Below are 111,594 nucleotides of genomic sequence, written 5' to 3' on the forward strand. Positions count from 1 at the left end.
CAATCTACGCTTAGCCAATAAATCACTTTAGATATTTTCTGCACTCTCTTGGAGCGTTCTGAATCGATCGATATAGTAGTCGGAGCTTCACGTTCGATCTCTTACGCTTCGGGAAAGTAATGATTTGGTGCAAAAATGATTTTCTTTTATAGAGTTCAAGTAGCATTTCAGTCATACAAAATCGTCTTTCAAGGTCTCTCAGCTTTAATTAGTATGGTACCCAATTTCCGTGCTTTTGGATTAATCCTGCTGCTCACAATCATTTTGAAATTGCTGATTGAATAGCTCCCAATGATTTGACAACCATGTTCATGGAGTAATGCTTTCAATTCTTGGCTGGCCTGGGTGATATTTGTCTTCCGTTTCAAAATCACCACTTCTGAAACGCACAAACCATCTCTCGCACGTTAAAACCGATGGAACACATTCACCATAAGCTTTGATGAGCTTAAGCGACAAACATGCAAAACCTCCCGCATATAACGCTTTGTTGGCACAAAATTCGACATTTTCGAAGCAAAAAAATATTTTTGTTTCATAACTAAGCGAGAATAAATGACAGATAGGGATCCTTAAAATGATATATAAGTTATTAAAAACAAAAACCGCATTCAAAAGTTAATCCCCCAATAGGTATAAAAATTCAAATAAAAATAGTAGGACTTCCAGTCACATAAAAAATTTAATTTGTTTAATCAATTAACACTTTTTAAGATTATCAGGCCTGTCACAGAATTCCATTCCGATCGAAAGTGGAATTAATTCCGTATTTTGCTTCTTCAGAAAAAGTAAAACGAAAATTTCTTTCGTAATTATTTCTTTTTCTAAAATTTTTAATCAATTTCTGTACCAAAAGCTTCCCTTTCAAATTTAAATCAGAAATATAGAATTATTAAATATTTTTGGAATTAATAAATTATATGGATTCTGAAGAACCTAAAACGAAATCGATCGGAATAAAAACTATGGAATTCAAATCATTCCGAACAAAATGTGTGACAGGCCTCTATTTTAAAACATTTAAAATTGTATGTGGAGAACATTTCTGAAAATTGCATTGCATACACAAATACCTAAATTTTACAATTTGTTTCTAAAATATAAGTACTGAAAACGGGAATAGCTCAGATTATTTGTTGTTTTTTGTAACAAACAATTTAGTAAAATGTTATGAACATACATAGATAGATAGAGCGGAAACTAGAAAAAAACTCAAACAAAAAAATTACTCAAAATAATCACACATACGAGTGTTGTTTTTGTTTTCACATTGTTTTTTCTACTAATACTAGGGTATTCAATTAATCGGGTTTCTGGTTTAATTGGTTAATCGAGCAAATAATTAATCGCGGTTTAGATTTAATCGGTTAATTTTAAATTATTCGATTAACCGAATAATTTCTATTTAAATTTTAGACTGAAAATAAAATCACGAATTTTCTGTACTTATTTAAGTATTTTAATAAAAAAAAGAACAAAAACATATAAAATAAACAAAACATAACAATTCAACCAAAAAGTTTAATAAAACTTTAGTTTTAATAAAACTCGACTTTGAAAAAACTCTCTTGCTGATTGTAGGTGTTGGAGAAATTGAAAGTAAGGCATGGTAAAGAATATCCAATATCTCAGTTATTTTTTTTCTAATAAAATACTCCATAATACCATTGGAGTCCTTTTTGGATTTTTTTAGATTTTAAATACTTTCAATAATTTCGATAAGTTCTGGCAAAAATTCGTTTCAATGGTGTCTCCAGTTTCGTGTTCTCATCCGACATCTACAAGTAAATTAAATATGTCAGTTGTTATACTCACTAAACATGTTTCTTGGATGTTCGAAAAAATGTGTAATTTTATTTTGATATTTGTATTTGAATTAAACTGGATAAAGTGCAAAAAAAAAAGAAATTTCGGTTAATCGACACAAATTAATCGGTTTATTTGTTATTTGAAAATCGGTAATTTTGAATTATTGGAACAGTTAAGCGACCAAAATTAATCGGTTAACCGATTCACGGTTAATCGATTTAATACCCTAACTAATACATTCTCATCACTTAGGTTTCTGACAACTGAGTTAGGTCTTTGACAGGAGAGTTATGAATTTGATTTTTTTTACAAATATGAAACAATTTTTCTTTTAATTAAATGCCAAATAATTCCAGTCTAAATTTCCAAATATGTATTACAATTTTCGCGATACATACTTGCTAAATTAAACAAATTTTTTTATTGATGAAACGAGTTTTGTTATTAAAATTAATTTGTTGGTGAGCAAAAAAAAACAATAAATTATTATTTAAATTTGTTTGCCAGTTATAAACTCCAACTGTATCCTCTTTAGAATGCCACCAAGTATTAAAGTGAACAACTAAAAGAAGCAAAGTATAATTAGTTGCACAATGAGTTTGAACTATACCCCCAACATTGAGAAATATCTATCAAAATGTATATAATAAATATATATGTAATGTATTCTTCAATTTAAGCTCCTCCCCAACATCAAACTAGGTAGGTATATTTAGTATATAACATTAGTTATTGTCTTTGGTTTTTGGAAGAAGAAAAAAGATACCTATTTGGCTTTTAAAGGTGACCTCTCTAGTACTCGTTTGCTTAGAAATGTCTGAATGCAAGGCACCTAAGTGCAAATAATGTATGTAAGCAGTAAGTAAATAAATAAATATTACAAGGGAATAAATACAATAAAAATATGAAACTTCATTCAACTAATGAAATAAATAGTAAATATTTAGTACATGTGACAGCAGTAGCCAATGGGAATGAATGAATATGTTTGTAATGATAAAAAATGCATGAGAATGTGAATGACTGACTGACTGTAACTGTGTGATCTCTAGAGTTACAACTGCAACAACAAACTAAAAATTCCATTACATTCCCTGCAACACACAACACATTCTTTCTTTAAAATTATGAAAGAGCTAAACTGCTTTATCGACTTTGCTTAGTAGTGTTCCATTTCATTTCGTTTCATCTCTAATAATGGTGGTTGCAAAGGCGCATGTCTCTTGTGACTGGAAATAACAGCCAATCGCTAGAGATTTGCGTGGCTGCCAATCACACACAAGAGTTTGAGGTTGAATCATTTCACCATCACACATTCCAACCACCTAAGGGAATGGTAAATAAAACAGTTGAGTTTTTTAGCTTTAACACAATTTAACAAAATATATAGATAATTCAGATGTAAAAATAAGTCTCTTTTAAAAAAATGGGTCAACTTAGTGCACAAATTAAGAAATTCATATGGAGTAGTTTGTTAGTCAAACGGGATTTGTTTCATTTTCCACAGCATTCCTTATTTTCCCATATTTAGTTGTAGTATAAAGCAATAAATCTTTCATCTCTCTCACACTCTAGCGTTTAGAGCTACAAGCTGTGCAAATAAAGCAAATAGCTACCACAAGTATTGCCTTCTTTCTTTGTTGTGCTTTAGAGACAGACACTTGCCACTCGACCGAATTGTGAGGGCAAGTCCCACAAGTTATTGTTGTTGCACTAGAGACTATGCTTGTTGTTATTGTTGTTGTTATAGTAGTAGTGGTGGTTGCTGTTGTTGTTATTGTTGATGCGTCGGTGACAGCTCTAATGTGGCGCTCTTAACAATTCTTACGTATAGCAAGCAAACCTGCCTCTTGTCCAAAAACGTAGCGCGCATATCTCAGTGGATTCTCAACGTTAGCTATTTTCCGTTCGCCTGGGTTGGGTTGGGTTGGATTGTTGTGGCGTGGACGTTCTTTTGTGAGTGATCACAACAAAGAAGCCACCATAGGAGAATTTCCTAGACACTTGGTTGCATGATGATAGGTTAGTTAGGATTCCATATGGCTGGCTGGCTGGCTACACATGCCAATGCAGTCGATAATGCTGCTGCTTTTCAAATCTCTAGACAGACAAAAGCAAACGCTGCAGACGGACACCATAAAGGTGGTAATAAATGTATGTATGGATGTATGAATGCATGTGTGTACTAATGTTGCAAGCAAACTTCTTGTTCTTGTGCAGATGTATGTATGGAAGTGTGTTGTTGAAAAGGTGGTGTGTGCGTTTGTATGTTTGTTGCATACGTTTGGTTGTGTGTAGATTTGTTTCACTACTAGTTCAGTTCCGTTTCGTTTCCGTTCGTGCAACACAATACAACAAATAATACAGCAAAGCACAACAAAGTAAGAGCTATGAATGAGCAGCAGCAGTAGTTGTAGCATGTAGTAGTAGTAAAAAGTACATAGTTGTAGTAGTCGTTGTCATTTTGCTGTGAGACTGCCTGTTGTGTCTGTCTTCTACACATTTGAGCAGTGACTGACTGTGTTGTATTGTGCTGTGCAGTGCTGCTGTTCTGTGCCGTGTTGCGTTGTTGTATGTTGGATTGTGTTGTCTGTTGTGCTGTGACTACAGTGCGCTTGTGATTGAACCTAGAGTCATAAGATTGTCGTCGTTTCATATTATTACATTGCGGGATTCAGTTGGGGTTTAACTGTCACTCGGGACGGTAGATCGCGCTTAAAATTGTTTTACTCTTACTACAACAGCAACCAAAACAACTTGTTTTTTATTTTAAAATCCCAAATTCTCCACGGTGCATTGATACTTTAACACAAATAAATAATAACAATAAAACGAAAAGAATAAAAAAAAAACCATACAAACATCAAAATAATAATACAATAATCATTATCGCCCACAAGACTGTCTATAAAAAACAACAAAAAAACTAAAGTGTGCAAACAAAATATTAACCACAAATAAAGTGTAATTGGCTGGCTGATCTAATAAAATCATTTGTGCAACTGAACTGCAACAAAAAAATAAAGATAATAAAAAATATTTGTGACAAAATTCGTTGATTTTTAATAGTGTTTTTAGTGAATTCCCTTAAAGTCAATTAAGCTTTATAGAAAAGCTAGCGAGATCTTTTGCCTTTTTATATCAGCTGTAAAGTAAACGGCTTCAAACTGCGTTCCGACGAAGCTGTGCCGGGTTTTAGCTCGGCTTCACCCTGGCCTACTCTCGATTTAGAATGGGGTCGCAAATTGTATCCCACAGCGGCTCCGCGTACCGCTGGCGGCCTTATGTTTGGCCTGCCACCCACAGCGGCGGACATGAATCAACCGCGTGGACCCATGACCTCATTGAAAGAAGAGCCGTTGGGTGCTAGAGCCTGGATGCAACCTGTCGTCGATCAAACCAAGTATGTACAAAATCATTTCGTTTAGTTAAGTTTTAAAGAAATTTGTGAGATCTTAAGATCCTTATTGTGTTTGATAAAAATAGGCCTAAAATCAGCAATTTATAGGTACAAGAAGTGTTAACTTAAACGATTTATGATTTATGCAAAAGCTTGATACAGTGAGTAACAAAATAATCTAAAAAAAATTAATGAACTGCATGAGTTATTCTTTCATTGTTATTTGTTGCAATATCTCGTGAAACTATTTGATTGACCACTGTTTATTGAACAGTAACTGTTGCTTGCACAAATCCTTAGATTACAGTGTCTATCAAATTAAGAAGGTGCTTAATACTATTTTTGCATGAAAATTACTCAGTTTCCAAACACAAAATTATAAATTTGTTTTCCGATCGTGTTTCTGAATCAGGCCCTTAATTGTTGTGCTCAATTTTAAGTAAAAATTCTTATATTTTATTTGTATATGAAGTCAATTATGAAATGCATAAACCATCAAGTTTTTATAAATTATTCAAAATTTTCATTTTAACAAAATCAATTGTTTTTAATGAAAACCAAAAATTTGTTTATTGGTGATATATATTTCCTGGGTATAGTGATATTTCTGTCTCTGATTTCGGTTAAATTCCATGTTGCGTCTATCTGAAAGCCTCTTTGATAGTCCATTTACTAGTCCACAAACTACTCTCAAATATGGCAATTGGTTCCAAAGTTAGCAAAGACATCGATGAGTAATTTTACATGAGTTTCTTATAAAAATATTTTTTTTTGTTTCTCTGAGATATTTTTTCCAAATCATAAGATTTAATTTTTTTTTTTTAATTTTTAAAAATGTTCAGATTTTTACTTTTTCTTAAATTACTTAAGCAGTTTGAGTAAAAGATATTTAGGCATTAATAATTTGCTGGATACACGTAACCTCAAAAGTGAGTAAACACTAGCGATTTTTTTGATTTTTTTAAGATCATGAAAATAATTATAGTCCGACTTAAATCTTTTTTTTCACAACCGAATCTATTATTCAACAAAATCTCCAACAAACCGAAACTTTAAAATTTTAATCGATGGATAAATTTTAGGATTTTCATTATCTTAAAAAAAATCAAATATTTTTTGGTGTATACTCACTTTTGAGGCTCACTGTATATCTTAAACTCATGTAGTGCAAGCGAATGATATGTACACGCCGAGAAAAAATAGCTGTACAAGTTTTTTTTAACCATATTATAGTCACAGTAATTATTTATATAATTGCGGTAACCATAATATGGTAAATTTACGATTCACATGATTGTAACAATCATATATATGGTTGCAGTAAATAAGTACATAAATGTTTTGTGACAATCATTTTCATGATGAAGGATTTACCATATTATGTTGTTCTCGGCTTATGAATATCATAATCTGAGAACAACATATTATGATATAATGATTCATCATGAGCATGATTGCCATGAACATATACATATGTGCCGCGATAGTGTGCTGGACAATCAATCTGAGGGTTGCGGGTTCGATTCCCGCCAGAGGTTCTGGGTGTATCTGCAGACAAGCAAAACGCTTCGCAGATAGTGTTTGTTTAAAACAAATATGATAGTTACAATCTCTTTTCTATCATATTATGGTTACCGTAATCATATAAATAATGACAGTGACTATACTATTATTGAAATGGCTACAGTAAACATGTAAAACTATATTTTTTCTCTGGGTGTATGTTCCCAATGTTGAAATATTTGACGAAATTAATGTGACCACTAAAAAATTTATATTGCACATACTACATTGAACAAATAATTATTTCCTTTAAACAAGCTTTAAATTTAAAAGAATATTACAGTTTGAATTAACATTCAAATATTTTTCGCTAAAAATTTGAACAATATGAAATGTTTTTTACTAAAATTAAATAGCATTTAAGCTTCTGCTGTTTAAATTTGTTTCCTAATCCCCCTAATTTGATTAATTGATCATAATTGCTCTTTTACGCTCTTTCTTTATTCATATTTATCTAAACATATTCATACTACTCATCGGCTCTCTCGTTCTCTCACTCTCTGTTACCATTCTAATGTTATTAGATAAATTAATTATCTATAAAACAAACAACAAACAATTCATTCATAATCAAGAGTCCTTGTTTATTTTTAGCTTTTGTCTCATAAAGTTTTCCAATATTAAGAGTGTTACCATCATAAAATTAGGCCCTTAGGCTCTTACATGTCAACATCACATAATAATACAATAATAAACTGAAAAACTTTTCTCTTTGTTTTGTGTTCTCCAAAAATTTATGCCAAAAAAATGGTCCTCAAAATAAAAACTCAAAATTTGAGTTGTATTGTTGAGCAAGGAAAACAAATAAATATATTACTCAAAATATAAAGCAATTCTTAAAATAAGGGGGGAAGATATTGTAAATGTTAGTTTTTTATCATAAGAAATGTTTTGTTCATTAACTTTGTATCCCCCAAAAAACAACAACAACAAAAGGATGTATAAAGTAAATAAAAGGTAGTGGTCGAATTTGTAGAACACTTTTATAAAAACTTAAAGCTTTCTCATAGTTAAAACTTTAAGACTTATTAACATAATTTTCTTACTTAGAACAAGTCTTACCCCCAGTAACACGAAGTCTGGTTATGTTTTAACTAATAGTTATACTGACAGTTTTCATACAAAACCGACAGGATAGCTATTAGTTAAGGCATAACCAGACTTTGTGTTAATGGGGGTTATAATGATTAATTTATTGTCTGATATATAAGAACTTATTGGAAATTTGTATAACCACCATAACGTTTCATGCAAATATTCAATATAATTCTCATTCAGTTAAAAAAATGCTTAAACTTTATTTTCCAAACTAAAAAACCGCCGTCACCTGATCCGTTACTGTAGTTACTAACCTAACATTCCGTTTTTATTGCTAACAGCTAATATAAATCCATAAAATCAATGAGTTATTATATTCGTTACATGTAACTAGTTATTTTTGTGATGCCAGGATAATGACTTATTATTTAACCCACTATTTGTAAGCGTTTGTGGTAAATCTTCAATGACATTATCTTATTAAAACAATGATTTAAAATGCTACTAATGAAAAGTCTACTACTTTGTAATGAAAAATGAAAAAATACTTGTATGTTGTTGGACAAGACTTTTCAATTACCTTCCTATAATAGCTGGAATAGCTCCTATTTAGAAACGGCAACCAGGTCCCAACACAACTCTATTTAAACTTTTCTTAAATTAAGCTAAACTTTAATTTTATTAGGAAATATTGATAACATTTACGCCGTCAGACAATAGGGATTAATTTGTGTTTTTTTTTACAATAAAATGATACACATGTCAACACAATTTAAAATTTTCTTATTCACCATGTTTAAAATATGTATGTATTTATAAGAAAAGATTATGCTGGTTTTATGTGAAGTCTTTCGAAAATATTTTCTTAAAGAAAAAGTACTAAATTAAACGGAAAGTATTCTAGCAATCATAGTATAATTGCTATAAACATGCAACTAATAGGAATGACAATAATAACAATTGATGCATATTTGTCTGTGATCATAACTTTAAATGATTGCTCTCTTCGTGAACAATTATTTGGGCATCACTTCAATATTAAAAATACTTAAATTTTATTTGGCTGAAGTTAAAAAATGTTGACAAATATCCAACGATATTAATGTTCTGTAATCCTATTTAAATTTCAAGAGAAATCCACTTAAAAACTAAGACAATTAATTATGTACATTAAAGGTATGTATTTCCAAATAAAATTTGGCGTTACAAACATTACGACCATCCTCAAATGCGTAAACCATTTCCTATAGCAAATGTTTTAGAATCGTAAAAAAAGCTTCTTTCTTAACATCCCCCAAAAACAGCCTACAAGTGCGTGCTTGTACAGTAAACAGGATAAACAGCATTTACGACTTTTTTTTGTCGTTTTGGGGGGTTAACGAGAATTTTGTGTATTATTTTTGATGCGTATTTGTGCGTTTTTTCTTTGCTGTTTTCTAGCGTTGAGTGGCTGTTTGTGAAAGCTGGGGAGTAAGGGGCAAGTATTGTATATTAAGAGGGTTGCTTTTCAAGTTCATTGAGATATTTTTTGGGGTTCCTTTGGCTTATTTTGTGTTTGTTTTCTCTGAAGCTTAAAACATCTTATTAGTGTAAACAGAGATGTATATCAAGTGAGATGTTTTTATTAAGAAACGCCAACAATACAAATAAGAAAAGTGACAATTTCGAAGAAGAAATACTACCGTACGTAAAAATGACCGCGGGTTTTTTGCAAACAGCGACGGCCCCACAAAATGGCCGTCAACAGCCAAGTGTTAATGGCAAATTATTAAGGTGAACAAAACGAAAATTATAAATAATATTCAATAAAATTCAACATAAAAGAAATCAGCATAAATTTGACAAATAATAATAAAAAAAAATGGCCAACTGGCATAAAAAACCAGCCATCAGAGAGTAAAAGAGAAATTGTGCAAAAAAAAAAGGACATGTATTGACTTTTTCCGTTTCCGTTTCCGCAGTTGCTGCTGATGGTTGTGTTTATGTTTTATTTAAATCATTCTTATACCTTTTTTGTTTTGTATTGTTGTTGTTGCTGTTGTTACATTTTGGTTTATTTTGTATTTGAATTCAGCTCATAACACACAACATATATACACATTTACATCTACATCTACAGATGTATCTATGTTGTTTTCTTTTTTGTTGATTATAATTGACTTTACTTGAACAGCCAGAGTTTAGTTGGCTTTTACTTTAACTTTCAAAAAGTCTAACTGAAACTGTTAAATTGTTACAACTGCTTTATTTATAATTGTTGAGGATTGCTTTTCTTTTCATTTCCTCTATCCTTTCTCTCCTCTCTGCTTTCTTTTTCTCTTTCCCTTTTCTTATTTATTTTCTTGTTAGAATGTGAACAATCACTTGAAAAGTTTTATATTCAAAAAGTACTTGTTGTTGGTAGTACCTGTATTTTATTTTTTTTATGTATAAAGATGTTAACGAGTGAGTATGGTAGTAGTTTTTTGTACTTTAGCACCCTGAATATTTGTTAAATTATTGCCGAATTATGTATTGTGAAGTGTAATAAAATGTAATTTATATTGTAAAAGATATCGAACTTTATAAAGTTTATTTCTTGTTTTTGTGGCTATTTACAATCTCACACATGTGTTGTATACATGGACTACTCTTATATTGGAATTGGGCACAAAACTTTTATGCAACTGAATGGAAACAAACAATGTTTAAACCAAATGTGACCAACGTATGTTATAACAACTTATTCGAACGCTAATTTGAAATATCACAAAAATTGTATAAATTTGTTTCTCTTAAAACATAATTCCATATTTATTTTTATAATGCAATCTCTTTATATAAAAAATACATTTTCACTATCATCGATCTATGGGCAATTCTTAAATATTCGATCGTTATTGATAGATCAATCGCAGTCCTTAGCGATCGCAGCCAAACCATTTTCTATCTTTTAGTTTGAATGTTATTAAACAGTTTCATATTTATAGGATTTTTATGTAAAATCAATGATGCAGCAACCAATTTTGAAAATGTGTGTGAGTAGTTCGAATCCTTCAAGTTGGTTGCGTTAAATAAAAGTCCTTTTGAACATTATATAAAGTATTTACATACTTTTATATACTTTACAACAATATTTATGCATGCGAGTGTGTGATTCTTTTTTTTTTGTATATTATTTGACTAATTGACAAGGTCGATAGGTAAATAAATCGAATGCAAATATAATGACCGTGATTTATGAGAAAAATTTGATAACAGCAGCAGCATTGCTAGCATCCACATGAAGTCAGCCAGCAATAACAAACAAAAGCCAGAATATTATTTTATATATCAGTTTTATTTATGTTCACACATGCACTGAAATTCAGACAATAAAACCTCTCTCAAACAAAAAAAAAAGTTATTACCTTACAAATACATAAACACATACATACATCCAAAGGACATACAGGCATATATATGCATGTATAAGGACTCACACATTTTAAAACAGTTTACAAAAAAAATAAAAAACTGTTCGAAAATGCTGCAGGAACCAAAAGATTGTATTTCTCCAAAAATAAATGAAATAAAATAATATGAAAAAGGATCGTTAACTTTATTGTGTATAATATTTTATTTATCCAAACACAGGCACTCACTGATACGCATTCATTCTTATACATATTAATGACTGAAAAGTTAAACTTGCTGAATTCTGTGGCCAAATGTAAAATGTTTGCTAGCAAAACTTGTTTATTTATAAGCAAGTGTTTGAATACTATAGATATCCTGCTGAAATCTAAACTTAAAAAAACCATATTCTTTAATTGGCCTTTTCTTGCTCATTTAAATAACTTCCAAAGAATCAAAAAAGCAGCGGAACATATCAGCCTAAGCAATGAATTTTGACACTGTCTTTAGATTAATGAAGGAATGAAATAATTTTTAGAGCAAAAGGTACTTTTTTGCTAATTTCAAATTTTCGGGAAATTGTGCCCCCTTAAAATATTGCATGAACCTGGAAATGGTAACATGGTTCTTATTTATCACCACATTAAATTATAAGTATATTTGATATAAAACCAAGTTTATATCGGAAAAAGTACCTTTTGTAAAAAGTACGTTTTGTTAAAAAAACAAGAAAAAAGTACGTTTTTTATGAGTTTTTTGGCATTGAAATTAAATATATTATTTTTGTCATTTTATATTACATAGTTAGTGTTTAAAAAAAAATAAAAAAGTACGTTTTGTTAAGCACGATTTTTTTAGAACCCATTAAAAAAATGATATGAACTAATTGTTTCTAGAAGATTTTATAAAAATACCAAAACACCAATTTGTTAAAAAATGTGAAAAAGTACCTTTTGTTCTGCGAAACCTCTACATATGGATGTTGTTAAATATAACTTCCAAAGAACTGAAATATATGAACTTGCTTCTTAACTTTGAAAGAAAGAATGAAAGATTATTTTAGAAGTGGTACATTGCACTTGAATAACGATTGGCTTCCTTCTCAAATAAATATATCTGTTGAAGGCCACTAAATATCTTTATTGTGAGATTTCACTGTTTTATACTCCTACGTAAACATTGTTTTTTGTGGATATCTATGTTTGTTTATTCAATTGTCTTAGGTGTTTAAAAATAGAAGAAAAAAAGAAAACCAAAACAAATAAAAAACACAATCATAAACCATTTCGAAAACCATTTCGAAAACCGAAAAGTCAGCGAATTGCAAATTAAATTGTACATACGTTATGGTTTTCAGTTTAATTTTTTTTTTTGAATTTTTCTTTGTTATAGAGATGTTCAACTAAATAGCAAAGTTTTAAAGACATTAGTAAAAAATTAATTCAGATATAACCATAAAGGAAAGGGAACCAACATAAAACTGGTCCCTTGATTGGTTGTTTGGTTCTAGTTCTAACACTTTCTATGAAAGGAACCTCTCAATATTGAAGGAGATGGCAAATTTACAACTTTTAGGCACTCGGTGACAGGTCACGAAACTAATACAAATGTTCCACCAAAGGTGGTAGACAAAAGCTTAAATGTTCCTCAAAACCAAATCTATGTTTCTTTCGTATGGTTTAATATAAAATTTTGCAAAATTTTCTTACATTTTCCGAACCTTTTTAGTATTTTTAAATTATTTGTTTTGGATTGTTTAGAATTTATATATAAATACAGTACCATAACAGGGACAATTTAAGTGCTATTTACTGGTACTTATTTTGTTTTTATTGAAAAAAAAAACAAAAATATTTCAGAAAAAGTACCAAATAGTAATTTACCTTGAACCTTAAAGTTTTTTCATTATAGGGACAATTTAAGTGCTATTGACTGGAACTTATTTTGTTTTTATTGAAAAAAAACCAAAAATATTTCAGAAAAAGTACCAAATAGTAATTTACCCTGAACCTTTAAGTTTTTTCATTACTGGGACAATTTAAGTCCTATTCACTGGTACTTATTTTGTTTTCATTGAAAAAGTACCAAACATCTTCCAGAAAAAGTACCAAAAACGTTAATTTACCCTGAACCTTAAAGATTTTTCATTACATATACAATTTAAGTGCTATTGACTGGTACTTATTTTGTACCAAAAATAGTCCAGAAAAAGTACCAAAACCATAAATTTACCCTAAAACTTAATGTTTTTTCCGGGGAGGTTTATTTAACCAAACAGTCTAATAAAAGTCTAGTAAAGGCTTTTTTGTCCATTCATGCCTTAGTCTGTAAGCTTTTCTGCTAAACAACTAATTTTGGCCCAAAAATGCCTGTAGAGCTAAACTGTTTTTCAGTTTATGAAAGCAAATCACTCACTGGCACTGATTTTGTTCTTTTAAAAATATACCAAAAATTCTCCAAAAAAAGTAACAAAAACATTATTTCATTATTTTTTTGTTTTAATTAAAATTTTTATTTTTTACTTTACTCAGCCAGACAGTATAAAGGGGTGACTACTATTGTTTTTGATTCCTGTCCGAGTTTGTAAGATTTTTGGCCAAGTAACTCAGCTTGGATGCGGATTTAAAAAATGATGTTGCTAAATAATATTTCTTTACAAAATATACGAAAAAAAATCTAAAAAAATTATTTAGGATTTTTTTTTCACTTGATGACATATTTTGGTATCGAAATATTTTTCAGAAGACGTATAATTTTATAAAATAAGGCCCTAAATTATTAATTTAGTTCTGTGCTAATTTTGTTTACAGGAATGTGTATTTTTATAAAGTTACACCTTAGTCTGGTTTGACATGAATTTAATCAGCCTAACCACAAAAGCCTTAAAGTACATTTTAAACTCATAAGTCGACTATTATTTTAAATTTCGTAACATAATGCAAATATGAATTAGAATTTAAATTGTTATTTTATAAATTTAAAATCGACTTTTCGGCTTTTGTGGTTTGGCTGAATGTTTTGAAATAGTAACAAGAAATGGTTAAAAATTTACAAATTCGTATTGAATTGATAACAATTGTGTAAATATAACTAACAAATTTAGTTGAACTTAAATCTACAATTTGGTTTTAAATTTTAAGAGAAAACTAGTAAAATGAGCTTAAACCGAAAGCCTACTGAAGTAAATTTAAGTTTATTTTAAATTTAATGATAGTCTAAGCAAAGTAAAAAGAGGATTTAGTGTATCTCAACTAACCATCAAAAGACAAATGTGGTAACATTCTTCTTTTTATTTTTTTGCTATTCGACTGCTAACAGAATGACGATAAAAATGAACAACAAGGATATTCTGTAATAATAATGGCTCATGTGTAGGTGTACTGCTACTTCTATAGAATACTCGTTCGATATCCTTGTCTAACATCATGTTTGTTTAGCTTTTGTTTAGTTAAACCGTTAATGAATGGATAAATGAAAGGATATGAACATTTTTTTGTTTGCTGTATTTGTGTATAAAGTGATATATTGACATTTAACATAAACATACACACACACAGCAACACAAACTCATACATTCATATATAAATACAGACATTTATACACACACATATGGGCAATTCCACGAGAATCGCTAACACGACTGAAAACACAAAAACCCTTGAAACTTTTTTCAAGATGATATAAATAAAAAATAATAATAAAATGTTACTATGTGAAAGTATTTAGATCATATTACAACATTTTAAAGGCAAAAATAATAGTTTAAACTGATAACCCAATTTGCTTGTAGTATGAAATGAATTTGACTCTGATTGTTTTTTTGCTATTGTCAAATTGTTTATTAAACCGAATGTATATTTTCTATTCACTTTTTTAGTTTTTGTATAAATATATTCACAGTATATGTATTGTTTTATTATAAGAGAAAAATCTGTCACGTACCGTACGTCACGTACGATATTAAATTTTATTTATTATAAAATCATCCAAAGATTGTTTTTATTTAAATATGAAGGATTGTAAAGGAAAAATATTTCGTTTAGTGTATGAAATTAAAAGAAAACATTCACGATTCGAATATTTTCGCATATTTCTACATGTACCTCAAAATGACTTCCGTTGTTTGTCACTTACGATATACCCTTATTTCGCTCTATATTTTGGACAACAATATTTCGAAAGAACTTTTTATTATTTTAAAATATAGTACCCTCTGAATGGAACATAAAGACCAAATTATTTTTCAGATACTCTTATTTTTGCAAAATCTATTCCACTCTACAAATGTCACTTACGATGATATGGAATTGCCCATATGTATGGTTGCAGTTTTATTGTTTCCTTTAACATTTTAATTGTTAGTTTTTCGTCCTGTACAATGACTGAATGAATGAGTGAATGTATTTTGTATGTTTGTTTATTTGTTTGTTTGCCAATAGAAATGATAGAGGAATGTAGGTAAATAGAAATACTACAATAGTATGTTTAGTATCCAAACAAAATGTTGATATAATCATAATATTTTTATTTTATTTTACTTGTGCTTGTGCTTTTCAATATGCAATTATTCTTGTGGACAATTACAATATGTGTTTGCTTAGCCCAAAAAAAAATAAACAGCAGAAGTCCTTTCTTATGAAGCAAGAAATCTACATTTACATTTACACTGCACACTCTTTATTCTAAACAATATGGTGACATTTTTTGTTTAATTATTATAAATAATTTGGTGGGATATTATTCTACATTTACTTTATTTTAGGTCATTTTATTTTTCATTTAGTTTTGTTTGCTGTGTCAACCTATAATTAAGCCAAAGGAAAAAGGACATGTCATCAAGTAACTAACAACAGTGTGACACACTAAATACTTGTATTACAGTAAGAGTTTCGATGTACTTGACACACACGCTCATGTAAAATTGTGTTATTTTAGTGGCAATTATTAAACTATTAGACAAGTTTATTAAACATAATTAACTTAAACAAATGATCTTTATACAATTACATGCACCACTCTCTCTTAAATACACTCTCCTAAAAAGTTATTAACATGTAGTTTTGGGTTTATTTCCTGTTTGTTTATGTCTTATTTAAGCAATTGAAAATGGAACTCTACATAGTATTTAATTTATATTTAAATGTTTTTAACTATAATTATGCTTTATGTGTTTTTGGGTTATTAACAGATTTAATTTTAAATAGGACGTTGACAGGAGAAAACATTGTTAAGCAAATAACTAATAATAAAAATCTAAGGAAAAATATTTTTAATCATGTTTAAATAAAGTTTTATCCGGAATTTTTACACCTCTTATACAAGTTTTATCATGATCATTATCATGATCTTCAAGAATGCTCTAAAATTTTGATAATACATGTTTAAACTTGTCTTTATTAATACTTAAATGTTATTTTGTAGACTTGAAACTTAAAAGCGTTTTTTGAATAAAGCTGAATATTAAATTTATTTAAATTACTGACTGATCTTTTCTTATATACATACAAATTTATTAAACAATTTTACTTCTTTCTCTTTATTTATAGCTTGGGCATTGGCAGAGCACATTTTGAGAAACAACCACCCAGCAATTTGAGAAAATCGAATTTTTTCCATTTTGTTATTGCTCTATACGATCGTGCCGGCCAACCCATTGAAATCGAAAGGACTGCATTTATAGGATTTATTGAAAAGGAATCTGAAGCGGATAATACGAAAACCAATAATGGCATACAATATCGTTTACAGTTACTCTATGCAAATGGTAAGTGTTAAAGTGAATTGAAAAAAAATAAAAGAAAGATAAAATTAAAATACGTAATTAATAGGTTACAAAATATTTATACTTAAGGTCGTGCAGGAGAAATTTCCCCCCAAAACCGAAAAGTTTTAATATAAAAAAGGAAAATTGTTGAGCTGAAGCCCGGGTCATGAGTCCCTATCCTACACTATCATTCGATTTAATTTTGACAATTGAATATACAATTTTCGTTATTGGTTGAATTTTAAATACACAAATTATTGAATAGATAAATTTCATAATTGAAAACACAAAAAATAAGAAAAATGTGTTTTCAATTACGAAAATTATCTTTTCAATAATTTTTGTATTTAAAATTCAACCAATAACGAAAATTGTATATTCACTTGTCAAAATTATCAAATTCAAAATTCAATAGAAAATATCAGAAAATTTTGTTTTTGAGCACATGAATACTTGATTCAATTATGAAATAATTGAAACCAGTTCAATATGTGACAAATATTTGAATTGAAACGGTTTAAGAAATAGTTTTTTCTGTGTATTATTTAACCAATAATTTAATTATTTTTTTTTTTTGAAGATAAGAATTTTTCACCAAATTTGATTTTTTTTTTTACCAAACATTTTTTTTAACAAAAATTGTTTTAAATGTTTTTCTTAAAGTATTCTTTGTTGAAGGGTATATAGGATTCATCTCAAACGAATATAGCACTTTTATCTATTGCAGTTTTTGGTTACGATCGGAATTTCAAACTAAAATTTTGTGATTTTTGTGACATTTAACCCCCAATGAGTAGCGGATAATTTATGGTGAATTTTAGTTTAATATTTATTTGTATTTCCTTATATGTATTTCATTCCATAATTAATAATTGCAAACGGACTTACTGAAGAGCACATAAGAATAACACCACAGAAGTTATTCTTTTATTACTTCACAGGCAGTGATTAGCAACCTTAAAGGAAAATAATGCTGATATTGCCTAGCCTCCTTTACTATTTTACATCACATACAAATAGTAAATTCTAATACTTATTCGCTTCTTTGGATGTTCTTTTTCCTTTGTAAGAATAACAAATGGGTCTTCGTTTAATGTTATTTATATTTATATTACAATTTTTTATGCAAATTTAAGCTTTTATACATATTATTTTGACTTTTAAATTATAATTTTTCCATTGACTTACTATATAATAATGAAACTTATTTAATTTGTTCTCTTTTTCCATTTTAGGTGCCCGACAGGAACAGGATATTTTCGTTAGACTTATAGACTCCGTCACCAAACAAGTAAGTTCTAAATCAGAATATTAAAAAAATTTATTTTAAAGAACTCATTTTATAAAACGAAACGTTTAGAAAGAAACGCTTTCTTATCACATCGTGAAATTTTTGTGTGTGTAAGTGAGTTTAACCTTCTTAAACCTTGCTAAAATTTTCAAGTGTTTAAGAAACAAACGAAATGAATTTGTCTTCAATCGAGCCATAAGTTGCATTCAAAATTGATTGTCACAGTTAATTAAGTGCGTCCTGCACGCATCAACCAACATACCAGCTCAATAAATTGACTTGTCAAACACTCAAATGGGTTGCTGCTGCTACTGTTACTACTGCTGTTAGTGCTGTTTGGAAAGAACATAAAAATCAAAGTCATTACCTTTCAGAGGTAGCGCCCACTAAAAGGATTGTATTGGTTGCCTCTAATGTTTTTGTTGTGTTCATTGTATGTTTGTTCTTTGCTCTCTGACAATTGTGCAAATGTCCTTTGGGTGTGGGGGAGGTATGCAGGAAGGCGGGTAGGACAGCCAAATAGTTTGTTAAAAAGTGCAAATACAGCAATTTGAAATAAAAATGGTAGCCTTGTTTAACTGGCCATATGTCTTCCTTAAAAAGGCCAGTGGTGAGGTGAGGGAAAGAGTGGTAGAGAGAGAGGGAGACTAAGATAGAGATCTATTACAGTTTAGTTATAGATTTTTTTCCATTTATCCTTTTAAAAGCTGTTTGTAAGTGACTAACTACTGTTACAACTACAAAAGGACTCGTTAAAGGATGTTTTTTTTTCTTTTCAATACAAACAAATCTATACTAACACACACATGTGTTTCAGTTTTACTTCGTGTGTAGAAGTTGGAGTTTTATACTTCTTTTTTTATTATTTCGTATTGTTTTTCAAGGGCAATTAATTTCTAGGGTGACAAATTTTTATAGACTCTGTTATGAGTATTATTGCTGTTTATTTTTTTATTTTTTTTTTATAATAAAGTTGTATAAAGAGGCGGAGGTCACTGTTGTAAATTGGATGTTTTTTTATATTATTTTTATTGTAATATTTGGGTGTAAAGTACTTATTTAAACAAACAAAACAAAACAAAAAAAGACAATATTACCCCTTTCATTTTTATTAAGTCTTTATCGTCAACATACCAGTTTAAACATGAGAATGTACCATAGATAATGATATTCTGACATTGATCATGTTATTTTGTTGTTGTACAATATTATTTTTATTATAAATCGATTTACTGCACGATGTCAGTTTATTTTTTCAATATGAAAACAAAGAATCAATGAGCCATGTGTGTTTTTTCCATTTATTTTTTAGTTTAACAAACAATGTGCTGGACAATAGCAGATTGAAAGATAATAGAATAGAATAGAAATTATTAATATGACAAAATTATTGAGAAAAAAATCTAAAAAAAAAAACAGACACAAAATACAGAAATTCAAATTACAAAATTTGTTTATTCAGAAAACAGTGTCATAGAAAAAATTGCCAACATTAAATTAATATTGATTTAACTTTAAATACCACAATGATTTTAAAATATATTTCCTTATGAGTTAATTAAAATCTCCCATATTAGTAGGTGTGTAATGACTTTGATTTCGAAATGAACATTAAACATTTTCCCACCATTATTTAATACCCCACCCTGTGGAAAATCAGACAATAAAATTTATAAAAAGGCTTGTAGGTAATTGTGTGCACTGTGCCTCTGTTTTTTTTTGTTTGGAAGAGCTAAAGGAAATGAACAATCATTTGATCCGATTATCTTAGTTTGATCAAAGTAATATTATTACGATTAGATGTTCCTAAAGTGGCACAAGGCACAAGTATGTTTTGTTTTATTCTTTATTCCTGCAGTTTTATTAAAGGTTGTCACAAATAACATAAAATAGGGGAGGAAGAAGAATGACAAAAATTTCCAAACAATTGTATTTGTACTTGAAATGGGATTACATTTGTTTTTGGAAATTTTAAACAAAATTTTATTACAATTCAAAAGCAGAGCTGGTAAAGAAAAAAATCATGGAAAGGTTATGAAATAAAAACACTTAAACATTTGTAGCCTCAACAGAAAAACTTGGTAGTCCTAAAAAACACAACTTTCTTTGTGTTTTAAACCAACTGCTAAACTGATTTTATTTATTGTTTAGTGCAATAAATTTATAGCTGAAAAATAATATGAAATTTGTAAAATAAATAATAATTTTTTTTGGAAATAATAAAATTTGTTCAAGGTTGTCTGACATTTTGGTTCATATTATTAGTTACACTGAACCAAATTTGCTGATTTTCAATAGCAAACTACTTAGGTCAGTTATAAAGATTATAGGTGAATTTCAATAATATTAGTTTTGTATTTTGGAAACTAGAGTGATTTACACATACTGAACATACCCACGACAGCTTGTTCTACGCACAAGAATGAACCGAGTTCACTCAGCCAAGTACTGTCAACTCAGCAACTACTGCTGTTATAACAACAACAACATAGACAGAATTTCATAAGAATTCAATATATAAAGACTTTGTGGAACCTTAGATGAATATATCGAACTGGTTCCTCTAAAGAGAGTCAACTAAAAATTTAAAAAAAATTCAGTAGAGGCAAAAAACTCTTTTTTTAATACATTACAATGAAAGTTGAAGACGTATACAACTTAATTTTTTGGCGAAAGAGTAGAGATTACCACTGTACGTCGATTTCTTGCAAAAAATGAAAATTGAATAATTTTGAGTTGACTCTCTTTAGAGGAATCAGTGCAATATGTTTATAATTTTAAAGAAAATCCTTAACAATATTAATGAATTCTTTAAAACAACTGTTCTTGCAGCCCAAGTAATTATGCTCCGAGAATAATCTGCTACTTAAGGGTTAAATTTTTGACCAAATTTTGTTGGTCGCTGTTGTTGCAACCCTAAAATTTGCTCTACATCTCTGATTTCCAACGCATTAAAATAATGATAAACAGCAGCAACAACAAAAACAAAAAACAACAAGCAAAAGAAATAAAAACTGAAATATTCATAATTACACTTGATCAGATAACAAAACATGTTACATTACAAATGCTCTTAAAGCGCTTTATATCATATTTATCGCAGGGAAGAGATGGATGGATGGATGGAAGGAAGCAATTGCAATTGTAATTTGAGGACACATGATAATGCTCCATTCGCTCTACCACGTGCTGATATGCTTTACAGATTGGCTGGCTGGCTACAATATAGGATCATATTTCACAAAAAATCTACCGTCATAAATGAAACCAAATCGAATGTAATGCCAAAAAAATAATATTCAGTCGCAACACACAAAACACACGTCTATCTGTCTGCCGGTTTTTAAAACTGCATCAAATATGAGCAAAAACAAAAAAAGAAATTCAAAATAATTTATTACGATTTTACGCATTATAGACAATACACTCCTCAGTCACTCACTCACTGACTCATTCACTTCACTTGCACATACATTTTAGTATCGAGTACCTACAAAAATGTTTAGTTTTTTTTGCAGCTTTTTATTGTTTTTAATAAATAAATACCATGTGCTATGGATGGAATATTAGCACTAAAACAGCAGCAGCATTTATAGCAACAACAACGATTTGATGGCTTATTGTCCGCAGTAATTTTTGTTGCATCATATCGTTTAAAAATATCCTGCCATCACATCCTTGTGGCTATTGAAAACTCACTGAAATATACCCTCGCTCTTTTGCTTTCATATTTTCAGTTTTTTTATTTGTGTTTTTTTTTTTTGAGATATGAACAATATGGAACTGCCATCATAAAAACAATAACCATAATGATGGCGATAATGATTAGTTTTTCTATTTATGGCTTTTCCAGTTTCCACAACGATGTTAGTATGTATCCCTCTCATTCTCCATGACTGGTTTTGTTAGAAGCCTATGTCCAGTTTATACAGTTAACATATTAGAGGGGTTATTATTGTTTGTAGATTGGGCTTTAAAAAACCATTTGATTTCGTTTTATGTATTAAGTTTTGTTTTTTGTTGCTAAAGAATTTTAAATTCATTGTTTCAAATGTCTACACTTTAGCCAGTGATAAATGTATTTTAAACATTCCTTGGGCACACATTGAGGTAATGAGCAGAGCTGTTTAATATACATATATACAACATTAGCTGAGAGTGTAAAGGCCCTAAGTTCTTTTATAAACATTTTACAGAAGAGTCAAAGAAATTTGGCTTTAAATTCCATGATTGTCATGTTTGCAAGTCACAGCCTAAACAATTTTAATAAAAAAACTGGACTTAACGCCTTTACCTCTAAGGAAACAATCTATTGTGAAATAGGATTACTGTCACGTACTCTAAACAGATCTTAGATTTAATTAATTAAATTTAAGCTTAATTCGCCTAAATCAGAATTGAAAATACTAACAATTCATTCCACAACCCATATCCAAACCCTACTGTCAAAGACCTAACTCAGTTGTCAAAAACTTAAATATTGAGAATATATTAGTAACAAATCTATGTGAAAACTAAAACAACACTCGTGTGTGTGATTATTTTTAATAATTTTTTTGTTTGAGCTTTTTTCTAGTTTCCGCTCTATATGTATTTTTCCATAATTAACCCTAATAATTAATTGAATGGTTAAAATATTAAATTTTTTTTGATTTTGAAAATTAAACTAAGAGTCGATTTCGAACCTTTGACTCAAAACCTGCTCTTGCTATTTAAACTTAGTTTAGTACCTAATTTAGATAAATAAATTTTTGTTTAGATAAATTAATATAGTTTAAGTAATATGTAATTTATCCAAACTATATTGAGCTAAACATAGTTTGTTTTAAATTAAAATAGTTAATTTTAATTAATTTAAACATAATTTAATTAAACTTTGTTTAGTTAAATTTTGTTTAGTTAAACTTAGTTTGGTTAAACCTAGTTTAGTTAAACATAGTTTGGTTAAACCTAGTTTAACTAAACTTAATTTAGTTAAACCTAGTTTAGTTAAACTTAATTTGAGTAAACTTAGTTAGGTTAAACCTAATTTAGTTAAGTTTGGTTCGGTTAAACCTAGTTTAGTTAAACTTAGTTTGTTTTGGTTAAACTTAGTTTAACTAAACTTAATTTGGTTATACTTAGTTTGGTTAAACTTAGTTTGGTTAAACTTAGTTTGGTTAAACCTAGTTTAACTAAACATAATTTAGTTAAACTCAGTTTAGTTAAACTTAGTTTGGTTAAACTTAGTTTAGTTAAACATAGTTTGGTTAAACCTAGTTTAACTAAACTCAATTTGGTTAAACCTAGTTTAGTTAAGCTTAGTTTGGTTAAACCTAGTTTAACTAAACTTAATTTGGTTAAACTTAGTTTAGTTAAACTTAGTTTGGTTAAACCTAGTTTAGTTTGGTTAAACTTAGTTTAGTTAAACATAGTTTGGTTAAACCTAGTTTAACTAAACTTAATTTGGTTAAACCTAGTTTAGTTAATCTTAATTTGATTAAACTTAGTTTAGTTAAACTTAGCTTGGTTAAACTTAGTTTGGTTAAACCTAATTTAGTTAAGTTTAGTTTGGTTAAACCTAGTTTAGTTAAACTTAGTTTGTTTTGGTTAAACTTAGTTTAACTAAACTTAATTTGGTTAAACATAGTTTAGTTAAACTTAGTTTAGTTTAACTTAGTTTGGTTAAACCTAGTTTAACTAAACTTAATCTTGTTAAACCTAGTTTAGTTAAACTTAATTTGGTTAAACTTAGTTTAGTTAAACTTAGTTTAGTTAAACATAGTTTAGTTAAACATAGTTAAGGTTAAACTTAGTATGGTTAAACCTAGTTTGGTTAAACCTAGTTTATTTAAACCTAGTTTGCTTAAACCTAGTTCAACGAAACTTAATTTGGTTAAAATTATTTTAGTTAAACTTAGTTTGGTTAAACCTAGTTTAGTTTGTTTAAACATAGTTTAGTTGAATTTAGTTTAGTTTAACTAAGTTTGGTTAAACCTAGTTTAAATAAACTTAGTTTATTTAACCCTAGTTTAGATTAGTTTAGTTTGGTGAAACTTAGTTTGGTTTGGTTAAACTTAGTTCAGTTAAACTTAGTTTGGTTAAACCTAGTTTAGTTAAATTTCGTTTAGTTAAAATTAGTTAAACTTCACTCAAAACTTCTGCTGCTAGTTAAACTTAGTTTAAACCAATTTTATCAATATGTATGTATATTTTACAAAATATGTACTAGATTTTCTGACTAAAAAATGTCAAAAATTGATTTTTAATGAACCTAAGTAACCACTACAACTTCGCCTAATATTATTTATGAAAAATTTTACTCTAACTTTATGATGTTGTTTACATACATATGTATATCCAGCTCAATATATGTACAAACACTTTAAAATAATTTATTTTGTAAATTTATTCTCTTTTTAATCTACATTCGTATTGCCAACATTTATCAATTGTTTGAAAATATGTGTTTGTGTGTGGGGCTGAGTGTTTAAAAGTGTCAGTCAGTGTATGGGTATGTATGTATGTCATAGTGTGTTTGTTTATCTTGTGTGAGTGTTAATTAAGCGATAAAATTAATTCGAACGTCAACACTTTGAATTACTGGTGCTGAAATGCACCAGTAGCGAAAAAAAAACAAAACAAACATAAAATAATAATAAATACATGGCTATATAAACACACATATCAATGCTACATATAAAAATCAACTTTCAGTAGGTTTCGCTTATGCAGCAACAGCAGCCGCAATAGTAGCGGCTGATAAAAGCCATCAAATATGGCCGTATAAATATGTATTTATGTATAGATGTATGTGTGTGTTTGTATACTGCTACATACAACATCATGTTGGGCAATTTGCATACTACACACAGACATTCAGATGCAAATAACTTAAGTGGAGACTACACTCAAACATGTAGCTTTTTGCAACGCCCCACAAAATAAAAAACCAGATACGAGTATTATTGCTGTTCATATTGATGTTGTGTGCAACAGCAAATACCAACAAAGTCTATATGAATCTACTGTTATATGTATGTTTGTGTATATTTACATTCACCATTAATTCACATGAATATTGGTTGGCACATTAAACGATAACCACAATGGCGTTGTTGCTTTTAAAGCAAATTTTATACAAATTTTCCTATACAGAATGCAAAAATATGCAATAAAAACAAAAAATTATGAAATATAAAAACAAATTGTAAAATTTATATTGCATTTTAAACGTATTTACATAAATGAAAACTTTAAATAAATGTTAAAACATTTATAGAATTTGTTTTGGAAATATTTGTAACAAAAAATAAAAAAATTTAACTAAAATAATAGATTTAAATGCTGTAACAATTAAAATATGTATAAACTAGTATCTCTGTAAATAAATTTCACTCACTGCCTTGTTTAAAACCACCAACAACAAATTTCGATTTCCTAGTTTCCCATTTCATAAGCGGCAAGGACATGTGCCAATCATCATTAGATTTTTATAAATTTATATATATGTATGTATGTATGTTTGTATGTATCTGTGTATTTTTGTTAGGGTTTGAGTATCAAAATCAAAAACTAAAAGCTGTCGAATGAAATGTGTTAAATTTCATGAAATTTTTTTACCCAAAATAATTGTGTAAATTGTAAATGGATAAAGTTAAATATTTAACATTTTGAAAGAAAAAATAAAGAAAAAATGTGTCATCAAAATTAAGAGTTATTTAGTGAGTATTATTGTCCTATATTATATTTGAAATTAAATTTTGATTGATACACAGTTTATCCATTAGTGTAACAAATCTAAATAACATGAACACATCTAATATTTATTTAAATTGTTATTGAGATAGATGTGTATTTAGCTAAACATATTATTGTAGATAAATTAATTCTAAAGTTATTTTCAACCTCAATTTCTTGGGAAATTAATCTAGTTAGTTTTAAGCAGGGCAAGTTTAAATATACAAGAAATCAAAAAAAAACTCACAAAAAAAAAATTATTTTTTCCTAAAATTTTTAAAAAATAAAAAAAGTTTAGTTTTCAAGCAAAATGCTTGAAAAACTTGCCCTGTTTTGGTGTAATTAAAGGAATTCAAATTAATTTTCTAGCATATTTTTCATAACTTTATTTGAATCTAAAAAAACCTGCTTAATTACAGAGTGTGAGTGATGGATGGCTGATAATATTTGGCCTGAAAATGCTGCCATATGTAAAAATTGTTTTGTGCTTTAAAAACCGCAAGTGCTTGGCATTATGCAGACAGATGAGTTACGAGTAGTACCTTTAAATACATCTATCTATCTATCATGTTGTAACTATTTGTTGTAACCCTCTTTTCCAGCTACAGCTAACAACATTTATAGGAATACAAATAAATGGTGGTTTCAAGTACTTCTTGAAGCCCTTAAAAATGAATGCACATGCATCTAAATAAACAAACAAATAAAGGAACATAAAAATAAATAAACAAACAACCCACCAACAAAAAATCAACCAGTCTAATTTGAAAATAATTAAATACAAAACTCACTAAACTAAGTAACATGTGTAATCCTAGATACATACAGACAAATCCAACCAGAATCTAGTTTTAGAGGGTGCACTCTTTTCTGTTCCTTTTTTTTGTGGGTTGTTGTAAGTAACACTAGTTATAATTTTTATGAATAGACAGATAATAATTTCTACAACAATGCTTCTGTTAGAAAACAATGAATGAAAAAAAAACGCACACTTCAACCACCAACCTGAGTAATTCTAAAACGTGGTAGCATCCTTGATGTTCCTTTTTTTGTTTTCTGAAACAAGATTTCTTTATGTTAAAAAGCTTAAAACTTTTTCCATGTCAATGTCGCAATAGACAACAGTAGTGGTGTAGAATCACACATCTATAGTCATCACTTACCACTTACTGTTTACTGGTTACCAGTAACTACTACCATATGTGCAATTGTTTGCTAGACCTGCAACATTTTTACAACAAAAATAAATAAATTCACTTTACCTTATGCCACAAAATCGAGAATAGTATTGAATAGAATAGAAAAGCAGAGACAGACATGAAATAAAAAGAAACATAAACATAATCAGAAATTAATTTTCAGAGTAAAAGTATCAAACACTAATCACAGGGATTTTGAGGGCTTTACAAAACAGCATAAACACACAAACAAAACCATTATCCCTTATTTTTTTTGTTTGTTAAATGTTTATGTGATTGTATAACCCATACATTCATTTACACATCCATAGATACAATATGAATTGTTTGTGTATTTGTTTTCAATTATTATATATTTTGGAACAAAAATTTTGAAAATTAATTTGTTTAAGCAAGACTGATTTAATACTTGTATCAATTTTTAAATATATTTAAATTTTAATCATAGGTATCTCTTTTTGCAATTATTTCTGTCGGCATATTGTGAATTTATTCGACAATATCAAATATTTCGTGTAGCGCATTCTGTGCAGGCACTTTTTCAAGACTATCTGGCTCTCTCTAACGGATGACTCAAACGATATTCACCTACAGAATCTAGGTTGTTTCTGGTTATTCAGTTCAGCATCAATCTTTAACGTCATGCTATTAAAGAGTCAAATAGCAGCTCAAAGGGGAGCCAACTAACTTAAATTATCATGTTCGCTGATGAGCTTAAACATTATGCCTGCACTTTGTGAAATCACTGAACAAGTTTATATTTATCCTACACCACCATAGTGGGAAGGTATAATGCGTTTGTGCAGATGTTTGTAACGCCCAAAAATATTAGTCTAACACCCAAATCTTAAAGTATACCGATCGACTTAGAATCACTTTCTGAGTAGATTAAACAATGTCCGTCCTTCCGTCCGTCCGTCTGGTTGGCTGGCTGTCCATGTAAACCTTGTGCGCAAAGTACAGGTCGCAATTTTGAAGATATTTCGATCAAATTTGGTACAATATGTACCAAATTTCGGTCCAAGGACCAAGCCTATTGAAACTGGCTGAAATCGGACCATTATTTCACCTAGCCCCCATACAAATGTCCTTCCGAAATTGGACTTTATCGGTCATAAATGTTTAATTTATAAATGTATCTCCACAAATTGCGCTCCAAATAAGTTTTATATATACCAAATTCATGTCTCCAAATTTTGTTACGATCGGTCCATAATAAGTCATAGCTCCCATGTAGACCCGCTTCCGAAAATCACTTTAACGTGCATAAATCTCTTAAAAATGTTGGTATACTAACAAAATTCAACATAGTAAACTTTTATATAGAATAAATCACACGAACTAATATCATGGTGATCGGTCCATAATTGGTCATAGCTCCCATATAAGGCCCACTTCCGAAAATCACTCAAAAATATAAATTATTGAAATTTTAAAAGAAAAATTTTTTTACTCTTTTACTTAGTGTAGGGTATTATATGGTCGGGCTTGACCATATAATACCCTACTTGTTTTAGTTTCAGTCAAATCTTCAAACTAATTAACTCAATACTAGCATAATTCGCCAAAATCCTAATTCATTTTCAGAAAACCAATTAGGTTCTGATCGGAAACACGTTCAAAAAATTTATTTTAAATATTTCTATGAAAATCTATTTGTTTTCCAATACTTTTTGAGTGGTTTTCATACAGAAATTTGAAAATTGTTTCCAATCATATTTCTGAATAAGGGCTAAAATCTTTAGCTTCATTCAAAGGCTTTTATTTGAACTGAATTTATTCAGCATTAAATTAATTCATAATGGAATTAATTCTCAATAATATTCGCTCAACCTATGAATTTTTAAATTCTTGTTAATTCAAATCTAATCCAAATTGAATGAAAATATATTTTCTTCATTCAATTTGTTTTGTTTTTATAAATTAACAAAATTAATTGATAAACGTTTTCTAAAGTCTATTTATAATAGATTTAAATTTAAGACAAATTTGAGCATTAAATATATTTCATAAAGCTAAATTGTAATGAATTTCAATTAAAGACAATTTGAGTGATTCAATAAGGAATTAATTCTGTGAAGATTGAATTCATAGTGTTTAAAAATTGTAAGGAATTAGGCCTATGAATTAGTTCCTTATAAATGCTTTAATGAACTTGATTCTTTCGAACCTTTGATTTAAGATGCTGGATTGAATCAATTACTTTTGATTCCACAAGAACATGCTCGTGATCGTGAGGTGATCGTTAGTGTTAGCTACTAATAAACCAGTTTCATAAATTTTACATGTTGACCCCAACCAATGTCGGTTAACATCGCAACGTTGAGTTTGAAAATCCCATAACATTCATATTTTAAGCTATTTGCTTTGTAAAAGTATCAAAATTTAAGAATCAAATTTCTTGGCAAAACTTTTCTTATGATTCTGGGGAATAAAATGATTTTTTTTGAAACCTTTTAGCATTATAACCTATATACTTGTATTTAATTTCCTAAATTGCGTCACTTTAATGAAATTTTAATTTATTTATTGCTATTCTTTTTTTTCTTTGCAGGCAATTATCTATGAAGGACAAGATAAAAATCCAGAAATGTGCCGTGTATTATTAACACATGAAGTTATGTGCAGGTGAGTTACAATATAAAATTACGTATTTAAATACATATTTATGAATAGTTAAGCAAGCAAGCAAGCCAGTTAAGGATTATAACAAATGATATCGTGTTGTATATTTTTTACATTACTTTTTTTCTATTCAATTTTTTTTTAATCAACACTCTACTTTGTTTGCATAATAAATAAACAAAAAATCATGAAAACGTAAAAGAATAAAAGAGTAAGAGATAGAAAAGCAAAGAATAAAAAAATAGAAAATAAACCAACATTTAGACATTTCTATCTATTACGGTAGTTAAACCCCTTGAGTATACAATTTCCTTTCTTTCTGTTTTTTTTTTCATTCTTTAGCATTTTTTTGTTAGCTTTATTTGCTTTAAACTAAATTTCCTTTCTTTTTTGTGATTTGTGTTCCTTGGCAAACAAATCCTTCTTTAAAAATCTCTTAGATTTGCTTACATTTTCACATTTTCACACTTTCTTCATTTGATACATTTGTACATCATCAAAAAATATTTGGTAATTTTTTGAAGCTTTTTGTTATTGTTGGCTTTTGTATTTGATTTTGGTTATTTAAATTGTAGTTTTTTTATTTTTTTTTATACAACAAAACTCATAATTTTTAACAGTAGTAGTTATGGAAATGAAAACTAGTAAATAATACAGTTTTTAAATTCCTTTTATTGTGTTAAACTTTAAAATGCCTTAAAAAGCACCCACAGCTTACCATGCCTACCTAATACAAGTGTTTGTGTGTCAGTGTGTGAAAGTAGTACTAAATAAAATGGCCTTGATTGTTGAAGCTTCTAAATATCTCCCTTCATTTTGTTTCTTTTTTTTACAATAATGTCTTTCGTTTTCTTCTTTGCAATTGCTTCTTATTTTTTGTTGTTGTTTTGTTTACATTCAAAATGATGATGTCCGGCTAGTTTGTATGTTTGTTTGTTTGTTTAAGCTAAAATAGCTGTAATGTTTAAATTTCTATTCTCTACTAATACATTTACAGCCTCCAATATGCAAACACTCTCACACAAACCTGCATGTTTATAAAATGGAGTTAAATTGTAAATTTGTTTGTTGTTGTTGTTATTATTGTGTGTATTTTGCAACAGGGTACTCTTCTCTTCTTCACACTTTCTCTAGGTCTATGGGTTTGGCTGTCTGTCTGTTTGTTTTTCTGTGTTTTTATTGAGTGAGCAAGTGAGTTTGTATGCGTGAGAGTGGGTGGTGTTTGGGTGGCTGTATTGTTTGCTCGTATCAACTGGGATAAACAGCATCATCATAAAATGGTTGTTTAAGCTTTACCAACATTAACAATGGGTCCTGTTATCGTTGCGAGTAACGCACTCATTTCATGTTTTTCTATTTTTGTTTGTAGTATATAGAATGTGTGTATTTTCGCCTGTGTCCACAATACATTATCTCTGTCACTCCTTTTTTTTAGTATCACCCAAAAAAAAAAAGAGGAAACAGAACTGAAAAAAGTAAATATTACTTGGTTGTTGTTGGTATGCTGAAAAATTATGGTTAGTCAACAGAATAAGAGTAGATAACAATGAATTTGGCTTTATGCCATATTTTTTCACGCATTAAAGTATTGACTAAACCTAACAACGGTAAACAAAAAAAAAGATTATAGATCCTTGCAACAATACAGGTATTGTAATAACAATAAACTTATTGATTAGAGCTAAATAAAAAAAACCCAGCAGAACCCCTAAATATAGTATATGGTAGTGACTACTTAGGTTGCTGATATTTATGTTTTATAATACCTTCACATTATTAAAATTTTGGCGAATCATTCCTTTTGAACAAAGATTTATTTAAATAAAACAACTATTTTTTAAAATAATGAAATTCTAAACGAACGAACGACTCAAATACAATCGAATTCGTAAGAATTAACTCTTAATTCAGTGGCTTAATTCCATAGTACTTTAAACGTATTGAATTCATTCATTTAAGAATTCATTCTTTGTAGAATTCATTTCTTATTTAATAATTTAATTGTTAAGGAATTAATTCGTAATGAATGCTTTAATGGATTGCTTAATATTTAAAATTTTATTTGATTTTGAAATGTTAATTAAGAATTAGTTCTTTGAAAATATATCATTATTATATTGATGTTCGGCTCATTTTCATTGGCTTCAATGATTCCAACGTGTAATAAAAGTAGACGACTAGAGGATCTTGGATCGAATTTCAATTTCATAGACTCTCTTTTCTCTCATTAAAATACTTTTAATTAATTTCTCAATTTCTGCTACTTTAACTCAAAAAGAATATAATAATTGTTCTTAAAACAAATTAAAATCATTGCCATATAAAATTCATTATTGAATTGAATTTTTAAAGACTTGTTGCTTGTTTAATGTAAATTTCATTATCCATTTCATGCATATGACAATATAAATAAACCAATTTAATTCATTGTTCTTTTTTTTTCTTTACAGCCGTTGTTGTGACAAAAAAAGCTGTGGAAACCGCAATGAAACACCATCAGATCCTGTCATTATTGATCGGTAAGTAACAAAATCCTACAATACAAACAATTGCAGCAGCGGCAGCATCCAATGTAGCTGCTGTTGCAGGCTACAAACAAGTTCATAATATTTATATTTAAGTACTTCGACATATACAACAATATCCTTTTATCATACATATATTTTACGAAATTGTACATTGTACATCATACTTTATTTTAAGTTGTTATTTTCTTTCTTTCATTCTATTTTTTTTCGTTTTTTTTCCTCATTTTATTTTTCAATGTTAATAAACAGACATCGATACATTTACAAAATATTGTATTATATCGCAAAATACTAGAGAGTAAGTAAATATTTCATCCTTATAAGGTTACAAGTGTGTGTGTGTGTGTATGTGTTGTGTCATCCTCCTTACGAAGTTGACATTTTAAGCAGCTTTTCATTATAATAAATATCAGACTTTCTGCTTACTCTTTACATAGATAGTCAGACTTACATACAATTACTTATATTTGTATCCATATGTACATGAGATCCTTGTGGTTGAAGCATAAAGCTTGTAGTTTCTTTATAAAGAAGCAAAAATTGTAGGAAACTTTTATTGGTTTAAATTATTATTACACTTAACGGTAAAATTCAATATCTGCTGACAATTCTGTGTTTTCTGCAAGAGAAATTTAATAATTTTCAAAAGGTTTTTTATTTTAAAATAACATATTTATGACGTTCCGAAGTTGTAAGTTTATCAATACCTCCATTTCACTAAAATGAAATGATCATGAGAAACTATAAGTATTCCCGTACTCTATTGACTTCAATAAAACACTTTTAAATTGTGTAACTAAATGACACTCATACTTTTCATATTCCCTATATGCCTTATAAAACCGAATCGATCGATCACCTTTGTATTAATGTTCTGAGTCAAGATCTCTTTTATCAACATTTATGGACTACATGTGGTATAAGTAATATTTTATTAAGGTCTTTGCTCTCTATGATTCATCATTTTGCTAGAGTATTGTATGAAATAAAGCATAAAACAGAGGTCGTCATTAAGAGCCATCAGTGATCGAAAATGATCCGTGCTATCTATGCCAACCAATGCACTATGGCAGAATTTCGATTTTCCAACACCATATTTTTAAAATTTTTTGAATCACGTTCTATTGCCAACATACTGGAAAGAAAAAATAGATACAAATAATGGCAGTTGACAACCGATAATTAGACATAAAATGCTAATAATATATAATTTAATTCTAATTCATTTTATTAATTGTGAAGCAGTATAATTTTTTATTAAATAAATCGTCGTTTTCCAAAATATACTTTCAATAAAATAAATCTTTGAATATGGATTCTATTACTCGAGATGTGTATTTTTAACAGTTGTAAAGATATTTCGTAAATGTTTGTATTTAGAACTTAATTTGATGTTTTTACTGGCTCGCCTTTTTTGTGAAATTGTGAATAGTGTTATTGTCTTTTGTGGAGTAAAACTCCGGAAGATAACAACCTTTAATGGAGTTTCCTACATGTAGTTGTTCGTGGGAGACTAAGGTTTAATGCCATGTAAAATTTGTTTGCAAATAATTGCAAACTCACCACTTAATGCTACTTTTGCAAAAGGTAAATTCATATGGGAGCCCCACAAAAAACTGACACGACTTTCGTAATTTTGTTTAAAGTTTATAGAAATGTATCTATCAAATTATAAAAAGGGAGTTTTAGAGAGTAAGCATTATTTTTTTTTTCAAAAATCGCCCTTATGGGCGGCTTAATACAAAAAAGGGGGCGTGGACTGCCCATTTTTACTCAAATGGAATATTTTGACAGTAAAATTTGGTGAGTCTATCTTGTCGAGAAATAGTTTTTGCCGCTATTTGGGGTTTTTCGGCCATAGTGCACTGCTGTGAAACAATGCTTAACATTAGTTCCAACTACTTAAATTACTAGGAAAACGTTTTTTGGGTATTGGTGGACGTAAACAGCTATTTATAGTAAATTTTTTAAACAATTTGCAATCCATACATTGTAACTCTCAAAAGCAAAGCCTGACTTTGAATATTTTTGAGAAACGATTTACTGAAAAAAAAAAATTCAAATTTAAAAATTGTTTATGTAAAACACACAAATATTTAGCAGCAATTAAATAAATATAAACATGATGGCTGTGAAGAAATAAAAAAAGGAAACTTTTAGGGATAATTGCCTTAAACTATTTTGGTATTTTTGTATTACAACAATCAATACAATATAATATACTTGGACAAAAACTAAAATGTTGTTCATCTTTAGTTGTAAAAATTCTTGTAACGTCCGTCCATCTGTCTGTCTGTCGCTGTGTGTATCCATACCTGTCATTGTCAATTTTGTTGTCACGTGCCAACAAATTATGTAGCATCACTGGTTTATCCTTCCGCACATAAATATCTGCTTGCTCTGCTCTTCATACCCAGAACATTTTACAAGTATTGGTGTTGAAGTGCGTGTGTTTGTGTTTGTGTGTTCATGCTAGTAAGTGTGTAAGTATAGCGTGCAATATGTCGATAAGTTAACCACCGTGTACTTACACTGTTTTTCCCAATTTTTTTGTTTTTTTTTTCATTTTTGGTTACAAGAGAAATTTAAATATTGCTTGTTTTTCATTATTATTATTATTTTTACTGTGAGTTGTTTGAACGTATTTGTTTTTTGTTCTTGTTATAAATTGCCAACGCATGTTGTCACTTGTGTTTAACATGAAATGGGGAAAGTCCTTTATACTTGGTTTTTATCGGGTAGTTGTTCGGTTAATTGGTTACCAAAAATAAAACAACAGATGAAACCAACAACATAAAATCATTAATATTGTACTAAAACGTAGTTACCTACAGACATACCTACATACTTCTGTAAATGTAGCTGACTGACATCTGACGCAATACACGTGAACGTTCAACATTTCATAGTTAATGGCCCAGCAATTTGTGTTTGGCTTCAAAATTTGTCTAGGTTTAATATATAACAAGAGGAGGGTTTGCAACAAACGTCATTTAATTAATAAAATTATTATTTATTTATTTATCACAAAACAAATTACAAAATCGATTTTTTCTTCAAATTATTTCAAATTTGTGCAACATTTTTTTGAAAAATCTGAAGAAAAAAAAAATTTAATTTCACTAAAATATTTAAAGGTGTTTCTAAAACAAACAAAAAACAAAATAAATTCCTGTACAATTACTCAAACTAAATGTTTTATGTATCAACTAAATGCAGTATGAAAAATGTATAATTTTTTTATTTTTATTTTATTTTTTTGCAAGCAATTGACCATATAGAAATGAGTTATGTAGTCACCTCACCCAATTATCGTTTTGCCTGCTACAACGACTATTGCTACTATTTTACAATGTTCACAAGTTATTTAACATTTTTATCATATTTGCATATTCAGTTGTTGTTTTGTTTGGTGGTGTCCTTATACACCCTACAGATGGCTCAGTGATATTCAAACATATCGAGCCCTAACCGTTGATGTTTACAAAAAGCCAAATAAGTCGATCCTATGTATACTTTGGTAACGGTGTGTATCTAAGAAACATTTTGTTTTGATGCAGCTATGAAATTTCACCAGATCCAGATTATTGATTTGCATTAAAAACGAAAATGGAATAAATTGTGGGTTAAGTTATTTTCGCTGTTAGGGGTCGATATGAAGTATTATCTTTCTAATTTTGAAACTGCTACAATTTAGTACAATAAATGTAAACATTTAGATTTAAAAGAAAGAATTGTTCGATCCATCCTTCTTGACCCTTTCTTATCAAAAAAAAAATATGAATATTTATCCCCATAACAGTGTTCAGTAGTAAGTGCAAATGATCTTTCTTTTGTATTTATTTTGTTAGTAATTTGCACTCAATACCAAGCTGCTGTTAGATTCTACGATGGGAAAATTTTCAAAAGTCACACTTCAAGATGCTTTTATTTATTTATATTATTGAAAAAATTAAACAAAATATTTGCCATAATTTCACGCCTTTTGAAATTTATGCTTATAATGCACTTTGTTTGGTGACCATGACCGACTACAGTTTCTTTCTTCCCACTAAACTCCTCCGGCACATGTACTGCAAATGAACTTTACCTTTTTTAACACACTCTTGACAAAAAAAAATAACATGTTTGCAAATAAAAATAATAATAATAGTCCTTCAGTAGAAATGCATTTAGAAAATTAAAAAAAAAACTCAGTTGCCACCAAAAGCTTGATAAAATAAACAGAAAAACTTACACACAGTTTTGCACTCGAAAAATGTTGCCTGTGAGCAGATAGTAGCAGATATTTGAAACATGATATGTATCAAGAATAACATTTTTAACTGTAACATTTGTAATAAAAGAATATTTAAGTCAAATGATAATGTTAAAAGAATAAACAATAAATACCGACGATTTTTTATCATTTTGCCTCTCTTTCGCTAAGTTTTGCACTCTAAGCTAATGATATAAATCAGTGGTCGGCACTCATAGCAACCGTAGGCCGAACAAGATCGTTTAATTAACAATACGAATGTCAACGAAGTTCACAAACATTATTAAATAAGCCAAGAAAAATCACTAACACTAACTCAATTTTATCTTTATGCCGAGCACTGATGCAAATGTTTAAAAGAAATATGTATTGTGACACGGATCACAATGGTCGAGGATCGTGTATGTATGAAAATTAGTTTTCAAAACTTTTCTATTTAATTTTAAAGAACATTTTTGTTTAAACACTTCTACCAACCATGTTTTTTGAGTCTACTAAAGGTGTATTAACAAAGTGGATAAAAGTTTTGTCATCATTTAAAACGATTACACAAAATAATAAAAAAGTCACGCGATATGCATGCAGTCACAAGAGTCAACTGGCAAAAAAGGGGTGAATATTTTAGTAAAAATGAACAACGACGACCACGACGACACTATTACCACAGCAAAGCCCCAATTATAGAGGAAGTATATGTATGTATGTATGTATAACAGCTACATAACTGTCTGCCTGCCTTTAATTTTGAATAGGCGAATTAGTATATATAACAAACTATTTAGATAATTGCAAAAAATATTAAAAAGAAAAACCAACATTGCAATTACATACAAGAATATTAATCTAAATTATTATTAATATTATTAAAAGAAAAAAAGGCCACAACACCTTTATTTTCCTGTACTATTCTACACATTAATTAATTACCTAAGTAAGTAGGATTCTAAAGATTTATTTCTGTAAAATTCTTTTGAAAAAATTCATTTAAGCTAATTAATTGTTCAAATTTGTTTCCTACAAATAATTGCTCTTATCACCAGCTGGCCATTCTTCATGCAGCATTAAAATTATTTTATTTCCTATTTGTATGTATGTATGTTTGTAGCTGATCTGCTGTTAAATTTAAAAGCAGCAAAAACAGCATTTTATAAAAAAAAAACTCCCATAATTTAAAAATCAAATCAACAAGCGTCCACACAAAGGGACGCAAAGCAAAGCTAAAACAAACAAAAAAAGTTTACATGATGAAACCACACACCGTGAAATGCGAACAATACTTTAATACAAGCGAACAGTGATCACTGATCGTAGCCCAAAGAACAGTGGTGAATCCTTACATTCATTTAATTCTTGAACTCACACGAAGCGCATATTTCCATCGCCCATATAAAACATTGGAATAATTTCAAGTCGCCTTTAAATACATTAAATAAAAACCTAAAAAAGTAAGAAATTGATAAAAAAAAAAACAGAAACAAACGACAAGATGATGACAATACTCTCGAACTGGTAATAATACAAAAGTGTCGTCTTAGTTGTAGTCATGGACGTAGCCACCACTAACTAACAAATCATAAGAAATCACAAATAAAATACAATAAAACAGCAACAGCAACAACAACAACTCCATAGAATACAAAAGTGATATTGAACTGATGGTTTAAATGGGCCGCCGCCGACACTCTGTGATCGTCACTGTTATTATTCTACGCATAATTTGAAATTCGGTTTTTTGATTTAATGCAATTACAATTTTGACTTTTCTCTCTTTCAAAAGACCAAATAAAACGACAACAAAACAAATTCATCAATAAAACATGTGTGTGCAAAAAAAATAAGAAAAAACTTCCTTTTGGTCAAAGGAATTGGGTTGATTTTAACAAAAGTAAAAAAAAAAAAAAACTTTTTTGAAAAACCAGTTGTGAACATTTTAGTTGCTGTATGCGAATAGTTGAGTACTTCTCAACTACTAGAGTTGATAAAGTACCTTTTATAAAATGGTACTAATTTTGAAGATGTTTTGCATCTCAAAATGAGTCTCCATTTTTCTCTAATATCATTAGATATACCCTAGTCCAACAGCCACCTTAAAGTACCGATCGACTCAAAATCATTTTCGTTCGAAGGACCGAAATTGGTACTTAATTGGGTTTGCTTGACATAAATGTCTGATTTATATTGATATCCACACAAATTTCTCCACAAATAAGTTTTATATAAAAAGAAATCAGATTTAAACATTTCTTGCGGATCAATCCATAATTGGCCATAGGTCCCATATAAGGCCCATTTCCGAAAATGACTTTAACGAGCATAAATCTCTAAAAAAAAATGTTGGAATCCAAATAAAGTTTAATATAGAATACACGACCTAATTTGATGACAATCGGTCCATAATTATTCATTTTACCCATAAACTTTAGAACTTTGTACAGCATTTAAGATGGCTGATCAATGCTGGATTTTAAAAGCCTAATTCGCATTAACTTTGAGCTTCCATTCAAATTATTTGAACTGTTTAACGTGCTTAATTCCCAACTGTTCCCAATTATTGTTTCACAAGCTGCTTTGGCAAGATCATCAAGAAACCTTTATCGTTCCATTTAAACTATATTGCTGTAATTGTTCCATAAGTTAACAGAACATGTATAGTACTTTTTCGAGCCCTTTAGTACCCAATAAAGTCCAAATTAATAATAAAATATTTGGGGCAACACACATACATTTAGAATGTTGGTTAGTTTTCTTGTTGTTGTTATTGTTGCTGGTTGTTTGTTTGGTTTGTTCGTTTATTTGTTATTATGTCACACAGTCAGTCGAGAGCAGACCGTCTTTCATGTTTCAAGTTGCAAGTTGCTTAGTATAAATTACAGTTTGAGTTATTTTGATAAAATGCTGTTGTAGATGTAGTAGCAACAATTGTTATTGTTACAATGCATATAAACAACAACAACAACAATAATAACAACAAAAAACAGCAGCAAAAAACAACAAGCTACGTTTCTTTTGTTTTGGTAAAAGCTGGGTGACAAGTCGCCAGCCAGCCTACCAACAAACGTTGTTGGTTGGATGGTCGGCTGGCTGGATGGTTGGTTGGTTGGTTGGTCTAAACGTTGGGTCGTTTGATCGTTTTAATGTATAAGTGGCAGGGACCTCCACTGAAGTTTGCGCTTTACGCGCTATTTGCAACACTACTCTACATGAACATAGATCAAATCACTGAATCACCGAATCGATGGCATTAAATAAACCAAACCGCAAACTAAAAACAACAACAAAAACTAAAAAAGATGAAGATGAGGATCAGTTTGTTGTGCTAAAAGATTTATCGATAGTTTACTCGTATTCGTAAGCTGTGCATGTGCAGGGACAGATAGATGGATGGATGGATGGTTGGATGCATGGATGAATGCAGCTTTTTGGCTAAGGATAAGTGATGCTTTACAAGGCATCGGAATTGTAACACGTGCTAGATTATAACGAGATGAACTGTCTACAGAGTGACAACTATAAAATCCTACAAATATTCAATATTAACTATGAATTCCACAATTCGAACAAAAGTAACTCGGTAGCTAGAATGAAATGTTTGACTGTAAACAGTTCCCACACATCTTGTGGCACACTGTTAATTTATTTAAACAATTCGCCTGATCTCTCTCTCTCCTATACTCTTTACAATATATGAATTAATTTCATTCGATTCAATTCGAATTGAATTGATCGTTTCTTTATGCCGAATTGGTTTATCTAGTAGTTTTTGTTTTCTGCATTTTTCTTTATAAAATAAAACAAACTATGTATTTCTTTTTTCATATTGTTATAGATTTTTTTTAGATGTTTATGTAGTTTTGCCGGCGGCATTTTTAAACAAAATAAAAAAGAAAAAAAAGAAAAAGTTTACCTAGATTTTTTAAGCCACTGTGGTCTCTGCTGATTGACGAGTGCTAAGATGCCGCCGACAATCTTTTTCAAGTAACGATCATCGCCAACCTCATCTCATCATCATCGTGGTCGTCGTCATCAACTTCATCCTTAGAAACAACTGCAACAACGTTGTGTCGTCAACAACAATGAACATCAACATGACAAACATGGTTGCTACGATGGTTGTAAGTAAGATTTTCCTCAAGTTTCTATCTGCGAGATGCTTTTACTTACACTTTGCTGCTGAGTGTCTCGTAAAAACAAAAATTCATATCTACAAAATGCATAAATACATGTACTTTGTACATTCAAACAAACAAACATGTTGTTTTGTTGCATTTGTTTGTTGTGCATCATTCGTATCGAGGCTTTAAAGTCCACATGAAATTAACTACGACGTACTGATCTCATCGATACACACTTGAATTGACGGATTAACCATTTTCGTCAATTCGAGTTTTTTTTTTGTTTAGCTTTTTGCTTTTTTGGCTTGTTAAAGAAAACTTGGCTTGATCATAATTTTATTGTATTAATATGTACATATGGATGGATGGATGGATGTATGTATACGACAGACTCTAAGCTTAGATTTGATGTGATGGATACACATCTAGTTATTTAGTAGTATTTGAGTAATGCCTCAAACATACATAAATATCCCAGTAAACAAGATCGTATTGCAGTTATATAGATCAGATAGTGGGTAGGATAATGCTATCATCATAATATCAGTATAAATACGTTTGTTATTCCGTTTATAACATCTTAGACTCAATAAACTTTATATATATAAATAAATACTTATGTGATCTTGATCCTTTGGAAAGTAGAAAACATACTAAGTTTGTGTAAAACACGCTCACTTCCAAAAGTGTTTAATTGACTCCACAGAAATATGTTTAGAATTGTCCTAAGCTGTTTGGTATTGAAAATCGGTTTTGTAGTAAAATAGTTATGGAACAAAATGTAAGACAACCGAGAAAAAATATTAAGTATTTTCCCAAAACAATTTTCAACATTGTTACGTTACCTTTTTTGTCAAGGTTCGCTACCGATTCGAAACAGTTAAAAGGTAACGTTAAAATTTACAAAAATTAAAAATAAGTCCACTACTTTTTAAATTTCCCGGCTCTTAACTGAAAGGGCAACACTGCTCCTGTCAACAGGCATCTGTTTGTTGACTCCTGTCAAAATTTGATCTCTCTGCGTCATTTGGCTATCAACATTGATAGCAGACTACCTCGTGACTTGAGGAGAAATTGAAAAAAGTGAATTTCGTCTGCATTATTATTTGCGGAAAAATCCATTACTCAAACCAAGGCTAATTCTGCACCATCAATTTCAATGGTAAAAAAGTAGTTTACTGAATTTCGTAGAAGATGCCATACAAGCACGGAAGATGCCGAGTTGTGGTCTCTACACCCGAAACAATTGAAAAAAAATCAGGATATGATATAGGCCGATCGGAGATTGAAAGTACGAGAGATTGTGAACGATTGTGGATTTCAATTTTGAATGATCACTTGGATATAAAAAAGATTTCCGCAAGATGGCTGCAGCGTTTGCAATTGTATAGTCACAATAGCCACAAAATTCAAAATATTGTTTTTGCAATTTAATTTTTTTTTTTTAATTAATGAAAAAAAATTTATTTCAAACAGATTTTTTTTTTCAAAATTTTAAATTTTTTTTTTTAATTAGTGAAAAAAATTTATGACAAAAAAAATTTTTTATTAAAAAAAATATTGATTTTGATCCATTGAAGGTCCTACTTACTATGTATATATCCATGTTGTCTATATTAATGACTTTGTAATCCAGATATAGACCAAAAATCGAGGTTATTCTGGTTTTTTCAATATATCTCAGCCATTTGTGGGCCGATTGTCTCGATTTTAAATAGCAACCGAAACGGGTCTATAGCTGATATATTGATGTATGAATCATGTATGTATGTAAGTTATTTGTGTGGCTACGGAAAGTTGATTTTAATATACAGACGGACATAGCTATATCGATTCCGTTATCTATAATGATTCAGAAAAATGTGGAAATTACAACAGGATTGACAAATTTACTTATATATACCCTTGACACTCATGGTAAAGGTTTTAAAATTTTGACAAATTCCACAGATATTTCCAAAGAATCCATTCTAAGAATTAAAACCAATGTTACATGACATTATAGCAATTGTGGCAAGTCTTAAATGTTAGCTGGGTTACTTACATAGATGTATGTATGTGTGTATGTTTGATTTAATGTAAAGAATTGTTCGAAAATTAATAATTATAATTGTTGAACGTTTTCGCCTCTCATACGCGTATGTGCGTTAAACATTCCAACGTTTGATTTGTGATGATGTGTTACAATAATCCTAAAATATTGTACAAACAATGACGCGCACACTCTCTCACATTCAAACTCAAAACTCATATTCAGTGAGTGACACTCCAAACTTGCCAACAACAAACTGACAGACAACAAGTCTCGCTGATTCTGACTATAAAAATTTATAAATATAATACAAATATGTATGAATGGATGGATGTATGTGAATATTGTTAGTGCTCTGGTTTATGGTTTGGATGGATGGATGCATGAATGTCTTAGCGTCGTCCATCATCACAGTAAAAACATTTAAACGAGATCATTAAAAAAAAATGAAAATCGTTTGCGTTTGTCCAACATGATGATGAAGATGATGCTGATGTTATTCCTCTTATCACATGTACTACAACATACAATTTTCCCAATTTGCAACTGCTTAGCAAAAAAACTTTATATTGAGCGTTAAATTGCCAATCAACAATTATAGTGCCACAGCAAAGTGTAAGTGTTGGTTGGTCAGTGTATTTATTTATTTATGTTCATGTATGTTTGTATGTGGCTCTCTATGCTGTCCGCTGTAAAAGCTTTAGACGCAAACGCAGTTGATGTCGACTATTTTTTAATAGTGAATCAACAAACATTTAATTAATATCCCAGTTATGGGATAATTACGAATGTTGCAAACATCACTAATAACATCACGTTGATTAATGAAATCATTATGTGCTGTATGATAAAATGCAATAACAAATTTATACAAAATTATAATGAAATGTCAATACATAGATACTCGTCTTTATGTATGTGTGTGTATAGGTGTGTGTGTGTACACAATTTAAATGTCGATAATAGTTAAACATCTTTAAAATACTTACAAAAATTGTTTTATTTGTTATTCTGACAAAGAGACATGCCTCCTTTAAAGACAGTCAGTTAGTCAGTCAGACGAAACGATAAAAACAGAAAGATACTTGATTTGGATTTTTTGTTTTGTAGGCTCTGCCGCCACGTAGTAGGTTATGTGACTAACTGGCTGACGGACTGTGTAAAGCATTCACGGCACACTTCAAGCAGTTGCCGCTTACCATATTAGTGGACATCCCTGGAGCAAACTTCAACTGATTTGCTGACTGCTTGTTTAACAGTGGCAGACATGAGGACCACCCAAGCAGCGTAATTAGCTAGATTGTCTTAGTAAACTTAAAACAACTGAAAACTTAACGAGTTGCACATGGTTTTCGTTTCAATACTGCAAATAAATAATGGACAAAAAAGCACCACACACAAACTCATGTTAAAAATGCATACAAATAAATATGTATATGTACCTACATACATATAATACATACCTATATTAGTAAATACATACCTACATACATACATATGTATATGTATATATTTATTTATTTATGTTTGCTGATTTGATTCTTTGTATTGCGTCAAAATCCCAACAGCATGAATTTGAATCCCAAAGCAACCCCCAAATGAAACCATTTATCATTTGCTATAGAAAACAAAAAGCACCCTTTTTTAAGCAAAAACATAAACATTTTACCAACATCTCCAGTCATAGCTTAATTGGGGGGAGAGGGCGATAAGGGAGCTTGCAAAGTAAGTTAATTTTTCTCTTTCTATGGCTGGCTACACTCAAACTCAAATATTGAGCAGTTTCTTCTAAATAGCCATTAACCGGTCAATATTTCTTAAAGAAACACACAAAATCCCTGGCAATTTCACTCAAGAGAAGCAACAGGATTTTGAAAACCCCTAAGGACTTTCACTTTTTAAATGATGCTCTCTAACAAAAAGTAAGAGTGTTTTGTTAATACAAAAAGCTTTCATTTGCAACATTATCATCTTCATCAGCTACGCCATCGTCATAATGATAACATCATCACATAAGAATAAACCAAAGAAAAAAAAAACAAATAAAATAAAAGGATTTCTAAGGTCCTTTGATAATCAAGTTGATGATGTTTTCTTTAGACATTTGCCACACACTGCTTTTACATACATACATAAAACATTTTGGCAAAACCAGGAAAATCTAAGGAATTTCCCAAAACAATACTCACACTCCTACAAACGCACATAAAAACATACAGTTGTAAACAGTCTGACAAAAAGCTTAAAAACTCTAGAAAAACAAACAAACAAAATGGTGGTGTCGTGATAACTATGGCGTAACGTAAATGTGTCTGTCTCTCTATTTATTATTTTGTATTATTGTTGTTTTTTTGTCGATATCCTTCTCTTGTAACTAGTGAAGTTTATTTTCCAATTGTATCTAAATTTTTATAAACGTAAATGTTTTTCAAGTATTTACTTTTCTTGATGTTTATGTTGTGTGTATTTGCTAAAACTTATAATGAAGGATTCCTCCGGCTGCATTAAGTATTTAAATTGTTTTAAATCAAATTTGACCTTTAAATTAAAGGTCAATTTAAAAAGTATTTCCAAATTAAAATCACGTTTTTCGAAAAGTCATTACGCACCTCATTGATTTTAGACATTTTATTTCCTTGATAACAAGACGTAGCAGAAATTTAAAAAGAAAGCTGAAAAAAGCAGGGCAGACAGTTAGTTAAATTGTTTAACATTAAAATTCTCAGAATTTCATGGCATTTATTGTTACAGGCCTTCTAGGACACATTCTGAAGTAGGCATTTCTAGGTCTTGAAATAAATAAAAGAATTGGAATGTTATTTATTAAGAGGTTACGTTTGTTTCGTCAAATATTTGCTATATGTGACTCTACCTTAAGGATCTTAAATGTTTGTTGAATTTGGATGAATTTGGATGAACTTTTATTAATGTTTCTTTATTTCCACTCTGCCAAATAATGTTAAAGCGGCAATTGCTGAATGTTTTTTATTTAGGAAATGTCATTTTGAAGGGTACATATCTGTCATTTATTCTCACTTAGTTATTGAACATTATCAGGCCTGTCACACATTTCGTTCGGAATGGTTTCAATTCCGATCGATTTCGTTTTAGGTTCTTCAGATTCCATGTAATTTGTTAATTCAAAAAATATTAAATAATTCTGTATTTCAGATTTTAATTTGACAGGCTTTTTTTATATTAAAACAAAAGTGAAGTTTTTGGTACAGAAATGGATTAAAATTTTAAGAAAATCAAATAAATACAAACAAATATCAATTCCACTTTGAAAACTGAAAGTGGTTTCATTCGGAAAGAAATTTTCGTTTTACTTTTTGTGAAGAAGCTAATTACGGAATTAATTCCACTTTCGATTGGAATGGAATTCTGTGACAGGCCTGTAAAGTGTAAACAACAAAGTTTTTTTGCTTCGAAAATGTCGAATTTTGTACCAACAAATCATCATATGCGGGAAGTTTAGCTTTACTTCTTTAATTTGACAAAAATGTGCCGCTGTTTTTGATGGCAGCAAAAGTTTCATATCTGTTATGAGCTGCTGAAATCTGACCATACCACCACAGGGAATTTGTATCGAATGCAACTGATTCTTTTGAAGCGAGCATTGGCCAAAAACCTTCCAGAATATGCGGTTTTTGACTATTTATAATGAAATGGTTGGGAACTTTTACCTCTCCCGCTTTATATATCGATGCAGAAAGCTCTCTCCGGGATACGCTTAACTTTGGAACAGAGTAGATGAGTAGCAGGTCCTTTGGCTGGGAATCCTCCATATGTTGCCAGAAAGATGGGAAAAAGTCAAAGGTAACAATGGCCAATACTTTAAATAAATGTTTAAAAATACAAGCTAAAAATTAAAAAAAAAAAAATGCCAGTGTGAATAGTAACTTAAACATATTAGGGTTACGTCAACCAAATATACATTATTACAGTGACTATAATATTGTTAAAACAATTTTGTAAAAATATTGACTATATTTTTATACCATCCACCACCACAAGTGGTGAATGAGGGTATATATAAGTTTGTCATACCCTGTGTAACATTGAGCCATGTCCGTCTGTCCGTCTGTGTGTCTGTGTAAAACAAGCTCATGTCCAAAATACCCAAACAAAATTGGTAGACTTGCAAAAAATATGTTTATTGTTGTCCTAAGCAGTTTGGTATTGAAAATCAGCAAAATCGGTTCAGTAGAACCAGAGCTATGAACCAAAATGTGAGACAACCTAAAAAATAAATTGACAATTTTCACATATTTTTGGTTATTTGTGTAAATATATTGCAGATAATACCATAAAACTTTACACACGTTATTTTTATAATAAAAGGACTAACTCTGGTGAAAATTATAAGAATCCGTTCATGATTACTCCTAGCCCCCATACAAATTTCTTCCCGAAATATGGTTCTATGGTCTATAAATGTCTTCAGAATTGCAGTATCCATACAAAATTCAGCAAAAATAAGTTTCGTGCTAAAAGAAATAACAACACAAAATTTTTTGTGGATCGGTCCATATTTTACCATAGCCCCCATATAAAGTTCACTTCCGAAAATCACTTAAATTAGCATAAATATCTTATAAATATCGCTATTAAATTGAAATTCGTCATAAATAATCTCCATATATACCAAAATCGCTATACCTATTTATATGATGATTGGCCTATAATTGGTTATAGCTCCCATATATATCAACCTAAAAAATATGTATGCAGGTGGAGGGTACTTAAGATTCGGCAAAGCCGAATATACCGTTCTAACTTGTTTTTTCTATGTGGGCCGGGTTCAGCTAGTATTTCATACAAGTATAGGGTTCTCACTTTGTTCAAACAGATTATCAAATTAAAAAAATTATACGTTTAGTAAATACTAATTAAACTCTAACATTTTTTTCTTCAATTCACTTTCCTTAACCATTTAAATATTTATAGACACCATTTACTTGGTTCTTCTGTTTTTTGTTTTTTTTGCCAACATAAGTTTAAATATTTTGAACGTGTTATTAAAGTTATATATTTAAGGAGTGAATAAAACTCACATGGAGTGAATGTCAAATGACACTTTTTGTTGGGTATAAATAAATAAATAAATCGAACAGATGTTTGCCGGAAGGCAATTAGTTATTTACACTACACGTAAATACATAAATATGTACAATATCTGCTAGTATTGGGCAGCCTCTCTACATATGATTTGTTTATTTCTCTTTGGTTAGATTTGCCCAACAATTGAAATGTAGACTACTAGTGCCAGCCAGTATCAAGTGCACCCAAAATGTTATAAACCCCATGGCGACAAATTGAATTCACACGGATAAATAATTTGCCTAAAGGACCAACAACCAACAGCTACCAACACATTGACTGATAAAATATTGCACAGCAGGCTATTTTATTATGACTGTCCTTGTTGTTTTTGTTTTCTGGTGCTTTTTTTTTTGCCCCGGCTCTACGACAATTTAAATTGTAAAAAAAAGAAGTAGCAATGATGATATCAAAACGCCCATTTTTCATTGTACCCTCGTAAAAAAAAAAACAAAACACAAGGAAACTAAAATGAGCAAATGCAATTGTGTGTGTTGAGATCTAGAGAAGAGCTAAAACACACTCACATACAAATAGTTGTTTGTGCATTTATATGTATATCAAAAGGACTATATCATATCCTTATGAATAGATGTGAAAATTAAGAGGGTTTATTAATGAAATAACATTTAAAGTATCCTTTAACTCTGCAGGAATCTACATAAATATTTAACTGTTGTTTCATTTATTCATTTCGAAATCAGTTCAAGGGGGAGATCCTTAAGTAGTATTGTATTTGTTGTTATTTCCTCCTTTTGTTTTTTTTATCTAATTTATAATAAATTTGACATTTGTTTATAATTATGTTCGTTATTTCAAGTACTAATTTATACGTTTACTCATAAAGAGAGAGTGTCACTTTTAACAAATTGTTATATTACCTTCAATTCATGCTAGATTTTTTTAGACGTTACTTTTCTAAAAACACAAAAATGTATAAAATATAACAGAAGTTTTAGATGATCGTACAAACATTTGCTTAAACATCCTGTGTAATAAATACTTCCTAAATACTAAAATTATTACAGCATTTTCTTTAAATATTCTTCTCTACATACATCGAGGTTTTAGTGTCTTCGTATTTCAAGTACTTTGTTGAAATTATTCTTATCGACATTATCATACATCTTTCTACCATTTGTTTATCGCACATTTTAAGTGTTGAGTGCGATTTTGATTTATAATCTCTTGACGAGTTTTGAAATTATCATTGTCATAATATGAGTACGTACTTGTACACAAAAATATTCATTTGACACATTGCCTCACTAATTATCAAATACATAAGTAATTCATTCAAGTACATAATTCTATGAATCTAACATAGAAGTAAATTATTGTTTTAGGTTTCCTTGAAAGAGATACAGCATGAGGGAGGATATGTAGATTTTAGTTTATGTTTTAGATCTTTAAATTTATCCATATTCATATTTAAATATGTATTTATTTATGTATGTAGGTTTGTACATTAGGTTGGACCCGTTTCTATGGAGGAAAACTAAGGTGTTGATTAGAGTATCCAAAATCGAAACCGATCAACCGGTTTTTTCATCTTGGTAAACTCGACCGGTTTCGGTTTTTTGGAAAAACCGTTTTTAGTAAGACGGTTAACCGGTTTTAATGAAATATACATATTTCCAAAAGCTTATTTAAACATATTTTTGCAAAAATTTGATAACATTTTTAAAAATATTAATTAATTTTACAGAAAATTGTAGCATTTGACAATATTTCGTAAAATATATAAAAACTAGTTGAAACTAGCATTTACTAATGTTAGTTCTTCAAGTTTCTCCAACCCACATACACCTGCCTATTCTTATTTATTTGCAAACAAAATATCTAAATTTGTATTGCATACTTTAGGGAGCTTTTTTATTAGTTGACTGGACTCAAAAAAAAATTTCCCAGTTTTACCCGGAATTTTTGAATCCATCTTTACAAACCATCTCCTGAAAATTTCGAATCGAATAAAAAAAATTAGCCAAATCGCTCCAGCCATTCTCACGTGATGCCATTACATATATATGTACATGGACCATTTCATAATTGCTTTAAGAATTCAAAAATTTTAAATTATCGTATTTTTCTTATTGAATAAAAATTTAATATAAACTGGTTAACCGGTTTTTTTGAAGACATAAACCGAAACCGGATTATCGGTTTTTTAAAAGATAACAATCAAAATCGGTTTTTTCAAAACAACACCTTTTCGGTTAAACCGGAAACCGGTTTCTTAAATTTGCCGTTTTTTTGGAGATGTTAGTTTGTTTGAGGAGATGTGTTCCTAATGTCAGTATTTGTATTTTTAAGTCTTGAATATCGATGGCTTAATATAGAAAGGTCGTATCTCGTTTTTTTTTTCCAAAATCGTGTTTTTTACATATTCTGGTATACAAAACTCAAATAGACCTCTCTTAAAAAATTCAGTTTCCTATGTTGACGAATAACAGATTTACAGTAATTATAAAAAATCCCTAACTCATTTAAAAAATCGTTTGAAAGAAAAACCCCTAACTCATTTAAAGTGGAATGCATATTTTTTGGTTTATATTAAAACAAACAACTCTTCTAAAAATATTTTTTTATATATTACAAATCTTTAGTTGTTTTTTTTTTAAATTCACTTTCTGATATTATTGAGTTTTTTCCTTCTCCTGTAAAGTAACTAAAAGTTAAGATACGACCTTTCTATATTAAGTCATCCATATATAGCTAACATCAGATCGGGAAGAAACTAACAACAGAAATTCAAACTAGATTGAATTTCGAAAATGTGAATAATCCGTTTCTATGGAATTATATGATATTTGTTACGTTTTTAACTTTTAAAAAACGGATATTCTATTTCCACAATGATGACCTAGAGCTTTCCAAAGCTACTTCACAGTTAAATTTGTCATACTTGTAAACAATGTTATCAACAGCCTGTTGTTATCAACATGGTTTATAAGTAGAAGTTTCATAATAAACATGATGTATGTTACAGGCAGCCTTTACAAATCATTATATTCAAATCGATAAAGCTATTTTATAACATTGTTTTAAAAAAAATTAAAAATGTTCGAATATTTTTGGACTTAAATGTCTTTCACATGATACCAATATTGCATATGTTTCTTTTGAGAGAAATATTAAAAAAATCATAAAAACCTCAAAAAAATACCTTTTTATCCTTTAACAATTTTTTGTAAAATTTATTTCAGTTGAGGCCACCCTAATATACATACATATGTATGTTTGTACATAAAATAATTTAAGATTTGAACAGTTGGTTAAAAATATTGAATAAATTTAAAATGTTTCATGTTCTTTTTTTTTTTTTGTTTTTGGTGGTAGACTAAATAAAGTGTTTGGTATTGAATTTCAATTGTACTCGCACTCGTACTTGTCTGTATTTGTTGTAAATTAAATGAAATTTGAATACCAAAGTAACTTTTACTAGAAATAAATATGTAAAGTAGAGAAAAATTATTACGCTAATCCATGTTCCCAGCCTTAAACACGACCAAGTGTAGAGATAGAGAGATACATTGAACATAAAAATGTTCTTGTTGAGGTAATAAATATTTCAAACATTTGAATTCTTATGTCTTTAAATTTCTAACAAATTGTATATTTAAATACCTAAAAATTCATTTATGTGAAATGATGATGCACGCTGCACTTTAACCTATAACAGGATTTTGTAAGAATCGGGTGTCAAATTTTTATGGACTTTTTTGTAGTGAAAAATATTATGACAAGCTGTAAAATAATTAATGACTAATTTTATGTTCTCTTTCTTTTTTTTTTAAAGATTTTTCCTGAAATTCTTTTTGAAGTGCAATCAAAATTGTTTAAAAAATGCTGGAAATCCTCGGGATATGCGTAGATTCCAGGTAAGTTTTATATTGAAATTACATTACAAAGATCATTTTGGAATAATATGTAAATAACTACTATATATGAGGCCATTAGCGCAAAAGTGGTGTAACCCACATTTTTTTTGGTTGCTGTTCTGTTGTCCTTACATTACCAATATCTATATAAAAGTGGGGTAAGCTAGCTAGCTACCTTTTGGTATTCAAAAGCAGATGGAGCTGAACAAATCGTGCATAATATAATAAAGTAATGTAGCAAAAATGCTGTTATAACACTTTTGCACTGTTAGCCTGATATGTATGTCCATATATATGTAATAAAATATAATTTAATGGTATTCTTTAATGTTGTTTTTTATCAAACCATTTTATTTGCGTTTTTTGAAGGTTGTCATAGCCACCCAAGTGAGCGTGGAGGGCCCTTTGTTGGCGATCTCGGATAATATGTTTGTGCACAATAACTCCAAGCATGGACGCAGAGCCAAACGTTTGGATACAACGGAAGGTACAGGCAATAACACTCTGTCCATAACGGGACATCCCTTAGCGCCTGACAGTACCTATGATGGTCTGTAAATCAAAATTCAATTCAATTCTATTATTTAAACAACAACAACAGCAATTAACATGTTGTAATTTTAAGTTTTCGATTTTTCTTAGTTTTGTTTGTTTTTTTTTGTTTGTTTAACTAGTAGCGGTAGTTTGATAAAAACTATTTTAAGCTTGCAATGAATTAAATAGAATATAACAATTTTACTTTAAATAACAAATTGTACATGTTCACCATAACCATTTCAAAATGTTTAGAACTTTTTAAGAATATTATGGTCACTGTTATTAAGTTTATGATTGCGATAATTATGTATATGATTGTAGCAATAATAAAATGTTGTCCTCAGAGTATGATTACCATAATCCGAGAACAACATAATGTGGTGAAGTATTACATAATAAAAATGGTTGCCACAAACATATACATAATTAGTACAATCATATATAAATTATATAATTCAAATATTCAATAATTATGAATTTATCAAAATATTAATTGAAATCTTTTTCTGATTGAATATTCAAATGACTTAAACTTAAACAGACAAACAATCAGGCAGACAGACATTCAAGCAACCGATCGTGTAGTTTTTTGTTAGAATTTTATTTGTTATACTTTAAATTTTTATATTTTCTTTTGTTTTTGTTGTTCTAATTGGCATATAACCCCCTAGACCATTTTAAATATATTGTAGACTTATTAAAAACCCAACTATATTCAACAATATATTGATTTTGTTCTACATTTAATTATTTTAGGCTTATATCCACCGCTGCCTGTAGCAACACCTTGTATTAAGGCTATATCACCGAGCGAAGGCTGGACTACTGGTGGTGCCACCGTTATCATTGTGGGTGATAATTTCTTTGATGGCCTACAGGTTGTGTTTGGCACAATGCTGGTATGGAGTGAGCTGATAACATCGCACGCCATACGTGTGCAAACACCGCCCAGACATATACCGGGTGTAGTCGAAGTAACCTTGTCCTACAAAAGTAAACAGTTTTGCAAAGGATCTCCCGGTCGTTTTGTTTATGTTTGTAAGTTTTAATAATTTTTAATAACTATGATCATAATACAGTAGAGAGTGGTTAAACAAAGTTTGAAAAACAATCGTTAAAAATATCGGGAAAAAAAAGGATAAAATGGACACTGCAATCTAAAAGAAGCACAAAATATTAAATCGAAATTATCCAATTCCTCTACCCTTTGCATAGCTTTCAATGTATATTCCCAATATCGGAGTATTCAAATATTCAAGATGTCTTGTGAAATCATCAAAATATACCCCCTAATTATCGTAGGGGGTTGGCAAAAATATTGCGAATAATATACATCCCTGAAGCATATATATTTTGTCTAAAAACATTTAATTTTTCGATTCATTTCTGAAATTCGTAAACATGTTTCATAAAGCAAATCCTTTGGTCACCAAGAAGATTTTCTGATAATTTTAAACGGCTTAACATCTTATCTTAAATAACATACATGATTTATACATCAATATATCCGATATAGTCCCGGTTCAGTTGCAATTTAAAATCTAAAAAAATCGGCCAACAAATTTTGACCAATTTTGTATCTATATCTGGTTTATTAAGTCACTATATAGCTCTTTTACTTGTTTGCAAAATACAGAATTAATTTCAGTTTCTATCGGAATAGAATTCTGTGACTAGGTCGTATATAGCCGAAGACTGTTTGTTCAAACCTATGATTGGGCCACTCTAATAAACAACCGTAATATTTACCTTCCTATTCATAAAATGTTTTTAACTGCCTGTTTCTCTAAAACAAAAAATATAAAATACGAATGAAAATTTTCGTTCGCATTTAGAGAAACAGGCAGTAAATTTATTAAATCTTTATAAAACTGATTTTTTATGGAAATTTAAAAAATTGAAAATTATATTTGATTGGAAGGGTGGGGGTGTTCGTGGTTTATGATAACAAATGCTATAATTTGATATTAATATTAAAATCATTTTGACTATTTTGTTTCTGTTTAAGCAGCCCTTAATGAGCCCACCATTGATTATGGTTTCCAAAGGCTGCAGAAGTTAATACCACGTCATCCTGGCGATCCGGAAAAGCTGCAAAAGGAAATTATTTTGAAAAGGGCAGCCGATTTGGTGGAAGCCTTGTATTCCATGCCTAGGTAAGAATTTTATTTGAAATAGCAGAAAGTTTGGAAATTCTTATTAAATTAATATTTTTGTCATACTTTAAATAGATCGCCCGGCGGTTCGACCGGCTTCAATTCGTATGCTGGACAACTGGCAGTTAGTGTACAAGATGGTAGTGGCCAATGGACCGAAGACGACTATCAGAGAACACAGTCGAGCAGTGTTAGTCCACGAGGCGGTTATTGCAGCAGTGCTTCAACACCACATAGTTCGGGAGGCGGTTCTTATGGTGCTACGACTACGGCAGCTACAAATGGTTATGGTCCTACGCCAAATATGGGCACTTTGTCATCTTCACCCGGCAGTGTTTTCAATACCACATCAAGTCAGTATAGCCAGACAACAAATTCTTTTTTTTATATTTAAGTGGTTTTTGATTTGAAATTTCATTTTCTTTTTTTGTGTTTTTAATTCTATATTATTTGATTGAATTAGCGTTTTTTTAATTTCACTTTCTGTTTTAATTAATTGTTGAGGTTTCCTTTAGAATTTTCGTTGTTTCCTTTCAAAAAAATAAAAAATCTAAACACAATTTTAAAACAAAAACCATGAAAACATTTAAAAAAAGAAAAAACAAAAAACTTACTTAAACATAAAAAAAAAATAAAAATAAACCTAAACCTAAACTGTTATATAAAACCAATGCTCAGCTTGTGCATTTTCGCCATTAATTCCAACAGTGTCCTCAACCTGGCATCAGGCTCTGGTACAACATCATCACTCGCATCCACACCACTACCATCATCCGCATCAGCCTTGGCACAATCCAGCCGTTTCAGCAGCCACAGCGGCCGTTTAAATATTGCAGTCATCCACCACCACGTACACACAAACACACAAACCGAAGGTCAATCGTCAATCAGTCTGCACTGGTCCACTGGTCGTCGTTACATAAACTACACACACAAAAATGGGTAATGCAACCATAAAATCATTATAATCTCACAGCCATACTTACATACATAAGAATTTCCTATTCCTAATAAATCGTGTCTGCTAAAAGTCAATATTTAAAAACTATCTGTAAAATATACTATACATATGTACATTTATGTTTGTTGTATGGAGACAGTAGGGAGGACAGTAGAAATTATGACAGAGATAGAGAGAGATTTAAATTTGTGTTAAATAACCTAAAAAACTAACATTTCAACTAACTAGCAAACCAATAAATCCAATCCAATCAACTAAATCGCCGTTGACCACCATCATCAACGACCGAGACTATAAACACTGAAACACTTTATTAGCAATAGGTTGTACGATTTTATTTTATTTCATTATTCTTATTTTATTACAATATATATTTTTGTACATTTTTATATTTATTATATGTATGTATGCATTAGTTTTGCCTTGTTTTTTTTAATCTAAATCAATTTAGGTTAAACACTATTTACACTTGCATTGAATGAAGAAATTACGATAGATTTTAAATTTAAAAATTGTTTTAATGAAATGAAATATTTTATTTAGAAAAAGTTTAATATTGGCTATTGATTGATCTTTGTTTGCTTAACACAGTTGATCACAGTTGATCGTTGCATCTAAAATTTTAAAAAGATTTTAAATTCTTTCTTTGTATGAAAATAATTCAATTCTGAATAATTTTCAAAATTATGATCTTGTTGTCTACAAATATGTATGTAAATATGATCAAAAACTTTCACATAATTTCACTGCAAGTTGAAACATAATTCGTTTGTTTGTTTGATTTATTTCAGTTGATTTAAAGTTGTATGTAGGTTTTTTATTTCATTAATTTGCTTTATATTTGTTATTCATTTTTGTGTGTGTTTTGTTTTTATATTGCAGGAGTTAGCAGTTTGAGTTTTAATCCATTCACTTTGCCCACTTGCAATACACAAGGCTACAGCAGTTCACAACTAGTGACGTCAACAAAATAATATTACTACTAAAAGCAATGACGATGTTAAGGCAGGCAGGCAGGCAGGCAGACAAACAGCATTTTAAACATAAATTCAAACTTCAAACTGTTGTAAAATGAAGACATAACAAACATATCTCTCGTAAATGAAAAACACAATAACGATTTAAAAAGCACCGTGCAATATTATTATCATTATTTATTATATTGTATAATTTTCTATATTTTTCAATTTTTTTTTTAATTTTTTACATCATTTTCGACTACTGTACATCTATTTCTACAGTTATGAACAAAACAATAGCAGTAACAATAAATACTTTTATATATATTTCTAAATTTGTTTGTAAATACAATACATAATATGTACTTATGTATATAAGTAATACATATAGTCAACTATTTTCTTGTATTCGTTATTTCATACCAAGTAGATTAATTGAGTTTAAATGAAATTGTTAACATTTCAAATAATAATTTATCTAAAGTGTATTTAATGTGTTTTATAAGATTTAGACTTAACCTAAAAAATAAAATCAAAAATTCTTAAGAAAAACAAAAGAAATTTTTAAATAAATGTATACGACTTATAAAATACATACTTAACAATGTTTGTATACACATACCAAATTAATCAATCAATCAATAACTAAATAAATAAAGAAAATGTAGATAGTCTGTTTGTATTTTCAGCATTAATATTTCAAAATCAAATATTTAAATACACATAACAAATATTATTAAAATTGTCATCATCATAAGCGATACTTGAAGAAGGATATTAAAAAGTTTAAACCATAGTAAACATAGATCGAAAACTCCCCTATCAAAGACCTAACTTAGTTGTCAAAAACCTAAGTGGTGGAAACTATAAAAAAAACTCAAAGAAAAAATTACACACAGCTTTTTTAACTATGTAATACATTCTCACCACTTAGATTTTTGACAACTGAGTTAGGTCATTGACAGAAGAGTTTCCGATCTATGTGTATTTATCTATAGTTCAATAAAAATTACTGTAGGAATCATTAATCATTATGTTTATGATTCCTTAATAAGCCAGCTCCAATACTAAATACACCAATACTAAATGATCGGTGAAAGGTGGCAGTTCAATTTAAACTTTTTTATTGATCCAGTGTTTTTACAATAATTCCTTCTAATAACCGTATCGTTTAATAAAATAAACAAATGTATTGTTTAATTTGTATATCAAATGCTTAATAATAAACAAATTTAATATAGTTTTCACAGCAAAATAAATCAATAACATTATACAATTTTAAAATTTTACAACAATAATACTTAATACAATATCGTTATAATGCATATCGTTGAATACGTTATTAAAATATCCAAACAAACAAATAAATATTTAATAAAATTCACTAACAACTGTAAAAAAAGGATTTTGTTAGTTTTGTTTTCTTCTTTATTTGAAACTAACAAAATTTAACAAGTTAATGTAATTAATATTAATTAATTAATAAATAAATATCAATCTATCTATCTATAGTAAAATCATTACAAAAATGTTATACGAGTGAGTACGCCTACTGACATGCCTACTTATGTACATACATTCATACTTAATTAATTAATTAAATAATTAACTAATGCTTATATCATACATACATACTTATGTATAAGTTAAATATTTAAAATATGTATGTAGAATTGTTGTTAAACATTTTATTATTTAATTTAAGAAAAACTTGTTTTATTTTTAAAAATAACAAAAATAATAATAATATTTATCTTTACTATTATTATATGAAGCTACATGCATAAAACATAAGTTTTTCTGCATATTTATCGTATCGATCAACATTTTTCTTTATTATTATTATTAAATTTAAGCTTTTTATAGTTTTAAATCGATTAAATAATATTAAATAATCTGTAAAAATATTATATATACATATCTTAAAATAAATAAATATTATATTATATTAATTAATTATATTTACTACTTAGTTCATTTTTCGCATTAAGAAATGAATAAAAATTCATAATAATTAAAATGAAAACATGCTCTATTATTTCATAATTGTTTTCGTTTGCAATTCTTGGCAATATCTACCTGGGAATTTTAGTAAATAATATTGAATCATATGAAAATTGCAAAATACAAATATCACCAAACGATAGCCCAGTCAAAATTGATCGATAATTTAGAATGGAACGAAACAAAAAATTCAAATGGAATGTGAAGAAAAGAATGTAAGAGAGTATGATACCCTACACCGAAATTATAAACAGTTTTCTTTTAAAATTTATATGGCAGCTATGACTAATTATGGACCATGGCTTTGAATACCAATATTTTTAATAGATACATATATTCTCGTTAAGGTTATTTTTGGAAGTGAGCCTTATATGGGAGCTATGACTAATTATGGGCCGATCGTCACAAAATTTGGTGCCCTGATTTGTATATACATATACATATATATGAAATTTATTTGTGTTTCATTTTATTTGGATACTAACATATTTCAGAAATTTATTCTCATAAAAGAAATTTTGATCTATATCTGGATTAATAACGCATTAATATAATATTAATACATTATGGATCTCAATTTTGAAAAAATTTTAAATATAATTTGGTGAATGGTATACAAGATTCGGCACAGCCGAATATAGCTAGAAACTAGAAGCGAAACCTAAAACTAGATTTAGATTTTTAAAATACCCATATTTTTCTGTTCTTAAAGTACTCGTATTTATAAGTATTGGGACCTTTATTATCTTATACTAGTTGACCCGACAGACGTTGTCCTGTCAAGTTAAAAAAATGCTTGTGTTCGATTTGTAAATTTGTGAGAAGCGGTTTGAAAAGGGAAATATGAGTGATCACAGATCGAGCTCTTTTACTTGATTAAACGCTTATTGGCCATGTTATAAGCGAATTTAGATATTTTGAGTTTTTATATAAAAAATCGATTTTTGGTCAGAAATATCAGTGATCACAGATCGAGCTCTTTTTCTTGATTAAACGCTTATTGGCCAAGTTATTAGCGAATTTAGATATTTTGAGTTTTTATATAAAAAATCGAGTTTTGGTCAGAAATATGAGTGATCACAGATCGAGCTCTTTTACTTGATTAAACGCTTATTGGCAAAGTTATTAGCGAATTTAGATATTTTGACTTTTTATATAAAAAATCGAATTTTGGTGAGAAATATCAGTGATCACAGATCGAGCTCTTTTTCTTGATTAAACGCTTATTGGCCAAGTTATTAGCGAATTTAGATATTTTGAGTTTTTATATAAAAAATCGATTTTTGGTCAGAAATATCAGTGATCACAGATCGAGCTCTTTTTCTTGATTAAATGCTTATTGGCCAAGTTATTAGAAAATTTAGATATTTTGAGTTTTTATATAAAAAATCGATTTTTGGTGAGAAATATCAGTGATCACAGATCGAGCTCTTTTTCTTGATTAAACGCTTATTGGCCAAGTTATTAGCGAATTTAGATATTTTGAGTTTTTATATTGTTTATTTTGTTGACCAATATTGATGAAACATAATAAATATATATGGTTTAAACGGTTTTTTTAATTTCGTTTATTTTTTATTTTTTTAGTGTAGCAACAGTTTGTGCAATGTTGCCAGCGTAAAAACTAAACTTTATAAAAATTACAAATGCACTGTATTATCTTTATTTTAGAACCGCCTTACCAGGGTCTTACTACCTCGCGTTTATATAATTTTATGTATTATTATTTTTCGGTGTAGCAACGCCCAGAAAATGAATGAACATGAATTTTTAAATACATCTTAATTAAATTAAATTATCATAGCAATTTTATATAAAATTATTTAGGAATTTTCGTAAATACAAAGATAATAAACATGATGTCGGTATTACCAATTATTGGTGACGCTGTTTCTATTTTAAAATAACGGAAAATTAATATTTGTTCATAACAACGAAGGGAATAAATACAAACAGGTATCCATCATGATTTAACTTTGAATGCATATGATATCTAAAATTAAACACAAGTAATCAATCACGAGGCTTTAAATTATGAATGTGCTGTAAATTTTACCTACGCAGTTTATTATGTCTTTATAAATGCCTAGCTTCAGAAAATTAATTTTATTTCTTGTCATCAGACAGCGCATTTAAATAATTTGCCAAAATCGATTCCTGCTAGATAAAATGTTGCGTGAAAAAGTTATTTTTCTATTTATCTATAGCTTTACCGTGGCTATAGAGAAGGTTTATTGAAGTTTAAATTTTGAATTTGTAATATACTAAAAGTGCGAGAAAACATCGCTATAGCTACATATGACCCATAATAATAGTCAAAAATAAAGTACATTTTAAGAGAATTAAACTCGACTTTACTTAAGAGTGGACTTTAGGTCTATCATAGACAAGTTAAAGTATACTTCTGACGCTGAAGTCGACTCAAAATAAAAAAAAACTATCTAAAGTTATTTTTAACTCGTTTAACAACAGCATCAGCTGTTCTTCGCCGAGTAAAAAAGTTCGTCACAAAGTACAAAATGTTTAAGTTACAAGATATTGGTAGAGATTTTGCAATTATTGAACAGTTATTAATAAAATTAGTACCAAAATATCGTAATTATGATATTAATCTTATCTTTTCCATTTTTCCACAACAAACAACTTTCTTTCTTTAGATGACCCGGTTACTTTTATTGTTTACGTTTTTTGTGATTTTTTTTTTAATTTTGTATGTGAGCTGTTCAGCGTTGCCACTTGTCTGTTTTTTGTTGTATATTGTATGAAAACATTTTCTACATTTGCGGTGGCACCCAGTTAAAGTCGATTCAATTTAAAATATACTTTAATTTTGACTATGGTTGCAAATTAATAAAAAGCTGGTTTTTATTTTAAAGTTGTTTTTCAAAAGAACCGACTTTAGTGTTTGACTATGATTATGGGCCATTATCTCTTATAGTTTACATTTAAAATTTCAGTTTTTTACCTACATACTATAATCTATCTGGTAAATTGCTAATAATTTGTAATCTTTTTGTTTTAATTAACAATAAATTTATAAGTATGTTTTTATAAAAAAAGTATTTAAAAATCACTTGACTTAAAATTAATGCGCATTTAAATAAAGTAAACGAATTTAATAAAGTAGTTTTTAGATATTTTTTTTAAAAAAGTACATTTTTATATTAATTGTTAGTTATACAGAAAATAAAACAAAAGGAATAAATATATCAGAATAGTAATATATTGGGAAATATTACAAAAGAAAAATATTTTTTAACGTGTGTTACAAACATTTCGGCAACAAAAAATTTTTAATATCATAGCAATCACTAATAAAACATAATTTTAACTACACCTCCTCTTTAACAATGGGAATGAAGGAAGTTTTATCGATATCGGAATCCGTTTAAAATTTACAAATTTATTTCGCTTTTTATAATTATATTTTTTAGTGTATTTATTCCATGAAGAAGCATTGCCCGATCAGAAATACTTTTTTTATTCTGGCATCGCCGCCATCATCAAGGTGTTGCCACATTCTGTAAGTGTCAAATAGGGCAGCTATTGTTGCACGACGGGTTGAGTTAAATAAAACAAGTATAGCAGAGCTTGAAAAAATTACTCTATAAACGATATAAATAAATGAAAATTCAATAATAAAATATATGTGCGAGAAAATTAAAACATTCGAAAATTAACAACAATTACTAATAATTGGCGAATCTTTGTAACTTAATAATGAAAACTAAAGAATGAATGTTTGGAAAAAAGAAATAACTGCTACTTGAAAAGAAAAATTGTCGTAATAAAAAAGAAAGAGAGAAATATTTGCTATGTCATTAGTACAGTGAAGTTTGTGAGAGAGAATCAAATAGAGTTTTTATCGTACAATGCAGATACTACTGCCAGAAAAATACCCATAAGAATTGTGTTAATTTTTTGCATCGTGAAAAAAAGTATTTAGAAATTATCTGTGTGCAAATAAATAGAAAAATTACAGAAAATTGTTTATTAATGTCGTTTAAAAGCAATTAAGATGAAATTGTGATGAAGAATATTTAGTAGAACGGCAAAAATTGAAAAAGTGTAAACAGCTGACGACAACGGTGACGACGACTACGTCAAATGCTGCTCTAAAACCCCTACGCCCACCGCGGTTATGATTGAGTGAATCACTTTCTGTTCGCTTCAGTTTTGTACATAAAGTTTTTTTATTTTTTTTTTTGTTAAATTTTAAAGTGCAGTTATATTCTTCATCTCTGTAATGGACACTGAACTTGATGATGATAAAGTAATTAACATAATTAGTTACTCGAAACCACAAAGCAGCGATTTATTTTAAACAAAATCTTAAGATTAGAGAAAAATAACAAAACAAGAAATAGTAAAATAAAAAAAAAGGAATCATCGAACGAAAAGTTTTCAAGTAGTCACGGTGAAAGTAAGCGGAAAGAGGGCACAAATACAATATTTATTATTTATTTCGATGTGGAAACGCCTGCTGCCCTGTGTGCAAAGCTACCCAAAAAAGTAACAGAAAAAAAGAAGTAAAAGACGACGAACATAAGCAAAAAACAAAAGGTGGAAAGTAGAAGAGGAAGAAGGCGAAAAACACTCCTCTGACTTCATAAGCTCTGCTGCGACTGCCGTCTACATTCAATTGTGCTGCTTCGAGACGCAGCCTGTGCTGCTAGTCGTCTTTTTGAGTAAATTTGAATTGTCTAATTTTATTTTGTAAACGAAAAAACAAATAAAAATCGCATAATGGACGAAACTCAAGAAATTCGTCAGGTATGTTGCAAAAATCGTCTATTTATAATGGAATAAATTAATAAATATTAAACAAACAATCGAGGAAATGTTTTCATTTTTTCGTTTGTACATCAATATTGCACCTTCTTCTCATGACTACACTATACATAATTTCTAGTTTTTTGTTGTTGTTGTTGTTGCTTTACAATTACTTAATTGCTCGCTGAGTTACTGAGTGATGAACGAACGAACTACAGGCCAAGTAAAACATGGAACACTTATTGGACAAGTATTTTTTAGTATGTAATAATATACCTACTATGGTACAGCAAATTCATCCAATCATTATTTATAAATTGTTCATACGAATACTTTTTATTTCGACCAGTTTCAATAATATACATACATAGTATGTACATACAAACATACATACACATACCTGTTTTATCAATGCTAGTCAATAATAGATATATTAATAAATACTAAATACTATTATTCTTTTTAACAAATAAACAAAATAACTAATTTGAATGCTTGTGTCATTCGCCTACATCTATTGCCAAAAGAGTAACAAACAGTCAACTTTTTCTGTAGCGCAGACAACCAGCAATTTACGGAATACAACATGTCAAATCTGTTTTTCCCCCTCCAAACAAAACCGTCTGTACATGCCCCAACGGCCGACCCTTCTTGGTAGTCATGCATTATTCGCATGTGTACCAACCAGTACATAAATACTTACCCATAAATGCGTTTATGTTCTAACAATAATTCTCCGAGTAGATTTTAGCATTTTTCAATCGCTCATCATCGACAAAGCTGATCGAGTGTAATTGAAGTTTATCGTCATTTTGGTCGTTCGTCATACATTCATGCATAAAAACGATTAATTACCCAGCAGTTCTGGGTGACTAATAAGATATTACCTGTCATTTAATGGGTGACCACTATTTAGATAAATATATAAATGATTAGTTATTTTAAAATGTGCCTGTCCTAAGCAGGGGTTAAATAGATCCTACATAGACTATAATTGCTCGTCCGAAGTAGTCAACGCATAGGATTCCGGTTACATAGAGTCAGTTACCTTTGCTACATAACTAGTTATTTTAATAAGTACGGATGCTAAGCGGAAGCTAATTGACTTCAAATAGTCAGTTAAAAAGACATCTCCTAGGCAGTCCAATAACCGATTGCTTGTAAACAAACCTACTCCGATTACTCGACTACTTCTGATGGTTAAAATACCTACTTCCTAAAGTACCGTACAAAATACAGTCTAGATTACATAGACTACCTGGGATGTAAGTGTACTTAAACAAAAAGTCAATACACTCTATGATAATTATATCAATAAAATTGGTATAAAACTAGTTTGTACGTAGCACTCACAAAAAAGTTCAGTACAAAATAAACGCTTCAAGTGACTAACTACACTCTAGATTAACTAATCTTTAAAGCCAAAATACCAAAGTATATAATACAAGATTTAAAACTAATCCATGTATTTGCAATTACAAATATAATAGTCCCCAGCCGTGATCAATAGAAGAATATGAAATTCTGTCCAGTTAGGTATAGTGGAACCAAAACAACACTGAATAAATTTTGATATGACAGTAAATAATTCGAGAGTTTTAATTTAAAAACGTGCATCTCTAAGGGCAGATTATTTCAAATCTGAATACCCTAGTGAGGATATGAAATGCCCAAAAATATATAAATTGGAGTCAGGCAAGTGATCAGACAATTACTGTATCTTAGGGATATATTGACTACTTGTAAAACTGCTGGGTATGATGTATATATGTATGTATATCCATCCATTCATATCAATGTATGTTTATACGTGCGTGTGTGTGTTTTTGTGTGGTCTAAGTTAAAATATTTGTAACGTACCTACTATGGACACCTACATACACTGCACTGCCATAATGCTAACATGTCTATAAAAATGTACGAACGAGTTTTGATTTGAATTTTTTTACATTTGGATAAAAGAATACATGGTCAGAATCGGAGTCTCCCTAATTTTGTCTTTTTGACAAAATGCTGACATAATTTCTATAAACAGACATACACATTTTGCTTGAAACAGCAAAAATGTTTGCACTGGTTTCCCATAAGGCTGGGCAAATGTAAATAAATTGGAAAACTATTCTGTTTAGAAGATGTTTTTGATAAATTTATTAAAAATTTTGTTTGTTTATTTTTTTTGTTAGGCTCGTTATCGTGCTTCGGTCAAATGGTTATTGTCTAAGGCGTATAATAATCGAGTGCCCGACAATTTGAAGGAGCCGTTCTATAGGGACCATGAGAATCAAGAGCGACTTAAACCAAAAATCGTAGTTGATATGGGGAATGCGACTTTGTATTGTCAGACATTGTCGAATTTATATTCCGATCCAAATTACCAAAGCCTTAATCACTGGTCGATATTGCAAACATTGGCACGCAAGGGAGTGCCGGTCAATGAGTCGTCCGACATGCCTCTAACAGAAACAGTATTGATACAAACAAATCCCCTAAGAATTGTAAGTACAATTATGTGAATATTTCAATAAATTAAATCTCATACACATCTCTCTCTCTTTCTCTCACTGAATAGGTGGGTCATATGGCGGTTGTAGAGGCGCTTATGATGTTATATACCAAGGAAATAACTTCCAACGAACGTATTAACAATGCCATTAAGAGAATATCTGGTAATAGTGATCAACCTGTTGTTGCAGGCAGTGGGAATATAGAACATACAATTCTTTCGTGGGTGTCTCATACTTGTGCTGCTTTAAAGAAGCGTGTAGAACGTGATATACAAATGAATCCCGAGGATGAAAATGTAAGTAATGTGTGCAATACCAAAGAAACCACATTTAATCACGTACCACGTACTTAACACTTTATAGGGCAAACGATTGCAAGCCCCAGACATACCGCCTGTGCGTGACTTTCAAGATCTTTGCGATGGCATTTGCTTAGCACTGTTAATATCCTACTATTGTCCCAAAGTTGTGCGTTGGACTGATGTGCGCATAAATTATTTACCGGCTGTTGAGGATTCGATACACAATGTTTTGATAGTGAGCAATTTTTCTCAAAAGTATCTGCCATACAATGTGTTCCATATGCTTCCCGAGGACGTTACATACATGAGAGGGTACACAACAAAATATTTTTATTCTAAACACTTATTTAACATTTTTGTTTTTTTTTTACTTTCGGTCTTTTTCCAGATCAATGCGACTAAATTTGCTTGTTCTTTTGGCAGATTTGTTCAATCTTTTTGAAATACATCCAGCCAATTGCGTCACTTACCCCGGTATGGATTCTATCGGTAAGCGTTGTTTAATTTTCAATTTTTATTTTCTATTTCTACCTTTACTTTTTGCTTGTTTATTTATTTTTTGTATTATTTGGAAGAGGTACATTTACAACTTACATATTTATAACTGGTAAAAGGTCTATGTATATACACAAGTGTCTCCTATAAACTAGGGTTTTTTTGTCACTTTCACCACTTTATCACAAAAAATAAAAAACACTCTAAGCTAATGGTTTTTATAAGAAGGCTTTTTTGTATTTAAATTTAACCTGTAACTTGTAACTAAATTTGGCAAGTGGTGGTGATTTGGTAATGGAATCCTTTTAATAATGGAGATTGGTTGCTTCTTTTGTAATTCTGTATTAAAAATCATTTACTTGACAACATCGAATACAATTAAACTCCTAGAAATTAAAACAGTATTATTATAATTGTTATTCTGTGTATTATGGCTAATAAAGAAACACACACATATCTTTAGAGCCTGTAATGTTTGAAAAAAGATATTCACACATGTTTACTGAATGTTGAATGTAAAATATTTGAAGGATTTTTTTTGTAAACAATTTGCATTGTAACATTGTCCAGTTTTGTTGATTGCATTGAATTGTTTTGTTTTGTGTTGCATATAAATTCCGATTTGTGGTCAAATCCCCAGGACGTCGTGTATAAATCTCTAATGGAATCCTGATTCATTTTGCAACTCAATATTCTATGTTTTGTCCATTTGTTTTACCATAAATAAAATAGGTGTTTTATACAAAAATATATTTTTCTAAAAATATGCAAAACATTTTAAAATACATATTATCTTTTATCTTCTTTCTTTCTGTTTCTGGTGGTATGCAATGAAAACAATAATGTGTTTGAACAAAAACAAAAAAAAAACAAAAAAAAAAAAACAAAAAAAAAACATTGAAATATAAAAGAGATCATCGCTAAACAGAATGCAGGTGCCAATGAACATGGAATTTATCACCGCCGCGGTTTAACTATGCCTACTGTCACACCGATTCCAGATTTAAGAAGTGAAATAGATCAACCTTCTACATCACCATCGACAAGACCTCAATTTCAAGGTCAATATTAACAAAGATCACAGAAATTTAATACTTTTAGTGTTTGTTGTTGGTTATTATTGTTTCGCAAACATTTTACAAAGCAAAACAAAAACCTGAAACACCACAATATACAAATTATTTCCTTATTTTATTTCTATTTTAATTTCAATTATGCTTGTTTTATTTTAATATTTCGTTATTTTTTCACTTTTACTTTTCTTTTTTTTATCTACACATACTAGAGATGCATGTAATTCTATTTTAATATACACACTTTTTTGTTTCTTTCATTCACAATATCATCACAATATACGCAATCCATACATACAAATAAACATACATACATTTATGAAAACATCCATCCATACCTTCAGATCTATAATACATTTTCATAAGTTTGTCCCATTTTATTAGTACCATCTATATATACATACGTACATACAAGTAATAAATAAAAAAAAATAGTAAAAACTACATTTATGCTACCCAAGACACTAGGTGAATTCCCTGTGAAATTGTATGTGTGTGTGTGTGTTTCTTTAACATAGTGAATTGAATATTTTTGTTCAGATCTTTTGAATTATTAGTGCGATAATTAGTGAGTATTTTTATACCTTTATTTGTTTTGCAATTCATGATTAAATGAGTAATCAAAGTAACAACTGCTCCTCAAAACTTCATCCTGTTTCTAACCTTTATTTTAATTTTTAATTTTATTTGTTTTATTGAAAGTTTTGGTATTTTTCAATTCTTTATTATTTCATATATATCGTTTAATTATTTTCGTGTTGCTTTCCTTTATTTAAAATATATTTACACTTTTAGTTACGTATACGAATTCTGCAAGTGGTCTCATTATAAACAAACCAGCACCAACCATACAACCACCATCATCTCAATACGATCAGCATCAAATGGCTGAGAATACTCATTTCGAAAACGAAGGTAATCATAATCTGAAGTTTGCAATTTGTGGCCGTTTTTGTGTTGATCTTTTAAGTTCTTATTATCTATTTATTTGATTATTATTATTATTTTTGATTTGATTTTATTCGATTAGCATTCGTTGTACACAAATCACGTGGCATTACCACACTATCATCCATGCATATGCAGCAACAGGATCCTCTAATGCCAGCTCGTTTAAGACAGGCCAAAGAAAAAAACAATACAGAATCCAAGGCCGACGAAAGAGGTTTGTTTTTTTTTTTGTGTTCTTTCATTTCTCATTTGCCATTTACACAATGTTGTTTTCTGTTACATACATACTACTATGTATATGCTGCTGCCCAAATGTGTTTTGCAACTGAACAAATTTGTTTTTTTATGTTATTATTTAGGAGACAATATACCAGCTGGAAGACCTAGTAATTGGGATCAACATCGCCGCCCTAGTTATGCAGGTACATATAATGGATTTTTCTTAAATGCATACAAACGTTTTATATTCATTACAATCGTAATCGTAATTTATTTCTTAGGACGGAGATCGCGTCGAAACTCATCCAGTGAAGATTCTCAACTGACAATTGAAAACTTTGGCGGATCTCAGGATCAGCTCAATAACATTGAACGCTTTGAAAGAGATAGGGAACGTAAATTATCAAACACAACAATAGGTAATTTTCAAAGTCATTAATGATGTACTACATACATAAATTACACATATTTTATGTTTTTTTTTTTAGAACATGTGGTACCCGTTAGATCATCGATTGCAGACGCTCGTGGTACTTTGCAATTGGGCTACGACACCGATTCTGGTTCAGAAAAACAAGATCGCGATACAGAGAAACAAGAACCACCACTCAAACGGCAAACCAGGTAAAATATTATGACATTTTTATAACAACTATCAATTTCCATCAGATACCGAAAATAACTCGTCCACATAATCAAAATACCCAAATTATGATTTATATATTGTGATCAAAAGTAAATCATATAAAACAACAGTTATAAAAGGGCCGAAAAAGTAACAATTTAAATTGTGGAATTAACAATTTGATTTTGTTTTTGTAAAATTATTGATTATTTTAAAAATTTATGATTTAAAAAAAAAAAAAAATTAAAAATTATTTTTTTTTGTAAAATTGATTTTTTAAGAAATCTAGATTTTTTTTTATAAAATTGTCGTTTTTTTGTGAAATTTGCATCAAATGAATTTTTGCAAATTCAATTTCAAGTTCGCAATTAAAGTTTGTTCCCAATTCTGCGGCGTAAAACAAAGTCGTTCTGGCGCAACTAAGATTAGGATGGAGCAACAGTTTAATGCTTCATAGACCGAAGTTCACATCCCTCTCCCCACATATTCAACTCTCCAGCCAGCTCTACTTCACTACGTCCAGTGGATTAATGGACTCATCCTGTAGCGCAATTAGTAATACAATTACTTGCACTTGAACTATATACAGAACCCCTAGATTAAATATTGTAAAATTGTTTATACTGATACATCAACAACTTGTATTATTTTCTTTTCGGTTTCTCTCAACCACTAACCTAAAATGTTCTCTTAAAAATCACTCTTATAAAAAAGATTTTTAAATGGTTAAGGCTGGGAATTTACCATTGAAATGAAAGTGGACACGTTATTTTTGTTCTCTGATTTGCATACATATTGCTCAGTTAGTTAGTGCAATAGCACCACAACAACAAAAGTAAAATCTCTATTAAGTATTTAACATTTGCATTCTTTAAACAATTATACAACTTAAAAAATTTTAAATTTTGAGTTGTGACGCTTTTGCATTATGTGGCCTATTTAAAAACAATAACATTATTTTACAGCTACGATAACGTTAATTTTGCATCAAGTGCACAAAATAAAAGTAATAACGCCATTAACAGCCCACAAAAGCATTCCACTAGTCCAGAATTGGTTACAGATGAGCCGTCACGCGATCCAAACGCTACACTTACTAGAAAATCTTCAAATGCTAGCATGCATATGAAAACACCCAATTGGCAGAATAATCAAAGTGGTAATTTTATTAATAACTTCATTAATTTGCTTTCATTTTGTAATGTCTTTCATATTATCATAACATTTTAAGACACCTTCGATGATGACACCCGTTCGTTGGAAAGCACTTACAAGCTCAACACTATACGTATGAAACTAGAGGAGAAAAGAAAGAAAATTGAGCAGGACAAACAAAGAATTGAAATGGTTTTATCGCGTCACCAAAAAGAAGTATTTTAATTCATCTTGAAAATTTGCATTTCAGTCATGCTCTCGAATTTAATACTAAATTGCCGTTTCTTTTCAGTTCAATCAGGATCCGGATCTTGTCGATGCGGACTACATGAAGTGGGAAACCATGAGCAACGACTCAAAACGTACTTCTGACATAGATCCCAATGATTTGGATAAATATCAGGTTGGTACGATGCATATTATAAACCACATACAAATGTATGTATATTGTATTTAATTTTAATATTGTGGTGGCCGTTTTTCCATGTATCTGTAATTTTATTTACTTTTAACCCATTAAAAAATTGTGTAATCATTTTATTTTATTTGACGGACGTAAATCCATTTTGATAAATCTTTGATAACCAATCGAATGTGCACTAAAAGTTGACATTTTTAACATTAAATGCACTGATGAACTTGTAACATGTCGGTCTAAATTATACTGTATGTAAATCGCAATATTTTTAATTAAAAAAATTACAATATTTATGTATGTATGTTTTGCCTCCATGTGTAACAATGAAGAACTATACAATTATTCAAAAACTTTGCAATTTTTAATAAAAAATTATTAATTTTACGATGGTAGCTATTTATGTTGTAGGACTTGGGGATCCAAAGTGTTGTTACATTTGGTTTGTATCAGACCAAATACATGAATCGGGTTTCCCATTAATAAATATTTTCGAATCTTAGTGTAAACTAATGTGATGGCATTAGTATAGATCTCTATCCTGTTGTATATTTAGTTTTACTCGTTTTTTTTCGAATTTCATTTTGGGAAATTTTTTTTTTTTTTGAGATGGTTTAAAATTTTACAAACACGTACTTAAATAGCATTTAATACATAGCAGATTTTGTTTAAAAAAAATATAAATAGTTACCCTCGTATAAGTGTTTATTGGAGTTCGAAATTTCGAAAAAAAATTGTAGATATTTAAATAGTATTTGAATAATTATTTTTCGAATGTAGTAACATGTACATTTATTTGTTGTTTGTGCCTACATGTTGGTGTGGACAGCGTCCAATTGAACCATTTCATTTAAAAATCGTTTTTATTTTGAGTTTAGTTTAAACTGTGACTGTATGAATATGTATGTTTGCCCATCGTAAACGTTATTAACTACATTTCTAACTTCTAAATCCTTTACATCATTAACTCACACAGCAAAGCATCGCTATTATGAATATGAATCTTCAAGACATTCAACAAGATATACAAAGATTAGCTACGCAGCAAAATCAGATACAGGCCCAACAAATGCAAGCTCAACAGCTCCTGCAGGCCCAACAAATAGCAAATATGTTGAATCAGGTAAACATCACTGACCGCACATCAAAACATTTTACATACCACACACACATACACATCTGTATACACACTCCCATTTAACACATTTTCATAATTAGATGTTAAATGTTTTTGATCAGATTTCCGTAACCGTATCTGAGTATAATTCTAATTTTACTGTATACTTTGTCAGACGCAAATATATTCTATTCGCTTGTTAAACAACTGCTTCGATTTAACTACTCATTCTCTCTCTCACTGATTCCCTTGAAATTCTTTCACTCTTCTTCCTTAAGCAACAACAAAATTTTGGATCACAACAACATTTAGCTGATCCATATCCAACACGACCCTTACAAAATCAGCCAAATTTCGGATCATCTCCTCATTTGCCACAGTCGTTTAATCCCGGTGTTGTTGTTAACCCGTACGGCTCTAGACCCCCTAGTCGAGATCCCTACCAGCAGATGCAAACCATGCCAGTGCAGTATATAAATGACAATGCTCCATACCTGTACCCGCAACAGCAGCAACAGCAACAACAATCCATGTTGCCCCAATCTCAATATAATACCATGCATCCTCATTATAATGACAACAACGCCGTGCCTTATAGCAGAAGTAACAACCATAGCTTCGGTGGGCCACAGCCTCAGAATAGTCAACCACCGATGCAGAGTCATCATCCGCATCAACAATACATTCCTCGTCAAAGTATTTACGATGATTATCCAATACAGTCGATGCATGGCCGTGAGCCGAACATGTCGCCACAACCGAACAATTACTATGGACATGAGCCTCTAGTGCAACAGCAGCAAAGTCAGCAGCAACAACAGCAACACCCACAACAGTATCCTACACAAAGAAGAACATGGGCCCAGCCCTCGTTCGATCCGATGCAAATGGTAGATGCTGGCGTCAACTCTTGGCAAACTCAGAGGCGACCACAAAAGTCAATGGACGGCGACGGTGGTGGGCCTAATTGGGGCAGTCCACAGATGGACAATAACATCCAGCACCACCGATCGTCCATACACCAAAACGGTGATGGTCAACACCATCCAATGTACCCGGTGCACTCCTCGCCCCTGCATAGCCAACGCATGTCTGGTGGCAATGGGGGCGGTGTAGGCGTAGGTATGAGCGTGGGCATGGGCGTACAAAGGCAGCAGTCAATGACTAATTTAAGAGAGTCGAGATCACCAATTGTTGTTCCAAAGGCTTCATCCGCACCCACGCCTCCTGATGATGTCATGGCGCCCCAGAGCATTTGCTTTATTGGCGATCAAGACGACATCGATGAAATTGAACGTAACGTTATTGAGAAAATACAATCCACTGGTCTTTCCGAATACATCTTCCCCATGCACCACCATCCACAACAGCAGCAACACCAACAATCGCATATCTCTCATGTGGCACAAATGCAACGCGACGACCGGGAAAACAACTATGACGATTACATTTGTGGCCCCAGTGACATGATGCCACAAAAGTTAAATATAACCAGTGGTAATCTAACTTATAGAATACCTTCACCACAACGTCCACAACTCCATCCAAATAGCTTCCAGGTAAATATCAGCATCATCGTAAATACGTACAGTTGTAATCACAATATAAATGTAATTTTTTTGTAATCTTTAGGATCCTCGATCGTCGGAAAAGAATACTGCTGAGAAAGGATTCTACATTTCCTTCGACGATGAGCAGCCCAAAAGACCTAAACCACCTTTGCGTGTCAAGCGTTCGCCGAAAAAAGAAAAGAGTTTGGACAGTGGTGACAACCAGCTATCGAACAATTCCGACTCTACCGACTACATTGAAATGATGAACAATGATGTCAGTGTCGAACCGAAAATTCGACCAAAAGTTCACAAACTAAACTATAGCGAAAGTAACAGCAGCAGTAGTAACCAAAACAGAAATACGATGGACATAAATAAGGCCACGTACAACAAATATACAGACAGTCCAATACATCTCAGTCAGGTGATGTCAGTAGGTGAGAATAAACACGAACACAAACCACAAAACTGTTCATCTTCGCACAACAATAATCAACCACAAACACCACCCCCATCTGTAGCTTCCACCTCACCAACACATTTAAGGAACAGTACTGCATTAGAGAATCGGGAAGTAAAAAGCAAAGCTTTGGTAATTGGCACAGACCCCTCAACACTTGATCCGGTAAGTGAAATAATTGATTTTAATATTTGCATCACGATATATAGAGGGATGGATTGAATTGTTTTCGCAGGAATCAGCCGAGGAAATGGAACGTCGTAAAGAAAAGATTATGCTTTTATCTCTCCAACGTCGCCAACAACAGGAAGAAGCTAAAGAACGAAAAGAACAAGAGGCTGCACGAAAACGAGAAATGGAACGTGAAAAAGAGGAAGAGAAGCAGCGCAAAAAGGAGGAACAAATGGCCCGCAGGGCAGCTATACTCGAACAGCATCGTCTAAAGAAAGCCCTCGAAGAAGCTGAACGAGAAGTAAACTTTTTAACTTTCCAAATTTGCTCTTGTTATTATTTATTTCATTACAGGGCAAAACAATTGATCGCTCAGACATTGGTCACAAACCAAGCTCCCACACAAACACAGTGACTAGAACACGACCCAAACCCACACGCCCACGACCCAAAACAATACATGTCGACGACGGATCTGTGGACTTGAGCGAGGCTTCGAGTATATCTAGTCGCGGTAAAAAGGGTTCTAGTACTAATCTAACAGGTAAACTTCAAGCTTAAAGCCTTGTGAAAATCAGGGTGATTAACAGATGTTGTTTTTTTTTGGTGTTACAATGTTTCATTTATAATTTGTTACTGTTTAATTTATTTTTTGATTTTTAATTTCGTTTTACCGTTTCATTTGTTTTCTTTTTATTTATTGATTGTTTGTTGCATGGCTCCTTATTCTATTGAATTGATTAATTGTTTGCGAAACAATAATCAAAGGCTACGGCCAATCGAATACCAATTCAATGAGGAGAGATTATTACAGAGGCTCTCAAGACTCCCTAACTGTGAAAGGTAATTATAATTTTTCTTACTTTAATTTTCCTTTCTTATTATTTCTTTGCAATTAACTTATTATTATTATTATTGTTAGTATTAAGTGCATATTAAATTTATTTTATTTTTTTTTCTTATTTGGAATTTGTTTTGAGTTTATTGATATACACATAAAAGGGGTCTTCTTTTCTGTTTATTATTGGGTATTTTTATATGCTTTTGTATTATTGTTCTGCATGAAAGTACTTATTTAGTTGTGATTTGGAAAGAAAAAAACAGCTTCAAAATACATACAGACTTGTCTGTTCATGAATGTAAAGTAATAAATTCTCTTTTGTTAGAATCACCGGACGAGTACCCAAGTACAAGTTCCACGCCTATTGGACGTCGGGGATCATATAAACTATCTAAAGGTTGGTGGCGGGAAATCACATTCTTACATAACTATATGTATACAATTGAATGAATGAAATATTTCAATTTATGCGTTTATTGTTCAAATGTTTTATTTGCCATTTGAGTTTATTCCTCACTTTCTGTTCTGTTCTGTTTTCTTCAGTTTAGTTCAGTTACTATTTTTATTTTATTTGCTTAAATTAATCCCTCTTAATTATTATTTCTCTAACGCAATAATCAAAAATATATAAAAGACAACAACAAAAAAAAAACAAGATGTTATAGTCTGAAGCTGGGTTTGTTTTGCACATGTTTTGTAATGTTTGCTTTCATTAATTAATTAATTACTCGTACTTTAAATAATGTCTTGTTAGCATGCTCCTACTAAATAAATTCCCTATAATTATGCAAATGTATGATAGGAGTAAACATACATTTACTACTTATATGTACTACACAATACATACTTGTATAGTATTCATAAAAACTTATAAATAAAATGAATAAATGATGTTTAGGTTTATTATGGTTAATGGATTCTTTTTAAACAAAAATCAATTTATTTTAATTAATTAATTTAAGAGTGAAGGGGAAATGGGTTTGGTTTACATATATATATATTTTTTTTGTTATTTAATTTCGAAAATAAGCTTTATTCAGATTAAATCCAATTTATAATACATATTGTATAATAGAGATTATTACCAAATATTATACGCTCATAAAATGTGGGCATTTTTACAGAACCAAATGTCGAACGAGGTCGAACTCTATCACGTATATCTGTAGCCAAAGGAAGTACTCTAAACTTTCGTGGGCGAAAATCAAATTCGCTTATGAATCTGTGCGGTAAGAGTTTTAGTCACCATTATACCTATTATTTTTTATTGTTTTGTGGAATAATTATTTGGTTTTCGGTTAATAATATTATTGTTTTTCATATTTATCTATATTAATCATCATTTAGTTTTAAAAGGAGTTGTGGTTTTTTTTCTTTTTTAATCAATTTGTAATTTTTATTTTAAGTGTAAATTTCTCTTAATTTTTTTTTCAATTTAAATTCACATTATTTATACATTTGTTCAATCATTATTCTCATTAACCATTCATCCCAGCCATAAAAATAAGTAATCAATCAATCAATCATTTATTTAAATGTGACAAACGATATTTATCTTGTCATATATTCTCAAATCGACCTCTATGTTGAGAAAAGTCAATGCTCAATATTATTGTGGCGTTTGCGGCAAGGTTAATATAATGTTTAAACATATTTTTTATTTATCTGCTATAAATGCTAATGCAATCAATAATTATTATCTCAACTATATATTTTAAGTGGTAGTATGAAATTAACCATTTGTGTGGAGCCAAACAAAAGTTTGTCGGTTTAGTTTCTTTATGAAACCAGTTTTCTTAAAAGAGTAAAAAAAAACTTATTCTTGCATTAAGTTAAAAACAAGTTTTTTTTACAAGAGCCCTTTCCACAGGCCGAAGTTCTGGACAATTGGGTAGATTTGCCTCTCGCTTTGGCTAAATAATCAGACCATTTAAATTACGAGCTGCTTTTCTCACAGAATTGTTCGGTGCTCTTCGAAAGAGTTGTTCGACTTCTTTTGCCTTACCAATATCTGTTAGACCTTTTTTCTTCATGATCCAGGTTTCATTTCAATGTTCAAATCTTCTTTATACTGTTTAATGGCTTTGGAAACAGTGTGACGATGAACCTTCAGATCTTTTGCTACTTTTTTTTTTTGAAATTCTATATTGGGTTTTTTCAAAAGTTTTAATTATTTTTTTCATTTTGTCCGAAATAACAGTTGTAAATGATGATTTAGAAAAGATAATATCTGACATATTTTTAGAAGCTAACTCAACAGTTTTATTAGAACGTAGTGGTTGGTGGTGGATCATAATATACAATAGAACAATAGGAAAAAGTTTCAATATCAATCATTTATCATTAATAAAGATGGGGAATTTAGCACATTAAAATTGAATCTTACTAAAAAGTAAAGTTTATATTCCCCTAAATAAATGTTGATGTCATTGTTTTGTATTATAGTTTTCATGTTTATTTTTAGAAGTAAATATCTATTGCGCAAGGCAACAATTTAACTTATTTTTTTTTTTTCTAAAATTTCTTAAGGCTTATAAACAAAGAAGGGTTTGCATTAATTAATTCAATAAAATTTTAATTCAGAATTAAAAAATTTAATCAATTTATACAACATATAAAACCATTTTTAGGAAACTATTTCTTTAGCTTCATCCAACGACTACCATTGAAATAGAAAAAAAAATCATTCATTGTCCATAATGTCCATTCATTTATCCATAATAGAATTAATTCATTTAACTTGTGAATAACAAATTGTTTGTTAATTTAAATTGAATAAAAAAAATATATATATGTATGTACATATGTTTTAAAGGAATGAACAAATATTCTAAAGCTAATTTGTGATTGATATGAATTAAAAAAATTTAAATATTCAACATACATATTTTATTAATTCCAAGAAGAATTAAGTACCTAAAAATTCAATCAAAGGAATATACATACATATACTTGGAATTTTACTTGCATTCAAATATAATTATGCTTTTGTTTGAAAAGTTTTTCAAACAATCATTTGAATTGAATTTAAAATTTCCTTTTTCTGGAGAATGTTATTGTTATAATTCAATTGCTTGACACTGGAATCCAGGATAAAATTACATTTCTTTTCAACTTGAATTCCATCAAAATTGCTTATAGGAATGATTCATTAAGGATTTATTCTATTAAGTTTGAGTTCTCCAGGGAATTCGTTTGAAGTACTAAGGAATTATGTCATTCGTAACAATTGCTTTTATGGAATGGTTAGGAAATCAAATTTTTAAAATAAAATTAACTGGCAGTTTTTGTTACAAAACGGAAAACAATTTAAAAAATTATTTGAAAACAGTTATTTTCATAAAACATTTTAAAATAAATTTTCTATCCGTTTTTTTGAATCAGCCCCTTCTTTGTCGCTTGTGTTTTGGAACTTGCTACAAATTCTATCAAGCCTTATAAATTAACAAGTATGCATTTATTTACATATATACGAACATTATACATGTTTTGCGTGACCAAAAATTTTTATTCATGTACAATAGGGTGGGCTCTAAACAATGTTGTCGATTTTTCCATTTAGTTGGTACCCGTTGCTGTTGCTACCAACTAAATGGTAATCTACAGGAATTTTTTTTTAAACGGAGATGACAACTTGTGTTCGATTTGATATTTAATAAAAGCTTACACACCTACATAAATCTTGTATTATTATTTGATAATTTAATTTTATTTAATTATGTTTTGTTACCTTTCAAACCAGGCACCTTTTCAAAAGATTATCTTCATTTTCTATGTTTATTAATTAATTATTGTACATTTATTTCGTTTTATTAAATCATCATTAATTTAAAACTTAAATAGAATAACGCAAGATACTATTTATGCTTTTGCTGTAACTAAACTAATTTAATTCATTATTGTTTCTTTTTTTATTCTAAATTAAAATCCATTTAACATACAAAAATGCAAAAAAAAAAAATGAAATAAATTAAAAAATTTTGAAAAAATGTGAATCGTTTGACCGATCGATCGGTAACTAACTACTTGAAATCATCCTTTGACATCATCATACAACATATCATCATCAACCTAACTAACGAATCCAAATAAATGTTTGTTTTGTAATTGTCTTGCCTTGATGATAACTTTGATGTTTGGATTGAAATAGATTCTGGTATAGGAAGAGCTACGCCACCACGTAGAGCACCATCGCCTGGTATGGCCACGTTAGGTAGGCACATGCCCTCTCCATCAGGCCCCGGCTCTTTGCCGCCCGGTTTAATATCGAAACGACGTGGTATAGACGATGGATCAAGCGATATATCGATTGGCAATTCCATGATGGAGTATTCGGGTTCGTATAGATTAATCTCTCTTTCATTTAGCATATAATAATCATTCATTCATACATAAATACATGCAAATATTAAATATTTGAGTCACTTCAATTCAGTTCAGTTCAACTCAATTCACATTCATTTTTCTATTTTAGTTTTATTATTATTATGTATATTTAGTTATCATTATTTTTTATTATTTTTTTTATTTAAATTTAAGTTTTTTAAGTAAAAATTTAATGAACATGTAGGCTAGCTAGTTTTAGTAACTATTTACTATGTAGTTGAGCAGTCAACAACTGACGAAAGATATTAATTTTAAGTTGAAGAAGAAGATATTCATTAAAATGAAATTAGTACAATGAAAGCTGCATATAAATAAATGTTTGGCATCTAGAATAACTTTAAAAGATAGTATATATTAACCCCAGTCAATTAGATGAGTGCCTTATTTTTTATTATTTATTAACAAATATTATAATGAACTGATGTTTGTTTCGTTTCGTTTTATTGTGTTATGTTGTGTTTATTATTACAAATTATATTAGACTTTAACCAATGTTGTTTGAAAAAAATGTAACGTTGGTTGTTTGCACACAATGAATGCATTTGTTTATTCTTTTTATTTTTTTTTTCATATCTAAAACATAATTCTTTAAGTTTTTTGATAAATCTGGTAAAATTGTGCATATTTAGAATTGAATGAATTTGTTTGCTTGTAATTTTCATTGAATGAGTGTTGAAATTTACTGCCATAAAGCAATTGCATAAAAACCTATTAACCTTTTACCGGACTTATCAAAAAATCGATCTGAATCAACTATTTATTGTACACATTTATTTAAATGAAATTTTACATTATTGTGATTTAGGGCCAAAATTATATAAGCAGCCAGCAGCTAAATCGAATAGAGGAATAATTCTCAATGCTGTCGAATATTGCGTCTTCCCTGGCGCAGTTAATCGTGATGCAAAACAAAAAGTACTTGAAAAAATTGCCCGTTCCGAAGCAAAACATTTTCTTATACTCTTCAGAGATGCAGGCTGCCAATTTCGAGCACTATACAGTTACACTCCTGACACGGAGCAGGTGGTAAAATTGTATGGTACTGGACCTAGTCAAGTGGATGAAGTCATGTTTGATAAATTCTTCAAGTAAGTTTTATAAATCAAATCGTATATCGTATATATACATATGTATATGAATGAATAAATTTCAAAATTTTATTTGTAATTTACTTAAAGGTATAATTCAGGAGGAAAATGCTTTTCTCAAGTCCATACAAAGCATTTGACTGTTACCATTGATGCTTTCACAATACACAATTCACTATGGCAGGGCAAAAAGGTCAATTTGCCAAGTAAAAAAGACATGGCTTTAGTTATCTAATCATCTAAACACAAATTCACACAATGAGTCTTACCAGAATTTAGCCGAGGAAATTAAACTAAATATAAACATAGAGAAATGAGGTGTAGCCTTAAAATTCGCTTAAGAAGTCAACTACACAACACTACTACTTTGAATGCTTACTTAGTGAAGGATGTGTATATCTATCAATCTATATATATATATAAAAAAAAAACATTGCAACCATTACAAATACACCCACTTACATATATCCCTATCCTTTTTATGTTAATATAATATTTAATATTATAACCCATTAATGAAGTTACACCTTCCCCCGTGACTGCTCTCCTAATTTTACTCTACTTCCCTCTTACTCTCACACTCTTACCTTTAATTAACTCTATCTCCCCAACCTGATATAAGAACTGAAATTATTACGATATATAACTTGGTATATAACATGAATAACTAAAATTAAAACAAAACAACAAAAAAATAATAAGTAAAGACAAACTAAAGTCGTTATATGTACTATATATTGCGTAAATTAAACTGAAATAAAAGTAAAAACAAAATAGTTTAGCAAAAACAAGAATTAATAATGAAATAATCCAAAACGAAAGTCAAATCAATACTACTTTAATTATACTCTATTAATTATTAATTTATGCTGAAAATGCATATAAAATAAAATAAATAAAATATATTATATATATATACAAAATATGTATTACTTATTAAATCATAAAAAACAAAAAACAGAAAACAAAACAAAAATAATAACAAAAATCGAAAAGAAGAGATAACAAACATATTTTTATTATTAACTAATTTCTTAGTTTTTGTTTTTTAATACGTTTTTAGTCTGATTTTTGTTTCTCAAGAATCTTGCTTGCTCCTTTTTTATACTAAACATAAAATAAAACAAACAAAAAATATTTATATAACACGAAATAACAATAAGAATAATATTTTCTATACTCCTCTTCTTCTTTCTATACCCATCATTTAGTTGTTTATTTGTGTCAGTCATTTATAATTATTCCATTAATTATTATTTTTATTTATTATTTGCTTTGTTTCAAACACAAATACATACATTAAATGAGAAAAAAGTTAAGAAATTCCTCACATACACACACATACACACATTATGTACTTTATTATTAATAATAAAAAAAAGAATTTTGTATTTCAAATAAAAATATTAAACATTTTGTTCTTTAACCAAAAAAAGAAAAACAAACGACTTCAACATTTCATCGAAACCAATTTAATGTTGTGAACTAAATGAAATATTCAAAATAACATTGAATTTTGGGAATCTAACGGACATTTTCAAGCCTAGTAAATGTTATTGATAAAATATTTTAATGTTTTTGTTATTCACAAAAAATTAATAATACACAAGCTTAAACATTTTAAAAATAACTACCACAGTGGTAGAAACATTCTCCTGTCAAAGACCTAACTCAATTGTCAAAAACCTATGTGGTGAGAATGCATTAGTAAAAAAAACTATGTGAAAACAAAAACAGCACTCCTATGTGTGATTATTTTATAGTTTCCGCTCTGGGCGGTTACTGCGTAACTCAATCCGTTTATATTTCTCTATGCATAGAACTTTGTTAATATGGGTTATTTTGTGATAACTCTATATCCCTTCAAAAATCTATGTTTTAGTGCAAAAATGCATTTAAATGGAAAAAGCAGTTATTTCAAATTTCTAATTTTTAGTAAAAAACTTAAAATCGGGTATCAACTTTAAATCAATTAAACAGATTACACTGTGCGCAGGTCCGTTAGTCAATCAGCTGTTTGCGTAACGTAGAAAAAGACTGCTTTGTTTTGAAAGCAAAATACATTGACTCTCTCATAAGCGTACACCTAACTTGGGGGTTACACGATCAAGTTTTGCCTTTCAAGTTTTAATACACTCACACTTTTTTACTAATACACTCACACTTTTAAGAATTGAAACGAACTTGCATTCAATTTCACATTCAAGTTGGTGTTCAATTTTTCATTCAAGAAAACAGCTGATTACATTTTTATGTCCAATTTGTACTAAAATTGTTTTCAAGTTGCGTGCTGCCTACGTCACCGCTTTCAATTTTTATAAATTTTGACAAACAGTATATGTAAAAGACTATCAAGAAAAACTTGATCGTGTGGCTGCAGTGTAAGACACTGACAAATTTGTCCCCTTATGAGAGTAGTAAATAATCTCAATGAATTTTTTTGGGACTGAAAGAAGTGTCCCTAATTTTATTATGATAAAATACAGAAATTTGGATATCTACCATTAAAAATAGATTTTCTTTAGAGAAAACTTAAAATTGGATACAACTTTGCTAATATGCGTTTGAATTACATACAAATTATATTTTACAAAAACTACAAAACATTTTTTAATTAATTAACCTTTTCCATCCCTGTTGTAAATTATTCAAATTGTACATACAGTTAAATTTCTTTCAGTGTAGAGCAAACACATTTTTAACGATATGGCAACGAACGTTGCCATCCGAGTTGATTCCATTAAATGATTTGTGTGTTCTATTTTTTTTAGAAGATTTTCGTTCAGCCGCGTTGGCTGACATGAGCTAAACCTATTTTTTTATATTAAGTTTTTCGTAGCTATATTTGGGGGGTCCTTAAACCAATCACTCCCATAAGAAATACACAGACGTGAGCATGTGAGCCGCTCACGTTGAGCCGGAGGAGTATAAAGTTGCCATATTGTAAAGATCTGGCAGCACTTTATTACCTCTAGTTTGATTTGTGTGTTTATTTTTTTTAGAAGATTTTCGTAAATAAAACAACATCATGGTGAGGAAATTGAAATTTCATGAACAAAAACTTTTGAAAAAAGTTGATTTTATAACATGGAAAGTGGACAATGGTGGTCAGGAAAACAAAATTCTTCGACGTTATCACATACGCAAAAGGGAAGATTATACAAAGTAAGTAAAATGAAAAAAAAAAAAATAAAAATTTGTGAGACAATGGCGAATGCAACACATGTGTGAAAGAAACTACAATTGAATTTATTTTTACTATTTACTAGATACAATAAATTGTCTCGCCAGATACGAGAATTAGTTGAAAAAATTGCAAAGTTGGAGAAAACTGATGCTTTCAAATCAGAGGCTTCGTATATGTTATTGGAGAAATTGTTTGGTATGGGTCTTATAGGCGATAAAACAAATTTGGAAGTCGCAAGTAAAGTATCGGCCAGCTGCTTTTGTCGCCGACGTTTACCTGTTGTTATGGTGAAAAGTAAGTACCCACCAATTTAATTTTAATTATATTCGCAAGATTCTATCTACAATTCTATGATACAACCCTCTCAGATAAACTTTCGGAAAATATTAAAAATGCTACAGATTTAGTGGAGGGCGGTCATGTAAGAGTGGGCACAGAAATGGTTAAAGACATTGCTTTCTTGGTTTCTCGTAACCTTGAAGACTTTGTAACATGGGTAGATGGCTCCAAAATCAAACAACATGTTATGTCCTACAATGATTTACGAGATGACTTTGAATTATAATTTACATTTTGGCACTTAACTATTAAAAAAAAATATTTTCAAAAAACAAAAACTAATTCGTCGTTATCATTCCGTATATATAGTAAGTAAATGCTTTAATCATATTTCTCACTCTGCTACATTTTTTAAAGCATTTCTCATCTCATCCAAATAATTGCCATAATTTTTCTTCTCAATAAACATTCAAAACTTAAGCCAATTTTAGCGAATTTGGCTCCAAAATTATTTAATAAATTCTCACAAATAAAATATATTCGTTATGTGAATTCAAGTTTCCTATATCATGATGTTATTTCTTGCGTTTCCGTAAGATTTTTCTTAAAACACAGCACCAAATATTATCTTAAATGTGGATACAATGTTATACATAAATTGGTGAAATTTAGTTTATATCAGAAATATTTTCATATTGCAATGATTTTTTGTCCCTTGATCAAAAACAAAATGCAAAAGGAAAATTTCGTTTAATTGATTTATAAATTAAAAATCCAGAAAAAACTCAAAAAAATCCGCTTGTCAAACAAAGTCGAACGGGTAAAAATGGGTAAAATTGGTGACCATATATCTTCGAAACAAATTTAAAATTCATTTTATTACTCCATTATAAATAAACGGTGTTTGACAATTTTTTGAAATTCGAACCTTGTAGAGGAGGAACCGGTAAAAATTGTACTTTTTTGGCACCCTATGTACATATATTATTAATCAATAAACATATGGGGGATTCAAATGGTCTCCTATTAGGTCGTATTGTCATGTCATAAATTTTTTTTTTAGTTTAAATAAATTTTTGTTGGGTTTCAAACAAAAAAGTTATAAACTAATAAGTAGGGGGCGGATTTTCATGCATTTATTATTGGAAAATATGCGCCTAAAATATGCTTCAAAAAATCAAAATATGACTTAAAAATTTAAAAAATATGCACTTATATTTTTGTGCAGACACATAAAATAATTAAGTATGGATTTCGAAATGTCTTAAAAATACACAACACTGTTGCCAGCAGTTAGAACTCTTTAAATTATACCATGTATTAAACAATTAAAGTTCTAAAACTATTTTTAACATAACTTTTCTTCTAAAAAACGATGGATATTTATATTAATTGTAATATCTTGGTATAAATACTTGTTTAAACTTTAAAGCCAAGAGCTTCTATATTGTGACTTTCCCTTTAAAATCATCAATATTTTGATCGGGCTGTAAAGTAGCATCCAACCTTAATATTTATCTCGTCAATTGGTTAATTTATACATCCCATGTAATCTAGCATAAAGACAATTGTCACTTAAGTGTCTCTATGTAATCTATAGTGTATTGACTTTAAACGTTAATTGTGTAGTGTATTTGTCTCTAAGTTATCCAAAATCTCTAGTTTACGACAGTCTCGTAGAACTGCTTGGAAATGACTGTCAGGAGCGGTTACTGTGTAGGCGAAGTTACAAAATCTTTCGATAACGAAATCTCTTATAAATCGAATGTGCAATGAAAACAAATATGAATGTTTTCGACACATTTGGGGTATTCACACGGTCTCCTATTAGTCATATTGTCCTAATATATTATAACAGTTGTTGTTGTGTTTTAAACAAAAAAAGTATTATTTTATGACAAAACAATAAACATAGTTCAAATAGTCTTATTAGTTTAGAACTTTTTTGTTTCAAACACAACTAAAATTTGATTAAACTATAATAATATATTAGGACATTATGACAATACGACCAAATAGTAGACCGTGTGAATACCCCAATTTAATGAATTTTTGATACTAAAAAAACTAAACATTTTTGAATAAAAATGTTTTGAAATGATAATTTTCAATTACTGATAGAGAAATGAAAAACTTAATGCCAGTTTCTATATGTCGAAAGAAGTTAGTCGATAAATGCCCATTAACGACAAAAAATTATATTTTTATTAAAAATTGGCATAATATGCATATAAATATGCATTTTGAAGTAAAATATAACAAAATATGCATTATCAGTAAAATATGCAAAAATATGCACTAACAAATCGATGCCATTTTGCAGCAAAATGTGCGATTCGGATAGATAATTAGTCTACATTGTATTTGGACATTCGAGAAAAAACATGCATTTGCATATAAATCCGCCCCCTACTAATAAGACTTTTAGAACTATATTTATTGGTTTGTCATAATATAACACTTTTTTGTTTGCAGCGCAACAAGAATTTGTTTAAACTAAAAAAATATTTTACGACATTATGACAATACGACCTAATAGCAGACCGTTTGAATCCCCCAATAGAAAATAATTTTAAATCCTATTCTTTACTTATCAAAAACTAGCAGATTTAGATTTGGAGTTAGTATTTTTTTGTTGATACTTTTTATGAACATTTTATAGTTTTATTTTAAATATTCGAGATAATTAAGCCAATATTGATTAAAATTTGGATCTTCCATTCGTACAAAAATTAACTAAATATAAGTTATTTAGAATAAGAGTACGATTGAGCCAAATCCGAGTAAACAGTTTCGTACTTTTTTAAAACATAATTTTCCCTTGTACTTTCTTTCATTCTTCTTCTAATGATCCTAGAAACATGAAATTTTGCATACATACAGTGGTGGCCACCAATTTACGACAAATACATGAATTTTTTTCATCAACTGAATTTTAAGTGCGATAGAGCCAAAATAAAAGGACCTCTAAGGATATGAAATTTATTATTAATGTTTCTAGTTTCTGAAAAATGTTTGGAAAAATCGGTAAAACATATATGAACAAAGATATGTGGAAATACGTTGACCCACCTCAGCGAACATCCGCTGTTAATAACATGATATGACCGAAACTAATGGAACTAATAATACGAAATTTGGTCCGAATATTTTATAATAATAAAAATATAATGATATAAATGTCAGAAAATATGTTTACTTAAAAAAAAAAAAATTGGTCAAGTTGTAGAAAAATTTTATGTGTTCGTGGTGAATATGTATGAATTGACACAGTCGAATAAAACACACTTGTGTGTTAAAACAGTCCTCATGCATACATATTTGTGAAAATATTTGAAAAAATAATTGACAATCACGTGGAATTTAGCAAACAATTTTTGTCTTAAATTCCTGGCCACCACTGTATATAGTTCTGTGCGATTGATAATCAAAGAGGGAAACTTTATGTTTCATTTTATTTTATTCTTTATTTAAATAGTCGAGCCCATTGGGATCATTTTATTTTTGTTATCACATTTAAATTTTAATTTTAAATATTTTTAGGTAAACATAATTAAATTTTTTTTAAATTATTTTTAATTTTTTTTTTTTTTAAATTTATTAGTGAAATTTTTTTTTTGGTAAAAAAAAATTGAGGTAAAAAAAATGTTCCCGATTACTTACTATGACCTTATATACGTCGTTGGAAATGACTTTGAAATATCTATCATTAGACATCCATATTGTTTATATTAATGACATACATAGTAAATTCAGATATATGTATATCAAAAATAGTCCAAAAATCGAGGTTGTGCTGGTTTTTTCCTTATACATATCTCAGACATTTTAAATAGCGACCGAACCGGGTTTGGGTGTTTAATTGCATCGGTAAATAAATTAAAAGAGTATGTGGTAAATGATTTTCCCGACAATTGCTTCAAAAACTGTGACTTTCCATTACGCGAAAACTACTACATACTTTATTTTGCAGTTTACTTATTGTACTCCTTAAAATAAATTGAAATCCATCACATTAAAATAGTAAGTTATACATGTATGTAGTTAGCTAGAGATAGGGAGGCTTTCAAATTTACATACATATTGTATATTTAATAATGAAATGAATAAAAATGAGCGATATGTATATTTATTATTTTTTGTATAAAAACATTTTTATTCGACAATTATAAACATCAAATTATACAATTAGTGATCGCATATGGCGATCGTTTAGCAATCATATTAGACTTAAAAATACTTAGTAAACTAAAATTAAACTGTTTTTCTTTTTAAATGCCAACTTGAGAAAATACCCCAGCAGTTACATAGAGTCAGACAAGTTCTAAAGTAAAGTGCTGTTCAATGAACTTGTCTTGTATTTGCAAATAAAATTAAAATCATTATACTTTCGCACAAAATACAAAAAAAATCCATTAAAGAAACAGTTTGCAATAGAACTTGAATTGATTATATCATGTACAAAATTTAATGAGCGTTAGTCTAAAGTTTTGTGTCGGACGGTAGCCTGGTCGATAAGGTTGTGTATTGTTGAAAGTCTCTATAAGAATTGGTATGGGAAAAGGTAAAGTCGATAATTAATTATTCTTCATTTGTATTGACCACCACAGATTTTTCGCCCAACACACGCATTGCATTCGAATAATCGGAATCAATTTGTGGTATAATTTGTTTGTCATTGGGATGCAATGTACGTATGAGGTCAGTTAGCGAGAGAAACGATTGACGGCCAATATCATCGAGATCGGGTGTTAGAGAGGGGATGTGCCTGTTTTCATCGTTGTTTCTCTTTTCTACTTCTTGTGAAATCTCCTTTAGTCGTACTTCAACCGCCGGTAATTCGGGGGTATTTTCGATTTCGTAACTTTCCAATGATTTTTCCTTAGCCACTAATTCTTCGGATTCTTCTTCCTGTTCTTGGGAATGTGAACTGTTTAATTTGCTAACATCATCGTTTTGTTGGTCACTGGATTTGTTGTCATCCTGCTCATGTGCATCGTCGTGTTCGTCATGTTCGTCATGTACTTCTTCAGAGTTTTCTTGCTGGCTAACCTCGACGTCATGATCAAATTCTTCATTTGTTAAGTCACGTCCTTGAACTTCTTCCCCTTGACTGTTGTTCGATTCATCGTCCTCGTGTTCCTCTTCGTTGTCCTGCTCGTTGTTGTGAATATCGTCGGTTTTGCTGGATACCAAGGCACGCTCTTGATCCAATTTCAATGAAACATATGAAGGCTGATTTGATTTCTTGGCTGTTGCATAAGAGGACATTAACAGTGGCAATGGTGTGGTGGTTTTCATTTCCGACTTACTAACATCGGCAATAATGCTGCGTGGTGTAGTAGTGGTAATAGGGCGTCTATATTTTGACAATACATATATGTAAATAAAAAAAAAGAGTTGTGAAAGGAAATATGTTAGTATTTCTATAATGGAACGAAATCAGAATAGCCTAACATGATATAAGTAAATTTATGTATACGTTTGTATGTAAACATTAAACTACTTTAGGAAAGCTAAGCCCCAGTTCACCACAGTGTTATTAAAATTATTATTATTGTTATTTACTACTACAACTACTACTACTACTACTACTAGTATATTTGATATATATTTAATTTTTCTTAACGTGTGAATAAATGAAGAATAAATGTTTGTTAGTTAGGAGATGAGAGGCTTAACAAAATACTTATGTATATGATAGCAAGTAAGGTTAAAAGTTGTGTTTATAAAGTGTGGCGGGTAAAAGGATAATTTACAATTAGCAGCAATATTTTGTTGTTTATTAGTTAGTCAAGCGTATGAACCAGCAGTTAGTTAGTTAGTCAGTCAGTTAGTTTTATTTATTTATAATCAATCAGCAAAACTGTTATTTAACTAGGCATTTATGTATATTAGAAATATTTTAAATACGACTTGGGGTTTAGCTCACCTAAAATAAGTTTAAAATTCAATTTATTTATTTGAATCAGCTTTAGTTGAACTTTCTTGTTGTAATTGTGTTTGATTTTATGTGTGATTTATTAGTTTTTATTTTTTTTTTGTATCCAATTCGAGATTCGTTTTATTAATATTCTTAAAGTAACATTTACAGGCTAAAATTTATGTGTGTAGGTTTCAGATTTTTTTTTATTTTATTTTCACAATTTAATAAAAGAAACCCCTTAAACTTTTATGAAGGGGTGGCTCTTCTTACCCCTGCGCTGAAGAGACTGGAATACTACCATAATTGTAGTAGTAGCAACGTGTTTGTTCACAAATAAAATCTTTCACTGCAGAACAGTCTTCTGGCATCCATTTCAATGTGGGCTGTTTCAAAACAACACAACCTTTTTCGGCCCCGCTGCTGCTGTTGAAAGTAAAAGAACTTAATTAATCGAATTGAGTTAAAATTTTAAAAGGAATTCACTTTAAGGCTTATTTCTTTATAATATGTGGTTATATTTTGTTGGTGGGAAGAATGGATGGAAATGTTTGAAACCAAAATAAAAGTAATTAATAATTACACTAACACTAAGTATAATTTACCTGTCTCTGGCGGTTCTCTGAGGTGATGTATTGCTGTTGTGATCAACAGGATCGAGGAGGCCAGCTTGTATGGCATCAGCTGTATTTTCGAAAAAGTCGAATGTGGCATTAAATGGCAAACCAGTGCTCATCCATAAGAACATGCCTGTTCCCAAACGATTACCAGAAGTCCAGAAATCGTAATTGCCGTAGCCAGCATTTTTCAAATAAGTTGTCATCGATTCAGCCTTCTCTTTAGTTTCGAACGATGCCAACTGTAGGCCCAATGAACGGCAGTACTGATAAGCCAAAAAGTAATTTAATTCTGGCGAATATGGATTCATGCGACTGATGAAATATTGTACACCATCCAGATGTATGGTAGTTATACGTTGTCCTAATATTAGAAAAGAAAATAATAGATGAGAGACCACATCAAAAAGGTCGTTAACTTGTGTTTCCAAATTCGTACAAAAATACCCTCCAAATATGTATTAATTCTAAATTTGTTACTTTTATGGTTGGTTTGCGCAATTCATTTAAATATTAAAACCTTTTTAGTAAAATTGTTATTTTCTTTGGCTTTCTTTTTAACAAATTTGTTTGTTTGTTTTTTTGTTGTTCTTCTTTCTTGTACGTTAGGTGTTGTTGTGCTTGAAATCACTTCCTGTAATTAAAATTCACTTCACACTCTAGACTTGACGAAAACTGCAGTGACTATTTTAGTTTTCTCAAATATGGAACTACTATGTGTTGAATTTTCAAGAATATAATGTATTTTGATTTTAGAAGAACAAATAAAACCATAAAAAATAGTTTGTACCGTTTTAAACTGATCAAATAATAACAATTATTGAATATTTTACGTTTTAAGTGATTTTAGTTTCTCACTATGTTAATGAAATTTCTTTAATCTGTAAAATCTATGGAAATGCTTTGTTTGATTTGAAACTGATCAAATAGAATTAATTATTGAAAATATTTTTATACACTTTTCTCAAAATTAAAATTGTCGATTCTAGCTTTAAAATTAATTTTTTTTTATATTAATGAAATTTCTTCAATATTGTGTATTGTGGGTGGGTGACTCCAAATTGAGGAAATACTTAAAAATAGAATATAATTCAAATTACAATTTATTCGTATACAGAATAATAATGTACATTTAATAAAAGTCCGTTAGAAAATTGTTTATGGATTTTTGTCGAATTCAACACAGATTTTTTACTTTGCAGTTAAGAATTAATGTTTGCGATCGTTACTTTTTTTTTAAATTTTTTTTCTCAATTTTTATTGAGTTATAAAGTAAATGTATGAAAATTTTTGAAAAAGTAAAAGTTTGACTAAAAAAATTCCATTTTCGTTAATTTCTTTAATTTTTCCAAGTTTTACATTTTGTTTACAAATCTCAATTTTTTTATTAATATTAATAATAGCGAGTTGAAAAAGTTTCTTTTTTTAACACGTAAATATTTCGAAAAAGTAAAAGTTTGACTAACAAAAATTCCATTTAAATTTGTTTCAATTATTTTGAACTTTAATTTTTATAAAACACTTACCTGTTGAAAGGACCACTAAACTGATGAGGCAAATAAGAACTTTATTCATTTTGATTCCACTACACAATATATATTATTTTATGTTTGAATGTTAAATATTCTTATCCGATTTTCGATATGTATATGCGATATTCGTGTTTAGCAACGCTAGTCTAGATTTAAACTGAACTCTTCGAAGGTTAACGTTAAAATACCAAGCTTTGCTGCTGGCCAAAGGTTCTCAGGTTCTAATCGGTTCGCTTGTTTTTTCTTGTTCTTCTTTTAGAAGAAGGTGATATTTTTTTTTGTACGAGCACCTTCACTTAAAACCAACAAACGCACTCACTACTAGCTCTCACTCACACACCCAGTGTTTAGGCCTGGTCTAAACTACTACACACTACGACGTTTTGTTTATTTGTGTGGGTTAATGGTATTTTTGATATGTATTTGTATGTATGTATGTATGACTTGTAATTGTGTATACTATATATGTTTGTATCTATAAGTATATGTTTGTATATTGTTGTAGTTGATAAAGCGCGACTTGTTGTTTCCGATTCAAATTCTCGATCGCGAATGCCTGAAATTGGGATACGTTGTAAGCTTAAAAGGAATTTTAAACAGACATCCGTAGGAAAGTAAATAAGCCAACAAGAATAAAAGAAAAATAAAGAAAAAACTACAGAATATAACCAAGAACGTCTTAAGTATTGTTATATATAAATACCTTTGCACATACACACACACACAAACACACACAAACTTTAATACATAAAAGAATGAAAAGTATTAACTGAATAATCAAACAATCCAACCAGCCAACAACTTTAAGAACTCTTTTTCTTCATATGTACGTATTGTAACCAGCAGTTCTGGGTGTCTATCCCGAACTAGTGATTTTGCTTAGCTTTTAGAGTGAAATGGGTCAAATAGACTGTCTGATAGGTGGTCCAACGAAGTCAACGCATTGGATTCACATACCGGTTACTTATGGTGTTTTCTTTTCTGACACAAAATGTTGCCTATATATTTTATACCATTTATTAAATGGTATAAAAATCGGTATCTTCAGAATTTGGAAAAACGAAGTTTTTTATTAAGCTGACAATATGCTCTCCTCCAATACAAATGGTTTTTTCAATTGGACATTACGTTTTCTCGACAGAAGCGCCAAAAGTTAAAAACATTTTTAATAATATTTTCGTAAATTTTTTTAAATATTTTACTACTTTACTAAATTACATATATCTCAATTGTTTTACCATATAGAAATTCATACTTCAAAACATAGATAAACATTTATATAGGCTTTTATTAAGTGTATATCTTATATTTATGGGCCTCTCCATTTTTCTGTTATAGTCCTTTAAACTTTGGTCTCAAATATACTGATTTTTTTTTTTTTTCTAAGAATATTATACAGCTTTCCAAAAAAAAAAAGACCGTCGAAGCCCGTCCAATGACTATATACATCATTTAACGAAACTTCTGGGGAATGTCTTTGTAAAAAAATTGTAGCCGCCAGCAACCGCCGAAATACTTTTTTTTTTAATTTTTATGGAATGGAATTTTTAGAAATATTTTATTTTTATATATCTAGACCCTACTGTAACTTGAAAAAAAGTTTAAATTGATCTTTTAAACTTTTTTTTGGAATCTCTGCACTACAAAAATCACATGAGTGTCAAATGACCCAAAATCTATTAATTTGTGTCAGCCAAGTGATAAGACATTAATGACAATGACTCTAAAGGATACATTCAGTACTTATAAAACTGCTGGGTATCTACACAATAGTAATGATGATGATGATGATCATGGCGATGATAATGATGATGAGGATAGTCTATCTGTCCGTCTTACGGTCTGACACTATAAGGCAACATACAATACAACTACTGGCACCCATACCAATCAAAATTTGTACATACTGTGTGTATATTAATAGAATTTGTTGTTGTTGTTGCTGTTGTGTATGAAAAGGTTCTTGGCGTGATTACTTTAAAAAAAATGAAGAATAAAAAAAAAGAACTGATGACAAGAGTATGTGAAAATTCTTTAATAGCCTTAATCACATTTATACAGGGGTCTTTGTCCATGGCTAAAGCAAAATATTGTAACCAATTGGTATATGGTTTTTATTGGTCTTCTTCTACAATATATTTTCTCTGGAGTAATTGAATTCTCTATTTATAAAACATAAACTATAGGAAAAAACTAAAAACAGGTAAAAAAAACAGTTTATTGATCACTGACTTGCGGCAGCAATCATTACAAACCGTTGTAATTGATTGAAACACAAGCGGCCAAACTCCAACCACTATTTTTATCTCATAGTTTAGAAAATATTTGATTGATTTTTTGAAATTATATTTGTTTTGCAACAAACTATTTCTTACGCCAAAACTAACTATATCAATATATCGAAAATGGTTTCTAAATAAGGAAAATGTAGCTGTAATCAACAAAATGACATATTTTTAAATTTGGTGACAGATTAACAGCTCTTCTTACTACTTACTGCTGGCAAAGTGCAGGTAAGCCAGCACCAGCGTCTTATTCTGTCGATAAAGAAATTCCAATACAGAAATTCATTATGATGGATGATTTAGCCTTTTTCCTTTTTACCAAACATACATACATACATATATACAGACATTTGTATAAACATTAATATTTTTTATCGTTCTTCTTTATATTTAGTTTCCTTTAAACCACAAACTTGTTTTTTAGTTTGCCCGGTTCTTTTGCATTTAATTTTGTTGTTGTTTGGATGGATGGATGGTTGGTTGGTAGGATTGCTGGCTAGTTGGCTGGCTGACTGACTGGATGACTGGCTGCTCGTTGTTGTTTATCATTATTGTGTGGTGGTATTTATATTTTAGCCGTGCCATCATTGTCATCATCGTAAACTAAAAATGAATAATAATGAAAAACAATACACAAAAGTGGAAGTAACGAACTTACCTGAAACTAACTACTCTAAGAACACAGCCAAAGTCCCTACTGGCTGATCCTTAAACATAATGATAATTTGAGTTATTCTAAACACACAATTCCAAGGGCTAAATGTGTACATATGTATGTGCATAAGTATGTATTATATGGACTTTACATTACGTAAAGTTTAGTTACGTTACGTTCCGCTTCTAGTTATCGCCTTTACCAATTAATTACTACATACAAGTAGATATACATACATGCAAAAATAGCTAGCCAGCAAATGACAAAAACACCACTAAAGTATTTAATTTCAAAAAAATATCACTTTTAAACCGCAAACTAAAAGCATTGGCCGGCCATACTAAAGTTGTGTGCATTAGATTAAAGTGTTACCCAGATAAAATAGTTATTAGCCAGTTTTTAATATTTTTAATTCTTCGAAAATTGTATGTTTTTTTTTTGGAAACTTTAAAGTCGTTATTTCTCAATTTTAACCAGAAAAAAAGTATTTGACCAAAGGAAGTATTTTCAAATTTTTAGCTTTTATTTTGAAACATTTGTACAAAATAAATTTATTTAAAGTATTGACCGTTGTTAGCTATGACGTTTTCCCAACTTTCTGGCAACATATGGATTCCGAGCCAAAAGAACTGCTCATATTTTGAGGCCAAGTACGAATCAAGTCAATATTAGATACTCTGTTCTAAAGTGAAGCGTATCCCAAGTAGAGCATTCTGCATCGATCGAAAGAAATAGTAGTCGGACGGGGCAAGGTCTGGACTATAAGGCGGGTGAGGCAAAACTTCCCAATCACTTCTTTCTAAATAGTTTTTCACAGTTATTGCAACATGTGGCCGAGCGTTGTCATGATGGAATATTACGGTTTCATGTCTAGCCATATATCTGGGCGTTTTCGGCCAATGCTAGCTTCAAACTAGTCAGTTGCATTTGGTACAGGTTCCCTGTGATGGTCTGGTCTGGTCATGCAATATCGTCTTTTACTGTCTCTACTTCAATCCCAATTTCCCTGCTGCTCGCAAACGTTTTGAAATTGCTGCTTGATTAGCTCCCAATGATTTTGTAAGCTCTTGTTGAGTTTGACAACAGTTCACTCATAAAGTGAAACATTACAATTCATGGTCTTCAATCCTATTTTTTTGGCTGGTATGTGCGATATGTGTCTTCCGTGTCAAAAAAACACTTTTGAGACGCACAAACCATCTTTCGCACGTTGAACCGATGGAAAACATTCACCATAAGCTTCGGTGTGCTTCAGCTGCAACTTTTTTTCAAATTAAAGAAGTAAAGCAAAACTTCCCTCATATAACGTCGGTTGGATAATGGCTGAATTACGGTCGTTTAAATTTCAGAAAACGAAAATTTTTCAATAAATTTGAATTTTCTTCACGCTCTAAGATGATCGTGAAGCAGTAAAATAATTGTTTCTTATTTTAGTGAAAAAGCGTACTAAAGTAGCTTTCCAAAGTACATAAGTAAATAATAATCAATTAAAAAATGAATAAGTTATGCTAATTTTTGTGATAACATGTTTTTCATGTTTTTTGTAATAACACGTTTTTCATATATGTAAATGCTTGCGTGTTCATTTTTTTAAAATCAAAGACTGAAGTATTTTGCTTTAGTTGGGGAGGGTCCTGACTGATTTTTACAACTCTTTTGCTGTTTAAAAGGCAAAACTTATACATATCTTTCAAAAACAAGAAACTTTTTTAAAATTAGTTTCAAAAACGAAGTGATCGAGAAAAACTAAAAGAATTTCCAACAAAACAGAACCCCTGCATAATAATTTGTTCATTCTCTTTTGCATTACTGTGTAATGCAGCATTTAAAATTCCAAGAGGAGTTTGTAAACATGATCTGGGAATTCGATTATAGCTCATTTATTTCAAATTATTTGAGATTAAAGTTTTTTTTAGTTTTACTTTCGAAATAAATACGAAATTAAATATGTTATTGTGTAATTTTCTTATCAAAATTCAATTTATCAAACTTAAATTGATTCTATGCAATGATTCGAATGATGTGCCGAATATTTATATACTCGCCATAAACACATGGTCTCCAATTACACGCTAATGCAAAAATCATGCATGTTTCACCTAAATCAAACCACTTTATAATCAATGATTGAACCCCTGCCTAAACTACTTCTTTGTCATGTAATTTACTTGGCAGTAATAAAGACAAATCGTATAAAAGTTAGATGACAAGATGTAGTTCATGCAGGGGTTCAACTGTTGATGATAACGAGGTTGAATTATGAATAATCATGCATGATTTTTTACATTAGTATGTTATTGGAGACCAAGTATTTATGTGTGTTTTGTTTGCTGGGTGGTGTTATCTTTTTTATGTCAACCTGGATCATATTATCAAATATGATGAGAATTGACTAAAAACAGAACATCGATATCAAATAATGCCCACCCCGAAGAATTATTTAAAATCTCATAAATCTACATACATACATATGTATCTATATTTAGCACAAATACATTAATACACATAGTTTTGCAACTGGAATCCTAATGTCTGATCACTTGGGTGACTCCAATTTATATATTTTGGGTCATTTGACACGTATGTGCTCTTTGTAGTGCAGAGATATGTATGTCAATTGGTTACTTTATACATACCCTGTAATCTAGCGTGAACACAATTGTCATTTAAGTGTATCTAAGTAATCTAGCGTGTAGTCACTTTAAAGGTTTATTTTGTACTGCACTTGTTTGTGAGTACAAATGTGTTGATATACAAATTGTGTTGATATAATTCTCATACAGTTTATTTTCTTTTTGCTTAAGTATACTGTCATCCCATGTAACCTAACGTGAAGTCAATTGTCTCTAAGTAACCTAGAGTGTAGTCACTTTAAACGTTAATTTTGTAATGCACTTTAGAAAGTTTGTTATTTTACCCACCAGAAAGAAGTAATCGGTTATTGGACTGTCTATGAGATTAGCACTCGTACATGTTAAAATAACTACACAGAGAAAACAGATTCGTGCTAGCAACCGAATTTGTTGCCAATCGAATAGTTCTATCTTAGTGACCGAATTTTACAGTTATGGCTACAATATTTTGGAAGGGGTAACTAAAGTTTAGTTGCTTCAACTGAAATTCTTCTTTATCAACTGACTTTCTGTTGTTAGAACTGACAAATTCTATGTGTACAACAGAATCATTCGATTGGCAATAAATTCGGTTGCAACATGAATCTGTTTTCTCTGTGTAGTTATGTATCTGATCAAGTATGTAACCGGTATGTGAATCCAATGCGTTGCCCATTTTAAATCAGCTATTAGACAATCTAAGTGTAATCAAAAAGGGTAAATTGAACCCCCTGCTAAGGACATGCACGTGTTAAAATAGCTTGTCACGTAACTACATATGTAACTAGTTGCCACCCTAATTGAAGGGTAAAATCACCAATGAATTTAAAAATCGCAAAAAATACTTTTCCTGGAATGTTTGTTGTTAAGCACTTAAGATATTTTTGCGGTTAGGGCTCGGTATTTTCGAAACCGACTAAGAATATTATATGGAATGGCTTCCCCGATTTTTAAATTTACTTTAAATTTTGAATGTTTCGTTGGAATTTATTCCGTTCTTAATTCCGAATGGATTTTTGTTTTTGATTTAACAAAATTTTTAAAGTTTAATATATTTCCTTCATACAGAGTGTTATATTTTGGATACACTACCCCCAGATTCATAAAAAAATTTAAATTTAAACATTTTTTTATGAATAAGGCCTCTATAAAATAGAAGGTATAAAAGTATTAGTTTTGTGGGAATCGCTATCACTATTAAGGCCTTATTCAATAATAAAAATCTATAAAAAGTTTTAAAACGTATTTCAAAATTGAGGAATTAATCATAAAACTAAATAAATTCTTCAATTTTAACTCGTTCAATGTATGAATATTAAAAAAGGAAACAAACATACCAATGATACTTACTATACTTTACTGTAGATTGTTAATATTTAGACAAACACAAATTAAGTTTTTGTGTGTGTGTGTGTTTGTGTAAGAGTTTATGTTAGTCCATGTCCATTTCGTTGAATTTTAACAAACCCTTTTAGGCACGCTTTTATATGCCTTCAGCATTTTATAACCCATGACCATGGATAAGACATAAAAATTCACTCTGCACATTTATGACGCAGAACAAAAGGAAAATATCTACATACAACAACACAAAATTAAAATAAATAAATATGTTTGTATGTAAATAAATAAAACTACATATGTACGTATGTATTTGTGTACATTAGACCGGCCCTTAAAATAACTGGCTCCTATTTTGATAGTTAGTATTTAAAAAAAATCAGTGGTCAGCACTCATAGCCAGCAGATGACGAAGGCGATCGATCGACTATTTCGATGTACACAACGGGAAATATAGTCGATATCTGTAATATATGATTCTTAATAGGTAAAATTGTCCGGGAAAGTTCCAGGAATATTTTTTAGAAATTCCCGTGAAAATTCGTGAATTTCCTAATATGTTTTTATCTTAACGTTACAGTAATATTTCTGCACAGATAAAACAGATTCGTTGTGATTTTTTACCAATCAAATGATTTGATAATAGCAACAGCAAATCAATTTCTTCAGAATGTTTGTCATCACAACTGATAAATTAGTTCATTTACACTGAATAATTTGATTAGTAATAAATTTGGTTATCACAACAAAAACGATTTTCTGATTTTGAAAAAAACAGAAAAATTTTTGTTTAAAACAGGAAAATTAACTTTTGTAGTAGGTCGACATAAAACCTATTGGAATTTTAAGTTCTTAAAGTAATTATTAAGTGTCTTAACATTAAAACTTTAAATTTAGAGAAAAAAATGACAATAACAGTGGTTTAAAATTTTAATACATTCTGATTTAAAAAAAAGTTATCTTTCGAAACGAATTTCCAGATTTAATTTAGTCGGACCTAGTGTAATACATAGCAATATAAAAAATGCTTAAAAAAATTATTTTTTAAGTTCGAAAACCAAAATTTCTAATTTTATATCCAATTTTCCAACTTTTAATCGATTTTCGGCATGGGGGGTCTATGGTACGATTGGGTACAAATGTCGCATCCATAAGATTTAGATTCTAAACAACGATATTTGACCGATTAAAGTGAAAAATAAAAAATTATGAAAATTCCCAATACAAGGAGGAAGGGCAGGTTTAATGTACAATATGGAAGTACTACATTGGAATTTCGATTAACCTTTATTTGTTCAAATGTTAAATTTAAAATGTATTTATAAATACAAATTTAATTTAAATAAGTCTCCTCAACAAAGTTCCTTTTGAATTGGAATTAAATTATAGACAAACATAATACTGTCATACATACAATGTATGTACGTATGTTTGTTTGTTATCTGTACATAGGGCAATCGTTTGTCGTTTTCATGAAATGAATGAAAAATGTTTAATAAAATGTTTGCCAAATTTCACTAGTTGCTGCACGATACGAGTGAGTATAATCAGGATTATACTATACTGCATTATCATGTTTGTTTGTATCTGTATTAAATAGTTACGTACATATTTGTATATGTTTGTAGATCTATCCCAGCAGTTCATGGTGACTATCCCGAACTATTGATTTTACTGATTTTACCTATCACTTAGGTTGGCAACTAGTTACATATGTAAGGAGTTATTTTAACACGTGCCTGTCCTATGCAGAGACTATCTGATAGCTGGTCCAAAGTAGTCAACGCATTGGATTCACATACCGGTTACTTAAAGTCAGTTACCTTACTAGCTACCAAACTGGTTACTTGATGAGCTACATAAGCCTATTTATAACCATAACCGATTGTTTGTAAACAAACCTTTCTCCGACAACACTTCCGATGGGTAAAATAACTACGTTCTAAAGTGCTGTACAAAATAAGAGACACTAAATTGATAATTGACTTCACGTTAGGTTACATGGGATGGCATTATACTTAAGCAAAAAGAAAATAAACTGTATGAGAATTATATCAACAAAATTTTTATAAAAACCATTGGTGGGAATTACTGGTGCAGTACAAAATAAACATTCAAAATGACCACACTTTCAATTACTTAGAGACACTTAAGTGACAATTGTCATCACGCTAGATTACATGGAGTGTATAAAGTAACCAATTGACTTATATCTGCGCTACAAAGAACGTGTCAAATTACCCAAAATATATAAATAAATGATCAGACATTAGTGACAATTACTGTCTATAAGGGATACTAAATTGACTACTTGTAAAACTGCTGGGATGTATCTACATATCTATCTGTATGTAGGAACGTTTGAATGTGCAATAATTTTGTATTTTAATATGAGACTCCACTCATGCGCAGCAACATCATCATGATCGTTGACTTCTTCTTTTCATTCTGCCATTTTTTTTTTTTATATTTTTAGTTTTTTTTCGTAGCTTTTTTTATAATTTCCTTTAGGATGAATGTCAGAAAATCATGAATTCTCAGGGATTAAGATTTACGCCTTTCAACTCTTTCGACATTATTATTATTATCGTAGTCGTCGTTGTTGCTATTGCTGTTGTTAGTGTTGTTGTTGTTATTGTGGTTGTTCTTGTTGTCTATCTGTGTTTTTACTCGTATTCGCTTGTTTATATAAATTGTAGGAAAAAATAATAAAAACGAACACACGAACAAACTTTACGACTGATCAAAGTAACGAATATAGTACGTTTAAATTTGTTTAAAAAAACTTTTTGCAACAACTTACTGTTAAAGAGGACTGTATTCTTGTTTGGAATTCTTTCTTAAGTTGCAGACATCTCCACTTTTTTCCCTTCTTCTTCTTCTACTTCTCGTGCTTTTTTTTCTGTTGTCAATTTTTATTTTATTTTTGTCTAAAAATAAACTTTTTGCCAATGTTTTAAGGTATTTATTTTAGCCTTTGGCTTATAAAATCTTCTTTAATGCGAAAGAAAACGAAGAGGACACAATTTTGCTGTGTTGTGAATCTGTTTCCATAGTATACCTCTGCATGTGTAGGTATGTACATACTATGTGCCTCTGCCCTTCCATCTATACTCATACATCCATCCACTACCATTCATTCACACATTCATCCATCCATCCATCCATCCGTCCATGTATTATAATCTTTCTATGTATCCATCCAACCGTTTGGTATGGTTTGGTTTGGTTGGCATGTCTGTTGGTGTATAAAATGTATGAGGAATTATAAGAGTATGCGCAAGCTCCTTTGGCGAACATTTATTTCAATGTTTCTTAAGATGGCTCGGATCCATGCATGTGCATTCATCCATCCATCCATCCGTCCATGTATTATAATCTTTCTATGTATCCATCCAACCGTTTGGTATGGTTTGGTTTGGTTGGCATGTCTGTTGGTGTATAAAATGTATGAGGAATTATAAGAGTATGCGCAAGCTCCTTTGGCGAACATTTATTTCAATGTTTCTTAAGATGGCTCGGATCCATGCATGTGCATTGTGGATTCATGTACTGTACTACTTACATACTATGCAACTTCTTCTTCTACTTACACATCTTCTATCTATCTACTACGTACATATATGTAAGTATATTTATGTATGTTGGAAGCTATCGTACAGATGGAGTATGTACAGAAATACAAAAGTACATATTTTTGTTTGTTCCTTATTGTCTTATTGCAATTGGTATTATCGCAGAAATCATAGTGCAGTACTTGAACTTTGATTTAGAAAAACAAAAAGAGAGAAAAAAAAAACTCAAACATAGAAATTTACTATAATTTTAAACAATTCAATATGTTTTTCTTCACGTTATTTCTACTGTTTTGTTTTATTATAACAGTATAGTTTAATTTTACACGACACACAAAAGGTCACAAAACAATTGTGAAATTCGAAATTTGTTCGATTATATTGGCGAACAATGTAACATATATTATTGTACAAACTGTATGTGGAGTATGGTGAATGTGGAATATTGATGTAGAGTAACATCAGTATTTCCCAAAGAAGGACTACGATAGTATTTATGACTCGAATTTATACAGTTACCTCCTTTGAACTTTCGATACAAACGAAACGATTTAGAGAATTTTGAATTATTTCCTTTTTCAGCCAAATCACTCAGTATTATTTAATTGAAAATCAGTACTTTAAAAAATATTGCAATGAAACACTTATTGTTCTTGTATTAAATTTAAATAAAACTTAAACGGTTCAATATGAAAATTCTCAAAAATATGTGAATTTATTCAAGTATTGTACAAATTCATTAAACATTAAAATATTGTCATTTTACACGATATTTATAAATTCATCCACATTTTCCGGAAATCCTCACCTTAAAGATGTTGTAGTTGCTTGCGGTACCTTTCTGGACGAGGTGGTCCACTTACGCTTAAAATCGAACATATCCTGAGATACCTTTCCTGTGTTCTTTAATTTTTTTTTTACAAGAGCCCAATATCGTTCCACAGTCGGAAGTTCTTGAAAGTTGTGTGGATTGTACAAAATTGACATTATTGTTTGAACACCACTCAAGGCCTTTTTTCCTAAAATACCTTTTCCTGAGATACCTGAAAGCACTCTGTGCCTTGTAAAAGACGTTTTTGTTGACGTGACTGATGTCACAAATGATTGGCTTCATTTGTCACAACTACAAATGGCTAGTCACACAAGAAAATTCTTGTTTGTTTTTTGTCCACATAAAAATCTTGACCCGGAAGTTGTGAAAAGTCTGCCAGTACATAAGTTTCATCATCCATCGATGATCCATCGCTCGTACTTTTGCTTCTAAGTTTTTTTTAGCGCATTGCGATTTGGAACTTTCTGAACTATATACGACTTCAACACAGCATTAGCTTTGGCTCTGCGCACAAAATATAACTTTACGAGCTGCTTTTCTGACCGAAGTGCTCGGTGCTCTTCAAAAGAGTTGTTCGACTTCTTTTGCCTTACCAATATCTGTTAGATCATTTTTTCTTGCCGATACACGTTTTCTTTCAATGTTCAAGTCTTCCTTATACTGTTTAATGGCTTTGGAAACCGTGTGACGATAAACTTTCACATCTTTTGCCGTTTTTTTTTTGATGAACACTTATTTATAGCACACAATTTAACGATATTGGACTATCAATTGAATACAGCAGTTTAGAGAAGTATGGAGAAATATAGAACAAATGACATTGTCCATAATTGTAATAATGTAATTTCACGCGAAACTGAAAATAATACACTTAAAAATTAACGCATACTCAACACAAACACTTAAAGTTTTCAACTGATGCTAATAGAAACTAATGCATAGTTTAGAAAATGCGTCATTAAATTAATCTAACACATAAATGCATAGTTGAATTGATGACGGAGTTGGAATTGAAAGTGTAAATTAATTAATTTGCTTTCTTTTAATTCTCAAATATTCAAATAATTGTTGACATTTATTTTATCGCATGTATCATAGCTTTGAATCATTAGATGAACTTTTTTAACACATTCGTCATCAAATATACCATAATCTCAAATTAGAAAATTATGATAAATTTTACTCGATTTTGAATGCTGTTTTCATTTGAGTTTCACGAATAAGAGTAGGCTCAAACTTTGTTTAATTTTATTTATATTAGTAGTTTTCTTTTGTTTATTTTAATATGTGTAACAATAAATTCACATTGGTCTTACTATTTATATTTTTAAAAATCTTGAAATATACTATTTACACACATAGGTTAAAAGGCAGTAAGTGCAGTGTGTAAATTTAAAGTAAAAGTTAGTGCTTAATCTGTTTCCACATATTTAAAACCTCCACCATTATACATTTACAGTAGGGTGGGTCGATTTGTAGGGACGCAAAAAAATTGCCCAAGTGACAAGGAAAATCGTATTCTAGAGATCAAAATAAAAAAAACTTTGGCCAAGGAACCTACATACCTCTAAAATGAATTCTAATTTTGACCCAAATGTAAAATTTTTGGAGAATTTTATGAATTTATTATGATAGCGGAGTATCACGCTAAAACTATAAAATTTCGCTCATTGCGAGCAAAAGTTATGTTAGTTTAAAGTTTAAACTAAATCTTAACAAGTACGAGAGCTATATAACCTTCACCAAAATATACTTCAAAATAAAAATTTTAAATATTTTTAGGTAAACAAAATTTAATTTTTTTTTCCAAAGTAGTTTTTTTTCTAAATTGTTTTTTTTTATATTTATTGAAAAAAAAAAATTTTGTGAAAAAAAAAATTCGAGTTAAAAAAAATGTCTTCCGATTTTGACCCATTTTAGGTCCAACTTACTATGGTGTTATATACGTCGTTGCAAAGGTCTTTGAAATATATTTTATTAGATATCCATATTGTCTATATTAATGACTTAGTAATCTATATATATGTAAAATATCGGGGTTGTCCTGATTTTTTCCTTGTATCTCAGCCATTTATAGACCGATTTTCTCGATTTTAAATAGCAACCGAGCTGGAAGTATTTCGGAAGTATGAATTGTGTATGTAAGTTATTTGGGGGCTTCGGAAAGTTGATTTCAACACACAGGCGGGCATGGCTATATCGACTCCGCTATCTATAATGATCCAGATTATATATACTTTATAGAGTCGGAAATGAAAAATATAGAAATTACAAACGGAATGGCAAACTTATACAAGGTGGCGCAAAAGTAATCCTCCTATCAGAAAATGCTATAAATTTTGCGATTGGCCCCTAATGTCAGTTCTGTTTTGACATTTGTGTAACAATGTTACGCTACACTGCTCCAGAACGCGGAATATTGCTGACTATTTATTTGACCAATAGGAAGATGATTTTTCATCAAAAATAATCATGAGTGATGAGGTCCATTTCCATCTTAGCGGGTACGTAAATAAGCAAAATTTACGCTTCTGGGGCACTGAAAATCTGCGTGTAACCCACGAAGAGCCATTACACCCGCTCAAAGTCACTGTATGGTGTGCTGTTTTCGCTGGAGGAGTCATCGGAACTTTTTCTTCGAAGACGTCGCGGGCCAAACGGTTGCTGTGAATGGTGAGCGCTACAGAGCAATGATCAACGAGTTCTTTTTGCCGCAACTTGATGAATTGGGATTGGAAAACATGTGGTTCCAACAGGACGGTGCAACGGCACACTCTGCACGTGCCACAACCGATATGCTGAAGGATGCTTTTCCCGGGCGCCTAATCTCCCGTTTTGGCGATTTGCACTGGCCAGCAAGATCGCATGATTTGACCGCTCCAGACTTCTTTTTGTGGGGCTTTTTGAAGCCGCGGGTTTATGTCAACAAGCCTCAGACTCTTGCAGCTCTTAAAGACAATATCCGTCAAGAATGTGAGGACCTATCGCCGGAAGTTTTGGCCAAAGTGATGGCAAATGCCATAAAAAGGGCTCAAATGACAATTAACTGTGGCGGCGGCCATTTACATGACATCATATTCTCGACTTGATGTAAAAAAAAATTAAAAGACCAAATAAAAATAATCCACAAGAAGAATCAAAGTTTTTCATTTTTTTTAATTACAGCCCAAAAACATCGGAAGTTTACTTTTGCGCCACCTTGTATATGTATACCCTTGTCACTCATGGTGAATGGTATAAAAATATAGCTATGCTGATTCTCATAGACGCATGATTAATATTATTTATTACCTAAATCACATTTATATTTATCATACGCTATATAAACAAAATTTATGTAAAGTGCCAAAAATAATGATTTTTTGAAATTTTTGTATGGAACACCCCCCTCAGGGGGTTTCAGGGGGTGTGCCACTAGCATGGGTAGGTCGGCCCTCCAAATTTAGTGGGGGGTCTGTCATATATTTAGACTCGACTGGGGCACTTTAAATGGGTCAAAGTGGGATTTTTCAAAATTTGACCTTTGGGCCAAAATAAGGAACATCAGAATTCATTTTAGAGGTATTTATGGTTCCTTGGGCAAATTTTCTTATTTTGATGCCTACAATACGATTTTCCTTGTTACTTGTGAGATTTTTAAATCGACCCGCCTTAATATACAGTATTTGTAATATGTAGCCATACAATTTATTTTATTTTGATTTTGTTTGTTTGTTTTTTTTTTTGGTTTTCAATAATAACAAATAAGATTTTTCTCCCAGAAACGTTTCTAGTTATTTATTCTTTGCGGTCTACTATTAATAATTTGATGGGAAACAAAGGAATGACAAAATGAAAATACTCGTAGGTACGTACATATGTACTTAGTACATAGAGATAGAGGTTATACAAATTGCATGCATGCGCATGTTGTTAATTTTACATAAATTCACAGAATCCTATTACAACTTGTTTTTGTGTTCGACACTTTGGTGAATATTATAGAATTACATATAAAAATTTTTATATCAAAATAACAGATAGTATAGGTCGATGATTAACTACATCCATTCATACATACATACATACATATTTATATATGTATGTACATATGTTGTACATATGTCGGTATGCTGTGTGAATTTATGTCTGGAAGTTTGTAAGGAACATGACCACCAATTTTTATAAATTTCTTGTCTTCTTTTGTACAATAATATCATCATCGCATTCATTCGATGGAACTAGAACTTCTTCTCTATAAAAAAGCATAATAACAAAAACACACCTAATGAAAAATCTTTTTAAGACTCCACAATTAAATAATGACCATTGTGGATGGATGATGTTGCTGCTGCTGATGATGATGGTGCTGATAATGATGCCTATAAACTGTAATTATTTCTTCATTTTTTTTTCTCCCATTTTATTTTATTTTTTTTTTTTGTTAATTTTCGTACGGTCTACAATAACAATATTTCAGATTTAAAGAAAAAGATTATTTATTTGTTAAAAATAAGTAAGAAAGAACGAACGAACGAATAAAGAAAACAAAAACAAAATAATCATGTTAAAATGCCCGTATCAATCCCCAAAAGTATCCAACGGAGAAATGTGAACTCAGAAACTAATTATTGTGAATTGCGTTTATCTTAAAAAATAAAAAGTTCATTGGCTCTACAATTTGCTGTTTATTCTTATATTCTTATTAATCAAAGAAATTTTCCAGCAAACATTATCGTTCCAAGGCCAAACTTTTAATAACACTTTGTATAATCAACAACATATGATTTTTTTGAATATGCATATTTTCTAAGGGTTTTTTTTATTAAAAAAGTAAAGTTATTATTTATCTTTTGTTTTTAAAAATATTAAAATAAAATTAATTCAACCTATGTGCCACATAGTCATGTATTATCTAACTACACCATTTTTGAAATTGATAAAATTAAATTAATATTGAGAAAATACAAATTGAAATTCAGAAATCCAAATCAATGTTGAGTAAGAAGAAATTAAAATGCAGAAAATCATATTAATATTGCAAACAAGCGAATTGAAATTGAAAAATTCAAATTAATATTGAGAAAATACAAATTGAAATTCAGAATACCAAATTCGTATTGAAAAAAACACATTTGAATTGAGAAATCGAAATTAATATTCAGAAAATTTAAATTGTAATTGCGAACTAATGAATTTCTGTTTGGTTTAATGCTAATTAAATTCATACTCGCAGTAATAATTTTATAAGAAAATATTATTTGAAAAATGTCTTAACATTTTGTTTTACGAGTCCGTGACATTTTGTATTTCCCGCCTCTTAACTGAAAAGGGCAACACTGCTTCTGTAAACAGGCATCTGTCAGTTGACTCCTGTCAAAATAGAAATAGAAGATTTTTGTTTGACAAATATTAAATTTTTACAAATATTTTTCAATTAATTATAATTATATTTATTATTTTAATTAATTATATTTGCATTCAAGTCAAATTCCAACAAAATATTCAAGTGCTTGAATTTTTGGGGCTTTGGTGCTTATTTGGGTGAATCCAAATTGTTTGGAAAAATAAAACTTATATACAGTGTTTGAAAAATTAAATATAAAAATAGAAACCTTCTTTTATTTTTGTAGAAAATTAAATTTTCTTCAAAACTAAATTTAACCCTCTAATGCCCAAGCATTCCCAAGGCACTCATTGCAAAAATGCTTTTATATCATATAAACTTGTATAATGTAATAAAGAGTTTGATTTAAATGAATGTTTATTTTCTATTTTTAGAGCACCTTGAATACTTCGAATTTAAATTCGAATTTTCGAACATATTTTAAAAAGCTAATATGATACTACTACGGGTATGGAAATAGTTTAAAATCCACGAATTTGAAGAATTGAATTTAGTAAATTAGCAATAACAATAATAGTGTTTAATGTGTGAATTCGAATATTTATAAGAAATATTTATTGATGTTTTGGAGAAAAAGAATTTTTTGCTGAATAATATTTTTAGTTAAAATATAGGCATTTGTTTCGAATTGTCGTTTAAAATACCTTTCTTTTGATATACATACATATTGTCTATGTAAAAACAATAAGTCGTGGTTACTAGATCATATCTTAGCCATTTATGAACCGATTTTGCTGGTTTTTAATTTTTCTTGAACGTACATACATACATACATATGTCTGATATATTGCTACATACTGTTTTGTGTACGTAAGATATCTGGGGATATTGAGTTAGAAAGATAATATAACATTTATTTGTAATGTCGAAAAATTCCGTTACTCGTATTGTCAAAATATTTATAAAAATAATTTTCTATATTAAAACGATATCCGTTACGGAAAATAGAATTTTCCTTTGAATGATTTTTATAGCATTTGCGGTTGGTAGCATTTTAAAAAATAAATATTTTATTGAACAGATACAAGCAGAAGTAAAGAAATAAATTTAAATTTTCTATTGGAATTCAAATCGTATCTACTAGCAATAATAAAATAATAAATGAAGAAGGTCATGATTAAGTGTGATTTAATGTATTTTTTATCTATTATTTTACATCTTGAAAATAATATTATCTACAGGATGTTTTTTTTTGTTATAAAGATAATCATCAATTTAATTTAACGTGCGCTGAATATTGTAATATTAATCGGTTACTACATGTGAGTTTATGTTTCAGATGTTGAGTTCAACTTTAATAGGTATCTAATAATGAAGTAAATATACAATCCAAAACAATATTATATACATAGTAGTTGCATAGTAATACATAATAATGATGTTTATTGTATTTGAAAAATTTTGCACAAATAAAAACGTTTATAAATTAAAATTCATCCGTATGTAACTATTAATGATATTCATTTTTATTTTATATACATAAATACAATTCATTCACAATTTCATACAACCACAAATATAAAAATGTACACAGATACATATGTATATTATTTTACGGATGTATGTATGTATGTATTTATGTACATAACTATGTACATATGTATGTATGCATAAGTTTTTATATACATTCATTAATACTCGTGCATTAATTTAAACATTACTTAAAGGCAATAGAAAAAGTTCAAAGAACTTTCGTTGCCATTAGATTAGAAAATAGAAATATAAATCATTATAATAATTAGTGAAGAAGTTAACAATTACTACATAGATTGTGGCATATTCTTTAATTAATGATCAGTTGTAGTTTTTTTTCTTTATTATTGTTTGTATCTAAATACGTTTATGGCTGCTGGGTTCAATTTGTTAAACTACCAGTATTATGATCTGCTAGACTCATTTGTTAGAAAGGGTGTATTAAAAGCTTAACATGTGCACGACTACAAAATTACAAATAAAATTTCATCATTAAGTTTTTCATGTTTTTTTTTTATTGTTTTTAGAAATAGACTTGTTTTGCCATTTAGCACCTATTTATTTAAATTATGATTATTAGCATCAATATTGAAATTGGTCTCTTATTTCAATCTAGACCCGTTGTTCTCGAAATTCTACAAAAAGGAAAAACTATATTATTAACAGAATATAATATCTATTTCGACAATTTAGAGCAGGGCTTGTAACAATCTTTTACTTCACTTACCCTTCCCCCTTAAATTATTTCATTGAAAGCACGGACCACTTTTTTTCATATTCTTGAAATTAGAAAATAAAAATTGAAATCAAGAAATTCAAATGAATATTGAGAAATACTCGTACAAATTGAAATTCAGAAAAGCAATCTAATATTGTGAAAAACCAAAATTTGAATTGAGAAATTCAATCCAATTTGGTATTGATAAAATAAACATTGCACAGTGGGGCAGAATCGAAAGTTTTTGGAAATAAATCTGGCATTTCTAAATGGGCCATACAAATGTTCCATTGACGTCGATATGGGGGCTCAAAGTAGGGTACCTTCGACATGTAAAATTTTTAAATACGTGCCATTTTTTTGTTTCCCATCCGATTTCAAAGATTTTAATATTTTTGAAAAGCGCTCGTATAGGTCTTGCGTGTACTATTTATCTCTTATACTTTTCGAGTTATAGGCATTTCAAAATTTAAATTTTAAAATTTGGCCATACCCATACTCTTTTTGGACCGAATGAACTCAATTTTTTGTTGTTAGTTAGACAACTAAATTTGTAATAATATAGAAACGATTTGGGGTCTATATCTATTATAGATCCAAAAATAAACGATTTTCAATTTAAATATTAACAAGTAAGAGAGCTATATTCGGCTGTGCCGAATCTTATATACCCTTCACCAAATTATACTTTAAAATAATTTTTTTTTAAATATTTTTAGGTAAACAAAATTTAATTT

The 111,594-nt window shown here is 29.7% G+C and overlaps 4 protein-coding genes across 25 annotated transcripts; 3 read left to right on the forward strand and 1 right to left on the reverse strand.

The window, feature by feature from the left end:
• The first annotated feature begins 4,910 nt into the window (after positions 1–4,910).
• On the forward strand, positions 4,911–56,380 carry kn (EBF transcription factor knot). 4 transcript variants are annotated; one of them, XM_065511727.1, is made up of 11 exons: positions 4,911–5,212; positions 16,732–16,949; positions 18,185–18,240; positions 29,713–29,786; positions 32,234–32,302; positions 51,616–51,697; positions 52,067–52,247; positions 52,991–53,272; positions 54,246–54,390; positions 54,466–54,743; positions 56,234–56,380. In XM_065511727.1, exons 1-11 carry the CDS (start codon positions 5,094–5,096, stop codon positions 56,323–56,325), a joined length of 1,596 nt encoding a protein of 531 aa, XP_065367799.1. In that variant the 5' UTR covers positions 4,911–5,093; the 3' UTR covers positions 56,326–56,380. The 4 variants fall into 4 exon arrangements, with proteins under 4 accessions (XP_065367799.1, XP_065367800.1, XP_065367797.1 ...); XM_065511728.1 differs by having other exon boundaries at positions 52,067–52,184; XM_065511725.1 differs by lacking the exon at positions 56,234–56,380 and adding an exon at positions 55,069–55,315.
• Positions 56,381–61,849: 5,469 nt separating this feature from the next.
• Patronin (patronin) lies at positions 61,850–81,887 on the forward strand. Of its 14 annotated transcripts, XM_065512029.1 has the most exons (26): positions 61,850–63,087; positions 65,271–65,582; positions 65,657–65,887; positions 65,955–66,205; positions 66,282–66,382; positions 67,300–67,449; positions 68,257–68,376; positions 68,492–68,626; positions 68,772–68,834; positions 68,913–69,050; positions 69,120–69,255; positions 70,222–70,415; positions 70,488–70,627; positions 70,704–70,814; positions 71,803–71,949; positions 72,222–73,502; positions 73,576–73,933; positions 74,018–74,121; positions 74,192–74,428; positions 74,482–74,671; positions 74,896–74,970; positions 75,294–75,365; positions 76,093–76,197; positions 79,119–79,304; positions 80,160–80,442; positions 80,533–81,887. In XM_065512029.1, exons 1-26 carry the CDS (start codon positions 63,061–63,063, stop codon positions 80,675–80,677), a joined length of 5,292 nt encoding a protein of 1,763 aa, XP_065368101.1. In that variant the 5' UTR covers positions 61,850–63,060; the 3' UTR covers positions 80,678–81,887. The 14 variants fall into 14 exon arrangements, with proteins under 14 accessions (XP_065368101.1, XP_065368097.1, XP_065368102.1 ...); XM_065512025.1 differs by having other exon boundaries at positions 73,576–74,121; XM_065512030.1 differs by lacking the exon at positions 76,093–76,197 and having other exon boundaries at positions 73,576–74,121.
• Positions 81,888–83,430: 1,543 nt separating this feature from the next.
• Positions 83,431–84,246, forward strand: LOC135960729 (U3 small nucleolar ribonucleoprotein protein IMP3). Its single transcript, XM_065512095.1, has 3 exons — positions 83,431–83,607; positions 83,712–83,923; positions 83,998–84,246. The coding sequence occupies exons 1-3, from the start codon at positions 83,471–83,473 to the stop codon at positions 84,192–84,194; spliced, it is 546 nt and encodes a 181-aa protein (XP_065368167.1). The 5' UTR covers positions 83,431–83,470; the 3' UTR covers positions 84,195–84,246.
• Positions 84,247–88,479: 4,233 nt separating this feature from the next.
• Positions 88,480–92,361, reverse strand: LOC135959921 (involucrin). 6 transcript variants are annotated; one of them, XM_065511061.1, is made up of 4 exons: positions 91,975–92,348; positions 90,437–90,812; positions 90,105–90,257; positions 88,480–89,267 (listed from the first exon to the last, which is right to left on the reverse strand). In XM_065511061.1, exons 1-4 carry the CDS (start codon positions 92,021–92,023, stop codon positions 88,490–88,492), a joined length of 1,356 nt encoding a protein of 451 aa, XP_065367133.1. In that variant the 5' UTR covers positions 92,024–92,348; the 3' UTR covers positions 88,480–88,489. The 6 variants fall into 6 exon arrangements, with proteins under 6 accessions (XP_065367133.1, XP_065367134.1, XP_065367135.1 ...); XM_065511062.1 differs by having other exon boundaries at positions 90,105–90,254; positions 91,975–92,347; XM_065511064.1 differs by lacking the exon at positions 88,480–89,267 and adding an exon at positions 89,906–90,003 and having other exon boundaries at positions 91,975–92,361.
• Positions 92,362–111,594: the final 19,233 nt, after the last annotated feature.

Source organism: Calliphora vicina, chromosome 5, assembly GCF_958450345.1.
Source record: "Calliphora vicina chromosome 5, idCalVici1.1, whole genome shotgun sequence".
Lineage (NCBI taxonomy): Eukaryota > Metazoa > Arthropoda > Insecta > Diptera > Calliphoridae > Calliphora > Calliphora vicina.

Excerpts from the sequence above, each read along its gene's own strand:
- kn (XM_065511725.1), top strand. The coding sequence starts at position 5,094 with ATGTTTGGCCTGCCACCCACAGCGGCGGACATGAATCAACCGCGTGGA. Across the intron at positions 16,950-18,184 it reads ACAGTTACTCTATGCAAATG|GTGCCCGACAGGAACAGGAT; the intron begins GTAAGTGTTAAA and ends TTTCCATTTTAG. Across the intron at positions 32,303-51,615 it reads GATCCTGTCATTATTGATCG|ATTTTTCCTGAAATTCTTTT; the intron begins GTAAGTAACAAA and ends TTTTTTTTAAAG.
- Patronin (XM_065512025.1), top strand. The coding sequence starts at position 63,061 with ATGGACGAAACTCAAGAAATTCGTCAG. Across the intron at positions 68,835-68,912 it reads TCGCCGCCCTAGTTATGCAG|GACGGAGATCGCGTCGAAAC; the intron begins GTACATATAATG and ends TTTATTTCTTAG. Across the intron at positions 74,122-74,191 it reads ACCCCTCAACACTTGATCCG|GAATCAGCCGAGGAAATGGA; the intron begins GTAAGTGAAATA and ends TTGTTTTCGCAG.
- LOC135960729 (XM_065512095.1), top strand. The coding sequence starts at position 83,471 with ATGGTGAGGAAATTGAAATTTCATGAACAAAAACTTTTGAAAAAAGTT. Across the intron at positions 83,608-83,711 it reads AAAAGGGAAGATTATACAAA|ATACAATAAATTGTCTCGCC; the intron begins GTAAGTAAAATG and ends ACTATTTACTAG. Across the intron at positions 83,924-83,997 it reads ACCTGTTGTTATGGTGAAAA|ATAAACTTTCGGAAAATATT; the intron begins GTAAGTACCCAC and ends CAACCCTCTCAG.
- LOC135959921 (XM_065511061.1), bottom strand. The coding sequence starts at position 92,023 with ATGAATAAAGTTCTTATTTGCCTCATCAGTTTAGTGGTCCTTTCAACA. Across the intron at positions 90,813-91,974 it reads TTTAGTGGTCCTTTCAACAG|GACAACGTATAACTACCATA; the intron begins GTAAGTGTTTTA and ends TTCTAATATTAG. Across the intron at positions 89,268-90,104 it reads CCAGTCTCTTCAGCGCAGGG|ACGCCCTATTACCACTACTA; the intron begins GTAAGAAGAGCC and ends GTCAAAATATAG.